This window comes from Monodon monoceros, unplaced genomic scaffold (assembly GCF_005190385.1).
Source record: "Monodon monoceros isolate NGI ecotype Baffin Bay Population unplaced genomic scaffold, NGI_Narwhal_1 Super_Scaffold_16, whole genome shotgun sequence".
Lineage (NCBI taxonomy): Eukaryota > Metazoa > Chordata > Mammalia > Artiodactyla > Monodontidae > Monodon > Monodon monoceros.
The window spans coordinates 103,766,181-103,910,359 of record NW_021703772.1 but is presented as its reverse complement, the minus strand read 5'-3'; the positions used below and the strand labels follow the sequence as shown (position 1 = coordinate 103,910,359).

At 36.5% G+C, this 144,179-nt stretch overlaps 1 pseudogene; it reads right to left on the bottom strand.

Annotated features, from left to right (window-relative positions):
• Positions 1 to 62,741: 62,741 nt before the first annotated feature.
• LOC114896600 lies at positions 62,742 to 137,938 on the bottom strand (annotated as a pseudogene).
• Positions 137,939 to 144,179: the final 6,241 nt, after the last annotated feature.

Genomic DNA, 144,179 nt, shown 5'->3' with positions numbered 1-144,179 from the left:
CAGCCACTCTGTGGCACGTGGGATCCTCCCGGACCGGGGCAAGAACCCGCGTCCCCTGCATCGGCAGGCGGACCCTCAACCACTGCGTCACCAGGGAAGCCCTGTCATCTCTTCTTGCTTATACATTTTTTCTAGCACACTCTAAATGCTAATTGTTGATTAAAGCATCTTCACACACAGTCCCCTCCCTCAATTAGCTATGAATTACCTGAGTATTCGACTGTGTCATATTTGTTCCTACATGTTAAGCCTTGTGCAAAGTGCCTGCCATATTTTAGGCTGTTAATTTGAGTTTAGTTTTGGAATAATAAGTTGAAGAGTGGAAAATATATATTTCAATGCATAACACTTTACCAGTGCTGTCGAAATTCTGAAAAATCAGATATTTGCAGCTAATCCTCTTATCAACTGAGAAAGTGGTTTAATTTTATCTGTCATTTATCCTTCTATTAATTCATATTCATTCATTCATTTATAGATGAAAGAATCCAGACACCTAAGTCACTGGGCCCCTGCAAGGTATTTACAGGGCAGCTCAATCTGACTTATGGGTAAAGTCTATTTTCCCTTCAGGTATGAAACCTCAAAACTTGACTTTATTAGTACACACTCTAGTCAAGTAAGCTAACTCAACTAGAATGGTCCTTACATAATCAAGAGTCAATGCCCTTAAAAAGAAAACTTTTCTAAATTAAAAGGTAATGCAATAAGAAAGGGTGATGAATAAAATATTTGGTTAAAATTGGAGTTCTCTGGTCTGTGAGAATGAATATCATTATCTAGAAATCAAAATCATTAAAATACAGTTAAGGACATTGGAAAAAAAATAAAGGAATACAGTAATTTAAAAGTAGCTTCCTAAATGAAACCATTATCCCTCAAAGCACAGCTATTCAAAAAAAAAAAAAAAAAGAAAACTGTGAAAATGAGCTTGATTCAAAGATCTCCTTATACACTGTACACTACAAACCAAGAATACAAAATAATGTACATAAAAGCCAATGTTTTCATAAAAGAAGTCATAAAGGATTTCATGTTTTTCTTTCTGTAAAATTAAGAAAAGCAGCCCACAATGCAATGTTAATTATACCTCAACTGTCTCATTTTAACCATTATTACTGTTGGAATGTAATTATAGATTAGAAACCTATTCCAGATAAAGGAGACCTATAGTAACCAAAAAAAAAAAAAAAAAAACTTGATAGTTTTTTTCTAATAAAGAGGATGGCAAATGTATATTTTCTTTTAATAAGGCAACTATTGGAGTGAAATGTAAAAAGAACTCATTATTATAAATCTGCATAAAAATTGGATTCAAATTTATTGCTGGTTATCTATTGTAATTTACAGGAAGCTGGATACTGGTTCTACTAGTCACTGCAGAACTAGTTGTGGGAAACATAAACCAGACCAGTCAGAATTACCCATTCACTAGCTTTTTAAAAGCTCTAAAACATCTGTTCAACGCTTTTCTTTTAAATATAGAATTGTGAAATATAGAATCAGGAACTCTGATTGAATTCTTTTTATTAGGTATCCAATTAATACAGTAACATGCACAAATCCTAAATGCCCAGTGTTGTGAATTTTTACAGATATATGCAGTACAGGGATGGATAAAGGGAACATTTCTGGCAGCCCAGACATTCCCTCATAAGCCCTACCATTTAATGTTTCCAAAGCCTCCAAATACTTTCTAACTTCTAACACCAAAGGTAAAATTTATCTATTCTTAAACTTTATGGAAATAAAATCATGCATATGCCCTCATTGGTGTTTAACTTGTTTGTATAGTGTCATATGTGTGAGACCCATTTTTTATTTTTTTTTCATTCTACTGTTAATGGACGTTTGGGTTGTTTTCAGTTCTTATTTATGAATATTATTTCCATACACATTTTATACACATGTTTTTAGGGTATATATACTCATTTTTGTAGATATGTACACCTATCTATTTTGGGAAGACATGCTGGATCATAAAATAACTTATGCTTAGCTTTCCAAGGTAATGTGTATAATGCCCACCAGGGCCCTGATTGATATAATCCCTTAGTCTATTTTTGTCATAAAACACAAAATCTGTGCATTCAAAATGTATCTAGGCATTCAACATGTATCTACTGAAAGGAGACTTTAAAATTTGCAATCACACAGAAACACCAGAGAACCAGATCGTATTTTGGAGGGCGCTTCATCAATAACCCATATAAAATAGAGCTGACATAATTTCACTTGAAGTCATCATTTTCGACCTTTTCAAAGAATGATTTGGCTTTTAATCAGAAATCTGTGTTTCATTTTGAACAAGGAACTCATCATCCCAATTCAACTATTTCCATACAAATGAACTACTTTCCATGTTATAAGCTTAATAATGAACAGACTTGCATTCCTACAAACCTGTGCAAGAGTTCCGGCAGAAGACCACTCTGATCTAGCTGAATATGAAGTGTGTCCAGTGTGTTTAAAAGTTATCCTCTCTCACTGCTCTGAAGGGGTAAGGGGGTAAACACTTGTTGGCTATGATCAACCTCCACTGAGTCAACCACTCTTGAATTTATCAGGGACACTTTGAAGTAAACTCTTTAGGTCCCTCTCCTCCCTATTGTAAATAGAAACAATAGATAGCAGTTTAGGACAAGCTCAATATAAATGGAAAGGTGGTAAAAGATATATCTTTGCTTAGTTTGTATATATATGAAATTGTAGGTTAGATAGAGTTCTCCCATTGATTAGTTGTGTACATTTAGACAAACAAGAATTTCTTTAAGCCTCAGTTTTCTTATCTGAAAATGACATCCATATAATTTCTTTGCAAGAATGTATCAAATGTGATAAACTCGGTATCCTATAAATGGAACGTATTTTGTCATAATATACTTTGTCATATTATTACTATGATGAGAATTTATTTTATTCTTTTCAAAGCATTTCCCCATTATTTTATTTTACCATTAATGATACTTTGAGGATGAATAGAACATGCATTATTATTACCATGTGCAGAGAGGAAGCTCTGTCCTGGCTTATGACTGCATGAGAGAAAGAGGACAAAGGTCAATCACTCCTTCCTCCTAGTTTGGTTCTTTTTCTCCTGCATCTTTCTTTCTTCTAATAAATTGATTCATAAGTGCATCATACTTCTATCTCTTTCTGTGTAATTCTGTGTGTTCTTCAAAGATTTTCATGTCTCCCATGTCACTAAACATAACTCCCTTATAAAAGGAGCTCCCTTCGGTGCTTATTTCTAGGTCATTGCTGCTCAGCCACTGTCTAACTTTTTTTTTTCTTTTTACTACTTCATATATTAGCATCATCTTCCTTTCTAACCCTTTGTTTATAAAACATATTTTGGACTGAATGAGCTGATGCAGAATACTCACATACCTTAATCTACAACTTTCCCATCACTAAAAGGATGAACAGAAAGAAAGCAGGGAAGCAGGAAGGAAGGGAGGGAGGAAAGAAGGAAGGAAGGAAAGGAGAATGGAAAGAAAAAAATTAGCTCATTTTTCTATTGGCTCTATTTACCAAAGCCATGTTTCAGAGACTCAACATTTAATGCAGCTCTTTTCTCAATCTGGAGGTCCAGTGGTTCCCACTGTAGTTAATTCATAAACCAGCAAGTGTGGTCCCATATTTTCACCCTCCCTATTGAAGTTGATGGCATGGCTTTCAGGCATATGTTCCTATGGTTGTATGATGGTTGCTACTCTTCCAGATACCACAGTCTCATGAAACCAAGTCCAGGGACAAGATAAGGAAAAAAAAATGTCACCCTCGACTAGCTTTTAAGATGGATAGAAGTGTTTCTTGGGGACTTTACTTTTTGTCTTATTGGCCCAAACTTCACCCCAAGATCATCCCAAATCCTACTGTGGAAGGTAGAATGACCTAGATTATCTTAGATGAATCCAAATTTACCTCCTGGGCTGGACATGAATACATGAAAATAATTAAGATTCTCTTTCAAAGGAAGACAAAAAATACCTGCTGCCCTGGGAGCTGACAGTGTCTGCCATGGCCCTCTCAGGGCTGGAGTGGGATATGTCACAGAAGTGATAATTTCACCCCAAATTTCCCATTGGCCTAATTTCTCTTGTTGTTCTTTCTCTATTATGGATTGCTGAGTGCAATCATTATGGAGTGCTTTACCTTGGGCTTGCTAGGAAGAGGGTTTTCTCCTGTTATTTCTGTATCTATATAGCAGAGGGATTTGGACAATTTATTTGCCCTCTATGGTCTGTGTCAGCCCCAAAGCATTGCAGTTATGAACTCTTGTTATTTGTAGCGACATTTCCCTTCTCTCTCGCCCTTTTCTCTCCCAATACTTAATCTTGCATATTTCCCATTTCAGTGAGTGCCTTCTGGGGCACTAGTTCCAATTAGCAGCTTTTCACAAGCTATTGCTTCAAGTACTTATTTTTTTCCTGGTCTTATTATTAAATTATAAGTCTATTACTATTGGTGTTTTTGAAATCTATCTGCCAGATAATCTATTATAATACTTTGCAAGTTTATGTTGTGTCCCAGCAGAGATGCCAAAGAGAAATGAGTTTTGATTGTTACAGAAATTCAGTTTCAAGTGCAGGAAAAACTGACTGGGAAGGTTATTAGCCTCTGAATTAGCTGCTGAGAAAGCTTTGAAGTCATCTTCCCTAGAGATCTTTCATAAAAGGCTAAGTGTGCCTGTGATGATTTAGAAATTTTTAACTGTCTGGAGAAGAGAAGAAGGATGATTCTTAAGTTGTATACAATTATATCCTGACTGTTTCAAGCCTCTAAATCTTCTGTAAAGCACACTGATTGGACAGTTTGTGAGAATGGCCATAAATCTGGAGGCGTGTAGGGCCATGAGGATAATGTCAGGATACCCTCCCCAACTGCTGAAAGGTACTTAAGCATGTAAGGCTATATAAAGTGGCCTGGGCTGCCCTGTAGTCCTCTAGGAAAGACACTCATCCAGGAAGCATCTCCTGCATCCCTGATAGAGTGTAAGAACCATGTGCCATAAAACCCCTAATGATATGCAAGTAATTAGAGGAAGTTTTACCTTTTCAATCATGGAAGTATTGTTTGCAATGAAGTATGTCAAGGGTTAGTAAATTTTGGATTCAAATGATGATACTTTGAGAAAATCCCTTTAATTCTGAGGCTCAATGTGGTTTACAAATAATGTGGGTACACAGTCTTGAGACAACACAAACCATTGCTTGATTCCACGGTACATCCTCCAGACAGGCCCTGTGAAGCCACTGGGACTAGAAACAGTCCTTTAAAGAAAAAAAAGGGTTGAGGATGTGTCTGCTGGGTCCTGCACACCTCCTAATGTTTCATCTGACAAGGTTTACTCCCAAGTGATTGATTCCCCTCGGTTTTAGGTTAGGTCACCCAGCCCCTCCATATATCTTCCAGAAAGTAAATTCCAAGGCCAAAGTTTCATTTGAGCCACCTGCCTTATCGGATTTCAGAAGTAGAGAGGAGCCAGACCTTCAGTATTTCTGCAATTGCTGAGGTTCTTGCCTCATTGGGGTCAGTGGAAGTCATGCTAGAGTGGCTTTGGGAAATTTCCTTGCAAAAATTGGTTAGGTATGCTTGTGAGAGCCTGTGGAATTTCTACAGTTTGCTTCTGTTTGGAAATAGGAATGAGGTCATCAGCTCAGGATGACAACGTGTGTGTTTGTGTTAGATGTTTGCATAAGAAGGGAATGGTGTGAAATCATTGTCTAGAAGAAAAGGAGAGTGAATTGCCTCTGATGATGGAATAGGAATACAGTCTCAGGAGAGCAGGCAACAGCAGCAGTGACCAAGACTTTTCACTGAACATGGAGCTGAGACTTACGGAAACAAGGGAATCTGGGGCAGTGCAGGGACTAGGTTCCTGTGCAGAATTTTTTTGTTTTGTTTTGTATCACCTGCATCAACTTTCCAAGTCATGGCAGTAAATACTGATTGATCACTAATGTGTATCCATAGATAGTTGGAGAGGTACAATGCAAGGAAGTTATAATATGAGAAAAACACAAATGACTAATTTTCTACTCAAATACCTAAAAATCTAGATTTGGGGATAAAAATAAAAAGATAAAAAGTTCAAAGCATAATGTTAGTAGAAATTTACAGATCCAGATAACAAGCACTATAAGACCTCAGCAGGAGAGAACACTATGATCTAGAGTGAGCAGGAAAAGTTTGGACTTGATCCAGCCCAGAGAAAATAGGTAAGACTTAATAAGCAGTGATGCAGGACACAGGGACACAGAAGCCAGGACAATGGTAGAGGCTATGAGGAAGGACACTAGGCATTTCTGGTCTCCTATAAATAGATATGGCTGATGAGATCATCACTGAGCAGGACCCTATGGGGCCTTCCTGGAACAGATACCCTCCTACCATGTCCTCTGCCTACCTCTTGTTTGTAGAAAAACTTTAGCCTCCTAGTTCTTCCCCTATATCCAAAGAATAAATTTAATGAGAGAAGCACAAAAGTGCAGAAACAAAGGAAAATAGTCAACAAGACAAAATAATAATAGTTCAGATATTAAGCAAAGTTAAGGATCTTTAGTTCCTCCTCAAGGGCTATAGATAATATTCTGAGCCATATCCTTTGAGCTGTTCTGCAGATACTGAGACTCCCACCAGGTGGAAGAAGTTAACTACTTGATGACCAGACTACAGCCATGACATAAGCTGCTCCATCTTACACAGTTCTGAGAACTGGCCTCAAGGAAATGGGAACAAAGTGACCCGGGAACTGAAGATTAACTGCACTTATAAAACAATCAAGATGATGCTGATCAAACCAAATCCAAACAGGTGAGTGGGTCATGCTTCCTTCAAGCTGAGTAATTGAAGAAATTTTAATGAAGAGACTATTTACAAAGATGAGAGCAGGGGAAACACAAGGCATGGGGCAGTAAGAGTAGAGAGCCATTGCCTCTCCTAAGCAGCAAGGGGAGGGAAAGACTACCAGAAGGCAGAGAGAAAATTCTATAGAGAAGGATTTATGACGGTAACTCTAAACTTTGTTAGAGAACTGTAGCCAAAACCAGGTGATGCAAGAAGGAGTACTCTGACCTCACCTTCCTCATCTCTGTAATCTCCTGCCAATGCCAAAATGAGAGACCAAAGAACAAGGGATCCCACTGGTATAATTCATATGGGTTAGCATCCTGAGAAAAGAGCAGGTAGAAAAATCCAGGAATGGATCAAGAGGGACAAACGTAAGAGGTCCAGCACGGAGACAACGAGCTGATAAATTTCCCTTTTGCATGTACTAGTTCAAATTGGGGTTCTAACATTTGCAAACTAGAACAGTCACTACTAATGTACTTGAAATTCCCCTTTCCAGTTTTCATCAAGTGCCTGCCTTGTCCATTTCAGTGATCTCTAACACAGGACTTATGCAAAAAGGGTGATGATGAAAGAGGTGGGATTAGCAGCTGATATATTAAACAGTCAGTTAACCCAGGAGGCTCCCTCTATTTTTTCCCCCAAAACAGGCAGTAAAGACAGCATGACTGAAAACATTCTCTAAGCCAATGAGACACCTGCTCACTTCTGTTTTCACTCAATCTTGACAATCGTTAAATCTCTCCAGACTAGTTTTCACCCTCAACAGGTCTGCCTACCTAAATCACAAATGTTTTATTTGACTATATCCCAGCAAATCAACCCACTGTTCCACCATATCAATTTCTGGTGGAAATCAATCATGCAGCTTCCCTATTCTGAGCTTGAATATGTACCTGTATATGCTTGTCAAAGAGTTTTGCCCTCAGCTCACCACACTCCCCATCAGTCTTGTAACCAGGCATAGTGAGAAGGTGACGTTTTCCAATATAAAGGTTTTAGGAAGCTAAGTGAACACTTTTTCCCAAGAACTTCTAGATCTTGAACTCTGAAATTCAACCAAGGCAAAAGAGTGAAAACAGGATCTGTTCCTGCTGTTTATGCCCCAGAGCCCCCTCCCTACCCTTTGTCGATGTTGTTATTGGGAAGACTGGAAAGGAGAAGGTAGGTGGAGGAAGTTAGATCTCTTGGAAACAGTTGAGTGCTGGCCGTCCTTCAGAGCAACTCAGCTGGGCCACTGAGCATAGCCATTTTCTGAACTCTGCCTCATTTCTTAAATAAACTAGGTCAATATGAATACCTACTATTAGATATGGCAACCAATGAGTAATAGAAAAATGGACCAACATTCAGAAGCCATGCCAGCCTCATGGAAAAATATGGGAAGAAAAAGAGGAAATTGGTTTTCTATACTTTTCTTTTTTCATGTGTAGTTCTTATGTATAAAGCACTGTTATGTGCTTCAAATAACATGCTTTCATTAGATCTTGAGAACACACAAATAAGGCATATATTCTTTCCTTTTGGTGAAGGTTACTTGCACCTAGTCCAGACTAAGTCACAACGGGGCAAAGCAAAGGCTATGATGATTGTAGATTTCCAAAATGCATCTGTGGGTCATTCTGAAATATTTGTAGAAATACCACAAAATGAGGTGTCCTTAGAAAGTAATGAGCATTCACTAAGTGTCAGACACTCTTCTAAATGCTCTATAGTTAATTCTTATAACACACTGTGATGTAGCTGCTACTTACTGTCATTACCCAGTTAGCAGAGAGGGAAACTGAGACACAGAGATTGTTAATGACTTGCTCAGCATCACAGGGCTAGTAGTAAACAGAATCATAATTCTAACTTGGCCAGTCTGGGTCCAGAATACCTGCAAACTTTTTTTTAGAAAATGTAGTCGCTGACACTGTTCATGAAGGAGAAGTTAACTCAGATACTAAGATATTTTAACAATCATGTTCTATTAAAGGTGGCTTTTTTTTTTTTTTTTTAGCGGTACGTGGGCCTCTCACTGCTGTGACCTCTCCCGTTGCGGAGCACAGGCTCCGGACGCGCAGGCCCAGCGGCCATGGCTCACGGGCCCAGCCGCTCCGCGGCATGCGGGATCCTCCCGGACTGGGGCACGAACCCGTGTCCGCTGCATCGGCAGGTGGACCCTCAACCACTGCGCCACCAGGGAAGCCCTAAAGGTGCTTTTTAATGGTCAGGAAAATAACCAATTATGGCCATTTTGTATTTTAAAGGTGTATCAAAAGCTGATATTACACTATTTCATAAAAGTAAAATTATAGAAAGAGATTTGCTTCCTAGATAGTTATTCCACAGTATAGTCTAAATATAATACTAATATAGTTTTCTAATTGTATGTATTTTAGAGTTTCACGGGACATCACAGTTATGTCTATGAATCAAACACAGTCTGAAGCATAAGTAGCACTTTGTAGTGTATATAGATGTCAAAATATAATGCTGTACATCTGAAACTTATATAACGTTCATACCAATTTCATCTCAGTAAAAAAGAGTAAAGGGGCATGTCAGAGATTAATACACAAGTTTATATTTTCTGTAAAGTCTTGGCTTGACTGCAGCTCAAAGCTGAGAATGCCCTCCAGCCTTGCTCAATTGATAAAGCATTATTTTCATTTTTATAAATAAAAAGCAGGGACTCATTGTGCTGTATGTCCAAGATTACAAAGTCAACATCAGAATCATAATTCACACCCAAGTCTGTCAGACTTTACATTCTACATTCTAAAGACAATATCAGAAAATGGGGCTGGGAAGCTTGAAAGTCCACTAATCCAGAAATTTCAAAATCAATTATTCCTTTCAAAACTAGGGAAGGTTTCTTAAAATCTGTTGAGCAAAATCCAGTGTAGCTAGTTCATTCACAGGACACTATGTATTTATGGACCTCATGAATGTGAAGTTTTCTTTAACACAGTAGCAGTCACTCACACAAGCTGGGACCAAATCTAGCTCTCACCTTGTCCCTGGCATATGGTAAAAAAGAAAAAAATAGCAAAACTCACGATGCTCCCACTGTTTGAAATGTCTGAGGATTGGTTTAGCACAGCAAGATGGAAGGATGGATTTTACCAGATGCAGTAACCTGGTGATGAAGTTCTGCTAAAAACAGTTTAACATGAAATTTTGTAAGAGAAGGGTGTGCACAATGCTGTGAGCACACAGAGGTGAGGCATCTACATCGAACCTGGAAAATTAGAGAAGATTTCATTGTATGCTGAAGCTCCAGCAGTTTCTGAAGTAATTCTGGCTCATCAAGGAGTCCAGGATTCAAACGACATGCATAACAACCAATCTCACATGGTGTCTGTTTTATCATTGATATTCTCAGGTGGTTATAAAATGTGCCTGTCTCAGAATTAGTACTTGATAAACATTTCTGAGTGTAAGGTACAAAGTATATACATTCCTAAATAGATCTTCCTTGGATGTGAAATATATTTATGTATTTACTTATATTTCTGCCATGACTCTTTGTATCACCTTAAAAAATGCTATAGCTAGCTGGGTGTACTTCTAAAAATAAAAGTTATATTTAAGTGTAAGTACCTGGTACCTGCAGAGGACAACGTAGGGACACCTAGCACTATGAAGGGGTCAGGGAAAGTAACCAAATTCGTTCATTCACCTGTTCATTCTACAAGCCTTTTGTGAAAGTCTATTGTATGGCAGGAGCTAGAGAATATCAGGATACATCAGTTGTGATGTTTTAGCCTCAGAGAGGTCTGATAGATGCTGGTCCTTCTGTGTGGACTGGCCTTCCCCAAATCCTCAGGGGTTTTCAAAGGGCACACCATCAACATACTGGATGGGGCAGTTTTCTGTTGTACGGCACACTCCAATGCGTTTAGCAGCCCTGCCTGTGCTCACCAAATGGCAGGAGAATTTCCCACTCATTGGGCCAACCAAAAATATACCCTTGCGTTTTCAGTTGCTTGCTTGAGAAAGCTGAATGACTTCTGATTGAGAATCATATTTGGCAAAAATAAAACCTACATCTTAGCTTAATCTAAAGATTAGAGCATGGGCTTCCCTGGTGGTGTAGTGGTTGAGAGTCCGCCTGACGATGCAGGGGACGCGGGTTCGTGCCCTGGTCCGGGAGCATCCTGCATGCCGCGGAGCGGCTGGGCCCGTGAGCCATGGCCGCTGAGCCTGCACATCCGGAGCCTGTGCTCCGCAATGGGAGAGGCCACAATAGTGAGAGGCCCGCGTACTGCAAAAATAAATAAATAAATAAATAAATAAAGATTAGAGCAGCAGTGATCTAAGAGAAGCAGAGAGAGTGCAGAGATGATTATGAATAAAACTACTGCTTCTGCTCCGCTTCCTGTTCCTACTAAAAGCCAATCTGTGCCCAAACCAGAATGCATAGAAAGCTTCTCACTTTCAAAACCTGTATGCTGTCCAGTTCATCGGAAGCCTAGGTTTGGAGGGCAGCAGGGGCCCGGAGAATGATAACAGGTGAGAAGGTGAAATTGGCATCAGAATTTGACAGTAGCAGATGGGGCTACTCAGGGCCGACGCTCCTGCTGTCTCTCCCTCTCTTTCCACTAATCTAGATCAATATATCTATATGTCTATATCTACATCTACCTATCTATACATACATATATATGAATATATGTTCATATGTTTTACTTTGCATGAATGTGACAAGGACCATTTATACACTTAGATGTTATATGTGTGGTGAAGGACAGAACAATAGAAGACACGTTTCCCTCTAAATTTCACAACTTTTCTGTAAATGCAAAGTTCACAGGGCCATGTGGTAACCTTCCATTATTTCCAGAACCTGCATGGTTTAGGCACATAGCAGGTATTAATAACAGTGAATTGAGTTGAATATTTTATGGAAGCAACCTAAGTGTCCATCGACACTGCACATATATACAGTGGAATATTGCTCAGCCATAAAAAGAAATGAACTTGAGTTATTTGTAGTGAGGTGGATGGACCTAGAGTCTGTCATACAGAGTGGAGTAAGTCAGAAAGAGAAAAAGAAATACCGTATGCTAACACATATATACGGAATCTAAAAAAAGGAAAAAGGGTGGTTCTGAAGAACCTAGGGGCAGGACAGGAATAAAGACGCAGACGTAGAGGATGGACTTGAGGACACGGGGAGGGGGAAGGGTAAGCTGGGATGAAGTGAGAAAGTGGCATGGACTTATATACACTACCAAATGTAAAATAGATAGCTAGTGGGAAGCAGCTGCATAGCACAGGGAGATCAGCTCGGTGCTTGGTGACCACCTAGAGGGGTGGGATAGGAAGGGTGGGAGGGAGACGCAAGAGGGAGGGGATATGGTGATATATATGTATAGTTGATTCACTTTGTTATGCAGCAGAAACTAACACAACACTGTAAAGCAATTGTACTCTAATAAAGATGTTAAAAAAATTTTTATTGCAGTATCCTTGATTAACAATGTTGTTAGTTTCAGGTGTATGGCAGAGTGATTCAGTTATACACACACATATATATTTTTTTCAGATTCTTTTCCCTTATAGGTTATTACAAAATATTGACTATATTTCCCTGTACTATACAGCAGGTTCTTATTAGTTATTTATTTTATATATAGTAGTTCACATATGTCAATCCAAATCTCCCAATTTATCCCCCCTCCCTTAACCCTGTTAACCATAAGTTTGTGTTCTACAACCGTGACTCTACTTCTGCTTTGTAAATAAGTTCATTTGTACCCTTTCTTTTTAGATTCTACATATAAGTGATATTATATGATATTTGTCTTTCTGTGTCTGACTTACTTCATTTAGTATGACAATCTCTAGGTCCATCCATGTCATTGCAAATGACATTAATTCATTTTTTTTAATGGCTGAGTAATATTCTATTGTATATAAGTACCACATCTTCTTTATCCATTCCTCTGTCGATTGACACTTAGGTTGCTTCCATGTCTTGGCTATTGTAAATAGTGCTGCAATGAACACAGGAGTGCATGTATCTTTTTGAATAATGTTTTTTTCCTGGTATATGTCCAGGAGTGGGATTGCTGGGTCATATGGTAGTTCTATTTTTAGTTTTAGTGTGTATTATTAGGGGTAGTTAGAGCTTCTAAATCCAGAATGCTTTATTTGCAATTAAGCCCCACCTGGTGGTGTAACCAAGGCTGTATCAAGAATGGTGTTTGCACACGTTACCACCCACTGCTTCCATGATCCAGGGGCCAGGAGCTCATTTACTAAATCAATACCTCTTATTTATTAGGTAAATACAGGGTAAGCATCAAATTTAGGCACAGTTGAAAAGACAGCATCTATATGCCTTAACTTTTAAAAACTTATTAGCTTTGAAATAGGAAATAAAATTTTCTCTGTTCAGTAATAATTATTTTAAAAATTCGGTCTATAGTTTAACAAGTGTGAAAAATGCAGGTGTTTAGATTAGTATCATGGCTCATGGAGAGGCCGGTTGAGAAGACTGTTAGCCTTTCACTGAAATGGGAAATGCAACAGAAATTCAGTGGCACTAGTTCTATAAAACTCAATTTTCTTTTTTTTCATGAATGGTCAAATTGGCAGATGGAGGAATGTTCCTTTATTTATATTCATTCAGGGTATCTTTTGTAGAAAAATGAGCAGAAAGCTATGGAATGATATTTACTCTTTTACATTTCACAGACATAATCTAATGTGTTTGTGTATATGTAGCAGTGTGTGAATTTCTAGTGAATATGAGAGGATAATATGGAATTAATAAACAATTTTATGGTAACATTTATCTTCTTATACATTTACATTCTTAAGGATTTTTATTGCTATGTTTTAAAATCTTTGCACTTTTTTTTCTGTGGAAAATTTTAAGATTTATCAGCCATTAAAAAGGATATATTTGTCATGTCTGGCATTCATCATGGTTCCTGTATAGTTCAGTTTCCTTTGTTGTATAATTCACCCTGGGGAACAGATTCTATAACTAATCAATCATTCATCTATCTATGTATTCATTGAGTGGATGTCATCTAAGCACCTAAGAAATCAGATAGGGTGGTATGTCTGGAAAACAAAAGAGAAAAATTCTTCATTTCTCTTTGTAGATCTAGCAATTCTTAAAGTGTGAGACCACCCAAAATATTGAAATAGGCCATTTCTAGACTCAAAGAGTATTCTAGGAGGCCTAGAATGTTCATTTTTAAGTCTAAGAGAATTACCTTATTATGGAAAAATAAATATAGAAGAAAAACATGCAATCAACAACTGTCTTCCTGAGAGATTATGACAGTAATATTTTCTGTTATTAGTCAATTATACTTCAATAATAAATGCTCTGCTTGACCAGAAATGCACTATATCCAGTCAACCAATCCCCATACACCAAGACAACTCTGGACTTTATGCAGACATTCCTGACCTATGATGGTTCAACTTATGATTCCCTACTTTATAATGTTGCGAAAGCAATACGCATTCAGTAGAAACCATATTTCGCCTCTTGAGCTATGATCTTTTTCTGGGCCAGTGATATATGGTACAACATTGTCTCAGGACACTGGGCAGTGATAGTGAACCATGCTCTCAGTCAGCCGTATGATTGCAAGGGTACTCAATCCATACACTTAAAACCATTCTGCATCCATACAAGCATTCTGTTTTTCTTTTTCAGTGCAGTATCCAATAAATTATGTGAGATATTTAACACTTTATCATAAAATAATCTTTGTGTTAGATGATTTTACCCCACTGTAGCCTAATCTAAGTGTTCTGAGCATGTTTAAGGTAAGCTGGGCTAAGCTATGATGTTTGATAGGTTAAGTGAATTAAATGCATACTTGACTTAGGATATTTTGAGCTTACAGTGGGTTTATGGGCACATAAGTCCATGGTGAGTCTAGGAAGATCTGTACTTATTTCCTTGTTCCTTTTTCATTTTCTATTTTTCTCTTTTGTATTCCTTGTTCTTTCCTCTATAAAATCTTCCCACTTTCTTCCTTACCTTGCAGTTCTCCATGTGGACAAAGTCCCCTTCAAGGAGTGTTCAATAAAGTTTGTTTGTATCACCCAAATTGTATTTTTTGATCATTTTCACAGAAGCAAAACCCCACAAATTATAGGGAAATATGGGTATTGTTCTGTGGGATTCTGGGGGCCTGGCTATATCTACGACAGTGTCTTCTCCACACTCCAGCCCCCCTTTCCCCACACATACCATCTCCATCTTTGAGATGCATCTTTTTTTCTTGATGTAGACAGCTATTTTCTAAATCTTATGCAAAATTCTAAGTAAAAATGCTTTCAACTCCTAGTCCCAAAGCCCTACTGCACAACTACATTTTCCCCTCCACCCAAACCTATACCCGTGCAGAAATTCTGTGTCCACCACTGTCCACTCCTGTGTCAGCATCATAAATCTTTTGCTAAAATCTGCTACAGTTGCATTTTTCTGAACTTTTTGAGGCCAAGAACAATTATCATAGGAGACTCTTCCTGGCTTTTGAATCACTGCTTCTGATCTACAAGAGCTTGCTCATTTTGAGGGGAGAGGAGCATGAAAATCTTTACTGGGTAGCATTAGCTTTTATGTTTCTTCCCTAGGACTTTTCTTCTGTTTTCTATTCAGTTATCTTCCAATTTCATCTTTTCCCATTTGCTTTCTCAAAAAAATCTCTACCTTTCTGGCTTCTAAACACCAACCTTCTCTACAGAGCAAACCAGGACAAGAGGTAAGCAAGCAGGGAGATAAATGTGTGAACCTAGTGTGTACATTCCTCTGTGTTGAGTGTTTGTGCATGACCCCTTATGCAAGCGATTTGGAGGCAGTCAGTAAAATGAGATAATGAAAAATGATGGCTGTCACCAAACCACTGGAAAACTTGAATACTTCCAAGATACATTCATTAGCAAAATAAATATAATGATGATGACATTCATATGATAATTCATACTTTCAAAGAGTTTTTTTTTTATTACAGTACTAATTGGACTCTCAACCCATGCTGTGAAATGGCTAAAGAAGCTATATAATTCATTCATGACACATAAGGAGACTGAGTAGGAAAAAAAATTAAATAAATTGCCGGGGAACCCTTAGTGAGTGTGGAGCCAGAACTAAACTTGCTCCCAAACGGCTACCTTCTTAATATACCCTTGCTCTTTTCTTTCTTCTTACTTTTTTCCCTCATGGTTTTGTTTCTGATTTTTCCCCAGATCTTTACAAGATAATATACTGTATCTTTCAGAATAGGAAGATAAATCTTGGTAACATGCTTATAGCGGCCAAATTGGCTTTAAATAAATTAGGTTAAAAACAAATCTCTGGCCCATGAGCATATGACAATTTTCAGACAAGAAGTGATTTTGAAGTAAGCCCTAGAAAGTGGAGATTTATAAGGGTACTTGTGACTGCCTCTTCATTAGGGAAGGGCTGAAGGGGATTGCAAAACCATGTTTTGGGGTTAGCCTGAAAGTTGGCTCCGGTTTTTCCATAAGATCTTATGCCCTCCAGGCATTTTCCACCTCCAAGGTGTCTTCATGGCTGCAGAGCAATTAATTTGCTGTGTTAGATAATAATTATTTTCAGTATGTGCTGTTCAACCCACACGCAAGCACATCTGTGAAGAAGCCTTTGTATGGCCACCTTCTGTTTTGTTTATTCTTGACAAGTCTTCTGCTGTGCCAAAGAAAATGACTCATTGTGCTGCCTGTTGGACCCAAGTTGAGTAATTTGTCTGCTATGGCTAATATGCCCAGACAATGGGGGCCATTACTAGTTTGTCACATTTAGCCAGTAGGGACAAAGGTTGTAGGTGTGATATGACACTATAAACGAAGGAACACACATATGTGAGTGATATTCTGCCCTTTAACGTATCTTCCTGTTCTGGATTAAATCAAAAGCAGCTGGAATTTATCACAAGATGGGACCCAGTGCTGGTATTTATAAAATGACTCAAATAAAATCCTCTGGATAATTTCTACTCTGCATGGAAGTTTAATATAACCTTGGTAGTAGCTAATGATATAGGAAATTAACAACTAGTTTGTCGAGTGTGTATATTCACATATCTAAAGTCTATCATACTCTAGACATATGAAATTTGGGGTTGTTATTTTTTAACTAATTAAATCCTGGTTTTGTTACTCTGAAAGGACAAAAAAGAATGGCTTTTGCTATTATGTTGATAAAACAAGCTTGAGACATTACAATTTTTGATTTAGAGTGTTGCTAATACTTTACACATTATGGCTTGCATCCTGCTTCTGCTTTCTGGGTTTAATTTACCCCTGATTGAAATATATCCTTTAATAATTGTTTCAAAAAGGGTCTATGTGTGGTAAACCTGCAGAGTTTTGTCAGAATATACCTTTATTTAGATTTTCTCTACTTTAATAAAATGTAGAATTTTGGAGAGAGCTGACCTAAGTGGCAGAGTAGCAAGACTCTGTGTTACTACAGACACACCCAAGTTATAACTAGCTACAGAACAACTATCTATGTGAAGAACCGGAAGACTAGCAGAAAGTATTTCTCACAACTAAAGACTTAAGGAAGGAACCACAGTGAGCCATGTAAAAGGGGTGGAGACGCTGTATAGTCAGAACCCACACTCCTAGGTAGGCGACCCACAAATAGGAGAAATATTACAATCTCAGAGTCCTCCCCAAGGAATGAGTTGTCCAAGCTCCACATCAGATTCCCCACCCTGGGGGTCCTGCATCAAGAAGATGAGCCCCCAGAACATCTGGCTTAAAGGCCAGCAGGGCTTGTGTATGGAAGAACAGGAGGGCGATAGGAAACAGAGACTTCATTCTTAAATGGCACACACAAAATCTCCCACACTCTGAGTCCCAGGGCACCATCAGTCATTTGAAAAGAGACTGGGTGAGACCCACCTGCTGGTCTTGGAGAGCCTCCTGAAGGGGCAGGAGGAAACTGGACTCCCCCTGAGAATAGAGATTCTGGTCGCAGTCATTTGGAGGAGATTGGTCTACTGAGAATGCTGGTCTGAGTCTTTCTGGAATCCCCCTTCTAGCCTATTAGAACTTGGGCTTACCTGCCCACTAGAGGGCTGTCACCAGGCCTGGGCCACCTCAGGTCACACAGACATCTATGTGGGGACCCATACTTACTCTGCAGTGGGCTGGCACACAACCCACACTGATGATTTTATATAATTCAATATTCTCCCCTTTCCTACCACATAGAGTATTCTGCTTTTAAAAAATGTATTTAGTGGTTGGCTTAGATTTTACAGTGCACATTTACAACTAATCTAAAATCAGTTTCAAATAAGACTACACCACTCTACAGATAGAGCATGTACCATATAATGTGGTATTCCCAATTCCTTCCCTCATCCTTTACAGCACTGCTGTCAGTCACTTCACTTATCCACAAGCTAGAATCACCAAATGCGTCATTGCTATTATTACTTGAACAAACCCTACCTTTAGATTAATAAAGATTAGGAAAAATACCACAACATTGTAAATCGACTATAATATAAAATACAAATTAAACCAAAAAAAAGAAGAGAAAAATTAAAGATTTTATTTTACCTTTATTTCTTCTCTAATGTTCTTCATTTATATATATATATATATATATATATATATATACACACACACACACACACACACACACACACACACATTTCTGATATATATCATTTTACTTCTCTGAGAAGAACTTCTCTTAATATTTCCTGCAAGAGAAGTTTATTGGTAAAAACTTTCCTCATTTTGTATTTGGCTGAGAATGTCTTTATTTTTGTTTCACATTGGAGGATAACTTGCTAGATACAAAAATTCTAGGTTGGTGTTCTGTTTTTCTCTCAACATGTTAAATATTTTCTGCACTTTCCTTTTGCTTGCATGGATTTTAAAGAAGAGTCTGATGTAATTTTCATCTTTGTTCCTCAGTAAGGTGTTCTATGTAAAATGTTTTTTTCTTCTCTGGCTTTTTTCTAGATTTTCTCTTTGTCTTTGGTTTTCTGCAGTTTGAACATGACATGCCTAACATAGATTTTTAAAACGTATTTATCCTCTTGGTATTCTCTGAACTTTTTGGATATTATTTGGTGTCTGTCATTAATTTAGAAAATCCTCAGCCATTTTTCTTTCAAATATTTCCTCTGTTCCCTTTGCTCTATCTTACTTTTTTATTTTATTGTTTTTGCAGTACACGGGCCTCTCACTGTTGTGGCCTCTCCCGTTGCAGAGCACAGGCTCCGGACGCGCAGGCTCAGTGGCCATGGCTCAGGGGCCCAGCCTGCATCGGCAGGCAGACTCTCAACCACTGCGCCACCAGGGAAGCCCTGTTCTATCTTATTCTTGTATTCTCACTATGTGTCTCTTACAACCTCTGTAATTGTCTCACTGTTCCTGGGTATTCTGTTTCTATTTATTTTATTCTTCTTTACATTTGTTTTTCAGTTTGAGAAATTTCTACTGACATATTTGCAAGCTCCCTAATTCTTTCCTTGTTCTCATTCAATATACTGAGAAGCCCATTCAAGACATTCTTTTGGTTACTTTTTTTTTTAATCTCTAGCATTTCCTTTCTATTCTTAGAGTTTTCATTATCCATCTGCTTATGTTACCCACCTATTCTTGTATGTTGCCCACTTTCCCTATTAGAGCCCATAGCTTGTGTTTCAGGAATGCAAGGACAGGTTAGTATTAGGAATCTACTAATATAGTTTATCATTATAATATCTCAAAGGAGAAAAAGCATGCATTTTCATAGTTGCTGAAAGCCATTAGTTAACATAGGATATTTATTTTTGATTTAAAAAACTCATTAGGAACAGATGCATTCTTCCTTAATATAATAAAGGTACATGTAACTTTACTGAAAAAAAGAAACAGAACTATTTTAAATATCCAGTATGATAACCAAAATTCCTGCCATATCTGATTCTGATACTTGTTCTGTTTCTTCAAACTTTTATTATTTTTCGCAAATGGCAGACTATATTTTGCCTTTTTATGCCTTGTAAGTTTTTGTTGCAAGCCAGAAATAAAATATCAAGTAAATAAACTGAGGTAAATTGATCTTACTATGAGATTGTATGTTTATCTGGCTAGAAGTCTGGCAGCATTAACTGTTTACCGTAGCTGTCGTGTCAGAGGCTAAAACTTTCACTTGTGTCTTTTTTTTGTCTCCTCTGTTTTCTTTGGACATGTCTACAGATTCTCTAAAATAAGGTCTGAGCCTTGCAATTCACCCCTAGTTATTATTATACAGGAGTCCTGTTGATGGGGTGGTAAGTTGTGGAAGGATAAGTATTTTCTACTCCTGTAATTTGGTATAAATCTTTTAGTGAGTCTGGGTCCCTGGGCTGTGACTTTCACAAACGCTTCTGAGATTCCCTTCCCTTCATCTTAAGGTGAGACAGGAAAGGTAGAAGGGACTGGGGTTGGGTATATCCATTCTTCCAAGTCAGTTAGGCTTTGGGAAAATAGTTTCCTTTGAAGCCAGGCATTTGGTAAGAATAGAGTGTGTTGTATGTACTTCAATTTTTTTTTTTTCATCCCTCCTTCACCTGGAAGCAGGAAGGAATTTTTCTCTGATCTTCACCCTGAGAACCTGGTAGAGCTGCTAAAGGTAAAATTCATGACAGTGTGGGGTTCCTCTTAAGGCTGGCCCCCCAGGAGATTTTATCCTTCCAACTCCATGCTTAATCTCCAGAAATTAGCCAGTTCCCATTTAAGTGTTCTTACTACGTTCCAGCAGCAGGTTCTGATCCCAGAAAGCTGTGATTCTCTGTTCTGTCTTTCCAGGTTTGGGGGTAGTGGTTTTACACTGTTACCTCAATTCTCTGAAAAATTTAAGAAGAGATGTTGATTTTAAATTTTTCAGATTTTTTTCTTATTTGAGTATGGGATTTATGCCTACAAAGTCTTTACATGTCAGACTAGAATGTGGAATCTGACAGTTTTGTTTCAATATTTTGTCTTTGTCTATGGTGTTCTGCAATTTTAGTGAGATATGTTTAGGTGTTCATTAAATTTATTTTGCCTGGGATATGGTGTACATCTTTAATCTGGATATTTATCTCGTTCTTAGATTCTGAATTATCCCTAGGCTTGAACTCTTTAATATTGCATTTGTTTCATTTCATTGTCCTTAACCACTCCTCTGGAGCTCTGATTCCATCCTTCATGTCTCTTAACACCTTTTCTAATAATTTCCATTTCTTTAGCTACTTACAATAATTTCTTTGAATCAGTCAGTTCTTGAATTCTTTCTTCAGCTGAGTGTAATCCGTGGTTATCCCATTTAATGTGTTTTATATATTCAAATGCTGAATTTTCATTTTGTAATGGTTCTAGTTGATTCATTTCCAATTAAACTTTTCTTTCTCATATCACATCCTACTCCTTCATTATGCATGCTATTTTTTTCTTTTGCCTATTTAATCATTTAAGCCATGATTTTGTAGCTTCTCCGAATGATTTCATTATTTCTCATTCTTTTGGTGCATTAATTCTGTTTATTTAGCCCACTAACCCTTCCAAAGAAAATTTCATTTTCATTTATGATTTTATTTTGTTGTGAACTTACTTCACTGGAATTTGATCATTCTGTGGAGTGTTACAAAGCCTAGAAAATGAACAGTTTATTATGAAGCAGTTTTAAGTTTATTCCAAGTCGAACCTCCAGACATTGTAATAATCCAGGATCATGTAATGTGGAGGCTTGGGATTCATGCATAATAAAATCATTCTCTATTTGGATTACAAACCTTAATGAAGAAATGCTTGGGTTTTCAATTTCTCATTGATAACATTTTATTTTTCTACACAAAGCTGTAGAAAAGTGTCAATATTTCTCAGTATTTCTCTAACTTTGAGTTGAGAATTTTCTATTCTATGAGAAATGAATATCTTTTTGCGGCTTCAGATTCTGAGAGGTACCTAGGTATAGCTTCCTTGTGTTGGGTGGTCCACCAGAGTCTCCTGTTCCAGCCCTCGGACCCCAGTCTTGGGCTAAATATGTAGTATGACAACATCTTGGGCATGGACAGCATTGGGTGACACTTATATAGCTATTAATTATTTTTTTTATTCTCTAGCTCAGGAAGATTTCCCCTGCCTATCTTTCAAGCTCAGCGATGTAATAATTTTTGTCATTTTAATTTATTCAGAATCTCAATGTGGTAGATTTGGAAAGACATGTGTGTGTACTCAGTCAGTCATCTGGGTCAAAGCTATGACTTAATTTTATATATTATTTTGACGTGGCTACTTTTCCAGAGACAGTTTTTAAATTCTACAAGGTCTTTATACTTAGGACAGCATCATGGTAAAGTGAAAAGAGCAAGATCTCTGGAACAAAGCCCTCTGGTTTGAATCCTCACCTATAATTTTCTGACCATAGAGAAACTATTTAAACTTTTAGATTTGTTTTAAAAATGGCAAAGTAGAATGCCATGTTACTTTTTTAAAATCTCTGAATCAAATAAAAGAAACAAGAAAGGGGAAAAACCTATTTCTAGCACTGATAACACAAAAGACAGGAAGACCCATGAGACATAATACACAAGACTGGTTGTATAATTTGTGGGGTCCGGTGCAAAATGAGAATGTGAGATGCCTTTTTGAAAATTATTGTGAATTTTAAGATAGTAGCAGCATAGCATTGAAGCAAAAACCAGGCATTTTAAAGCTTGTAGCCCTGTGCTCTGGATGGGCACAATGCTGATAAAACCAGCCCTGATGGAGTGTGTGGAAGAGCTTTTATTCTTCCTTTTTTTTTTAAACTTTTTATTTTATATTGGAGTATAATTGATTTAGAATGTTGTGTTTGTTTCAGGCATACAGCAAAGTGATTCAGTTATACATATACATGTATCTATTTTTTTTCAAGTTCTTTTCCCACTTAGGTTGTTACATAATATTGAGCAGGGTTCCCTGTGCTATGGACCTAGAGATTGTCATACTGAGTGAAGTAAGTCAGACAGAGAAAGGGAAATATCTTATGATATCACCTATATGCAGAATCTAAAAAGAAATGATACAAATGAACAAATTTACAAAACAGAAAGAGACTCACAGACTTAGAGAATGAACTTACGGTTACCAGGGGGAAGCGTGGTGGGAAGGGATAGTTAGGGAGTTTGGGAGTTCATGTACACACTGCTATATTTTAAATGGGTAACCAATATGGAAGAGTTTCTAAAGGTAGTAGTGTTCAAATGGGGCACAGGAAGGTCATGCAAGACGACGTTGCAGCTACAGATCACAAGTCTATATAACAGATTTCCAAAATAAGTGGCACATCTGAATGGGAGAAATCATGAGTGAGTTCTCAGGGGAATTCCTCCAGTGAGTATCTTGTGGTAAAGACTTTGGACTTAGATTCTGGGCTTGCATTCCAGCACAACCACTTCTGGTTGTATGAACTTGGACACATTACATAACCACCTTGTGCCTTTTTTTCCTCATCTTGAATGTTTGGTAGAATTTACCAGTGAAATTGTCTGGTTCTGTGCTTTTGTTTGTTGGGAGGTTTTTATTACTATTTCAATCTCCTTACTAATAATCAATGTATTCAGATTTTCTATTTGTTCATGATACGGTTTTAGAAGATTTTTTGTTTCTGAGAATTTATCTATGTACCCTAGGTTGTCCAATTTTTTGACATATAATTGTCCATAGTAGTCTCTTATGATTCTTTGTATTTCTGTGTTATCAGTTGTAACTTCTCTTTCATTTATGATTTTATTTATTTGAGTCTTCTGACTTTTCTTGGTGAATCTAGCTAAAGTTTTGTTAATTTTCTTAAATCTTTTCAAAGAACCAACTCTTAGTTTACTTAGTCTTGTCTATTGTCATTTTAGTCTTCATTTCATTTATTTTTGCTCTGATCTTTACTATTTCCTTCCTTCTTCTAATTTTGGGTGCTTTTGTCCTTTTCTAGTTCCTTTAATATTTGAGATGTTTCTTGTTTCTTGATGTAGGCCTTGAATATACCTCTTAGAACCACTTTTTCTGCAACCCATAGATTTTAGTATGTAGTATTTCTGTTTGCATTTGTCTCTAGGTATATTTTATTTTTTCTTTGATTTTTTTATGACCCCATATTTGTTCAGTAACATGTTGTTTAATCTCTACATATTTCTAGTTTTCTTCTTGTAATGGATTTTTAGTGTCATACTATTTAGTTTAAAGGGATGCTTGATATGATTTCAATCAGCTTGAGTTCATTGAGACTTATTTTGTGGTATAACATGTGATCTATCCCGAAGAATGTTCATATGAACTTAAAAAGAATATGTATTCTGTTACTTTTAGATGGAATGTCCTTAAGTTCATTTGATCTAATGTGTCATTTAAGGTCAATGTTTTCTTATTGATTTTCTGTATGGCTGATCTATCTACTGATGTAAGTGTGGTTACTGTATTGCTGTCAAATTTTTCCTTAATCTGTTAATATTTATATATTTTGGTGTCCTTTTTTTGGGTGCATATACATTTATAAATGTTTTATTTCTTGCTGAATTGACCCCTTTATCATTATGTAGTGCCCCTCTTTCTCTTTTATTACAGTCTTTGTTTTTAAAGACTATTTCATCTTATATGAGTATAGCTACACCAGCTTTCTTTCCATTTCCATTTATATGGAATATCTTTTTCCATTTTTCACTTTCACCCTGTGTGTGTCCTTACTTCTGAAATGAGTCACTGGTAGGCTATACATAGATGTATCTTTGTGTTTTATCCTTTCAGTAAATTTAGTCCATTTACATTTAAAATAATTAAGAATAGGTTTGTACTTATTGCCATTTTGTTAATTTTTTTCTGGCTGTTTTTGTAGTTTCTCTTTTCCTTTCTTTTTATCTCTTTCTCTTCCCTTCTTGTTTGATGAATTTCTTTAGTTGTGTTTAGACTTTTTTTTTTCTCACTTTTTATATGTTTACTATAAGTTTTTGCTTTTTAGTTACGGTGAGATTCCCATATATCATTTCATGTATATAACAGGCTATTTTAAGTTGAAAGTAACTTAAATTTTAACACATCCCCAAATTCTACACTTTTACTCTTCCCCGTGTTTTACGTTTTCAATGTCATATTTTACAACTTTTTCTTTTATGCATCCCTATGACATTACTGTAATTTTAGTTAATTTTACTGCTTTTGTCTTTTAATCTTCATAGTAACTTTATGTGATCAATCCACTACTTTACTGTATATTTACATTTTCACTTCCATATATTTTACTGTAATTAATTAGTGCCATTTCTTTTCAGTTTAAAGAAGTCCCTTTATCAATTTTGTAAGGCTGGTTTATATTATCGAACACCTTTAGTGTTTGCTTGTCTGGAAAATTATTGTTCCTTTAATTCTGAATGATAACCTTGCCAGGCAGTGTATTTTGGTTGGAAATTTGTTTGTTTTTGTCATTTCAGCACTTTGAACAGGTCATGCCACTCCCTCTGGCCTGCAAAATTTCTGCTGAGAAATGTGCTGATAGACTTATTGGGGTTTGTCTTGTATGTAAAACTTTGTTTTTCTCTTTCTACTTTTCAGATTCTCTCTTTAACTTTTGACATTTTAATTATAATGTGCCTTGGTGTTGATCTCTTTGGGGTCATTTTATTTGGTCTGTACAACTTTTTTTTTTTTTTTGCCACACTGCACAGCATGCGGAATCTTAGTTCCCCAACCAGGGATTGAAACTGTGGCCTCTGCAGTGGAAGCTCAGATTCTTGACCACTGGGCCGCCAGGGAAGTCCCTACTTGGAACCCTCTGTGCTTTCTGAACCTGGATGTCTATTTCTTTCCCTTGATTAGGAAAGCTTTCAGCCATTATTTCTTCAAATAAGTTGTTTTCCCCTGTATTTCTCTCTTCTCCTTTTGGGACACTTATGCTAATGTTACTCCACTTGAAGCTGTCCCATAAGTTATCCTCATTTTTAAAGATTCTTTTTTCTTTTTGCTGCTCTGTCTAGGTGAGTTCTATTGTTTTGTCTTCCAACTTGCTGATCTGTTCTGCTTCATCCAGTCCAATTTTGAACCCCTCTATTTTTCAGTTCAGTTATTGTATTCATCAGCTCTGTGACTTCTGTTTCGTACTTTCTTATATTTTGTATTTCTTTGTTAAAATCGTCTCTGTGTTTATCTAGCCTTCTTCCAAGTTCAGTGAGTATCCCTGTGAACATTGTTTTGAATTTTATCAAGTGTATTACCTATCTCTGTATCAAGGTTTTTTTTTTTTTTTTTTTTGCGGTACGCAGGCCTCTCACTGCTGTGGCCTCTCCCGTTGCGGAGCACAGGCTCCGGACGCGCAGGCTCAGCGGCCATAGGCTCACGGGCCCAGCCGCTCCGCGGCACGTGGGATCCTCCCAGACCGGGGCACGAACCCGCATCCCCTGCATCAGCAGGCGGACTCTCAACCACTGCACCACCAGGGAACCCCTCAAGGTCTTTTTGTGAGATTTTTAAAATTCATTCTTTTGGAACATTATTATGTTTCCTTATTTTGCTTGGCTCTCTCTTTTTTTCTTCTTCTATGTATTAGGCAAAACAGCTACCTCTCTTAGTCTTGAAGGAGTAGTCTTACGTAGGAGATGAACCTTCTTGTTCAAACTTGCCATAGCTCTTGATTGTTTCTGAAACCTTTGTGATTGTTTAAACTTCTTGATTATTTTTGATATGTCCCTCTTGTTGATGGTGGGCTAAGACGTGTCAGTTCTCCAAGAGGAGGAATCTCATCTAGCATTTAGTTTCAGGCTGATTAGAAGCCATATCCTCAGGCATCAGCTTTTAAAGTATGAAGTACATACAGTCTTGTGGAGTTTCAGTTGCAATCCCTACTGGCCTTCAGCCCAGGAGATCTGGAAGTGTCCCCTGGAGGGTAGTTGCAAAAGTTTTGACTCCAAACAAATAGATGAGTGCCTTTCTGAGAGGTCTTGTTGAGCTCTAGTGAGGGCATAGTGGTGCACAAGGATGGTATCTTGCTGCTTACATTCTCTGGAGTGCCTCCTTAGCCTCTATATGGATGGGAAAACTGAAGCTTGCTCCTCAGGCTGAAGCTCTAGGCTAAGCAAACAGGCCTTTTTCATAGGAAGACTGACATTGTGTTTCAGTCTGCTGTCTGTGCAGTACCCTGGGGGTGGTAGCCTGCCAAGAATTGGCTTTCTAATTGTTACATTCTGAGGAGTTCAGGAATGTCAGCTTTCTTGGCCACCAGACCCAGGCAGTCTAATGTCCTCTGTATGGATTGCATGTGTCCACTGGTTTTAGCAAGGCAGCTGGAGGGTGTAGGGGGTGGGGCATGCTCCCCAGCTTCAGAAAGACAGCAGGAAAATGTCTTGACTGTTGTGCACCTGTGGGTTTCAGTAATGCAGCAGTGGGTGAGTGCTTTGCCTGTGCACATGCAGATTTTAGGCTGGATGTGGATTTTAGGAGAATGCCATGACCGTGCATGCTGGACAGCTCCAGCCAGGGAGTGGGGAAGTGATGCAACTGTGGGTGCTCTCCAGCTTCAGTAAGGCAGCAGGATTGTGTCCCAATCACTCACCCCTCCCTGTCTTAGCAAGGCTGTGAAAGGGTGTTGCCTCTGAGCTCATCCACCTATGCTAGTAAGACAGGTGGAGAGTGAAATAATGACACCTGCCAGCAGCTCTGTCTCCAAGGAGAGTTTCAACTGTCCCCTGCCCTTCCAGAGATGCTTTTAATTCAGCAAATGAGTCTCCTTCACATATAGTCTAGGCACTTTTCAAACTACTTTTTTCACTGAGTCTCATGGAGAGTGAGACTGCATATGAGCCCTTTAGAAGCACTCTTGGTCTCTTGAACATCAACTCTGTTGGTTTTCTAAGTCAGATGTCTTGAGAGCTCATCTTCCCAGTACAGATCCCAGGAGATGGGTTGCCTGATATGGGGCATCAACCCCTCATTCCTCTAGGGGAAGCACCAGACTGGTGATGTCCCTCCCTATGGTGTGGGGATTTTAGTGAGACTGTGTCTACATTTCCTACTCGTCTGGATGTTGTTCTTTATCCCTTTCTTGTGGAGAAGCAGTTCATCTATTTTTCAGAGAGGAATAATTCACATGTACCTGTAGATTTGGTGTGTCCATGGGAAGAGGTGAGTTCAGGGTCTTCCTATGCTGACCCCCTTCACCTAATTTTATAAGTTTTTGTTCTTTTAATATTTTCTTTTTCTGTATTGAGCTTTTTCTTCTATTCCTAGTTTCTTAGTTGGGAGCTTAGATCATTGATTTAATACCCTTTTTCTTTTCTAAGTTAAGTATTTAATGTTATAAATTTCCCTTTAATCACTGCTTCTGTTATATTCCACACTTTTGATATATAGAGTTTTCATTTTCATTTGGTTTAAATTATTTTATAATTTCCCTTGTGACTTCCTTTCTAACCCTTCAGTGATTTAGAAATGAATTTTTTTTTTTTTTTGTGGTACGCGGGCCTCTCACTGTTGTGGCCTCTCCTGTTGCGGAGCACAGGCTCCGGACACGCAGGCTCAGCGGCCATGGCCCATGGGCCCAGCTGCTCCACGACATGTGGGATCTTCCTGGACTGGGGCACGAACCCGTGTCCCCTGCATTGGAAGGCGGACTCTCAACCACTGTGCCACCAGGGAAGCCCTAGAAATGAATTATTTAATCCCCAAATATTTTAGGCTTTAGCAGATGTTAGATTTGTATTAGTATTATTACAGATTATAGTCTAAGAAAACACTTCGTATAGTTTCTAGTCTTTTAAATTCATTAGTATTTTTCATGTCCCAGAATATTATTGATCTTGGTGAATGTCCCAAGTATACATGAAAAGAATTTTTATTTTGATGTCATTGTCACGTTGTATAAATGTCAATTTAGTTCAGTTGGTTGATAGTGTTATTCAAACTTCCATACCTTTACTAAGTTTCTCTCTACTCACTCTATTGATTGTGAAAAGAGATGTTGAAGTTTCCAACTATAATTGTGAAATTGTTTATTTCTTATTTTAGTTCTATCAGATTTCTGTCATTTATTTTGAAACTCTGTTATTAGATGTTATTTGGGAATCATGACATTTATTGGAGAATTGATTTTTCATCATTGTTTATGTCTCTTATCCTTGGTAATATTCATTGTTTTGAAGGCTACTATTTCTCATATTAATATAGTCATTCCAGCTTTCTTTTGATTATTATTTGCATGGTATGGATTTTTACATTTTCTTTGACTTCTGGCATATATATGTCTTTATATTATAACTGAGTTTATTTTATACAACATATAGTTTAGCCTTTTTTATTCTTTACACAATCAGATAAGATTTGTCTTTAGACTGCTATTTAGATCATTTACTTTTTTTAAACATCTTTATTGACGTATAATTGCTTTACAATGGTGTGTTATTTTCTGCTTTATAACAAAGTTAATCTTCTATACATATACATATATCCCCAACTCTCCTCCCTCTTGCGTCTCCCTCCCTCCTTCCCTATCCCACCCCTCTAGGTGGTCACAAAGCACCTAGCTGATCTCCCTGTGCTATGCAGCTGCTTCCCTCTAGCTATCTATTTTACAGTTGGTAGTATATATAAGTCTATGCCACTTTCTCACTTCATCCCAGCTTACACTTCCCCCACCCTGTGTCCTCAAGTCCATTCTCTATGTCTGCGTCTTTATTCCTGTGCTGCCCCTAGGTTCCTCAGAAGCATTTTTTAAATAAATTTTTAGAATCCATATATATGTGTTAGCATATGTTATTTGTTTATCTCTTTCTGACTTACGTCATTCTGTATGACAGACTCTAGGTCCATCCACCTCACTACAACTAACTTAATTTCGTTTCTTTTTATGGCTGAGTAATATTCCATTATATATAGGTGCCATATCTTCTTTATCTTTTCATCTGTCGATGGACACTTAGGTTGCTTCCATGTCCTGGCTATTGTAAATAGAGCTGCAGTGAACATTGTGGTGCATGAGTCTTTTTGAATTATGGTTTTCTCAGGGTATATGCCCAGTAGTGGGATTGCTGGGTTGTATGGTAGTTCTATATTTAGTTTTTTAAGGAACCTCCATACTGTTCTCCATAGTGGCTGTGTCAATTTACATTCCCACCAACGGTGGAAGAGTGTTCCCTTTTCTCCACACCCTCTCCAGCATTTATTGTTTGTAGATTTTTTTGATGATGGCCATTCTGACTGGTGTGAAGTCATACCTCATTGTAGTTTTGATTTTCATTTCTCTAATGATTAGTGATGTTGAGCATTCTTTCATGTGTTTGTTAGCAATCTGTATATCTTCTTTGGAGAAATGTCTATTTAAGACTTCTACCCATTTTTGGATTGTGTTGCTTGTTTATTTGATATTGAGTAGCATGAGCTGCTTGGAAATTTTGGAGGTTAATCCTTTGTCGGTTGCTTCACTTGCAAATATTTTCTCCCATTCTGATGGTTGTCTTTTCATCTTGTTTATGGTTTCCTTTGCTCTGCAAAAGGTTTTAAGTTTCATTAGGTCCCATTTGTTTATTTTTGTTTTTATTTCCATTTCTCTAGGAGGTGGGTCAAAAAGGATCTTGCTGTGATTTATGTCATAGAGTGTTCTCTCTATGTTTTCCTCTAAGAGTTTTATAGTGTCTTGCCTTACATTTAGGTCTTTAGCCAAAGCAATGAGAGAAGAAAAAGAAATAAAAGGAATTCAAATCAGAAAAGAAGTAAAGCTGTCACTGCTTGCAGATAACATGATACTATACATAAAGAATCCTAAAGATGCTACCAGAAAACTTCTAGAGCTAATCAATGAATGTGCTAAAGTAGTAGGATACAAAATTAATGGACCGACATCTCTTGCATTCCTATACACTAATGATGAAAAATCTGAAAGAGAAATCAAGGAAACACTCCCATTTACCATTGCAAAAAAAAGAATAAAATACCCAGGAATAAATCTACCTAAAGAGACAAAAGACTTTTATGCAGAAAACTATAAGACATTGATGAAAGAAATTAAAGATGATATAGATGGATAGATATACCATGTTCTTGGATTGGAAGAATCAACATTGTGAAAATGACTGTACTACCCAAAGCAATCTACAGATTCAATGCAATCCCTATCAAACTACCAATGGCATTTTTCACAGAATTAGAATAAAAATGTTTACAATTTGTATGGAACCACAAAAGACCCCAAATAGCCAAAGCAATATCAAGAAAGAAAAGCAGAGCTGGAGGAATCAGGCTCCGTGTCTTCAGACTATACTACAAAGCTACAATAATCAAGACAGTATGATACTGACACAAAAACAGAAATATAAATCAATGGAAAAGGATAGAAAGCCCAGAGATAAACCCACACACCTATGGTCACCTAATATATGACAAAGGAGGCAAGAATATACAATGGAGAAAAGACAGTCTCTTCAATAAGTGGTGCTGGGAAAACTGGACAGTTACATGTAAACGAATGAAATTAGAACACTCCCTAACACCATACACAAAAATAAACTAAAAATGGATTAAAGACCTAAATGTAAGACCAGACACTATGAACCTCTTAGAGGAAAACATAGGAAGGACACTCTTTGACATAAATCACAGCAAGATATTAAAGATCATTTAAAGATCCTTTACTTTTAATGCAGTGATTTATATCAAAATCTTTAGATCATTTTATTACTCATTTCCTTTTTTGCTTTCTGTTTTTTGTCCCTCTGTTCCCTCTTTATTATTTTTGATTATATAAATAAATTTTAGCATTTCATTTTAATTTATATGCTGGTTTTTTGGTGATATACTTTTTTTTATTGTTTCAGTGGTTTCTTTAGGGATTACAACATACATGTGCCTAGGCTTTTACAGCCTATTTAGTTTAATATTTTAGTACTTCACATTAAACTTACGTCTTAAAAACATCTAAGACTGTTTACGATTACCATTCTCCTTTATTTTACAGTTGTCAAATATATTACATCTATATACAATAAAAATCTACTGAAAATGTGGTAATTTTTATTTTTAATATTTATTTGTATATTTAAGGAACTTAAGAAAACATAGTCATATATTTAGCCAAATATTTACCACCCAAGTCATGGAGCTCCCTAATTGAGTTTCACCAGTGGAAATGGCACAAAAGGAAAGCTAAAAATCAAATATGGATACCCACTGCCCTCTTTGGGACAGGCAGTCTCATTTTCTTTATTCCTATGGCTAGAAAGATGGGATTTCAATTGGAGATTTAGCTGACAGCATGCCCACTGCTCCATAGCCTCATGACTGGAGAGTTCCCTCATAGCAAAGCTGTAAAAGAAACAAAAATAATGAGAACCTCACCCACATACCAGGTGGTTCTCTGTTTTTTGACTTTTATCTACAATTTACTTGTAAGTGTCCTCAGATAGTTGATTTTTTGCATCAATTGTCCAGTTGCTTAGCAGGAAGGACAGGCTAAAGAGGGCATACTTGGCTGAAAGGAACATAATTCCATGTATTTTTTCCTGTGATGATAAGAAGAGTTACGACAAAATGAAAAACTGTAAATTAGAGTTCTACGTGACGTATTTGATTTCATAAAATCTTTGGATTTATGCAATAAACTAAATATACAAACTTTATGGAAATTTAATTAAAAATATAAGATTTAATTTGAAATGTACTGTGTGAGGAAAATGAGCCTCTTTTTTGAATTACTAGGAACCAGATAAACTGGAATTATGTAAATCTATAGAAAAAGATTCTTCTTGAACTTAACTTTCTTTCTTTTTAAAATATTTATTTGTTTATTTATTTATGTATTATTTTTGGCTGTGTCAGGTCTTAGTTGCAGCACACGGGATCTTCATTGTGGCAGGTGGGATCTTTCATTGTGGTGTGGGCTCTTCATTGTGGCATGGCTTCTTTCTTGTTGTGGCATGTGGGTTTTCTCTCTCTAGTTGTGACACGTGACTCCAGAGCACATGGGGTCTGTAATTTGCAGCACACAGGCTCTCTAGTTGAGGTGTGTGGGCCCAGTAGTTGAGGTATGTGGGCTCAGCAGTTGTGGCGCATGGGCTTATTTGTCCTGCAGCATGTGGGATCTTAGTTCCCTGACCAGGGATTGAACCCACATCCCCTACATTGGAAGGCAGGTTTTTTTTTTTTTACCACTGGACTGCCAGGGAAGTCCTGAACTTAACTTTCAGATAAACTGGATATTATGTGAATCTATAGAAAAAGTTTCCCTAGAACTTTCTGAGTAAATTTTACTGTTATGATATTTATCAAATAGTTATTTTAAAAATTATCTTTACTAAAAAATACAGATGAGAAATAAAATGACACATGTAAATGGAGTTTTCATGATTTGACAGAAGCTGATTCTGGCCCTTCAATATATTATTTATTTGTTTTTTAAATGATGTAGGAAATACAGTGAAATTCCAGAAGGATCAGGGTTTAGGATTAAACTTTTGAAGGGAAGAGGTACAACAAACATAAATGCTCATCATTTATAAAAGAGTGATTGACCTCCGTAAACCTTGTTTTCATCATCTCTAAAAATAGGATAATAACTTTCCTCTTTGTTAGATTTGTTTAGCAGGTTATATGAGATAGCATTTACAAAGCACCTCACCATGTTCCTAGTGCATGATGCTCAGTAAATGGCAATTGATGTCATTATTATATTCCAGTATTATATCACATGCTAGGGAAATGAACCATAATGAAAACACAATATCAAGTCTCAAGAAACCGAGTAGGGAAACATGCTAGTGAAAAAACATTATGTAACCACATTTTAACCAGATTATTGAATTATAACACAATAATTGTAGAAACTTTAATATAACACGTCACTGAATGTGAAGGTAGAAAAGAAAGGCCATTTCCTTGTGTATGTTACCTCATACTATCCACATAAAGTTTTTCTTAAATATGAAAAAAAAATGGAAAATGTTAGAAAAATGAGATCTCCTCGATGCTGGGGTAAGAAAAATGGCCAAGATACATTGTTATGAAGCTATAGAGATATAAATGATTGTATATTGATTTTGCTGCCATTTGAGTAAAATGAAATATACTCATACAAACATGTATGATTATTATTGGAAAGATAATGTAAAAAAAAACATAAACAGTTTTTATCCTTGAGGAAAGATACTGCGTTACTGGGTTATAGGAACAAAAGGGAGATTTGCTTTTCAATGTAAATCTTTAAAAATATTTTCCATTTTTTAGATTATGTCTATTTAGAATTTTAATAACATAGTGAAAACATAATATTGGAAAATTTTGTTGACAAAGTATTTTGATGTAAAATGTATATAGAGTAGTCATTCAATAAAGGTTAACTAATTTTTTAAAGCAACCTAATTAATGGTTAGTATCATTTAATTAAAGAGTTCCTTCTAAAGATCCATCAGTCAATCAAACTTCTTATTTATTACTATCACCATTCCAAAATTCTTGGTGAATTTCTGGAACTCCCTTAGGGTGTCAGAAATATTCATTGATCTACATACAAACCAAACATATTTATCAAGTGTCTTCCAATTTTCCAATATTTCTACAATTCCTTCCATTTTTCCTATAGTTTGCTAAGCTCAGAATGACATTCTCTGCTTCCTTTATGACTATCCTACACTTGAGTGAAGTGGGGGTTTCTGAGGCTCATAAACCCAAGGGCTCTACATCAGTTAACCTTGAACAGTTAACCATGCATCTCTCAATCTAGGTCACCTGGACTCTGAGACTGAGATTATCCCTTTCATTCTTGCTGCTCAAACACATACACTGGATCTCTTAGACTTTTCCAACATTTTAGTTTGGTTTATTTCACATTACAACATGGCATAAACCTGTTTTATATATGTGTATTTTCTCAAAAAAATGTATATATATATATATATTTTTTAATTTCAAACTGAAGTTCTTTGGGGCCTCCTATAGCACTTGCTATTTTTAAGTAAGTTGTTAAACAATAGGAGTTTGTAGCAGACACAGCAAGTTGCCTATTAAATACCCATTTTCTCTTTGTGCTTACTAAGAGAACCCCAGTTCTAATTAGGGTGGCATTATACTTTGCTAAAAATATGCATTCTTCCAGCCTATCTGGCTGCTAGGTATGGCAATATTGCACAGTTCTGGACTGGGCCACACCTCAGTCATTCAGGGATCCAGGCAAATATTTTTGTGGGCCTCTCTCTATAAATCGTTTGATGAAAAATATATTACAGACTTCCAGTGTGATGCATTAGACATATTTTTCCTATTTCTCCTGGTGAATGCAACTGAAAATCCTGGTTATTATATAAAACAAACATAGAAAGATGCTAAATGGTGAAGAAAAGTAGACAGCCTGGCTAGGAATATTGGTATTGGAGGGATGGCAAGGTAGTAGTTTCCTGGGTTTTCTTTTTTTCTCATATATCCCAGACTGTGAAGCCAGCAACCTGGAAATATCAGTGGGCACAGATTTAAGAAAAATAAATTAAAAATAAACAACAAGAAAAGCCTGCTTTCTTTGCTAAAAGACCAAGAAAAAGGCAGCCTAGCAGGACAGAAACTTTTGGAAATAACCACTGTACTCCAGCCAAACACCACAGGAAAACGAAAACAAAAAAGCAAAACAAAACAAAGCAAAAAACAGGAATTCCACTCTCAACTCCACCAGCAAAACTGAGTGGAAATCCAAAATTGTACAAGGAGTCCCACACTCATAGGGTGATGTCAGAGAGGACATAGTAGAGAGCCAGCACTCTCATCACCAAGGAGTCTTAATAAGCTTACCCCTCTGTTCAGACTAAGTGGATACCATGATACCATATGGGAACTGTACACATTACCCATAGGTAACAAGAAGCCTCTTCCCTGCCTGCTTGGAGGGATGTTGGAGTATGTCTTATGGAGAGTCAAATGTTTACTAACACTTAGAACAGTGCTACCTTCTCCATGGTATCAGTGGAGGCCACATGCAGAACAGTAAAAAGGCTTCTCTGCCCTTTCCTAGCCAGATTGATATAAGTGGCTGCTTAGATGGGAATTTGGTCTACATAAGAATCCCTCAGGAATCCATTAAAAAAAAAAGAAATCTCAGGTATTAATAATGAGTCCAGCAAGACCTCAAGACATAAGATCAACACATAAAAGTTAATTGCATTTTTATATACTAGCAATAAACTTGTGGAATCCGAAAACAAAAAGGCAATACCAATTACAACGATTCAAAAAAAAAAATCACAGAGGTTTAAATCTAACAAAACTTGTAGACTAAAAACTATAAAATGCTAATGAAGGAAACAAAACAGGATCTAAATGATGAGATACATTTTGTCTCAAAATCGACCTAAATAAATGGTGAGACATACCATGGATTGAAGGACTCAACATAGTAAAGATGTCAACTCTTTGCAAATTATTATACAGGTTTAATATAATTCCTATCAAAATCTGAGCAAGTTTCTTTTGTTTGTTTATTTTTTGGATATAGGACAGTTTATTCTAAAATTTCTATGGAAAGTCAAAGGAACTAGAATAGCCATTATTCTGAAAAAGTGGAATAACAAGGTTATTTAAGATTTATTACATAGCTTCAGGAGTCAAGACTGTGTAGTATCACAATGGGATAGACAGACAGATATATTGAGCAGAGTAGAGAATTCAGAAACAGATCCATACACATGCAACCAACTGATTTTTGACAAAGGTGAAAAGACTTTTCAACTATTTGTGCTGGAGCAGTGGATATTCATAGTAAAAAATTATATCTCAAGCTTGAACCTCAAAACTTACACAAAAAAATTAACTCAAAATGGATGATAGATTTAAATGTACAATTGTAAAAACATAAAACTTTTAAGACATAACATAGGAAAAAATATTCTAGACTTAGGGCATTAACCACAATCCATTAATGAAACAATAGATATCTGACTTTATCAAAATTAAAAACCTAATCCAATTAGGAAATGGGAAAAGACATGAAGAGACATTTCATTGAAGAGGATTCATAGATGGTAAATAAGAACAGGAAAAGATGTTCAACATCATTAGCCATTAGAGAATGGCAAATTTATACCACAAGGAGATATCACCACAGACCTTGTGGAACAACTAAAATTATCAAGAATGACTATATACCAAATGCTGGCAAGGATACAGAGGAACTGGCTTTCTCATACATTGCTGGTGAGAATGTGAAATAGCAGTACCATTCTGGAAAATACTTTGGCACTTTCTTAAAAACAATATTAAACTTACACTTAACATGTGACCAACAATTATACTACTGGGCAGTTATCCCAACGAAATGAAATCTATGTCCACATAAAAACTTACACATGGTTGTTCATAGCAGTTCTATTTGGAGTAGCCAAAGCTAGAAACAACCCATAAGTGAATGGTTAAACATCTGTAATACCCTGGACTTCTTTTGTTTTTTAATGCCTTTTTATATTTATTTATTTTTTGGCTGCATTGGGTCTTAGTTGTGGCACGCGGACTCTTCGTTGTAGCGCACGGGCTTCTCTCTAGTCATGGCACACAGGCTTTGTTGCCTCCTGACATGTTGGATCTTAGTTCCCTGACCAGGGATTAAACAGTGTCCCTTGTATTGCAAGATGGATTCTTAAGCACTGGACCACCAGGGAAGTCCCTGTGATACCCTGGAATTCTACTTAGAAATAAAGTGGACTGAACTGTTGATGCATCCACCAACTTGAAAGTATCTCAAGGGCATTGTGTTGAATGAAAAAAGCCAGTCTCAAAATGGTCAAAATGTGTGATTCTATTTATATAACATTCTCGAAACAACAAAATTATAGAGATGGCAACAGATTAGTGTTTGCCAAGTTATGAGATGTTGGGGGAAGAGTGTGTGTATGACAATAAAGAGATAATATGAGGGAAACTTTTATGGTGATGGAATAGTTCTGTGTCTTGACATAGTGTGGTGGTGGTTACATGAACATACACATGTAATGAAAAGAAAATTGGACCTACAATCCATTGAAGTCAAATTCCTGGATTTGATATTGAACTATAATTATGCAAAATGTAACACTTGGGGGAAATTGGATGAAGGGTAGAGGAGACCCCTCTGTACAGTTTTACAACTTTCTACAAAACTGCTATTATTTCAAAATAAAAAAGTATATGGGTATACATTATATACATAAATATTATATGTATGTGCATTATATACATATATATGTTATAAATAATATGTATATAATATAAATACATTTTATATATATAATAGATTTAATGGGCCCATGTAAAGTATATTGACTTACCAATTAACATATATGACAATGTGAAAAGAGAGGCTCTTATATATTTTTTATTGTCCAACCAGTGCATGCGAAGATTCTTCATGAATCCACACCCACCTGGAGGTATGGTAATACGTGGAATCTACTTTCCTTACACATGCTCTTACTACAGGACCCCTGTTCATTCCTGAGCTTTCTCCTCTGCTCCTTTGTTTTAAAAATAGGAGTTTTGCATGGGAACCTAATACATAGTTTGTATCTCTAAAACGCTCTGCTTTCAGTGTTGACTTCACCTGATTTCATTTTTGACATGTGCTGCTTCCCTTTATGAGGTTAAGTTGCTGTTGTTTTTCCTTTTGTTCACTGCCATATCCCCTGGTTGTAGAACATATTGAGAAAACACAATAAAATTTTCAATGACTGGATGCATAAATATGTATCAACTAATTAAGGAATTAGACAAAATTTTTGATAGATTCTAACAAAATGTAAGATGCTTTTTATTGGGTCTCTGGAGGATACACATGTGTCAAAGAAAAACAGAGGTGAATGGCTTCACCACCACTTGTTTTCTTTTTCTTTTAACTTGTTTATGTTTTTAAAAAATTTTTCTATTGAAGTATCTTTGACTTACAATGTTGTACACTTTTTTTTTTTTTTGGCAGTATGCGGGCCTCTCACTGCTGTGACCTCTCCCGTTGCAGAGCACAGGCTCTGGACGCGCAGGCTCAGCGGCCATGGCTCACGGCCCTAGCCACTCTGCGGCATGTGGGATCTTCCCAGACCAGGGCAGGAACCCGTGTCCCCTGCATAGGCAGGCGGACTCTCAACCGCTGTGCCACCAGGGGAAGCCCTGTTGTACACTTTTTAAATTAAGTAATCCATTGATTTATTGAGTCATTGTACATTTGCTTGATTTCTATAATAAACATTTACAGGACAGCTAATATTGTTTAATTAAACAGGAATGTATTTTGAGCATTACAAGCTACAAAGAACTACAGTGAGATAAACTTCTAATTCTGGAGTTTGGGAAGAAAAAGTGAGGCTGAAACAAAAGGAATATATATTTTTTAAAAATAAGAATGTAGAGAAATGGGGGGAAGAAGGAAAAAGAAAAACTGAAATACACGAGGTGTAATGGTAGACACCTGGTCCAATGCCCACCCTCATCTTGGTCATCCATAATAACCCTTACATAATGAACAGCTTGTATGTAACAACATAAGAGATGCATTCTGCAGGACATGATTCAGTACAACGAAAATAAAGGCACTTAGTTCAATGATGTTCAAGGAGAAACTGATGGTTCTGCATTGTGCCATGTTGTGATATGCTTATAGCAGGGACAATAAAAAACAGGGAAAAAAGATGAGTAAGAAATGAAGTTAATTAAAAATACATGTCATATCCAGATGAATTGATTTAAATCATCCAAATTGTACAATAACAATTTTAAACAGGCAACTATTTATAGAATATTGTATTTATTAACCCGTCCTAAGAAATCTAACAAAGATGACTTTTCCAATCAAAGGCCAAGGGAAACTTTAACTGTTTTATATTGGTAAAAGGTTGTCATAGAAAATTAAACATGAAACTATAAAATTAATTTTTTCTAAATACCAGAATACCAGAAAACTAAACAAAACAGTAAAGAAAAAACGTAATACTTGAAGGATCAACCAGAAATTAATAAAAATCACTACATTGAGGGGATAGGTGGGAGCAGGGTAAAAGAGAGAACTAGACATACAATTTACATATTACTTTTTATAGTTTTGGGTTTTGAAGCATATAAATTATTTATAATTTCAAAAATAAAAATTAAATTATGAAGATGAAATTGGAAAATAAGAGACCTACATGTGTAAAACAGATAATAAAACTACAGAAAAGAAAAATTAACCTAACAAAATTTTTGCTGATTTTTTAAGTATTTAATTTTGAAATCATTTTAGATTTAGAGAAGTTACAAAATAGTATTTCTTTCCCCCTACTTCCCCTAGTGTTTTCTCATATAATAATCATATATTTACAAAAACTGTGAAAATAATATTGTCAGAATACTATCAACAGTTTTATTCAAATTTCACAGGTTTTTCTATTTATGCCCTTTTTCATAGAATCCAATCCATGATACCCATTGCAGTTTGCCTTCATGACTCTGTATTCAAGGTTAATGTGTGACGGTTTTTTGGTCTTCCCCTGTTTTTCATGACCTTGTCAGTTTTGAAAGGTACTGGTCAGCTATTTTTTACAATATCCTTCAGTTTGTTTAAGGTTTTGTCATGATTCAACTGAGACTATGGATTTTGGGGAAGAACTCACAAACGTCAAGTGCCCTCCTTGCTGTATCAAACAGGGGGTATATGATCTCAGTATGAGTTAATTATGGTGATATTGATATGGAACACTTGGTTAATGTGGTACCTGCCAAGTTTCTCTACTGAAAAAAAAAATTTTTGTCTCTTGCCAGAAGCTATTTGTTACAAGTGAGATACAGTCCACACCCAAGAGGAGTGAATTAAACTTCATTTTTAGAGGGATGGTTGCCAAACAATTAGTGGACATACATTAAAATCAACACATCAATTAATAGATAATTTTAGGGGATATTTGGATTCTATTCAAATAGCATTTTACTTCGTCATAAAGTTTCCCACACTTTTTATAACATTCATCAGTGCATTTTGCCTGCAGCAGTAATTACAGTGATTTTCTGTATCCCTCACTCATTCTCCATTTATAATTGGAACTTTTTCTCCAGGCAATGCATCCCTTCTCCCCATTCATTTATTTACTTATGCTACCATTTATTTATATCAGCATCAACTCCCTGATACTTGTTTTGTTATTTTGATTATAATTCATTATAATTCTATTATTATTTATATTGCTACTCAGACTGTTCCAATTTCAGCCACTAGGAGCTGTCTCACATGTCTCTCTTCTTTTTTTCTTTCCTACATTCTAGAACTAGATGTGCCAGACTCATATTTTCCTTGCTCATTTGCTAATTAGCCATTTCTTTAAATAGTTCAGTTCCTTTTATTGGTGAATAGTGTTTAGAAACCAAATCTGTGCCCCAAGTTTTGCTCACTACTATTTTGTTATATCTGTTTCTAGACCACCTCTGCAGAGAGATCATGGGTCATTTTACATACATATAACATGCATGTAATTTTAACATGTATGTAAAGCCATGTAGACAGATCTTTATTTATATCTCTATATGTATGTAGAACAAAATAAACTGGAGTGCATGCTGATTTCTGATTCTAATCCAGTACCACATTATTTGTTCTAGCCTCCTCCCCCCTTGCTTATTTATAACTTTTATGTAATAGGATACCTGGCTCCCTTTTCCCATAATTTATTTGTTGATTTGATCATTTCTGGTATACATGCAAAGCATTTTCAAAACTTCTAACCCATATCCCTGTGAGAAACAAAGTTATCTATTAAGCAGAGAGTTTATGTACAGTTGTTTTTATTGTCGGTCTTATAGAATACAGTCAAAAGACTCTTTTCCAAAGTTACCAAGCCAGCTCCTTTTTACTTACCTCCCCATGGCACATGTGGATGTGCCATGCATGTACAAAGAGCAGATTCACTTGTCACAGTTCACATTTCATCCTGGGATTCCACAACACCCTGGTTGATTTCTTAAAATTTGCGTAAAGTTCACCCTTTTATTGGTTTTAAAAATGTATAGAATCATTTGCCTACCACCTTGGTAACATAAAAATGATTCATTCAATCACACAAAAATCTCCTTCTGTGATCTCTGTTGAAATCTCTTTCCATTCCCCTGACCCTTGGTGACAACTGATCTTTGTTTCTGTTGGTTATGGTTGTACCTTTCCAGAATACCAGATAAAGGGTATCACAGCACTCAGCTCAATTTATATTTCTCTAAATGACTCACATACTCTACAGCACGAACAGCAAGGCTTTGGAGCTTGCTCTTTCACTTATCAAATGCATTTACCAATATAACTGTGTAGATCAATAAAAATGTATTTGTCTATTCTTTTTTATTGCTGACTGGTGTTTTGTTGTATGGATGTACCACAGTTTGTATATATGTTCACTCGCTGAAAATCATCTAGGTTGTTTCCAGTTTTGGGTCATTACGAATAAAGTTGTTATAAATGCTTTCAGATAGGTCTTGGTATGCATACGTTTTAGTTCCCTTGGAAAAAATTCAGGGGTGGGTGACTTCCCTGGTGGCACACTGGTTAAGGGTCCACCTGCCAATGCAGGGGACACGGGTTAGAGCCCTGGTCCGGGAAGATCCCACATGCTGCAGAGCAACTAATCCCATGTGCCACAACTACTGAGCCTGCACTCTAGAGCCCGTGAGCCACAACGAATGAGCCCATGTGCCACAACTACTGAAGCCCGAGCACCTAGAACCCATGCTCCACAACAAGAGAAGCCACCTCAATGAGAAGCCCACACACCGCAACAAAGAGTAGCCCCCACTCGCCACAGCTAGAGAAAGCCCGGGGCGCAGCACTGAAGACCCAACTTAGCCAAAAATAAATAAGTAAATTAATTAAAAGGTAAAAATAAAAAACAATTTAGAAGTGGTATTGCTGGGTCCTATGGTAAGTGTAAGTGTAACTTTATAAGTAATTGTCAAATTATTTTCTAAAATGACAGTGACATTTTCCACTGGAACCAGAAATGAGTAAGAGTTTATGTTGCTCTGCATCCTCACCAGCATTTGATGTTGTGAATGTTTTATGTTGTTGTTTCTTTTGTTTTCTTTTGCTTTTGCTGCTTTTGGTGTCTATGACATTTACTTGGAATTTAAATTTACATTTCCCTAATGATAAATGGTGCTGAGAATCAATTAACATAGCTATTTTCCACACAAATTTAATTGTTGGTGAAGTGTTTGTCCAATTTTTAGCGAGTTGTTTACTTTTTTATTGCTGGGATTTAGGTTTTTAAGACAATATTCTAGATATGTCTTTTTTAAGATATAACTTGCAAATGTTTTCTCCCAGTCTTGGCTTTTCTTTTCAACTGTAACAATTTCTTTGAAAGAGTAAAATCTCCTAAATTTGATAAATCCAGCTTGTCATTTTTTTCTCTTATGGATAATGCTTTTGTTGTAATAGCTTATTGTCAAATTCAAGGTCATCAGATTTGCTCGCATAATTTCTTTAGGGTTTCTATAGCTGAATGCTTTGCATTTATGTCTATGATCAATTATGAGTGAAGTTTTGTATAAGATGTGAAATATAAGCCAAAGATGTTTGCTTTATTTATATTTACTCACTTATTGCATATAGATGTCCAATTATTCTAGTAACAGTTGCTGAAAATAGTACATTTTCTCTGTTAAATTGTCTTGGCACCTTTATCATAAATCTGTTCACTATTTTTGTGGGTCAAATTCTGGGCTCCTTATTCTGTTCTACTTAATCTATGGATCTATCCTTTCACCAAAGCCATAATCTTTATTATGGTAGCTTCATATCAATACCTATGGAAGGATAGTGTGGGTCCCGAATACTTGTTTTCCTTTTAGAATTATCTGACTATTTTAGTTTCTTTGCCTTCCCATGTATATTTTAAAATTGGTTGTTAAAGTACACACAAAAAATTGTAGGAATTTGAATAGTAGTCTACTACTCCTCTAGATCAAATTGGAGATAATTGACATTTTAACAATATTGTATCTTCTATCTCATAATTATGGTACATTTCTCAATTTTAAAAAATCTTTGCATTCTTTTCAAATATTTTATGGATTGTTAATATTTTTTCTTACAAGTATAGTGAAATCGATAGGTGGAAGCATGTATTTGAGCATGCTTTAAACTACAAATTCAAACTTTAAAAATAATTATAGATAATTCAGGTTACCTATTTCTTCTTGAGTTTCTAACTTGTGTATTTTAAGGATTTCTTCCATTTCATTGAATTTATTGAACTTATGGACGTAGAATTGTGTGTAGTATTTAATTCTTACCCTTTGAATATCTGTATGGTTAGTAGTGATATCTTTTCTTTTCTTCTTGATATTTGAAATTTGTGTCTATCTTTTTTCCTGGTCAACCTTGGTAGAAGTTCATACATTGTATTGATTCTTTCAAACATTTTATCTATTGTTTTGTTTTGAATTTCATGTATTTTTGCTCTTGTTTTTATTGTCTACTTGCTCTGAATTTAATTTGCTTTTCTTTTTCCTATTTCTTAAGGTAAATGCCTAGGTTATTTACTATAAATTGTGTTTTTTTCTACTATAATAATTTAGTGCATGCAGTTTTCCTCTAAGCACTGCTTTACCTGAAGTTCAAATAATTTGACATGATATATTTTCATTTCATTAAGTTCAAACTAAATTTTATTTCCCTTGAGAGATTCTCTTTGACTTATGAGTTATTTTAAAGTGTGTCACTTAATTTCCAACTATTTGTGGATTTTCCAGATATGTTTCTGTTATGATTTCTATTTTAATTCTGTTATGAACTAAAAATTAATTCATATCATTTAATTCCTTTCAGATTTGCTAAGATTTGTTTCATGGCTCACAATATCAACTATATGGATCCATGTTTCTTGTACATTTAAGAAGATTGTATATTTTTCTAGTATTTTTTCAGTGTTCTATACCTGGCAATTTTGTCCAGTTCCCTAATGGCTTTGTTTAGGTCTCTATAACCTACTGCATTTCTCCCTAATGGTTCTATCCATTACAGAGAGAAGAGTATAGCAACCTCCAACTATGCTGTGCATATGTCTATATCACTTTTCAGATCTATTATAGGAATCATATATGAAGCTTTATTGTTATGTATGTACAACAATTTAGTATTGTCATATATTCTTGAAGAATTGACCTACTTATCAATATGTTCATTTCATGTCATTTACTGTATGAATCCAAGTTTCTGATCTATATTATATTCCTTCTCCCTGTACAACTTCCTTAAGCCTTCTTTGTAGAGTAGTCTACTGTCAGTGGATTTCCTAAGATTTTTTTTTCTTTATTTGTCTTAGAAAATCTTTATTTTTCCTTAATTTTTTAAGACTACCTTCTTTGGATATATGATTCTGGATTGACAGTGTTTTTGCCTTCAGTACTTAATGTTTTAAAAAATTTCTTCTTACATAAGTTATGACTGTAAGTTACTTGTAATTCTTATTCCATCCCATTGTAAATAATGAATCCAACTCCATTATATTTCAAGAATTTTTCTTCACTTTCTAGTAGTTTGAATATGTCTATGCAAAAAATATTATGTTTATTTTGCTTAGTGTTCTATTAACTTTTTGAATTTGTGGTTTAGAATCTACATTAATTTTGCAAAAATTGGGGGATAGTTTCTCTAACATTTCTTCTGTTCCATTTTCTTTTCTTCTTTGGGGATTCCAACTACATGGATTTTAGGATGGTTTATATAGCTCTTGTGTACTGCTTTTCACCTATGTTATCTTTACTTTTTGCATTGAGTAATTTCTATTGACCTATCCCTTAATTTCAATGACTCTTTTCTTAGCTGTATTGAATCTATTGATGATTCTGTCAAAACACTATCACATTACAGATTTAAAAAAATATCTTTCTTATAATATCTATCCCTCTTACAAATTTATGTCTTAATTTTGTTCCAATGATGGTGTTATTTCTTCATACTCTGTTTTATCCTGCAGTTTTTTCCTCTAGGTTTATTTTTTTTTAATTATTAAAAGCTGGACATGTGGTAGAGAACATTAGATACCACTATGATTGAAGTTAAGCTAGCCTTCCTTACTCCCAGGGCTTTAATATGGAAATTTATATTAATATTCAGTATAATCAGTAGTTCAGCTGAGTGTAAAATTTGAGATTGATCACATTATCCTAAGTGCATTCCAGGCTTCATATGCTGCTTGTGATTTATTTGTGTTATCTGTGCTCATGATACCTTGTGTTAGTTTGTGGACTAATTTGTCAGAGAATTTGTATCAAAGTTTTCTTCTTGTCTTTGAGCATCTCTGCTTTGCTTTGGATTTTTCTTTTATATTGCTTCTCAAATAGAATTGACCTGTTGCTTTTCCCAAAGCTGCATTCACAGTAACTTTTTCTTGTTATTTCCTTTATTTCTTGCAAATGTGGTGGTGTGGCACAGAGAAGCATTCTGTAGTATTTTTACCAAGTCTTAAATTAAGGCAAGCACTGTGAAACTTTGGGCTTGTGGCATTTGAGCACGCTCTTACCCCTCCCTCAGTTGGGATGCTGGTCATAGCATATATTCCTGCATTGCCTTGTGGGTAGAGTTTTCTTATTTTTCTTTCCCTATTCACCATACCTTAATGGCGATGTGTTTCCTCTGGATCCCCAAGCTACTATTTTTATTTTAGCTTTCCTCTGCAGAGTAAGGTTTTTTGTTCACAGATAGAAGCAAGATTGATCTGGGCTGAAATCCACTCCCAGCCATCATGGTGAGAGAATTTTCTCAAAATTCTTACCAATTTTCCCTTTAAGGGAAAGCCTATGAGAGGATCAAATTCCTCTTTATCCAAGGTCTCCATGTGAGCTAACAATTGGGCTTTAGCAATTTATTAAAAATTTCTAGGGGGATAGCTTCAAGATGGCAGAGGAGTAAGACATGGAGATCACCTTCCTCCCCACAAATATATAAAAAATACATCTACATGTGGAACAGCTTCTAGAGAACACCTACTGAACACTGGCAGAAGATCTAAGAGTTCCAAAAAGGTGAGAAATTACCCACGTACCTTGGTAGGGCAAAAGAAAAAAGAGAGACAAAGAATAGGGATGGGATCTGCACCTCTGGGAGGGAGCTGTGAAGGAAGGAAAGTTCCATACACTAGGAAGCCTCTTCACTGGCAGAGATGGGGGGTGAGTGAGAGGGAAGTTTTGGAGCCACAGAGGAGAACGCAGCAACAGGGGAGCAGAGAGCAAAGTGGAGAGATTCCCACACAGAGGATTGGTGCCAACCAGTTCTCACCAGCCTGACAGTCTTGTCTGCTCGGCCGCCGGGACAGATGGGGGTTGGGACCTGAGGCTCTGGCTTCGGAGGTCAGATCCCAGGGAGAAGACTGGGGGTGGCTGCGTGAACACAGCCTGAAGGGGTTAGTGCACCACAGCTAGCCAGGAGGGAGTCCAGGAAAATGTCTGGAACTGCCTAAGAGGCAAGAGACCATTGTTTCAGGGTGCATGAGGAGAGGGGATTCAGAGCACCACCTAAATGAGCTCCAGAGATGGACGCGAGCTGCGGCTATCAGTGCAGACACCAGAGATGGGCATGAGACATTAAGGCTGCTGCTGCAGCCACTAGGAAGCCTGTGTGCAAGGACAGGTCACTATCCACACGACCACTTCCCCCCGGAAGTCTGCAGCCCACCACTGTCAGGGTCCCGGGATCCAGGGACAACTTCCCTGGGAGAACACATGGTGTGCCTCAGGCTATTACAATATCACGCTGGCCTCTGCTGCTGCAGGCTCACCCTGCATTCTCTACCCTTCCCTCCCCACGGCCTGAGTGAGCCAGAGCCCCATAATCAGCTGCTACTTTAATTCAGTCCTGACTGGGAGGGGAAAAGACGCCCTCAGGTGACCTACACGCAGAGGTGGGGCCAAATACAAAGCTGGACCCCCGGAGCTGTGCGAACAAAGAAGGGAAAGGGAAATCTCTCCCAGCAGCCTCAGGAGCAGCAGATTAAATCTCCACAATCAACTTGATGTACCTGCATCTGTGGAATACCTGAGTAGACAACGAAACATCCCAAAATTGAGGTGGTGGACTTTGGGATCAACTGTAGACTTGGGGTTTGCTTTCTGAGTCTAATTTGTTTCTGTTTTATGTTTATCTTAGTTTAGTATTTAGAGCTTATTATCATTGGTAGGTGTGTTTATTGATTTGGTTGCTCTCCTCCTTTTTTTAAATATATATATATTATTTCATTTTTCTCCTTCTGTGAGTGTGTATGTGTATGCTTCTTTGTGTGATTTTGTCTGTATAGATTTGCTTTTACCATTTGTCCTAGGGTTCAATCTATCTGCTTTTTTTTGTTTGTATAGTTTTCAGTGCTTGTTATTATTGTTGGATTTATCTTTTGGTTTGGTTGCTCTATTTCTTTGTTTTTTTTTACTACTTTTGTATTTTTAATAATATTTAAAATTTTTTATTTTAATAATTTATTATATTTATTTATTTATCTTTCTTTCTTTCTTTTTATTTTTTTTCTCCCTTTTCTTCTGAGCTGGGTGGCTGACAGAGTCTCAGAGTCTTGGTGCTCCAGGAGGGAGAGCTGAGTTCAGGACATTGATCCACCAGTGACCTCCTGGCTGCATGTAATATGAACTGGCAAAAGCTCTCTCAGAGATCTCCATCTCAATGCTAAGACCCAACTCCACTTGACAACCAGCAAGCTACAGTGCTGGATATCTTATGCCAAAAAGCTAGCAAGAGAGAAACACAACCCTGTCCATTAGCAGAAAGGCTGCCTAAAATCATAATAAATTCACAGACACCACAAAACACACCACTGGACCTGGTTCTGCCCACCAGAAAGCCAAGATCCAGCCTCATCCACCAGAACACAGGCATCAGTCCCCTCCACAAGGAAGCCTACACAACCCACTGAACACACCTTACCCAATGGGGGTATACACCAAAAACAACAGGAATGGCGAACACAAAGCCTGTGAAAGGAGACTCAAACACATTAAGTTAACCAAAATGAGAAGACAGAGAAATACAAAGCAGATGAAGGAGCAAGGTAAAAATCCACCAGACCAAACAAGTGAAGAAGAAATAAGCAGTCTACCTGATAAAGAATTCAGAGCAATGATATTAAAGATGACTCAAAATCTTAGAAATAGAATGGTGAAAATACAAGAAATGTTTAACAAGGAACTAGAAGAACTAAAGAGCTAACAAACAATGATGAACAACACAATAAATGAAATTAAAAATTCTCTAGAAGCAATCAATAGCTGAATAACAGAGGCAGAAGAATGGATAAGTGACCTGGAAGATAAGAGAATGGAAATAACTACTGCAGAGCAGAATAAAGAAAAAAGAATGAAAAGAATTGAAGACAGTCTCAGAAACTTCTCAGACAACATTAAACACACCAACATTGGAATTATAGAGGACCCAGAAGAGGAAGAGAAAAAGAAAGGGACTGAGAAAATATTTGAAGAGATTATAGTTGAAAACTTCCCTAATATGGGAAAAGAAATAGTTAATCAAGTCCAGGAAGTGCAGAGAGTCCTATACAGGATAAATTCAAGGAGAAACATGCCAAGACACATATTAATCAAACTATCAAAAATTAAATAAAAGAAAACATATTAAAAGCAACAAGGAAAAAACAACAAAAAACATAAAAGGGAATCCCCATGATGCTAACAGCTGATCTTTCAGCAGAAACTCTGCAAGCCAAAAGGGAGTGGCAGGACATATTTAAAGTGATGAAAGAGGAAAACATACAAGCAATGTTACTCTACCCAGCAAGGATCTCATTCAGATTCGACAGAAAAATTAAAAACTTTACAGACAAGCAAAAGCTAAGAGAGTACAGGACTACCAAACCAGCTTTATAACAAATGCTAAAGGAACTTTTCTAGGCAGGAGACACAAGAGAAGGAAAAGGCCTACAATAACAAACTCAAAACAGTTAAGAAAATGAGAATAGGACTATATATATGGATAACTACATTAAATGTAAATGGATTAAATGCTCCAACCAAAAGACATAGACTGGCTGAATGGTTACAAAAACAAGACCTGTATATATGCTCTCTACAAGAGACCCACTTCAGACTTAGGGACACATACAGACTGAAAATGAGGGGATGGAAAAAGATATACCATAAACATGGAAATCAAAAGAAAGCTGGAGTAGCAATTCTCATATCAGACAAAATAGACTTTAAAATAAAGACTATTACAAGAGACAAAGAAGGACACTACATAATGATCAAGGGATCAATCCAAGAAGAAGATATAACAATTGTAAATATTTATGCACCTACCATAGGAGTACCACAATACATAAGGCAAAAGCTAACAGCCATATGTGGGGAAATCGACAGTAACACAATCATAGTAGGGGACTTTAACATCCTACTTTCACCAATGGACAGATCATCCAAAATGAAAATAAACAAGGAAACACAAGCTTTAAGTGACACATGAAACAAGATGGACTTAATTGATATTTTTAGGACATTCTGTCCAAAAACAACAGAATACATTTTCTTTTCAAGTGCTGATGGAACATTCTCCAGGATAAATCATATCTCGGGTTACAAATCAAGCCTTGATTAATGTAAGAAAACTGAAATCATATCAAGTGTCTTTTCTGAATACAATGCTATGAGACTAGATATCAATTACAAGAAAAAATCTGTAAAAAATGCAAGCACATGGAGGCTAAATAATACACTACTAAATAACCAAGAGGTTACTGAAGAAATCAAAGAGGAAATCAAAAAACACCTAGAAACAAATGACAATGAAAACATGATGATCCAAAATCTACGGGATGCAGCAAAAGAAGTTCTAAGAGAGAACTTTATTGCAATACAATCCTAGCTCAAGAAACAGGAAACATCTCAAATAAACAACCTAACCTTACATCTAAAGCAATTAGAGAAAAAAGAACAAAAACAACACCCCCAAAGTTAGCAGAAGGAAAGACATCATAAAGATCACATGAGAAATAAATGAAAAAGAAATGAAGGAAACAACAGCAACGATCAAAAAAAACTAAGAGGTGCTTCTTTGAGAAGATAAACAAAATTGATAAACCATTAGCCAGATTTATCAAGAAAAAAGGGAGAAGACTCAAATCCACAGAATTAGAAATGGAAAAGCAGAAGTAACAACTGACATGGCAGAAATACAAAGGATCATGAGAGATTACTACAAGCAACTATATGCCAATAAAAACGACAACCTGGAAGAAATGGACAAATTCTTAGAAAAGAACAAACTGCCGAGACTGAACCAGGAAGAAATAGAAAATATAAACAGAACAAGCGCAAGCACTGAAATTGAGACTGTGATTAAAAATCTTGCAACAAAAAAAAGCCCAGGACAAGATGGCTTCACAGGTGAATTTTATCAAACATTTAGAGAAGAACTAACACCTATCCTTCTCAAACTATTCCAAAATATAGCAGAGGGAGGAACACTCCCAAACTCATTCTATGAAGCCACCATCACCCTGATACCAAAACCAGACAATGATATCACAAAAAAAGAAAACTACAGGTCAATATCCCTGATGAACATAGAGGCAAAAATCCTCAGAAAAATACTAGCAAACAGAATCCAACAGCACATTAAAAAGATCATACACCATGATCAAGTGGGGTTTATCCCAGGAATGCAAGTATTCTTCAACATACGCAAATCAATCAATGTGAGAAACTATGTTATAAAATTGAAGGAGAAAAACGATATGATCATCTCAGTAGCTGCAGAAAATGCTTTTGACAAAATTCAACACCAATTTATGATAAAAACCCTCCAGAAAGTAGGCATAGAGGGAACTTACCTCAATATAATAAATTCCATATATGAGAAACCCACAGCCAGCATCGTTCTCAATGGTGAAAAACTGAAACCGTTTCCTCTAAGATCAGGAAAAGGCTAGGTTGCCCACTCTCACTGCTATTATTGAAGATAGACTTGGAAGTTTTAGCCACAGCAATCAGAGTAGAGAAAGAAATAAATGGAATCCAAACTGGAAAGGAAGAAGTAACACTGTCATTGTTTGCAGATGACAAGATATTATACATAGAGAATCCCATAAATGCTACCAGAAAACTACAAGAGCTAATCAATGAATTTGGTAAAGTAGCAGGATGCAAAATTAATGCACAGAAATCTCTTGCATTCTTACACACTAATGATGAAAAATCTGAAAGTGAAATCAAGAAAACACTCCCATTTACCATTGCAACAAAAAGAATATAATACCTAGGAATAAACCTACCTAAGGAGATCAAAGACCTGTATGCAGAAAATTATAAGACACTGATGAAAGAAATTAAAGATGATACAAACAAATGGAAAGGTATACCATGTTCTGGCATTGGAAGAGTCATCATTGTGAAAATGACTATACCACCCAAAGCAATCTACAGATTCAATGCAATGTCTATCAAACTACCAATGGCATTTTTCACAGAACTTGAATAAAAAATTTCACAATTTGTATGGAAACACAAAAGATCCCAAATAGCCAAAGCAATCTTGAGAAAGAAAAACGGAGCTGGAGATATTAGGCTTCCTGACTTCAGACTATATTACAAAGCTACAGTAATCAAGACAGTATGGTACTGGCACAAAAACAGAAATATAGATCAATGGAACAGCATAGAAAGCCCAGAGATAAATCCACACACATATGGTCACCTTATCTTTGATAAAGGAGGCAACAATATACAATGGAGAAACGACAGCCTCTTTAATAAGTGGTGCTGGGAAAACTGGAAGCTACATGTAAAATAATGAAATTTGGACATTCCCTAACACCATACACAAAAATAAACTCAAAATGGATTAAAGACCTCAATGTAAGATCAGACACTATAAATCTCTTAGAGGAAAACATAGGCAGAACATTCTGTGACATAAATCACTGCAAGATCCTTTTTGATCCACCTCCTAGAGAAATGGAAATAAAAGCAAAAATAAACAAATGGGACCTAACGAAACTTAAAAGATTTGCACAGCAAACCACAAACAAGATGAAAAGACAACAATCAGAATGGGAGAAAATATGTACAAAATAAATAACTGAGAAAAAAATAATCTCCAATATATAGAGGCAGCTCATGCAGCTCTGTAGCAAAAAAACAAACAACCCAATCCCAAATGGTCAGAAGATCTAAACAGACAATTCTCCAGAGAAGATATACAGATTGCCAACAAACAAATGAAAGAATGCTCAACATCACTAATCATTAGAGAAATGCTAAAGCTACACTGAGGTATCACCTCACACCAGTCAGAATGGCCATCATCAAAAAATCTACAAACGATAAATGCTGGAGAGGGTGTGGAGAAAAGGGAACCCTCTTGCACTGTTGGTGGGAATTTAAATTGATACAGCCACTATGGAGAACAGCATGGAGGTTCCTTAAAAAACTATAAATAGAACTTCCATATGACCCAGCAATCCCTCTACTGGGCATACAGCATTAGAAAACCATAATTCAAAGAGTCATGTACACAATGTTCATTGCAGCTCTATTTACAATAGCCAGGACATGGGAGCAACCTAAGTGTCCATCGACAGATGAATGGATAAAGAAGATGTGGCACATATATACAATGGAATATTACTCAGCCATAAAAAGAAATGAAATTGAGTTATTTGTAGTGAAGTGGATGGACCTAGAGACTGTCATATGGAGTGAAATAAGTCAGAAAGAGAAAAACAAATACCGTATGCTAACATATATATGGAATCTAAAAAAAAATGGTTTTGAAGAACCTAGGGGCAGGACAGGAATAAAGATGCAGACGTAGAGAATGGACTTGAGGACACGGGGAGGGGGAAGTGTAAGCTGGGACGAAGTGAGTGAGTGACATACACATATATACACATATATACATAAATGTAAAATAGATAGCTAGTGGGAAGCAGCCTCATAGCACAGTGAGATCAGCTCAGTGTTTTATGTCCACCTAGAGGGGTGGGATACAGAGGGTGTGAGGGAGACACAAGTGGGAGGATATATGGGGATACATGTATTTTTATAGGTGATTCACTTTGTTATAAATCAGGGACTAACACACCATTGTAAAGCACTTATAGTCCAATAAAGGTGTCTAAAAAACAAATTCTAGCTTAATCTCCTTATTAGCTTGCATAGTCTGGCAGCATCTGCCCAAGCAAGCAAATTCTCAGGTCCTGTATCTACCTGCAGGTTCCTATCTCTTCCCAGATTTCATGTTAGTTGTTTATCCTTCAACCTTACTTTTCTGATGGATTCCAGAAGTGGAATTATTTGCACTTTGTCCAGCGTTTTTCTTATTTTAAAGGTGACAGCAATGCTTTTGCTTGCCTTCTCTACATCTCTGAGGTGAAAACTTCCTCTCAACTAATTTTTTAAAATGGCATAATGATTTCATATCCTTAGTGGGATGTACTCTAAGGACAAACATAACTATGAAGAAATCTTAAACTTCAATTAGTTGGTTTATTTGTAAAAGTGATACTGGTATTGTAATTCTGTAATTATTTTATGAACATTGTAATATGAAATAGGTTGGTAAATATATTAATATTCATAGGAACCAAGGTTTCCTCTGTAAGAGAAAATTAAAAAGTGAAGAAATGTAAATCTGAATTAGAAATGCCAAAATGAACTCAAATATTTATAAGTATAAAAATACATATTTTTTTCTAATTCTGTCCAATGAAACGTTAGAATTTTCACATAACACAGATGTTTGTTCTAAGTATCATTTCCTTCTAAAAGTTACTGAGCCATTACAAAAGTAGGTCATTTTGAGTATGGGACAGGAAAAATATAGTACCAGCTTCAAGCTCCTTGTTTGGCCATAAAGCAAGCAGGTACACAAACACTAATGAGGTTATACCTAAAAGGAAAATATGCTGTAATAAGAAAACCATCATTTTGTAACCATTAAAGTAATACTTAGGCAAGAATCTTCATGCATGCAAAATCACTTGTTTAAAATAGGTAGAGAACAAGACAATTATGTTATCTAAAAAATATCATCCCATAAACTGCTTACAAATTGTGCTTATGAAGGGACAGTATACCTTTAAAATGGAGATATCTGGTGTTTACCATCTTAACCAATTTATCAAATTTAGCATCACCAGTTTTGGGACGATCTGAAATCATGTCTCCTGACACAATGCAAAAAGTGTACTCTACATCAAACAGAAAACTCTACATAATTTTCTTGCCAGAAAAATGTTTAATATAAAACTAACCTTGAGTAAATAATCTGACAAATTCAGAATATGACTGATTACACAGAATAATGGGCTTTGAAACTTCAAAAGAGTCACATAATGAGAAGCATAGGGAATGTTCTAGAATTAAAGAGATTAGAGACAATCATCAAATACAACATATAATCCTTTATTGAATACTGAATTTTTAAAAAAGACAATGAAATTCACTTTCAGAGTAAATGAGGAAATGCGAATGTGTAATTTATATTTGGTGAGAACAGAATTTAATTGAAATGTTAGTGGTGTGATGATGTTACTGTGGTTATGTAGGAAGTTATTCTTAAAAGGAACACATGGAAGTATAAAAGGTAAAATGTAATATCTGCAACTTAAAATATAACACTAAATACATGCATGCACATGTGTGCATGCAAATTATATGTGAATAGAGGTGGAAGAAAATTAAATGTGTTGAAAGTTTGCAATTCATGAATCTAGGTTAAAGGTAAATGGGTTTTCATTGTCCTATTGTTCAGAATTTTTAAAAATAATTTTATTTTATAGTGGAGTATAGTTGACTAACAGTGATTATGCTAGTTACAGGTGTACAGCAAAGTGATTCAGTTGTACCCATACAAGTATCCATTCTTTTTGCATTAATAAATATTTCCAAAAATGTTTGCAAGATTAAAATCTTAAAAATTTACATCAATGAAAATAAAATGACAAGTAATATGATTAAATGGTAAATAAGTGGTAAAGAAAATACCAATTTTTCCACAAAGGAAGTGATCATGGAACCTCCAAAGTAGATGAAAACTGGCATAAATATTTATATATATTCAAAGTGTTGGGTGTATCTACTTTTGTATTTGTATAATCAAAACAATGCATGCACATGTTTACAAAACGAACATTTAAAATGTCTTCTGATGTTTTTCCATCTCTCTCCACCTTAGCCTCACTCTCCAGAAGCAATTTCTTTTACCGATTTCTGTTTTATTTTTTCACCTGCTGTTTCTACAGTGACCACTCCCCCCAGCATATGAATTCTTTTCTTCTGTTTAATGCTCTAGGTAAATGCACAAATCAGAGGCTGTTAAAAAAAAATCCTAAATTTCTTATGAATTACAGCCACTGTATTAATCAGCAAGATTTTAAAAGTATGATCATTCTTATTTGCAGTAGTGTATAACCAGAGGACTCAATGTTAGAAGATGCAAGCAAGTTAACATGCAAGAAAAACAATACAAAAGCTGTCTGACTAGGAGAAAATTAGCCATACCCTGAAGTGGGTATAATACTAGTTGTTTCTCAGAACAGGTGCTCCAAAAATTATTTACTGATTCACTAGTAAAAAGGTGCAGCACAAATTCAAGGTGTTAATAAAATTAATAGATAATATGAAAATATTATTAGCAATGACTGCTTCACTCCATAACCAATTTCCCTTCTCTGTTCTATTCAAGCTCCTTCAAATACTGTTCAAAGGTTCTCTACTCAATAACACACACTGACCTTGGTTTCTGAGCCTAGATCCAAAGAACAAGTTTTACCAGGATTATCATTTCTCTATGCATTTATCAGGAGTATAATTTTGACCTTACTAATTGTCAGGTATTGACAGACAGTCATTCTCTGTGTGTGGTCACTGAGATGACCTGGGAAATTTTCAGAAATGTAAATTCTACAGTCCCTTTGTCCCATACCTACTGAATGAGAAACTCTGGAGGTGGGGCCCGGCAACCTAAGCTTTATTAAGCCATTCATGTAACTGTTGGATAAAATAAAATTTTAGAAGCACGTTAATAGGGTAAAGAAGGTGACATATGTATATATATATGATAATATTTGTTCTTTGTGACTTACAGTAAAATATAGGAAAGTGTAGGGAAAACAAATGCAAAATAAAAATAAAATGTTTCCAGAGTGAGAGTCATGAGATATGTAATAGAATAAATACATGCCGTTACAACATAGACTGTTATATATTATAAAATCCACACATATGGATTCTAAGGTACATATCTTGTGTGTGTGTGTGTGTGTGTGTGTGTGTGTGTGCTTCACAAACATAATTTTTTATTTGCTATGTGGAATAAAGACTGGGGAAGGGAGACACAAAAGTTAGAGACACCACTTAAGAGGGTATTTTATTACAAAGGTACAAAATAATAGGAGAAGGCAGTTACAGAGGTAATTAGGAGAGAAAGCCAATTCAGGAAATTGTGTTTCTTTCTAACTGATAGAATTCCAAGAATTGTGTTTTCTTTTTTAAACATCTTTATTGGAGTATAATTGCTTTACAATGTTGTGTTAGTTTCTGCTGTAAAACAAAGTGAATCAGCTATATGTATACATGTAATCCCATATCCCCTCCCTCTTGCGTCTCCCACTTACCCTCCCTATCCCATCCCTCTAGGTGGTCACAATGCAGCAGTTGATCTCCCTGTGCTATGCAGCTCCTTCCCACTAGCTAGCTATTTTACATTTGGTAGTGTATATATGTCAATGTTACTCTCTCACTTGTCCAGGTTACCCTTCCCCCTCCCCGTGTCTTCAAGCCCAGTCTCTACATCTGCATCTTTATTCCTGTCCTGCCCTTAGGTTCATCAGAACCATTTTTTTCCTTTAGATTCCATATATATGTATTACCATACAGCACTTTTTTTTCTCTATCTGACTTACTTCCCTCTGTATGACAGACACTAGGTCCATCCACTTCGCTACAAGTAACTCAATTTCATTTCTTTTTATGGCTGAGTAATATTCCATTGTATATATGTGCTACACCTTCTTTCTCCATTCATCTGTCGATGGACACTTAGGTTGCTTCCCTGTCCTGGCTATTGTAAGTAGTGCTGCAGTGAACATTGTGGTACATGTCTCTTTATGAATTATGGTTCTCTCAGGGTATATGGCCAGTAGTGGGATTGCTGGGTCATATGGAATTTCTATTTTTAGTTATTTAAGGAACCTCCATACTGTTCTCCATAGTTGCTGTACCAATTTATATTCCCACCAAGAGTGAAAGAGGGTTCCCTTTTCTCCACACCCTCTCCAGAATTTATTGTTTGTAGATTTTTTTGATGATGGCCATTCTGACCAGGGTGAGGTGATACCTCACTGTAGTTTTGATTTGCATTTCTCTAATGATTAGTGATGTTGAGCATCCTTTCATGTGTTTGTTGGCAATCTGTATATCTTCTTTGGAGTAATGTCTGTTTAGGTCTTCTGCCCATTTTTGCATTGGGTTTTTGGTTTTTTGATATTGAGCTGCATGAGCTGCTTGTAAATTTTGGAGATTAATCTTTTGTTAGTCGCTTCATTTGCAAATATTTTCTCCCATTCTGAGGGTTGTCTTTTTGTCTTGTTTATGGTTTCCTTTGCTGTGCAAAACTTTTAAGTTTCATAAGGTCCCATTTGTTTATTTTTGTTTTTATTTCCATTTCTCTAGAAGGTGGGTCGAAAAGGATCTTGCTGTGATTTATGTCATAGAGTGTTCTGTCTATGTTTTCCTCTAAGAGTTTTATAATGTCTGGCCTTACATTGAGATCTTTAATCCATTTTGAGTTTATTTTTGTGCATGGTGTTAGGGAGCATTGTAATTTCATTATTTTACATGTAGCTGTCCAGTTTTCCCAGCACCACTTATTGAAAAGGCTGTCTTTTCTCCATTGTATATCCTTGCCTCTTTATCAAATATAAGGTGACCATATGTGTATGGGTTTATCTCTGTCCTTTCTATCCTGTTCGATTGATCAGTAATTCTGTTTTTGTGCCAGTACCATACTGTCTTGATTACTGTAGCTTTGTACTATAGTCTGAAGTACAGGAGCCTGATTCCTCCAGCTACGTTTTTCTTTCTCGAGATTGCTTTGGCCATTTGGGTTCTTTTGTGTTTCCATAGAAACTGTGAAATTTTTTGTTCTAGTTCTATGAAAGATGCCACTGGTAGTTTGATAGGGATTGCACTGAATCTGTAGATTGCTTTGGGTAGTATAGTCATCTTTACAATGTTGATTCTTCCAATCCAAGAGCATGGTATATCTCTCCATCTGTTTGTATCGTCTTTAATTTCTTTCATCAGTGTCTTATTTTTCTGCATACCGGTTTTTGTTTCCTTAGGTAGGTTTATTCCTAGGTTTTTTATTCTTTTTGCTGCAGTGGTAAAGAGGAATGTTTCCTTAATTTTTCTTTCATTTTATTCATCATTATTGTATAGGAATGCATTACATTACAGTACAGGCATAGGAATGTCTGTACATTAATTTTGCATCCTGCTACTTTACCAAATTCGTTGATTAGCTCTAGTAGTTTTCTGTAGCATCTTTATGGTCCTCCATGTAGAGTAACATGTCATCTGCAAACAATGACAGTTTTACTCCTTTCTGATTTGGATTCCTTTTGTTTCTTTTTCTTCTCTGATTGCTGTGGCTAAAACTTCCAAAACTATGTTGAATAATAGCAGTGAGAGTGGGCAAACTTGTCTTGTTCCTGATCTTAGAGGTAATGGTTTAAGTTTTTCACCATTGAGAACAATGTTAGCTGTGGGTTGTCATATATGGCTTTTATTATGTTTAGGTAGGTTCCCTCTATGCCTACTTTCTTGAGGGTTTTTATCATAAATGGGTGTTGAATTTTGTCGAAAGCTTTTTCTACATCTATCGAGATGATCATATACTTTTTATCCTTCAATTTGTTAATATGGTGTATCACATTGATTGATTTGCTTACATTGAAGAATCCTTGCATTCCTGGAATAAACCCCACTTGATCATGGTGTATGACCCTTTTAATGTGCTGTTGGATTCTCTTTGCTAGTATTTTGTTGAGCATTTTTGCATCTATGTTCATCAGTGATATTGGCCTGTAGTTTTCTTTTTTTGTGACCTCTTTGTCTGGTTTTGGTATCAAGATGATGGTGGTCATGTGGAATCAGTTTGGGAGTGTTCCTCCCTCTGCTATACTTTGGAAGAGTTTGAGAAGGATAAGTGTTAGCTCTTCTCTAAATGTTTGATAGAATTCGCCTGTGAAACCATCTTGTCCTGGGTGTTTGTTTGTTGGAAAATTTTTAATCACAGTCTCCATTTCAGTGCTAGTGATTGTTCTGTTTATATTTTCTCTTTCTTCCTGGTTCAGTCTCAGCAGTTTGTGCTTTTCTAAGAATTTGTGCATTTCTTCCAGGTTGTCATTTTTATTGGCATGTAGTTGCTTGTAGTAATCTCTCATGATCCTTTGTATTTCTGCAATGTCAGTTGTTACTTCTGCTTTTTCATTTCTAATTCTGTGGATTTGAGTCTTCTCCTTTTTTTCTTGATAAATCTGGCTAATGGTTTATCAATTTTGTGTATCTTCTCAAAGAACCACCTCTTAGTTTTTTTCATCTTTGCTGTTGTTTCCTTCATTTCTTTTTCATCTATTTCTCATCTGATCTGTATGATTTCTTTCTTTCTGCTATATGTGGGTTTTTTTTGTTGTTGTTGTTCTTTTTTCTCTAATTGCTTTAGGTGTAAGGTTAGGTTGTTTATTTGAGATGTTTCTTTTTCCTTGAGCTAGTATTGTATTGCTATAAATTTCCCTCTTAGTACTGCTTTTGCTGCATCCCATAGGTTTTGGATCATTGTGTTTTCAATGTCATTTGTTTCTAGGTATTTTTTGATTTCCTCTTTGATTTCTTCAGTTACCTCTTGGCTGTTTAGTAGTGTACTGTTTAGCCTCCATGTGTTTGCATTTTTTACAGATTTTTTCTTGTAATTGACATCTAGTCTCATAGCATTGTGATCGGAAAAGGTACTTGATATGATTTCAATTTCCTTAAATTTATCAAAGCTTGTTTTGTGACCCAAGATATGGTCTATCCTGGAGAATGTTCCATGAGCCCTTGAGAAGAAATTGTATTCTGTTGTTTTGGATGGAATGTTCTATAAATATCACTTAAGTCCATCTTGTTTAATGTGTCACTTAATGATTGTGTTTCCTTATTTATTTTCATTTTGGATGATCTGTCCATTAGTGAAAGTGAGATGTTAAAATTCCCCTACTCTGATTGTGTTGCTGTCAATTTCCCCTTTTATGGCTGTTAGCATTTGCCTTATGTACTGTGGTTCTCCTATGGCGGGTGCATAAATTTTTTACAATTGTTATATCTTCTTCTTGGATTGATCCCTTGATCATTACATAGTGTCCTTCTTTATATCCTGTAATAGTCTTTATTTTAATGTCTATTTTGTCTGATATGAGAATTGCTACTCCAGCTTTCTTTTGATTTCCATTTGCATGGAATATCTTTTTCCATGCCCTTAGTTTCAGTCCGTATGTGTCCCTACATCTGAAGTGGGTTTGTTGTAGACAGCATATATATGGATCTTGTTTTTGTATCCATTCAGCCAGTCTATATCTTTTGGTTGGAGCATTTAATCCATTTACATTTAAGGTAATTATTTATTTATTCATTTATTTATTTGTGGTACGTGGGCCTCTCTCTGTTGTGGCCTCTCCCATTGTGGAGCACAGGCTCCGGATATGCAGGCTCAGTGGCCATGGCTCATGGTCCTAGCCACTCCATGGCATGTGGGATCTTCCCGGACTGGGGCACAAACCTGTGTCCACTGCATCAGCAGGTGGACTCTCAACCACTGTGCCACCAGGGAAGCCCTTAAGGTAATTATTGATATGTATGTTCCTTTTACCATTTTCTTAATTGCTTTAGGTTTGTTTTTGTAGGTCTTTTTCTTCTCTTCTCTTTCCTGCCTAGAGAAGTTCCCTTAGCATTTGTTGTGAAGCTGCATCTTAAATAGAAATAAATGGTCAATTCTAGCCAGAAATAAAGAGGAGTTCTTCATGAAAAATAATAATTATGAGTCAAAATCATGACCTGGAATTTGCCACATCTGGAATCTAGTAAACTATGCAATTTTTTTTTTTATTCTGCCAATTAGCTAAACATTGAATCCAGGCCTCAGGACTCACTTTTTTCCATGCAGCATAATTAAGTTGTGAAACCTTTCTGCTTTTCTTAGTTTCCTCTGGAATCAAAGCCTTATTCTGACCTCAGTTGGTGTTGGGGAGTCCCTGCCCTCTTGTTTCTCCTGTGTCTACCTTATTTCTTCTGTGGATTCCCACCTGGATCCTACTATATGTGGAAAATGGTGACCAGTGTTCACTGCCCAAGATGTTCTCACTATTCAGTTTCCCAATGCTGGGACCCTCCAACGACTTGAATTCCTTTAAATGTCCCACTTTGACATAGAATTGAAAGAGCTGCCTCTATACATCCTGCCCAGCCTCCCCACAACATACCTGAGTTTTGATTACTAGTAAATGTTAAACTAAGAATGGAATCCAGAAATGTGACTTCCAGACTAATGTTCCTTCTCTACTTTTCTTGTAACTTCTGATGACTTTTTAGTTATCACCTTTTAATTCCTCTTCCTTTCTCTATTGTTCTGTCCTCTGTATATAATATATGATGTAGTTAAAATATTTATTACAGTATGCATAATATATTTTATATATGAATGTGGGTAAATAATTATCTGTATACAATTAAACGCACCCATTTTATTTTTAAGTGAATCCACACATGTATTAGTCAGGGCTCTCCGGAGAAACAGAATCACTTATATTTAATTATTTACATTTTTTTAAAATTGGACCCTTTATTTTTGGATTGTCACCAAAATCATTTTGGCTTGGAGACACACTGTGAAGTTTCAGAGGAAAAGTGGGTTAGTAGGAGACAGGAGAATGTCTATCAGCTGCACCAACCATTTCCTTATAGGGAGGAAAATCAGCCACACAAAGAATAAAATTGGTTTTGTTGTGCTGGATAAACAAAAGGAAGGGGTGGTCTTCACAGAACCTGGGGATCATTCTTACAGGTGGCATCATCATGATGGCAGCAGTGGTGGCCATTATCTCCATGCCTTCTTCATTGACATCCATGAAGGAACTGTGCAGGACCTTGGGCAGAAAGAGGTCTCTCTTGGATGACACTCCAGAAGAGTTGCCCTGGCCTGCTCCAAGGCATCCATCATTCCCATACTGCAAAGAGCATCCTGCCTGTCCTATTTCTCCACCAGTTTAAATCTCAGGAGGAAACCTTCCACCTCTTCTTCATTCATCATGTCTAGTTTTGTCCATTCTATGATTTTCTCATAAGTAAGTTATATTTCCACCCTTTTCTAACTGGTCTTTTCATCTGGAAGCATGATGAACATATTCAGCTACTTGCCAATATGGGGAAGCACCAAAATTTTGGTGAATAGTTCTCCTATATAGGTCTTTTTAAAGGTATATTCCTTAAGCATCATTTGCACAGGTTGTCTTCATTCTTGCTGAGTTTCCATTGTCTTTCTTTAGTCTGCACTTTGTTAAGTTGATGAGCCCAGTTTCCTTTGAATTAGATGGCATTCACAGGAATCAGATTAGTCACTGAATTAACTGAATTTGGAGACAGCAACTCTATAATTTTACCTTTTAACTTTTGGCTACCCAGGTGTTGATGTGGTTTCTGGACTCCTCTGAAATGTTGCTCAAGTCGACTCTTCCATCTCTGCTTGGTAGAATTTGCAACAGGAAACTCTGAAAGATGAGAGGAAATCACAGGCCTTTTCTCCAAGGAGACTGTTGGCTGTTCTAAGCAAGTAGCGTGTGCCAGTTCTGTTAACCTTGGTGAGGAGTAACTTGAAACCCTGGTGAGCATCTTCACCTCTGCCTCTGCTTTTACTTAAAGAAATGCCTGGGACACCTGGGCTGTGGTTTTTCCACTTGCTCCCATGAAAACTATGACCAGGGCAGAGAAGATGCTCATGGGGTAGAAAAACATGTTTCTCAATATCCGTACAAGTCAGAAGTATATTATAATATACTTGTGTATAACATAATTACATACATATATATTTACATATATATATATGTGTGTGTGTGTGTATATATATATATATATCCTTTGGAATAAGGAATTGACTCATATGATTATGGAAACTGAGAAGTCTCAAGATCTGCAGTCACCAACTTAGAGAACTAGGAGAGCTGATGGTGTAGCTCCAGTCTGAAAGCCAACAGGCTGGAGACCCCACAAGAGAGGATCCAATGTTTCAGTTCCAGGGCAAAGCCAGGAAATGACTGATTTCCCAGTGAAGGCATTCAGGCAGGAGGAGTTTTTCTTACTCAGACTTTTTGTCCTATTCAGGTCTTGTTACTTAGTAAGAGGCTCACTCAAAACGGAAAAGCCAATCTCCTTTACTTAGAGCACTGATTGAAATGCTAATCTCATCCGGAAACACCTTCAGAGACACATCCAGAGTAATGTTTGACCAATTGTCTGGGCACCCTGTGGCTCAGTCAAGTTGACATATAAATTTAGCCATCACAACACATACTTAAATACAATTAATCTTTGTATTCAAATATTTGCCAAGAATATCATTACCTTTATTTAAAAAAATCTTTATAAGCAGATATTATCATTTGAACTAGAAACTTGCATACATTGCAGAGAAGAAAATCCTCCACCGCCTGCTCATGTTCCAGGATAAGATGCTTATTTTACATGATTGAAAATTGAAAAAAAGATTCTGGAAATGGGTCAGTAGAAAATCAGAAAGCCTCCTAAAGGTAAACTCATTTAAAAGTGGGCTAATCATGGTCTTATGGGTCCTCCACCTGCCATTCCCCCTCCCCCCAAAACAAGGTTTACTACTGTAATGAGTTTGAGCTTTTTTCCAAATACATTTTTTTTATCAAGAAGAAAAATATTCTATCTTCAGGTGTTTCTCTGAGTGTCATTGTTTCATGTTCTATTTTAATTATCCACTAGATAACACTAAAGTATATTAAAATAAAAGTGAAATGAAATCCCTTTTAAATCAACATGTGGAACAACTCCAGAAATGATTTATAATACATTCATTCATTCTGGGAAGACTTTGCCACATATGGATCTGCCACATGGGATTTTTTATCCCTCAAGCTGTCAACTTTGTTACTAAACCACTGAGACTATGGTTTTTGTCTGAGGCCAAATCTCTCATTCTTTTTCTTTTCTGCAGACCTCTCACTGGCTTCAAAGAGGAGATACAAGGAAGAAGGGCTTTCTTTAGCTCTTGGGAACTGGGGCAGAGGTGCTTTTTCAGCATTTAACAATACAAAGAAGGAGAAGAAAAGATGATCATAGCTAACTTTACTGTAGCAACTTATTGCAGGGGGGAAATTGCTACATCAAACAGGAGCTAGATGCTTTCAGGCACTGCTTCCGTACTAATCCTCTCTCTTGAGCACAGATAAGGGAAAAGAGATGTATGGCTGTCATTTTATTCTCTGCTATTATTTAATAGAGACCTTCATCCAAGACAAATGGGATTTTATTAGGTAAAAACTAAGTACAAATGTGAATCATCTATTCTGGTCTTGTGGAAAGGCTCCTTTTATACTTATTCTAAGCCTTGCTTTCATACTTACTCATTAATTCTGTTGAACTAATGCAACAATCACTTTCTCTGAGTACTGTTAAAATATTATTAGAGTCACAAATTTACTCATGGTCTTATCTTCTGAGAGTTTCAAAGTAATGAAACCTAGGACTAGTGCAGAGGTTACAAAGAGGGGGCGATTTTCTCTCTTCTTGCACATAGGAAATGTTCAATAAATGTTAGCTGTCATCATTGCTATTATGAATATTAATTGTTATTTGCCCTCTCATTCCCCCATTGACCTGTCGGCTATCCCAGTGCCACCACCAAAACACACACACCTGCATACTGGCAGAACAACAACCCACCATTCACATTTACACTCAGAGAAATCCAACTGAAAGATTCCACAATGACCCATTCACAAGGGGGTTAATGTACATCCTTGTACCTGAAGACAAGAAGAATGACATCCTTGCTCACTCCCCAACCATAAGAATACAAGACTAAGAGGAAAAAAAGGAAAACTTTCAATTTTGTTCCATACTGCCAAGAGGTCCCTGTATGATGCAAAGGAATAAGCCCAGATTTTTAGAGTCAAAGGGACCTGAGTTTGAATCTCAGCCTCCTGCTTTACTAAATCTGTGATCTGAGTTTAATATACTTGTCTATAAAATGGAGCTAGGGAGAACCTACATCATAAAATATTTCCTGTCCCAACTCATGTCTCAGGGACTTAAAATCAGTAATTATGAAAGGGTCCAGTTTCTGCTAAAAATTTCCATCGATTTTCTTATAATTAAAAGTCAGGAGATTGGGCTAGAAAATCCTCTTCCAAGGTACCTTATGGCATTATGAAATTATGTTATACATAGATTCCTGAAGCTCCTAGTTACATGATAGTCCTTAGTTAGCCTTTGGGAATTACCACAATCTTGACATCAATCTTTTTTTTCCCTAATTTCCCCAGTGATGAAAATTTTTTGCTTTAATTTAATATCTTTGTAGGTTGCCAAAGCTCTGTAGGCTTAAGCTTTGGTATTTTAAGCTTGGGTCTTATGAATTTAAGTACCCTCACCTCATGAGTTACAGCCAAGATAAGCATTCTGCTAGATGCTGGCTATACTTATTCCAACTATCAATATATGCTTAAGAACTGGGGGATAAACATAGAATGGGTTTAGAGACCTGTTCTGAGACTATCTCAGTTCAAACCTCCATCAATCCTGCCATTTGCAGTAATATGGATGGACCTAGAGAAGATTATACTGAGTGAAGTAAGTCAGACAGAGAAAGACAAATACCACATGATATCACTAATATGTGGAATATAATAGATGACACAAATGAGCTTATATACAAAACAGAAACAGACTCACAGACATAGAAAACAAAGTTATGGTTACCAGGGGAAGGGGGATGGGAGGAGGGATAAATTAGGAGTTTGGTACTAACATATGCACACTACCATATATAAAATAGATAACCAACAAGGACCTACTATATAGCAGAGGGAACTATACTCAATATTTTGTAATAACCTGTAAGGGAAAAGAATCTGAAAAATAATATATATATATATGTATAACTGAATCACTTTGCTGTACACCTGAAACTAACACAACATTGTAAATCAACTATACTTGAAAACAAACAAACAAATGAAAAAACTCCATAATCTTGAGTGGTGAGCCATGCTGCCCTTATGGATTCTGGGGGTTAATATTAGCTCTGAAAATAGAGGTGGGCAAATTTTGAAAAGTAAAACAAGTATCAGTCTTTCTCTTTATAGTACTGAGCAAGTAGGTTTTATTATTTTAAACTAAACACCCTGGCAACACTTTCCTAAGGTTCTGAAATTAGGTATTTTTATTTTCATTAAATTGTGTATGACTTTAAACAAACAAACAAACAAAAAAGCAGCTGAAGATAAGAAGAAACAAACTGTGCATTTCAGCTCCCAGGAAGACAATAAACTGAAATCCATCTCAGTATTTAGTTAGTCAAAGACTTCACAATTTTCCAAAAGAGGGAGAAGGAAGACAATTCCTTCAAAAACACAACTAAGTGCTGTGCTCAGACCACTTGACTTCCTGTTTCATTATTGCTGCTTTTGCAACAATATCAGGCAGCACGGAACACAAGGTATGTCTCATCTCCAGCCCCCACTTCCCACCCCCGCAGGCCTTTCAAAAACCCTACCCAAGGTCTCTGTCACTGGATACTCAGAATAGCCCAATCTAGAACTTACCTTATTTTCAAAAATGTAGCCATTGGTTTGTGTATACTTCAAGTTGAATAATAGATATGATCTGTCTTCATGTTTGCTGATCTATCATCACATTAGATCCTTTAATATTGATCATATGTATTTTAAAGCTCCTATGATGGTTCAAAAATTTAGGTGACATCTGGGTCTGCCTTGTTTTCTCTTCATTTTTTTCTTGTTATTTTGATGGAATTCTGGATATTATGTTCAGATGAATAGTAAAGACCGAGGTAAATAATTTTCTCATCTATCTTCTCTCTATGTGGGGAGTTGAATCTCTTTATTCAGTATTTTAGCTGGATTTGGGACTTGTTTTTCTACCTTCAGGGCACCACAGATTTCAAACATCTACAGGGTTGGGATGAAAGTATGTAATGCTTAGAGTGGGACCTGGGGCTCCATAATATAGTTTTTTGAGAATTGTATTACCATCCTCAGCTGTTGACTGCCCTTGCGTACCTGCTCCATGGGTGTTCCCTTTACTCTACTACCCCTGTACTAGCACTAGCCTACTTCTGCTTATAACTTTGCATCAAGTTATACAGAGGGAGTGTTCTTGCTTGGTTCTACAGTTCCAATCTCAGTCTTAGAGAGGTCTTGTGATCCTGGACTACAGGAGTAAGAATTTTTCAGTGTTTCTTCCCCTTTATTGTAGCCAGAGTCTGCCTAGTGTTTGGGAAGGGGGTGGTTTTGAAGGGAAGGAGTTTCCTGACCTTCACCCTGTAGTATTTATAATTGATAGTTGACTTATCTTTGTGTCATGCAGAATCATGTACTCCATAGATTTTCTCATTTCCACGTCCAGTGGCAGAGAGATTTTTTTTTCCTCTGTCAGTCGTCTATGTTTGCTTGGGCCTTGGGAGCTGGAAGATTTCCTGCCCCTTCCCCACCAGCTTAAGTCTTTTGATTAATATAAGAGAAGGACATGGGGAAGAGTGGGATTTGGGTTCTGAAAGTCACTAGAGGGCTCTCAGCAGGTCTTCCATTCTGCCCTCAAACATTCTCTTGAATAGCCAGTGGAGGCCAATGTAAAATAGTTCATGTGTGAATATAGGCACCCCTTGGGTTCAGTGTTCTCAGTTATTCTAACCTGTCGTGCCAGCCCATAATAAACTTACAAGAAATCATTAAAATTGTGGCTGTTTTATTTTTACCTATTTTTACAGCAGCCACCTCTTTCTTTTGTGCTCTGTCAACAGGGAAACAATTTGGTGTCCCATGTCTCCTTGTATAGATCTAGCACTCTTTAGAACTTAATGCAGTTTGTTGCCCTGTAGACTCAACTCTCTAATGGATTTAAGGAAAACTGTAATTTTTTTAATGGATAGGGTAAGAGCAATGTTCTCTTGTGGGTTCCTACATTGTAAGCAGAAGTGGAACTCTATATTGAAGTACTCTAATGTCAATTTCAGAAAATAAAATAGGTAAACTTTTAATTTCTAAAATATCTATGCTGTTTATTTACCTTTGGATTTATGTTTCAGATTAGTTGATGCCTTTTGCAATCAGAGACATTAGAGGCACAGCCATGACTGACATTTTTCTAAGTTAAAGAAATTGAGAGCTTGAATTCCGCTCATCTCCTTGAACTTGTTTTCAAATACTCATCATGTCCATAACTTGTCATAGAAGTTCTTAAAGGGAATACTTTTCTGATGTGGATTCGTATTTTTAACTTTTTCTTATTGTGGTAAAAATACGTAAGATGAGGTTCACCCACTTAATAAAATATTAAATGTACAGCACATTATTGTTAACTATACATACAATATTGTACCATGGACCTCTAGAATTTTTCATCTTGCATCACTGAAATGCATCTCCCCATTTCCTTCACCCCCCAGCCCTGGGAAGCCACCATTCTACTTTCGGCTTTTAACGATTTTGACTATCTTAGAGACCTCATATAACTGAATCATGCAGTATTTGTCCTTCTCCTACTTGCTAATTTCATTTAGCATAATGTCCTCAACATGGATGAGACTTGAAGACATTATTTCAAACTTTTGATCACAATCCATATTCCTAACAGTACCACAATATTCATCTATCTTACACGAGAGAAAATTGGCTGTTAAAACCAAGTATTACTTATGGTATTAAAAGTTGAATAAAACCACAAAATAAAATAAGAAAAATGCATTCTTGTTTCTTCAGTCAAGACTTTGCTTTGCTGCTGTTAAGTAAATCTTCCTATTTCATCTTGTATCAAGTAATCCCTACAATATAGTGAACAATGACACAATAGGGAAATTAACACAACTGAAAATAGTTCTTAAGCATCTTAGCAAGGATAAAGCCACATAGAAATTGCAGGCAGTTGCAACAATAGTTAAATTGGTGGTCAAAAAGAAAACTGAGTCAGAGAACAGAATACCGAGAGAGGAAAATCCAAACTTCTAAACTCCTGAAATTGGTAGCATCAAAATGCACCCCAACTGGAAGTAATTATAGTTAAAATTCATTGGTCTGACATAATCACCTGTTTCACATCATTATTTCTTCCAAATAAGCAAGTAGAGCAGATATTAGTTTGATGCAATGTAATATGAACAAGATTTGGAGTCATCAACCACGATTTAAATCTTGTACTCAGTTGTTCCACGACTTTGGATCACTTAGTTACTCACTTGGTTAATCTTGGTTTTTTCATCTGTAAACTAGGTGCTAGTATCTAATTCCCAGGGTGTAAAGATTAAAGAAATGTATATAGATGTATAATGTGTATAGCACAGTTCCAATCACATAGAAAGTATCAGTTTTCTTTGTCTAATCTTGTAAAAGCTTTCACAGGACTTTGCAGTGCTTTATCCTTCTGCCTTCTTTTAAAACCAAGAGGCACTTGACATTGGTTCACCTTGGAATGACTCAGCATCATCAGATAAATTCTCCCTGCTTTTAAGTCCTCTATCAATTACTGTCAGTGTAATTCAAGGGACAATTAATCACTTACTACTTATGAAATCTCTTCTCTTGCTGTCTTATGGCTAACCAGCAGCCTGATTTTCAAATTAACTGTTGGTGACTTTCTCTACCTCTTAATTTGTAAGCACCTTGAAACCTGAGAGTGCCTTTAAGTTTTTCTCTTTCCAATAAAGTTTTAGCAAATACAGTAAATTGGAAAGTTGTCATGTTTTTGAAAATAAAGCATACTTGTGCAAATCTATATTTAGTAAGACATTCAAGGGTCCCATTTATTTATATGGTTTGCCCCTGCACTGAATATTCTCATTCAACTATGAGTTTATAGCATTTAACATTTTTTGTCATTGTGTGTACGTTAATGTGTCTGTTTCAAGTAGTCTCTCTCCACTCAGCTTCAGGATTTATAAATTGCTCCCTACTGTAACAAATCGACCTACCTATCAGCGAATTTCCTTTATTACAACTTGAAGCTAACAAATTCTGTCTGGTGACCCAAAGAGTCTGCCAACCAAACAGGTAGATATGCTCTGTGGAAATAGTTTTTCTTAGTACCACATAGGACTTACATTATAGATTCATTTTCTGTATGAGATTTACATCATTGTTTGTCAAAACGTAGTACTTCATTGAATGATTCAGAAGGATCGTTAAAAGTACAGATTCCTCAGACATACTTAAATATTCTGATTAATGGAATAATATATAATAATAATAGTAATTGTATAGTTGCAACTGCCAACTAAGAAACCACAGACAACTCAAAGTTTGATAATTTTTATGGACTTAGTGTTTATGGTGACAACCTACATTCCCTTCCCCACCCCTCATATATTTCCTGCTTCTTCCTCTTGATTGCAAATTTCAGTGAGATCTTCCTTGCATGAATGATAGCATGTCAATTGTGAAGTTTTGATTAGAGAGATTAAAGGAAAGGTTAAAAAAAGAAGATGACACATAAATAACAACAGATAAGGTTCTTGCTACTTCCCTCTATGGGGCACTAATTCATTTATTTGTTTATTTTTTTAAAAAATTACTTATTGTATTTGTAGATTTACATTTATTTTTCACTCATAATACATATTTATATATTTGTTGATTTCTTTGTCAGGCCCTATGTCATGCTCTTCTCTATAGGTTTTCCTAACATTTTTCTGTCCTTAATATATTCTGGGTAAGCATATATATACATGTACCTGCAAACACACACACACACACAGCCCACAGCATTTGAAGTCCATGCTCTATACACATTTTAAGCCAAAGATTTTATTTTATACATCTCTATAACTCCATTCAAATCTCACAAAAATTCTCATTTCAGATGGGAATTCAGTGTGGAAACTGAGATAAGTAAAATAAAGTTACCCAATGTCACTCAGCTAGAATTTATCAGAACAAATCAGAACAAAAATTTAACACAGGATTATCTTTGCCCAAATCTATGCTATTAACTTTTAACTCCTCAGAAAAACCTAAGACTTCTAGAATTTCTCCTCTACATATTATGAGCAACTCCTAAATAATAACTTATATTACCCATGGCATCAATAAACAAAAAATAAATTGATGCATGTTGGTAAGAGACTGTAATGCTATCTGGTTTCTGACAGCTACATTCCTGTGTATTGGAAGGAGAAGGAATTAAATTGTTAAAAAATAAGCCTATTGCTAGGGTATTTTTTATATATAAAAATAAAATGTAATAGTAAATAAATATTTATATTTAACATATACTCAATCACTGATCTTGTACGTTCTTGCTACTTCTCACAAAAAGTATTTTATGAGTACTAATAATGGTGGTGATCTTTTTTGTAGAGAAACAATTCCCTTCGAAGCTGGTTTATAGGCAACAGAGATCAAGTAGATGGAGAAAGAAACTTAGAGGAAATCTTAGAGTCATATGCTTTGACAGTCAAGTGGAATATAGGACATTAACACAAGTTATGTCCTAACATGATTGAAGTATGACAAATTCAAAAAATTCAAATCCGTATAGGCACACACACATTGAGAGAGAGAGACACAGAGACAGAAACAGAGAGAGTGGGATGCCTAGCTACATAAAAGAAAATTCAAGGATGATGTAACATTACAATTTTATATGTATGTCAGTGTCTTCATGCTCCCAAATCTGTTCTCTTTGTCTTTGCATGAAATAAACTCCCTTTAACATTTGCCTGATTAACTCCTGCCCATCCTTCAACAAACAGTTCAACAGCTCAGTGTTCACCTTTTTCAAGAGGATTTTCAAAATCCCTAAGTTTCTTTTCCTATGAGTTTGGAGCAGTGGATATGTTTGCAGCCATCATGTAATTACTAATTAGGACAGTTGCCTGATACAGACCATTTATACATCAGATATTGTCTACCATACCCTGACTAATATTAGAGTCAGAATTATCTTAGAATTATCTCTGTGCTTCTCATCTTCATGACTGTAAGTTCCCAGAGGATGGGGACTTTCTGATTTTACTAAGAATAGTGCACAAAATGGGTAATCCTAAAGATTTGTTTGAAATAGACTAACATAAGGAAACTAACATGTTTGTAGACTTGAATTTTAAAGTATTTCCTATATATATCCCATGTGCTCTGGTGGTTGATTACACACACACAACTACAAAACAAAACAAAACAAAAAACAACACATGTCCATTTCCCTGTACAGATTTAAACTATTTCCAAACTAGTTCCAATAAAAATAGAAATTGCCCTAATAAGCCTGGAGAGAAATTAGTCCTTCTACTTATTAGTGCTACTCCTTACTAAGTTTTGTTCTATTTTTTTAAGATGGCAAAAATTTTCAAATTTTTGTCCAATAAAATCCCCCAAAGGTGGAGAGGTATTTTTGTGTGTATTTTGTGAAATTAAATAACTTATCCAAAAGAGCAGTTAACCAATGGAAGGAACAGAAATATGGTCAGTTTTGCAGCATCTCATCACTTGGTAAAATACCTGACAATTCTATACATCGTTAGCCATACATGTTGTTTGCTTTCCTTTGGTTAAATGAAACACAGCCCAAAACAAAACTTCAAATATCTTTTCCCTTTTTCTTTGCTTTGTTTAGTTTGTGGTAAAAGTGTGCCTCTTTTGAAACATTATGATGCTAGGTGATAGTTTGTGGAAAATCAACCCTCCCTGGACGTGGAGAATCTAAACTTTGGATTATTGTCCTGTGGTGGAAGGTACCATCTCTATTTTTCTGTATGGGCTGTTTTTGTGCATTTATGTTATTATTTTTATTGTTAATTCTTGGACCTAAACTGTGAGGACCTTCATTAGATGTGGATGCTGTGTACTCACAAATTAGAGTTAAACTCTCCTGTAGTATGGCACTTATTCCTTACCCTTATGGAAAATTCTCAAATCTTCCTTCTAGTTAAATACAGTACTTACACATTTAATACATGTCTATTGAAAATAAAGGACAGAAACATATTCTTACAAACAGGGTGCCTGTCATCTGGTATCTAACATTCCAGAAGAAAGCAGAGAATGCCATATCTGAAGACTTAATTTTTTTCCACATTATCTTATTTGCAGCTGAGAAGTTCAGAGAATCCATGAATCATGACATTTTCTGGCCTAAATGGGTATATGAGATCATCTAAATCCAGTTTTTCCCTAATAATTTTGGCTCCAATATCCTTCTTACTGTACTTTATTCTATTTATAAATATCTTATGGATTTAACAATAAAATTATTATTGTGTGATACAGAAATAATTGGATAAGTTTTCTGAACTCTATTTTTTCATCTTTAAAATGGAAATGAAATAGTACCTATCTCATGATATTGTTAAGTGGATTCATTTTATTAAATTTTAAAGCATTTTAAATAGTGCCTGTCACAAAAAGTTATAGAAATAAATAAATAACATTTAAGCTAAGTATATTAATAACAATTTTTCTATAGAATTCACTTAAATAAAATTCTTAATATTCTTATTGCAAAGGAAAACTGTATAATTTTAAATTATAAGTACTACTTTGAGTTATTTATTTTTCCATGAGTGTATATTGTCAGGAAATACATTTAAGCATTAATTGCTGTTTTGCTATGCAGATCCAAACTTATGTTAGGGCTTCCCTGGTGGCGCAGTGGTTAAGAGTCCGCCTGCTGATGCAGGGGACACGGGTTCGTGCCCCGGTCCGGGAAGATCCCACATGCCGCAGAGCAGCTGGGCCCGTGAGCCATGGCCGCTGAGCCTGCACGTCCGGAGCCTGTGCTCCACAACGGGAGAGGCCACAACAGTGAGAGGCCCGCATACTGCAAACAAAACAAAAACAAAAACAAACTTACGTTAAACTATAGGCTGAACGTTAAGCAAACAAGCAAAAAGTGCTCTTGACTTTTTGAGTTCTTTTTGAGTTCTTTTTATAAATAATAAAAATAAATTTATTCATAAATAATAAACATTTTCTTTATTTTATATTTAAATTTAAAATTTTATATTTAATATTTCTTTTATTTAATAAACATTATTTGCTTAGAAATAACATAGGTTTGGGCTTCCCTGGTGGCGCAGTCATTGAGAGTCCGCCTGCTGATGCAGAGGACGCGGGTTCGTGTCCTGGTCCGGGAAGATCCCACATGCCGCGGAGCAGCTGGGCCCATGAGCCATGGCCACTGAGCCTGCGCGTCCGGAGCCTGTGCTCCGCAACGGGAGAGGCCACAGCAGTGAGAGGCCCGCATACCGCAGAAAAAAACAAAAACAAAACAACAACAACAAAAAAGAACACATAGGTTTGATAAATGTATTCTCACTAAAAAATAAATAGCCATAATTATCTTTACATCTTCACCACCTAGCACAGTTTTTTGTAGTACTAGAGATATCCTGAGTTAGCTAGTAAATTAGTTTGATCAAATAAATGAGTCTAAGGTACCTTTAGAATATCTTGAGGCAAGTTTGTACAATTATCAACTTTATTCTCATTTTTAATTTTGTGCATTTGTATTACTGATATTTTCCATCTCTAACCACTGAACTCTAGTGGATTTTAAAGCAAAATGCAAAAGTGAGGATAAAAACAATTTATAGAATTAAAAAACAAACAAAAAATGACCCCAAGTGATAAACTGTATTACCAGCTCTATGATAATAAATAGACATATTTAGTAAATGGAATGAAATGAAATCCCAAGGTGTTGAATAAACATGTGAATGAATAAATGTTCGATGCCCAAAGTTTAACTGCCTCCATCTGTGTATATGAAGTTCATGTTCTCTCATCAGAGGTATATTAATGCCAGGCTCCATTCTCATCGATACCCATCTTTGGAGCACCTACCACTGTGCATGGTAGTGATCTCTGGGAGGCGCTCCAAAGCAAAAACAGCCCTGTGTAGTGTTTCAGTCTTCCTGTGGTCACCATCACATTCCATAGTGTTGTTGAAGAGATGGACTCTGCTTGTAATATAATTTGAAATGTTGGCACACAGTGATTTAAAATATAACTGCATGGCTGAGTTTAGCTATAGATTTTAAACAGGTTACCATGCTGTTTATAATTGGTGAACCCCCTCCTCCCAGCTCTTTTCTACCTGCTTACTCAGCACTAGCAATGAAACTAAGATAAAAGTTGGGAAAGGGAATTAAGGCAGGCTTGAGAGATCCTTTAATTATTTGATTAATCGAAGGAAATGGATTTAAGTGATTTTCTGTCTGACCAGGAACTAGAGAAGGGAGGAAGTGAGCTATCCTCCTTGTGAAGCCAAGGGCCCTGTTACAGATTGAACTGTGTGCCCTCCAAATCCATATATTGAAGTCCTAACTCCAACGTGACTATATTTAAAGATAGGGCCTTGAGAGAGCTAATTAAGTTTAAATGGGGACATATGGGTGGAGTCAGAATCTGATGGGATTTGTGTCCTTATAAGAAGAGGAAGAGACACCAAAGAAAGATGTCTCTCCACTCATGCACAGAGGAAAGGCCATGTTAAGACATCCCAAAAGGTGGTCATCTGCAATTCAGGAAGGTATTTGCAGAAACAACCCTGACGGCACCTTGATGTTGAACTTCCAGCTTCCACAATTGTAAGAAATACATTTCTGTTGTTTAAGCCACCAACTCCGTGGTATTCTCAGCCTGAATTGATGAAATATAGTTCCCAAGAAGAGAGGTTAGAGGTGATCCCAGGCACAACTCTTTAGAATGGCCAAACGCTAACCCAGGAGAGGTTAGATGTGAGGCTTCTCTCCTCTTGCATGGATGGTTGGGGGGGGGGGGGTTGTGAATCTTACCCCTGACAGAAGTTGTATCTTCTATATTATGTTGTGGATGGTTCCAGCAGGAGATTGTAAAACCTCTCCAGGATATTAACCATTCTAAAATAGACTTCCTAGTCGGCTAATCCCATGGGTTCAGTTAGAGTATAATCTAGTGGTTTGTTTGCTGACTAAGTCTCAAAGATTGCCAAAGGCCATGTCAGATTAGGATATATGGGAGGTTAGATCTTTACTAGGGCATCTATAAATTTATATTCTTCTCCTCCTTCCCCTTCTTCGTCTTTTTTTTCTTCTTCTTCTTTTTCTAGTGAACCCATTTATATAACTGGAAAATAAATTCACTTGCTTGAAGAAAGAGAGCTATCTTGGTTCAGTTCTGTGTCCATCCATCTTTATATTTTAGAGGCCTCTGGATTTGCTTTAAACTGAAGTTTAGACTGAATATGCCAAGTTTTCAAGAAATAATGAGGCCTTCATCAGTAAATGCAGATAAAATAAAATTGGAAAAAACTGGGCCAAGGTTTTTCTGGGGAAGTTTTGAACAGGACAGTTACACTGCATATTTCTAATATAAAGAAAGCATGGTATCATGGGGAAATCCAGGCAAGGAAAAGGGCAAGAAGTGTAGAAAGAAAATTAGTTATTGAAGAGGGTTATCTGAAGTACTAGAGTTAACCTGAAAGTTATTATTTTAATTTAGAGTAATATGGTTTATATAGAGAGATAACCAATCTAGTCATTACCTTGACCTCACTGTCTGATGTGTGACGAAAGCTCCTCGAGATACAAAAATGAATTTTAATATGGCATATCAGAATGTATGTTTCAGACCCACTTGGTTTTAAATCTTTCTTCTGATCAATTAGGGACTTATGGGGACCTAAAGCACTATCTGTCATTTGTATCTTGCAGTATGGAAAGAAGCATTTTCTCCAATTGTCATGAATCTGCAGACAATTGTTGTTTGAGAGGTTATGGTTGTTCCATCCCACAGTTTCAATAAATTGACACAAGTTATAACTAGAATATGATAGAGAATTCTACTGAGAGCAGGCAAAGAAACTACAAAAAGAATGCATTGGGCTTCCCCGGTGGCGCACTGGTTGAGAGTCCCCCTGCCGATGCAGGGGACACGGGTTCGTGCCCCAGTACAGGAGGATCCCACAGGCCGTGGAGCGGCTGGGCCAGTGAGCCATGGCCGCTGAGCCTGCACGTCCGGAGCCCGTGCTCCGCAACGGAAGAGGCCACAACAGTGAGAGGCCCGCGTACCGCAAAAAAAAAAAAAAAAAAAGCATTTACTTATCCTACTTTCAATGTGTTCAAAAGTAGCTGGAAGAGGGCAAGGTTTCTGTTGTTGTTCAGACAGTGGCAAGTGAAGGCAGCAAAGTAGTCACAAGAATTAGTCGAGAGGCAGAGTTTGTGATGAGGAATCAAGTATTGATTTCAATCCATAGGAGTAGGTATTTTGGAATCAGTAACTGTGGCTGCCTCAGGGAATGAAGTTGGAAGAAGCACAGTGGGTGTTCTGAAAACGCCATGACTTAGCCACAAGGAAACCAAATCCAAATAACTGGATGCTTGTCACCTGAGAATGTTTTCAGTTTCAGACGTCATGTAGACAGTAGTATCAATGGCTGGGCTACCAGAAAAAAGAATTAGAAACAATGACAGTAAGAAAAATCAGCTTTTCTTGCATCAAATTAGTAGTAATAACTAAAGAAGAGAAATCTTAGGAAGATAGTCTATCAAACTGATAAAGATGATAATGCCATGGGTGGACCTAGAGTATCATACTAAGCAAAGTAAGTCAGAAAGAGAAAGACACATACCTTATATGTGGAATCTAAAATATGACACAAATGAACTTATCTATGAAACAGAAACAGACTCACAGACATAGAGAACAGACCGGTGGTTGACAAGGTGTGGGGGAGGGTTGGGGAACGGTTGGAGTGGGAGGTTGAGGTCAGCAGATGCAAACTATTATATAGAGAATGGATAAACAACAAGGTCCTACTGTAGAGCACAGGGAACTATATTCAATATCCTGTGATAAACCATAATGGAAAAGAGTATGAAAAAAGAACATATATATATGTATAACTGAGTCACTTTTCTGTACAGCAGAAATTAACACAACATTGTAAATCAACTATACTTCAACAAAATTTAAAGAAAGTTGATAATGCCAAGCTGAAAAATCACAAACTCAAACTACAAAACTATTGTGAAAGCACCTGTGTAACTGAAATAATGGGTGATTATATCCTAAGAACTGCAATCAAAATGAAAGCAAATACTGAGTTCCTTTCACATCTTTAATCTTGAAATATTAATGAACTAATCTGCACTCATTTTTATCCAAGAGACCCACTGTCTTTTGTGCCCTCTACACAGTTCACAAACTCAGTTGTGGTCAGACATGGACATCTATTTTTGTTTAAATGAACCACCCTCAACCTCCAAGTGTGGATAAAATGTGTACTGTACCCATTCCTTGTTGTTTAAGTACGACATGTACTTTTTTCTCACAATCTAGATAAATAATTATAACTGATTTCTTCCTGAAGTTTCTAAGGGTATTAAACTTATTACTTATAGATGTATTATAGGTATTTTGTATATGCTAAATAAATAGTTTCCAATAAGACAACTATTTAGGAGCTCAGCTAACCAGGATTTTAATGACCCTTCACATGTGTTGACTTCACAGGAATCTGTATATACCAATCTCATCTTCAAAGCTGTGCTCTAGTCCTGAACACTTCATAAAGAATTTTGTTGCTATTAAGGCCTGCAAACAGCTGTTTATTTTTTTTCCAAAATCTCACTGCCCTTAGGATAAATTCTACAGTCAAAAATTTGCTTTCTCACTCTAGAATGGCCATGTGAGAAGTTCAGCAAACCCTCCTCCCAGTGAAAAAAGCCTTTGATTGGTAAAAATTACTGTACAATTTAAAAGTATCTGAAAGCTTTCCTTGGAACACATAGAAAATGAAGAAATGTTTAATCAAGAAAATCTACCAAATATTTGTAAGAACAGTAAGAATATGTGTGTGGGGTGTGTGTGTATGACTTAAGCCATGATCTGCTCTGGTACCGACTGCCATACCCAACTCAGTGTGAAGGAAGCTCTACTCTAGGTGACTATGGCCAAAGCCATGGGGACCCTCTTCTCCCAGCACCTAGTCTAAAGCCATGGTTTTACTCCAGGAGGTGTATGCAGCCAGAATCTCTCATCCTCCTCAGCAATATACTGCAATACAGCAAGTCCCCTACATGCAAAAAAGTTCCATTCTGAGAGCACGCTCGTAAGTCCAGCAAAGTTAGCCTGGGTACCCAACTAACACAATCAGCTAAATAGTACTGTATTGTAATAGGTTTAGAATACTTTTCACACAAATAATATGTGAACGACAAACAAACACAAAAAATAAAGAAAACGTTTTTTAATCTTACAGTACAGTACCTTGAAAAGTACAGTAGTACCAGCTACATCACCACTGCTTTTACGCTTGCTTCAGGACATCTTGGGCTTGAAATAAAGATACTGTGTTACTGTACACTATACAGTCCTGTACAGTAAAATACACAAAAGCACAATCACGTGTAGAGGATGCACGTACGTGACAATGTATGCCAAACACATGAACTAACTTACGTGATTGGACATGCGAATGCACATTTGAATCTTTGAAAGTTCACAACTTGAAGGTTCGTATGTGAGGAACTTAACTGTAGTTCTAGTCCAGGTAGGTGAGACCAAAAGGATCTGAGTTTCCTCGCCCACCAAACCCCCATTCATGAGGCAAAAGCTATAACCCAGGTACAGCAGGTTGAGAATACTGGGAATTCATTCACTTTGTCCCAGCTTGCTTGTACTTTGTAGTTCCATGATGACAGGACCAAACCAAGAAGACCAGGAGCTACCATCACCATGCAACACTCCACCCATAGAGTAGCATGCACATCTGGGAAAAACAAACTGTTGTCCCCAGCTCCAGGCCCAGTGCAATGGCATAGATATTCTGCCCTGGGATGGGACATACTGGAAGGACAGAAATTTCTGCAGCCTTCCCTAAAGGGGTTGACTTTATTTGGAATAGAGCTTGCAAAGTTTATGCCTAAGGAACATCTTGGTGGTAAGCAAAGAAGAGAAGGTTAGTAGCTCCATGATAGTATTAGCAACAAGCAAGATATAAAAAACTGGCTCAAAGTTATGCAAAGAGATCTAGGAAAAGAGACAGTTAAGAAATCCCTTCCTGAGACTGAGAAAGTCTTAGAGATAGGCAACACCTTGCTCATGCAAAATGGCCACTTTAATTAGAATTAGATTGTGGAGCAATTTGCTCCCAGGGTGTTGTCAAAAACAGTAGAACAATCAGCTGGCAAGGAGTGGAGAGGAATAGCTGGGTGTGATACCAAAAGAGGCAGACCAGCTAAAAGTTTAACTGGGAGTTCAGAGAGAGACCATGAGAGAGCTTGACTAAGACCACACTCATCCCTGATGGTCAGAGGACTGTGCACAAGCCCAGCAGAAGTCACACACTGTGGGGGAAATAGACTTCACGGATCTGCTGCAGCCAAGTTCCTAAACAAAACAATAACAACAGGCCCTTGGGGATGGGGGTGAGGGCTGGGATGTGGTATCCAGAGTAGCTACAATCCATTATCTAAAATGTCCAGTTTTCAACAAAAATAAAGAGACATGCAAATAATAAGAAAGTGTGATACATATACAGGAAAAAAAATACATGCACTAGGAACTTCCTTTGAGGGTGTCAAATGTAGGACTTTGCAAAGACATGAAAGCAACTTTTAGAACTATATTCAAAGAATTAAAGGAAGCTGTGTTTGAGGAATTAAATGAAGGTGATGACAATGTCTCATAAAAAGGATAATAGCAACAGAGATAGAAATCACAAAGGGAACCAAGTGGAAATTCTTCAGTTGAAAAGTATAATAACCAAAATTGAAAATTCACTAGGGGGGCTCAATAGCAGATTTGAGATGGAAGAAGACAGAGCCTGAAAATTTGAAGACAGATCAAGAATAGGCAATCTGAGAGAAAAGCAAATGAAAAATGAACAGAGCCTCAGAGAATGTGAAAACCACCAGTGCACCCACATATGCATAATGTGGGTACAGAAAGAGAGGAGAGAGGCAAAGAAGTCAAAAATATATTTGAAGATGTAATGGCTGAAAAGTTCTGATATTTTACAAAAATAACCAATCTGCACATCAAAGGAGCTCTATGAATGCCAAAGAGATCTACACCTAGACACATTATAGTTAACACACTGAAGGACAAAGAGAAAGTCTTGAAAGTAGCAAGATTAAAATCACTCATCATATATATAGAAACCCTGATAAGACTAACAGCTGACATCTCATCATAATTATATTCTTTTTCCCATATAAAATAGGGGTAATTCTAATAATAAATTATTTATTTGAAATTATAAGGCAATGGCACATAAAGGTATACTTCTAGATGACAAAGTACAAAGTTGCTTGATAACAACTCCCTCAGTGCTTTTTTTACCTTCACTAAATGACACACACATATAATTTTAATACATAAACTACAGGTCTTAATTTATAAGTGCTTTTAGTCTTGAATTCATGTAGAAAACAGAATATGGTAGCAAAAATATTTATAATACAGGTTTGCATATGGTGAGTGCTGAGTATTGTATGAATTGGTATAGACTATATTATTTTACTTACCTCACGGAAGACCCTGCACACAAAACTGAGCTTCATGGCTACCAAGTTGCTATTGAAATAATGGAATAATAATTTAAAATTTATAAATTTATGTATGTGAAATTTAATGAGAAATTAGTCCCTTATTTGATGAGAGATTTCAACAAAGTTGTTTTTTTCTGTCCTTTCTTTTTTTATTGGAGTATAATTGCTTTACAATGTTGTGTTAGTTTCTGCTGTACAATGAAGTGAATCAGCTACATATACACGTATCCTCTCCCTCTTAGACCTCTCCCACCCGCCCCATCCCACTCATCTATGTCATCCCAGAGCACTGAGCTGAGCTTCCTGTGCTATACAGCAGGTTCCCACTTGCTATCTATTTTACACAGGGTAGTGTATATATGTCAGACCTAATCTCCCAATTCGTCTCACCCTCCCCTTCCCCCACTGTGTCCACATGTCCATTCTCTACATCTACATCTCTATTCATGTCTTGGAACTAGGTTCATCTGTACCATTTTCCAGATTCCACATACATATATTAATACACAATATTTGTTTTTCTCTTTCTGGATAACTTCACTCTGTATGACAGACTCTAGGTCCATCCACGTCTCTACAAATGACCCAATTTTGTTCCTTTTTATGGCTGAGTAATATTCCATTGTATATAAGTACCACATCTTCTTTATCCATTCATCTGTTGATGGACACTTAGGTTGTTTCCATGTCCTGACTATTGTAAATAGTGCTGCAATGAACATTGGGCTACATGTGTTTTTTTGAATTATGGGTTTCTCAGGGTATATGCCCAGGAGTGGGATTGCTGGGTCATATGGTAGTTCTATTTTTAGTTTTGTAAGGAAACTACATCTTGTTCTCCATAGTGGCTGTACCAATTTACATTCCCACCAACAGGGCAAGAGGGTTCCCTTTTCTGCACACCTTCTCCAGCATTTATTGTTTGTAGATTTTTTGATGATGGCCATTCTGACTGGTGTGAGGTGATATCTAATTGTACTTTTAAAAAAATTAATTAATTAATTTATTTATTTATTTTTGGCTGTGTTGGGTCTTTGTTGCTGTGTGCAGGCTTTCTCTAAATGTGGTGATCAGGGGCTACTCTTTGTTGCGGTGCACGGGCTTTTCATTACAGTGGCTGCACTTGTTGTGGAGCACAGGCCCTAGGCATGCAGGCTTCAGTAGTTGTGGAACATAGGCTCAGTAGTTGTGGCTTGTGAGTTCTAGAGCACAGTCTCAGTAGTTGTGGTGCACAGGTTTATTTGCTCTGGGATAGGTGGGATCTTCCCGGACCAGGGTTCCAACCTGTGTGTCCTGCATTGGAAGGTGCATTCTTAACCACTGTACCACCAAGGAAGTCCAAACTCATTGTACTTTTGATTTGCATTTCTCTAATAATTAGTGATATTGAGCATCTTTTCATGTGAGTCTTGGCCATCTATCTGCATGTCTTCTTTGGAGAAATGTTTATTTATGTCTTTGGCCCATTTTTTGATTGGGTTGTTTGTTTATTTTGATATTGAGCTGCATGAGTTTTTTGTATATTTTGTATATTTTTTGTATCCTTTGTCCATTGCTACATTTGTGAATATTTTCTCCCATTCTGAGGGTTGTCTATTCATCTTTTTTATAGTTTCCTTTGCTGTGCAAAAGCTTTTAAGTTTCATTAGGTCCCATTTGTTTATTTTTGCTTTTATTTCCATTACTCTAGGAGGTGGATCAAAAAAGATCTTGCTGTGATTTATGTCAAAGAATGTTCTTCCTATGTTTTCCTCTAAGAGTTTTTTAGTGTCTGGTCTTACATTTAGGTCTTTAATCTATTTTGAGTTTATTTTTTTGTATGGTGTTAGGGAGTGTTCTAATTTCATTCTCTTACATGTAGCCGTCTAGTTTTCCCAGCACCAGTTATTGAAGGAACTGTCTTTTCTCCCTTGTATATTCTTGCCACCTTTATGAAAAATAAGGTGACCATATGTGTGTGGGTTTATCTCTGGGCTTTCCATCCTGTTCCATTGATCTATATTTCTGTTTTTGTGCCAATACCATACTCTCTTGATTACTGTAGCTTTGTACTATAGTCTGAAGTCAGAGACCCTGATTCCTCCAGCTCTGTTTTTCTTTCTCAAGATTGCTTTGGCTATTCAGGCTCTTTTGTTTTTCCATACAAATTGTAAAATCTTTTGTTTTAATTCTGTGAAAAATGCCCTTGGTAATTTGAAAAGGATTGCATTCAATCTGTAGATTACTTTGGGTAGTATAGTCAGTTTCACAATATTGATTTTTCCCATCCAAGAACATGGTATATCTCTCCACCTCTTTGTGTTATATTTGATTTCTTTCATCAGTGTTTTTTGTTTTTTTAACATCTTTATTGGAGTATAATTGCTTTATAGTGGTGTGAGAGTTTCTGCTTTATAACAATGTGAATCAGCTATATATATACATATATCCCCACATCTCCTCCCTCTTGTGTCTCCCTCCCACCCTCCCTATCCCACCCCATAGGTGGTCACAAAGCACCGAGTTGATCTCCCTGTGCTATTCATCAGTGTTTTATAGTTTTCTGAGTACAGGTCTTTTTCTTCTGTAGGTAGGTTTATTCCTAGGTATTTTATTCTTTTTGTTGCAATGGTAAATGGGATTGTTTCCTTAGTTTCTCTTTCCAGTCTTTGGTTGTTAGTGTATAGGAATGCAAGAGATTTCTGAGCATTAATTTTGTATCCTGCAACTTTGCCAGGCTTATTGATTAGCTCTAGTAGTATTCTGGTGACATCTTTAGGATTTTCTATGTATAGTGCCAAGTCATCTGCAAAGAATGACAGTTTTACTTCTTTTCCAATTTGGATTCCTTTTATTTCTTTTTCTTCCCTGACTGCCATGACTAGGACTTCCAAACTATGTTGAATAATACTGGTGAGAGTGGACATCCTTTTCTTGTTCCTGATCTTAGAGGAAATGCTTTGTTTTTTGTCATTGAGAATGATACATGCTGTGGGTTTGTCATATATGGCCTTTATTATGTTGAGGTAGGTTCCCTCTGTGCCCATTTTCTGTAGAGTTTTTTTTTTTTATCATAAATGGGTGTTGAAATTTGTCAAAAGCTTTTTCTGCATCTATTGAGATGATCATATGGTTTTTTTCTTTAATTTGTTAATAGGTCTATCACATTTATTGATTTGCATATATTGTAGAACACTTGCATCCCTGGGATAAATCCCACTTGACAATGGTGTATGATCCTTTCAGTGTGTTGTTGGATTCTGTTTGCTAGTATTTTGTGGAGATTTCTGTGTCTGTGTTATCAGTGATATCAGTCTGTAATTTTCTTTTTTGTGTGTGTGATATCTTTGTCTGGTTTTGGTACCAGGGTGATGGTGGCCTCATAGAACAAGTTTGGGAGTGTTCCTGCCTCTGCAATTATTTGGAAGATTTTGCGAAGGATAGCTGTTAGGTATTCTCTAAATGTTTGATAGAATTTGCCTGTGAAGCCATCTGGTCGTGGACTTTTATTTTATGGAAAATTTTTAATCACAGTTTCAATTTCGTTACTTGTGATTGGACTGTTCATATTTTCTATTTCTTCCTGGTTCAGTCTTGGAAATTTGTACCTTTCCAAGGATTTGTTCATTTCTTCCAGGTTGTCCATTTTATTGGCATATTTGTTTGTAGTAATCGCTCATGATCCTTTGCATTTCTGCAGTGTCAGTTGTTACTTCTCCTTTTTCATTTCTAATTTTATTGAGTCCTCTGTCTTTTTTTTCTTGACGAGTCTGGCTAAAGGTTTATCTATTTTGTTTATCCTTTCAAAGAACAAGCTTTTAGTTTTATTGATCTTTGCTATTGTTTTCTTTGTTTCTGTTTCATTTATTTATGTTCTGATCTTTATGATTTCTTTCTACTAACTTTGTTTTGTTTGTTTGTTTTTATTCTTCTTTCTCTAGCTGCTTTATGTGTAAGGTTAAATTATTTATTTGAGATTTTTCTTGTTTCTTGAGGTGAGATTGAATTGCTATAAAGTTCCCTCTTAGAAATGTTTTTGCTGTGTGCCATAGGTTTTGGGTTGTAGTGTTTTCATTGTCATTTGTTTTTGTGTAATTTTTTATTTCCTCTTTGATTTCTTCAGTGATCTCTTAGTTATTCAGCAGTGCACTGTTTAGCCTCCATGTGTTTGTGTTTTCTACAGTTTTTTTCCTGTGATTGAATTCTAATCTTATAGTGTTGTGCTCAGAAAAGATGCTTGATATGATTTCAATTTTCTTAAATTTTCCAAGACTTGATTTGTGGCCCATGATGTGACCTATCTTGGAGAATGTTCCCTGTTCAATTGAGAAGAAAGTGTATCCTTCCACTTTCAGGTGGAATGTCCTTTAGATATCATTTAAGTCTATCTAGTCTAAAGTGTCATTTAAGGCTGTGTTTCCTTATTAATTTTCTGTGTGGGTGATCTGTCCATTGGTGTAAGTGGGGTGTTAAGGTCCCCCACTATTACTGTGTTACTGTCAATTTCCCCTTTACAGCTGTTAGAATTTGCCTTATGTATTGAGGTGCTCCTATGTTGGGTGCATAAATATTTATAATTGTTATATCTTCTTCTTGGATTGATCCCTTGATCATTATATAGTGTCCATCCTGATCCCTTGTAACTGTCTTTATTTTAAAGTCTATTTTTTCTGATATGAGTACTGCAACTCCAACTTTATTTTGATTTTAATTTGCATGGAATATCTTTTTCCATCCCCTCACTTTCAGTCTGTATGTGTCCCTAGGTCTGAAGTGGGTCTCTTGTAGACAGCATATATCCAGACCTTGTTTTTGAATCCATTGAGCCAGTTTGTGTCTTTTGGTTGGAGCATTTAATCCATTTATATTCAAGGAATGTTCCTATTACCATTTTGTTAATTGTTTTGGGTTTGTTTTTGTGGGTCTTTTTTCCTTCAATTTAATTTTTGTTAGTTTGATTAATATGTGCCTGGGTGTGTTTCTCCTTGGGTTTACCCTGTATGGGACTCTCTGGGCTTCCTGGACTTGGGTGGCTATTTCCTTTCCCATTATAGTCAAAGTTTTCAACTATAATCTTTTCAAATATTTTCTCAGACCCTTTCTCTTTCTCTTCTTCTTCTGGGACCCCTATAATTTGAATGTTGGTATGTTTAATGTTGTCCCAGAGGTCTCCCAGACTGTCCTCAATTCTTTTCATTCTTTATTCTGCTCCTTGGCAGTTATTTCCACCATTCCATCCTCCAGCTCACTTATTTGTCCTTCTGCTTCAGTTATTCTGCTATTGATTCCTTTTACTGTATTTTTAATTTCAGTTATTGTGTTGTTCATCACTGATTTTTTGTTCATTAGTTCTTCTAGGTCCTTGCTAAACATTTCTTGTATTTTCTCTATCTGTGCTTCCATTCTATTTCCGAGATCTTGGATCATCTTTACTATCATTACTCTGAATTATTTTTCAGGTAGGTGACTATTTCCTCTTCATTTATCTGGTCTTTTAGGTTTTTACCTCGCTCTTTGATCTGTCACATATTTTTGGTCATCTCATTGTTTTTTGATGGGGGGCTGTATTCCTGTCTTACTGGTTGATTGCTTGAGGCATCAAGCACTGGAGTTTACAGGCAGTAGTGTAGATCTGGGTCTTGGTGCCAAGATGAGGACCTCCAGGAGACCTCACTCTAATTAATATTCCCTGGGGTCTGAGGTTCTCTGTCAGTCCAGCAGTTTGGACTTGGTGCTCCCACCACAGGAGCTCAGACCTGACCCCTGGCCTGGGGATCAAGATTCCACAAGCCACACAGCATGGCAAAAAAAAAAAAAAAAAAAAGGGCCAGAAAAGGCTTTGGCTGTTGGGGGCAGGGCTAGGTGTGAGCGGGACTAAGGTGGGCAGGGCTTAGGCAGGGGATGAGGCCTATACTCAGTACCAGTGCAGCTGGAAGAGGTTCTGGGGCGGGTAGCAGGTGTGGGGCTTAGGCTCAGCATAGACAGAGGTGGCCTCAGAGGGTGGAGGTTTAGGCCTTGGACCCCAGCAGATGGGGGAAGTGTTTTCCCCATTCTCCTCTGAACTCCCAATACCCTGAAGGTTTCTCCCTATCCCTGCTGATTCCCTTGCTGTGAGTGTGCCCCTCTGGGCTTGGGAAACCCTCCCCTCTCCCAACTTCCCTTCAGGGGTACCAGTCCTGTCCCACCTCCACTCCTCCTCCTCCCCTCCCTTCCCCTCACATCCTACCCGGTCATGAGGGGTTCCTCCTATCCCCTTAGGTGTCCATGGTCCCCCACCAGTGCCTGGAGGTTACTGTAGTTGTGAGGAGATGCAAACTCCTCATCTTCCTACTCTGTCATCTTGACACCACCACACCCCTCTGAGATTTCAACAAAGTTTTGAAGTAAAAGTCCCAACTCGATAATGGATTATATCTGAGGAGGTAACTGATCCATCCCACCTAAACTGAAATAGGTGCTGTGCGTTTTGGAATCCCAAATTAGATACAGCCTTTTTCTGGCAATTCCAGGATCCCTGCACACATAGCCACAAATACAAAGCTATAAGCTCCATACGTTCTGTCATATCCACAATTCCTATATGTAGGACTTCTATTCCCTCATTCCAAAATCTAAGTAGACATATATAAAGGATACAAACTATTAGGTATAAAATAAGTTACATATTATACAACATGGGGAATATAGCATATTTTATAATAACTATAAATGGAGTATAAACTTTAAAAATTGTGAATCACTATATCGTACACTTGTAACTTATATAATACTATACATCAACTCTAGTTCAATAACATAAATTAAATATAATGTAAGTGGACATACAATGTTCGAAGTACATTTGAAGGAAATCATTAATGTGAAAAGGCTAAGATAAAAAGACACAAAACTTGTATCAGAGGGTAGAGATCAAATTGAGGGAGTATAAGAGTTTAAAATATATAACTCTGCAAGGGATTTTTAGGGAGGTGAAACTATTCTCTGTGGTACCATTGTGAATATCCGACATTATGCACTTGTCAGTACCCATTGCACCGAATGGCACAGAATGAAATCTCTGTCAAAACTTTAGCTGAACGTGGGACTAAAAAGCAAAAACTTTTGTGAACACACACAACAAGGAATAGTCTTTGTAAAAATAGTTAGAAAAAAAAAGAAAGAAAATGGGCAGACTATGAGAGAAAACGAGAGACTGAAGAGTTGGGAATGATTCCAACATATGAATTTAAAGGGGAAGGAAATAGGAAATACACAGGGGAAATAATTAATATGTAGTTATAATAATTCCTAGTGGTTAAAATAACTCATATGTAGATATAATAATATATATGTCACTATACATAATTCTTTCTCAACTGGGAAGTGATATGATCCTTTAGATTAAAAGGGCTGAATACCACTGAGGATAAGTTATTTCTTAATGATCCACAATTAGACATATTGCTATGAAATTTAACACAGTAAAATAATGTCCTAAAAATCTTCTAGAATGGTAGAGAAATATGAACTACTTTTTATAAGATGTCTTATCAGTAACATCGGAAGCTGAATTTTATAAGAAAATTTTATAAGAAGGGATTGCTAAAGTTTCTGAGTAAAAAATAAAGGAATAAAGATAATATTTAGAGTCAGTGAAAAGTTTCTGTCCCCACTGCCCGTGAACCACCAGCAGATCGGGTCTACAAAATTCTGAGGAAAAATAATTTTGATCATGAACTTCAGCTTAAGCATTCCTAAAATATGTATTCAAAATGTTGCCACTGCAAAGAATGAATACATTTCTGTTTCACACACAGTTTCTTAGGAGGATACTTGAAGATGTAGCTAACCAAGATAACTGTCACAAAAGTGAAACACCTGGGTTATAATCACAGATTTTAGTGAGGAAATCTCAGGATAGCTACTGTCAATAATCCTGGCAAGTATTTTATTTGGTCCGAATTAGGATACAAATTCAGAGGCCTGAGTGAAGCATGTTTTTCAGGATAAAAATGGAATGGTTTCAGTAAAGTAGATAACCTCAGTAATGTAAGATATTCATGATATGATGAATAAAGAAAAACTAACAAAGAGAAAGAAAGTTAAAAAAAAAAACTCAGGGGCAAACTAACTAATAAGCAAAAGAAAGAAACAAGAAAGTTGTTTACTCAATAAAGTAAACCAAACTATATCATATTTTGAATATTTGGTGGGGTGAAAGGACAGTCTAAAATACTTGCAATTGTCTCCTCTGATTGTCACAGGGGTTGTGCATTGGATTTATAAAAGAGGTAGTGCATTCCTAGGATTCTGACTTTATCATGAACATTCTTGCTATAAAACTAACAATAAATCATCACCTAGTGATTTTCATGTTACAAACAAAATATAGAAAAAAGGGCAGAAAATGTAATTATGATTCCAGAGCTTAATATAAATAATTTCATTAAAAATGCAGATGATAAATTAAACAAGTAGAAGCAGAAAATGAAAAGGCTTTAAACAGGTCAGGATGTTAATATATCAATTCATAAAGGAAGAAGCTGAGACATTATAAAACTGATAGAATAGGAAACATAAACTTTAGTATATATATGTGCAATCTGCGTGAGTGTGTTTGTGTGTGTTATATAATGAGGCCAAAAGAAGAAGAGAAGGTAGAGATATAGTGAAAAATTTGGAAACTGAGGAAAAGGAGATGAGGACATCTTAGCAAGTTATATTTTCAACTTTCATAAGAAAATACACAGGTAATTGCTAAAATTCATGAATAAACCAATAAAGACATAAAAATATTATTTCTGGTTAATTGAAAGTATCTGCCTCCATTGTCCATGAGCTCCCAGAAGCTGAATGCCAGGCTCTTGTAGGAGACTTTAATGAGCCTCATTTGAATACATCCTTTCTTCTCATGGCCAAGGACAACGACAAGCAAACTTATCTTCTAAAGCGACCCCTGGGGGACGGTGGAAGAAATATCCTTGACACTAACAGGTAAGAGGAAATAGAAGAAATTCGTCCCTGCTGTGTTTGTGTTCTGTGACTAATACAAATGCTTCTCAAACATAGTCCTCTTCCTCTGCTAGTGCAGAAATGTCATGTTGCCCATCTTGAAGAGAAAATGGAGAATAAGAATTTAGAATCTTGCCCAGCAATTTGACAGAATGCTTGGATGTTTGTTGAATGTAATAATTGTAATTTTTATGTTTTTAATTTCATTTTTCTAGTTCTACATTGTATAACAGTATCGGTCTGAAGTGAATTGAGGGGAAAAGATCTCATCATTCACCCTAGGCATCTAGAAAAGCACTGCTTTACAGCATTTAGCCACCATGTATCTTTGGTTTATTTCAGGTTCAATTCACTAGTGTCTAGCATGATGGCTGCCATCCGTGTAATTGTGACTCAAGTAATATTTCTGAGTGAATGAATGAAGGAAGAAATGCCTCAAACACAAAAAAATTGAGAAGTATTTATTGAGTGTTCAAAAATAAAAACTGGCTGCCTTTGGGGAACAGGTCTGGGAGGGCAGACAGATGAGCAAGGGGATGCCTTTCATTGTAGTCTTTTATGTGGCTTAATTTTTACCACTAAAATGTGAGCAGAAATAAGACTTTTAAATGGAGAAGAGAACTCATGTGAAGGATTGGTAATTTCCATAGAGTTTAGACATCGTCATAAAAAATTAATTGAAAAAACCAGAAAATCCTAATTTGTATTTTAGACATGTTTTGTTCTCTTTCCATATAGAAAATAGTAGCACTCAGTAAAATACCAGGGTTGATGTGTGTGTGTGTGTGTGTGTGTGTGTGTGTAACTTTTTTCCTCAGTCCACTAACATAATAATATAATCCTGGGATAAGCAAGATACATCTGTCATATCTATGAGAATCTCAAGGGCAGGTGCCATGCTTTTTTTCTTTCGTTATACTCTGTGATGACTAACATTTCAAAAACCACTGGGATGAAGTGACAGAGTAGCATGGACATATATACACTACCAAATGTAAAATAGATAGCTAGTGGGAAGCTGCTGCATAGCACAGGGAAATCAGTTTGATGCTTTGTGACCACCTAGAGGGGTGGGATAGGGAGCGTGGGAGGGAGACGCAAGATGGAGGGGATATGAGGATATATGTATACATAGAGCTGACTCACTTTGTTATACATCAGAAACTAACACAACATTGTAAAGCAATTATACTCCAATAAAAGTATATATATAAAAAAAGAAAAAATTTCTTCAAAGCTCAGTTATGAACAAATCCAGAAGAGAAAATAGCCACCTTCTTTCCTCTCTCTGTTAACATGAAGCCCTCCAACATCGGCTACAATGATTTTGTATTTTTAAAGACAGAAGGATTTCCCTTTCTCTAAAGAACATGAAAGCAGGCTATTTAAGAGTCACCTTGTTGGATCAGAATCCTTCACAAGAAGGATTGAATGAAGTAGTGAAGAGCATTCATTTGCTGTCTGCTGTTGTTTCCAGCCTTGTGGTTTGGGTAGAAATGTAGCAAATGTCTAGTATGTGTAGGACTCCATGGAACTCACTCAAATGAAGAAAAAAAAAGCAATGAAAGCACCTGTTTTTGAACGTAGTTTCAACTATGACTAACAAGATGAGAATCATTAGAAGCAACATCAACCACCTTAGGAGTAAAGGAAAAAGCCAATTATCTTGCAGTGAGAGATGAACACCATTATAAATAGACCTTAGAAAATGTAAATGACAAGATGTTGAACATGAGACTCTTCAGGCTCATTCCAATTGGTAAAATGGTAATTTTACCCTCGTCCCCTTCTTATGACAGTCAAGAAAAATTGCTTCCACGTGAAGAATTATTGTATTATACATATATGCAACATGAAGAAATGTTAATTCTTCAGGGAAATTTTCCCTTAGGCTTTCAATCTGATTTTGAAATGGATGGAGTGAATGCCGGTATTTCATTATTGAAACCCCCCTAGGAAGGTATTTTGACTTGCCTAGTAAATTGCGAATGTCATGTTGATTTTCTTCTTATTACTCCACTAGAGGATGGTATTGACTCCTTGTGAAAATCAGGCATGTGGAGAAATAAGCTACAAAATGTCTGTCCTTAATCTTCTTTCTTCTCAGTGTTAAGAAGCAAGGAAGAAGTAATATATTCACACTATGTTTGCAGCTATGGCTACTTACCCTAACTCATGACATTTCAAAATACTTATGTACCACACAGCCAGATAATAAGATAAAATTTTAGTAATGCCTGCTGAACTTTAAAAACTATCTACATGTCCTTTACTATGGTTGATCATTCCTATAATCTATAAGTTATACTGTACAAAGAGTTTTCATTTATCATTGGAAGACTGGAGAAATCAAGCAAATTGCCCCAAACCACTCAGTCAATAAGGAGTAGAAACATGGACTTTGGAACTTGCCTTCTGTCCCCAAACCATAGCTTCCTCACAAGAGAAATCAGGATACACCCCTAAAAGGTAAGTTTTCCTTGCAAATGTCATTCATAGGAAAGTTATTCATTCATATCACAGAGTTGGTTGTCTGTGGTTTTTTTCTCTTGCTGCAGTGAGTTTTCAAGTTTATGTGCTGGCAGTGCTTCTGTCCTTTGTATTTTTAAAGGATCATGTGTTACTCTTGCCCCAAGTCTTAAGGAGTATAATATTTCAAGCCTCAGGGCTTGCTTCAAACACCTCTTCTTTCCCCAAGATCTCCAGCTGAACTTCAAGTCAATGCTTTTCTCCTCACTACTTACATATTCAGTCCAATTCCAGTTCCTTATGTTGTACTTGGCAGGAGTTACCAACAATCTCAGCTCTACCTTCCAGATGGGAAAGACTTCACACTTACTTTACATTTTGGATACCATGTCAAAGTGAGAGACACCAGCACCTTGATATCTTAGCATCTGAAACATAATCAGCAATAGACATCTTTTTCTCTGTCATTGTCAGTAGTTCTCAGACGGTCATACCCAGACTAGCAGCATTAGCTGGAAAATTGTTAGAAATATAAATTCCTGGGTCTGTCCGTTCTGAAAAGTCAGATTCAAAATATATACATATATGGACTAATGCACAAACATACACAAATAATGAGATTTAGATTTATAGTCATTTTATTGATGATGGCCAGTTGATAGTTTTACTCTGAAAATAATCATTTAAAAACTTAAAAAAAATTGTATCATGGAAAACAATCTGAGCATTTTGGCACTAAGAATGTTCAACAAAGGTGAATTAAATTCTATAATTTTCTCTGCTGCTATTCATGGACTTCTATTACCTTGACAGAACAGTGACTTGTAAAAATAACCTTGATCCTACTTAGCAAATACCTAAAATATTTACTATTTAAGATGTGCCTGCTGCCTGTTTATTGGAATGAAACTACATAGGCAAAAATGGAGACAGGTGAACTAGAAAGGAATCTTAATATCTAGCCATATGATTGATTAGATATAATACATAGGATGGGATCCATTCATTCTGCAAATTAGAAAAAATAAAGACTGCAGTTGAAATGGTAGTAAGCATTATTTGGGTCACATTTTTTTTTTGGCCATGCGGCATGTGGGATCTTATTTCCCCAGCCAGGGATTGAACACGGGACCTTGGCAGTGACAGCGTGGAGTCCTAACCACTGTACCGCCAGGGAATTCCCTATTTGATGAATAACTGACATCATTTCTTCACCATTATGTTGGGAAATGAGAGAACATGCCAGAGCAAATTAGATGTTATCCAGTTTGCCCCTCATTTTACAAATAAGGAAACTGAGACTGAGAAAGGGGAATAAATTGTACTCTTGATTACATAGCAGGAGAGTGGTAGAGTCTTCAGCTCCTTAAGGAGGACACTTTTGGATTGTAGGAGATACATATGCATTGCAAAGGGAAAAAATAAAGGATTTGTCATTGCTCTTTTAGTAAATGCTCTAAGAAAGAGAGGTCTGGGGGCTAGAACAAACAGTAAACTCTCTGGTAGCTTTGAGCTTTCTAGGGCAGGTGTTTTGTAAGGGACTGGGGTCATCCGAGGGACAGTGCCTTATGCTCTTAGAAGCCTTGCTGGAGTTTGGTCACCTCTTAGTGCAGATGTTTGGACAAAGTCATTATGTGTCAAGAGCTGGGCAGTTCTCAGCCCCAAATTAGAAACAACCTAAATATCCAGCAACAGGGGAATGGATACATAAACCCCTCAGCAATAAAGATGAATCAAGTTGTAATACACATGACAACATGATTAAACCTCAAAACCACAAGACTCTGCAAAATAGTAGTGAGGTGGATGGACCTAGAGTCTGTCATACAGAGTGAAGTAAGCCAGAAAGAGAAAACCAAATACCGTATGCTAACACATATATATGGAATCTAAAAAAAAGGTTCTGAAGAACCTAGGGGTAGGATAGGAATAAAGACACAGACATAGAGAATGGACTTGAGGACATGGGGAGGGAGAAGGGTACGCTGGGATGAAGTGAGAGAGTGGCATGGACATATATACACTACCAAATGTAAAATCAATAGCTAGTGGGAAGCAGCTGCATAGCACAGGGAGATCAGCTCGGTGCTTTGTGACCACCTAGAGGGTGGGAGGGAGACACAAGAATGAGGAGATATGGAGATATATGTATATGTATAGCTGATTCACTTTGTTATAAAGCAGAAAATAACACACCATTGTAAAGCAATTATACTCCAATAAAGATTTAAAAAAAAATAAAGCTGTACACTGGAGTGCATCCTCTGTGCATCTATTCACATGAACACGTGAAAAAAAAATTGGTGATGAAAGAAAATCAGAAAAATAATTTCTCTCTAGATGGAAAGGGGATTTTTTTGTGGTGTCTCTCCTGGTCTTCCATTTGTAACACTTCTCACATCGATCTATGATTGTCATTAACTAACTTTCCCTGTGAGCTCCTTGTGTCTTACTTACCTTCCAAACACCAGGAATTTTCTCAAGCTCTGGTTCAATGGTTGTTGACAACTTAGTGTTTATGGGACTAAACTAAAACCTGGTCTCATTGAGTTTGATGGTAGCATTTCCAGGGAAGAAGTCCCAGTTTATCCTTCTCTCTCCCCTGAGCAAATAGCAAAGAGGGCTTGAGAAATCATTGTACTTGCAATATATTTTATTATCCACTCAAGTCTGTTATCCATTTGGAATTATGTCAGAGGGCATATCTATGTCACAATATAAACTTTCTAGCTAGAAGAAAAAGAAAATAACACAAAATACCCCGCATTTAATTACTGCAATAAACGGAAAAAGCATAAAATTCAAGACTGGAAAACGCTGAAACAATGAATGACCCCCTAGCAATTCTGCTGCCTAACCACATAGCCTTGGAAAGAAGATTTAAATTTTTTAAATAAAAGATATGTTTGTATAAAAGATTAGAAAAGATAAGAAGTGATGCCAGTCTATTTCAGTAATGCACTAATATAATAAAGTCTTTGATAGCCATAGAAAAATACCTCTTAAAAAATGACTCAGAAGTTTTCACAGGATGCTATCTGTTAGGTGCTATCACAATGAGGAAATGAAAGAGAAAAAAAAGATACTGCTTTACATTCTCAGTTACAATTTATTTAGAAAGAAATGCTGATTTGTCACCTTTTTTCAAGTGATGCAAAAAGGTGGATGTTCATTAGGTAAGGAGACACATAGAAAGGCCAGAAATAGCTATTTAAAGAACCTAAGAGGAGAAAATATGACAGGACACTGTACATATGAATGGGAATATAAAATACACCATTTGTTTCATAGTTTTAACAATCTGGCCAAGGCAAAGCTTTCCAGGCCATTGGTTAGGCAAATGTTATCACTTTACTCCTTTCCTTTTTTACACCTGTCTGAAGATTCAGATCAAGAACACACAATTATTAAATATCAGGACACAGCAAAAATGATATGAAAAATAGTGTGACTAATGAAAAATCATAAATGTACACTTGTTTGTGAAGAGTGCAGCAAAACCTATTCACTTTACTGTTACCATTTGGTGTTATTTATTTTTAAGTTTTCTCTTTCCTTTCTCTTTAGATGCTATTCCTAAACAATGTAAGTGAACAAATACCAAAATGCACAGTATATATATATATATATATATATAATTTGTGCCTTTCTTCTGAATTAACACTTTGAGCTCATCCTCTTTCCCAGTTGATCTCATATGAGTAAGTGTTGTCATATGAGCAAATGGTTTTAAATTCTAAGTTCAAAATCATTAAGAATACCAGCTCTGGATTTTTCTTTTACCCAGTTCTCACTTGCTGGGTTGAATCCTGGCCTCTGATGATTGACAGGCAGATACAGAACATGGTCACAGGCACCGTCCTCTCACTTGCTTTTGTGTAGCATTGGGCTGGATCTTTTGAAATGGATGGGTAAGCTCTTGATCGTATATATCTTTCAATGCTTTGCCTTGGTTGGAATTCAAAAAGCCTGCAGAACTTCTTAGAAAAGAATATAAGTATTCCTGGAGTGTTTCAAAAACATCAATTCCAAAGGTCTAAATCAGCAACAACAATGACAACAACAAAAATGTGTCACTTTCTATTGGAGAGGGAAACCCAGCTAAAAATGCATATTCCCTCAGATGGTCCACTGACTTCTTACATAGGTAGGAGCCCCTTAAAAGCAAGAAATCAGAAGGAGACCCTAACAACCAGTAGACTGGAAGAAACAGACATAAGTAAGGATATCAGAGTCCAGTTGTGATCTAGGTAGTTCCATATCTGTGCTTCCTCTCTGACAGATAAATATAACAGATATTTAAAGTAATGTAATCTACCATAAAATATAATGTAATTTTGCAGTCAACAGTATTTTACTATTGTAGCTATTCTGTTATAAATTTTTATCGGTTAAAACCATTGACAACTGTCCTTAATAAAAAGACCTATTTGTACGGACCTGCATTTAATAGCAGACAAAAAGTCATGGCATAATATAGATTATATCTATCAAACATTGTGTATAGCTGATATCTCTTGGTCTGTGACTGGATGTGTATCCATGTGTAAGAACAAGAGCTTCTTAGAATAACTGAAAATGGTTTTAACAATGGCCTGAAATCTAAGCAGAGGGCTGGCAGTTCCTTAACTGCACCTTCCCTCACTTCCAGCATTCCGTGCTATACTCCTATCTAGTTCCTTTGCTCTTACCGACTGTCCATGCTTTACCTAGCACAGATGTGTGTGAATTCCAGTTGCCATAGTTTAGTTAAATAACATTAGTCCCCAGCTACACAATTCAAATTCCAGTTACCCTAGCACTTTAACAGTGAGTAATTACATGAAGTGTAAACTTTGCAGCTAACTCTTCAGTTCACAGATTACAGACGCACATGGCAATCAATGACAAATTACGTCACAATTTTTAGAAAGATTGAGAATCAATGTGCTTTATTTCTTTATAAATAGTACTTGCCTTCTTCTAGTCATATAGCTTAGGATATGGAATGAGTCTTTTCTATGCAAATAGTTACATATTTTCTAAGTTTGTTGAAGCTTCCAGCATTTTATCGTTTGTTCTTTAACTTTGTGAAATAAGTCTGCGAGTGCTTTCAGTGTGCAGGTTTTTGGCACCAACACTTTTTTTTGAGACTTCTTCATTCTTTTCATCACATTTATGTTGATAAATACACCTTCACTGAAGTCCTGTAGTTGAATCTGTCGAGTCTCACAAATTGCAGCAGTGTCAACATTTCTGTGGTCAGCTACTTCATCTATAATAAATTATATGTTTGATTTGAATTTCACTTCTAGTACTATCACATTTTGTTTCTTCTTTGGCTGCAATTTCATCTTCCTGGTCAACTTTCTCTTTCAATTATGTATTTTTGTATAATGTCACATGAGGTCATCACTGAGAGACAAGGAGGTTACACATGACACCCTTTCTGGTTCATGCATGAACTGAATAGTAGGTGTGCAGTGACCAATCACCACAGACTTTTAAAGACATGACGTGGGGACTTCCCTGGCCGTCCAGTGGTTAAGACCCCTTGCTTCCACTGTAGGGGGCACGGGTTCAATTTGTGTGTTCATAATTAACACCAACTGCCCACAGGTGTTCCTGCGTTATTTTCTTTCTTAAGGCCCAAATTTGCATTAAATACATAACAAACTTGGAATTTAGAAATTAGTTTAGCACATTACTGTTTCTGAAGGACATTATATTAACTCTTGGTTTTGGCAGGGTGAAAGTCTTTGATAACTTTGGGGAAAACAACTTTGATAGAGTTGTGGGGATGAAAGCATGCTTGTACTGTATGAGAGAAAAGTAAAAAGGAAATTTCTTGCTTACATATTGTAGATAGAGCACATTTATCTACAATCATGATCTCTCAAAATATCACTAATGGCAGTAAAGAGTTTAAAAAAGAATAACCACATGAAGACAAAAAGAAATGAAGAAGAAACAGCAGTTTTGAAACAACAATTTACTAAAAAACAAATGAATATATGGTAAACGATGTAACAGATACACAAGAAGAGGTACAAATAGACAATAAGCACATGAAAAGATGTTTAAAGTCACTAATTATTAGGAAAATCCGTATCAAAAATCAATGAGATGCCATGTTGCACCCATTAGGGTGACTATTACAAAACAAAAAATAAAGAAATAAAAAAACAGAAATAAACGTTAGCAAGGATGAAGAGAAATCAGAATCCCTGTGCATTACTAGTAGGAATATCAAAATGGATGTCATTTTTCAAAAAATCAAATACTAAATTACTCTATAATCCAGCAACTCCACTTCTGGATATATACCCCCCCAAAACTGAAAGAACAGACTCAACAGATATTTGCATAGCCATATTTATAGCAGCATTATTTCTAAGCACTAAGCACTCATGAATAGATGAACGGATAAACAAAAATTTGACACATGCTACAGTACTGGTGAACCTTGAAGACAGCCTGCTAAGTGAAATAAACCAGTCAGAATAAAACAAATATTTCGTGATTTCACTTATAAGAGGTACCTAGAGTAGAGAAATTCATAGAGACTGAGAGTAGAATGGTTGTTTCCAGCCTCTGGGGAAAGAGGAAATGGGAAATTGTTTGTATTTAACAGGTCCAGAGGTAATCAAGTGTGAGGTTCCAATACACATACGTTTAATATGTAAAAACTAAAACAACAATAAAATTACCTCCAATGCATCTTTTCATGAAAGTTATTAGAGAATTACCATACAAAAAATTTTTTTAAGAGTAAACCAATAAAATGGGAGACATGAGATGATGGAAGTAGGAAACCCATCACCAGAAGCAAGGAGAAAAATGTGTAGGAGGGCAGTGAAGGCAAATTTCAGCAAGACTGCTGTGGACAAGAAGCAAAGGGCACCCTGCATAGCTGAAAAAGACCAGAAGTTATGGGATGTACTTCTTCAGAAAGGTAATGTGAAGAGACTATTGAAAGTCTTTTGAGGAGATTCTGATAATTTGGCAAGGAAATAACATTGAGTTTGTGAATGCAGAAAACTAAAGAACAAAACATTAAAATATACATGTGAAATAAAGCAACTGTAATTATAGTTTACTATCATGCTCAGTGATAAATAGAATATAATAGACATGAAATGCTAAACTTGGAGTATTTACTTTGCTACCAAAATAGCAATATAACACTTAGCGGGTATGGAGATACAAACTTTATGCACAACAAGGTGGAAGAAAAAATATAGCTTTTCCTATTGGGAAGGAAACATCAATACAACTTAACAAATTAACAACAGCAACATCAGCCTGATGTCTTTAGAAACACAAAGATAAATACGATAATAATTGGCGAAAAGATAGGGAATGTTGGCCCAGTGCATTCCGGTGGATGGAAAGGATATTGGAAGCTTGTGGGTTTTCTCATGTGAGGCTTTGTTTTCTCAGAGAGAGATTCTTCAGCTGAAAGGAGGGACTGAGGAAAAAGATGGTGATAAATTAAGCACAAAGGAGAGAGTTTGAAATAACCATCTGGGAAACAGAGAGGGATGGATGACCTTGTATAACAATAATAAAACATTTGTATACCCACTTTTGTTTTTCACAACCATCTTTTTACAGTATATCTCTGATAGGGAAGAACAAATCTGACTCCATATTAGGTCTGTTCCTTTCCTTGTGCTTAGTCATGTTGGCTCTGTACCTTTTGTAAAAGAATGTTACCTATAGCCTGAAATATACAGAGTAGCCCATTCTCAGGGCTCTGACCTTTAAGGGTATAACACTTTTCCATACATATAGAGATTAAAAAGTTGCAGAACAGAGAATAACAGTTGTCTTGTTGGAGGTTTACAGCAACATGGTGACCTGACCTGCATGGACAGCTGCAAGAACAAAGGATTCCGACACTAAGAAGTTTGCAACAACCAGCCACGCCCCTCCCTCACCTTCCCTTTAAAAGTGCTTTGTTGAAACCCTTCGAAGTGTACAGGGACTTTGGGGGCATGAGCCACCTGTCACCTTGCGTGGTCCTGCAATATACCTTTCTCTACTCCAAACTCCAATGTTTCCATTTTCTTGACCTCACTGTGAGTTGGCCACATGAACTTGCATTTGGTAACATATCTAGGTGTGTCACTTACCTTGAATAAAGTAGAATGATTTGCATTTCATCTTCTTTTTGCCATAATGTCAAGTTACCAAACATGTCCCTATTCCCTCCTGCTCATATTGTTTGCCTGGCATTCAATTTCACATATAAAATGTTTGACCAAAAGAAACTGCACACAAATGGTTATCTAACTGCCTTTCACATTCAAAGACTCTTGAAATGAATGGTTCTCTGAAGTCCAAGTTGCCTTACCAGTTCTCAAACACAGACAATCCGGGGTTATCCTGCACATCTGCCATGGTCGGCATGACTTTCTCTTTGGCTGACAGTATTTCCAAATGGGATTCTGGCTTCTTGATGACCTCCTGTCTTGATGACTGTCTGCCTCTAATTTACACAAGTCCAGATGCTTCCACAAAATTTAGCCTGTAAATGTGTCATCAGTTTTAAAAAAATAATTAATTTATGACATTTATAAAGGCAAAGATAAGGCCTCATAAGACGTTTCTTTTTTAGTCTCCAAGTTACTGAGCACAGATTTCTCAATAAATCTAGGACTGACTGATAAACACGGTCATATTGACCTCTCCTCTCCTTATAAAAGTGTTTGTTTATAAATTGTTGTTGCTAAGGGCAGAAGAAAAGCCCAAACTCAGTTACAAGAGAAAAAAAAATTCTCCTTTTAAAATCATGTACCACAAAACTTCTATTTAGCTATTCACAACAAGGAACTCAGTAAAAATTATTTAGAGCACATTAATTCAAATCAGCATAGCCTACCTCTGTGAGAAAGTTGTTGCATAAAGGGAACAGTTCCTCTAATTAAATCTAAAAACTACAGTTGTGAAACTATAAATTTTTATCTATGCTAGCACTAGCTGTAAAAGTGATTCTAAATTAAAATATTAACTTTTCCCCCTTACACACAATAAAAGACTTAAAACTTCCATAAAATGAATCAGATTATTTTGGCCTAAGTGGATGTGCTGACTTTGGCAGACTTTTCCTACCTCAGAATAAAATATTTACTATTTGTCATAATGACCTGTGCTTACTTTTTTTTTTTTTTGCCACAGTTTTGGTATCATGACCTAACTATAGAGGAACTCACCATTTTGTTTTTTTCTTTCTTTCTTTCTTACTTTTTTTTTTTTCTCCTTAATCAGTTGGTCCTGATCGGCCAGTTGCAATAAACAACAACATCTGGTCTATTGCTGGGTGAGTAGTTAAATCTCCTCTTTCCAGGATAGGAAAATCTGTTTTGAGATCCTAAAGGATGGACTTCACACATGTTCAAATATGCATGTCCAAAACCTTGGCTGCTAAATCTCTACTAAAAAGAGAGAAGAATGTTCCCCTCAAAGGATTGGTTTCCAGAAAGTCATCAAACATAATGGTAAATTTCTAGTTTTGAACCTTTGAAAATGAACAGATAATTAGGAATTACCACTTGCTGAGCTGGTTCTGTTCCGATAAATTTCAGTTTGCTTGACCCATTTTGTCATTTGTGCGAACAGCTTCTCCCTATACTCACAAATCAGGGTGTATGTGGAGAGTATTTAAAGATCTTCACAGACTTTAGTGTGACTTGTCAAAATGATCCCACCTGCGTTAACATCTAACGTTTTGACCTTAGCTGATTCTAGAGCTTCTACAGTCGGTACAGCAAATTGGAAATTCTGCTGGTGTTGTCCTAAGATACTGTTTGTGTCGGGGTGGGGTGAGGGCATACATATGTGCACCCATGTTCCATTGACTTCTAGAAATGTTTCCCAATAGCACACATCCTCACCTTGAATTGATCAGTAGTTGAGGATCAGGGAGATATTCCGTAGATTACTTTGAATTCACAATTGTTTGAAAACAGAGGCATGGCAATCTAAAAATATTTTCTAGAGCTTCTCTGACCCTGCCTTTTACTTTGACACAGGGTTAGGAGGCAAACCATGTATGTGAAAGTTTGTTTTTTGATTAATAATAACAGTATTAGATATTTCATCTTGACAAACATTTATTATGTAGCTTTATCAAGTTCTGGTCCTGAAGTAACTTAACTGCAGTACAGCATCCCTAATTAACCTCATCTCTGAGCAGTCATCACTCCTTTATTCCTCTTTTCTAGAATCATAGAAAAAATATATTTTACTCTAAATATTGCATACTTTTTTTACAAATGCTCATATGACTACAATGTTTTCATAATGTGAAATTTCTCATTCTAAGATATAACTTTCACATATATATATTTGTATAAATGGCTTGATTTACATTTTTTGTCCTGGAGTTACCAGGAATGAAGTTTTATTTTTTTAGTTTTTAATTTATTTTAATTGAAGTATAGTTAATTTACAATGTTGTGTTATTTTTAAGTGTACAACAAAGTGATTCAGTCATACACATACACATTTATATTTTTTTAAATCTGCAGTCCCTCTTACTAACAATGGATATGTTTATTGAATCATTCATCTTCCACTAAAATGTTGCTAAATTATTGATGAGCTTTATAACTGATAACACTTTGGAATCAAGACTATTCAGTACTTTTGTTTCTGCTTTATATGTCCTAATTCATCATACTGGTGGAAGAATAATAGTGAATTAATGAGGACACAGGTTTTGAAATCAGAGACAGCTTTGGTGGAATCCAGGTGCTGTGTCCTTGGGCACTTTCTTAAATCCATATGTAACCTGTGAATACTAGTTAACTAATTCAGAACATTGTTTGGAACATTGAAAGATGTTGTGTGCAGGCATGATAATTCCCCTTCCATTTCCTCAGAGGATAAATTAGTCAATCCCTTTAAGGCTCAGAACACCTTTAATATTTGTCTTATGTTCAGTATTGTGGGTGTCTTAACAGTGACTTTATTAACTACAGTATAATCAAAATCATGCCATGATTGCTTAAGCCTCAGACACATCTGAAAATACTGCAGGAAAACAATGGAGGAAATGTGAATGGCCTCTAAGAAATTAAATAAGATCTAATCAATTCTTATACTAGCACTAACCCAGTTTACCAGCAGATGTACTAATACTCTTATTTAAGGCACAGGACTAGCAACATTGTTGCCTTTGTATTATGTATCTCTAGTTCATTTTGTCTAATGACTGGCAACCCTCAACCTTACCTATCTCAGCTGTAGCCTCTCCTATAACAATGAATAATCATGTGTAGAAGAGGCCATAGCTGAGATAGGGAAGGGTGATGGCTGCCAGTCAAAAAGAGAGGAAAACAAACATTTTGTTCTGTATTTTTATTGAGCTATAGAATGCATGAGAAACTGTTATCTGGAGCCCCTAAATACTGGGATAAGCCATCTTAAACAGCTTAGTTATCCCTAAGGTATCCCAGCATGACAATCTGCAGCAAGAATAGAAATGGCAGTGATCTCTGTCTTATCAAGAAGAGGTTATGTGGGGTTTCAAATACTCATTCAAGAAGCAAAATGGTGTGAAGTATGCCTGAGAAAGACTTCTATTCAAAATGTTTAAAATAAATTTTGTGCTCTTCAAGTTTCAGCCATCTGGAAAATTCCTTTATGTGGACTGTCTTAGTCCTGGGTAAGGCCATATGAACAAGGTACTGTTTTGCTTACCTGATGGAGAAAAATGAGTTAATTTCTTCAGAAAATTACTCTGACCATATGGGCATGGACAATGTTTGAGAGAAACATTTGGATATTATAGAGTGGTTCTGGCTTTTGGAATCCCAGGCTTTGCTGTTCAAGGATCTAGCTTTGGATAAATTCCTTAAGATTTCAAAGCTTCCTCTCTATAATGAAAGTCATAATACTTAATTCATAAGATATATTTTATATGAGGGTAAATGATTGAAACATACAATGTACTTAGCACAGAGAGGTGCACTTTTTAAACTCTCATTAAATGGTGGTTGTGGTGTTAGTATTCATCACCCTCTTCATAATGCAATTCCCAATAAGCATAAATATAGTTTTATATGAACCAGTAAAAATATAAAGAGATCTAATTTATTTGCCCCCAGTCTATTACCTGGTTTCACTCCTACCATATTGTCCTGTTACCATAAGGAAATTACAGAAAGCAGAACAGGAATAAGAGGTCTGATGATGTTGGAATAGAGCATTGCTTCCTGAATTCTGAGTTTTCCTATAGGTCTGTATGTGCCAAATGCCTGAAGAAGTAAGGACATTAACCTATCAGACCCAGCAAGGGAACTTGGTTTTTATCCAATTCTGGATCAAATCTTGGAGGTGCTAAAGAAATTCAAAATTGTTTTATAATTGTTTTATAACATGTTATTGTCAGGAATGATACATATTGAACTAATGTGACTACCTAGCCCCTGAAATTTAGCTCCATCCACTCCAGGCTTCCTGGGATCTAGGATGCTATAAAGTACGGAAATGTGCTTAAATGCCTAAACGTTTTGAGACAACATGGTATGAAGGAACATGCACTGGCATTTGAATGAGGTTTCAGTTGTTGTTTATTTGTTTTTAATTAAGTTTCTTCAATCTAGTTTTTCGTGGTAACCAGAGTGTGGTGATCCTTGGCTCCTGTATTCATGCCCATGTTGAATGGGTGATGTGAAGGTGTGTGATTTTCAAGGCTGGGTAATAACAGATACTGTGGCTTCCACTGTGCATTCTTGGGTTTCTCATTCCGAGGGACTCTGGCTGCATGCTGTGGACACACTCAACCCTGTGGAGCAACCCATATGGTGAGCGGCTGAGGCCTCCTGTCAACAACCAGTGTCACTTGCCAGGCATGTGAGTGAACCACCTGAGAATTGGATCTGCCAGCCCCAGTCAGACCTCAGATGACTGAAGCCACAGGGGACATCTGTCTGCAACTTCACAAGAAAGCCCCGCTCCAGAACAGTCTAACCACTCCTAAGTTTTTGAACTAAAGATAGTGTGAGAGATAGTACATTAATTACTGTTGTTTAAAGCCACTACTTTTTCTGAGTGATTTGCTACACATTACATAATTATATAAATGAATACAAGCTCTGGGACCTTTGACAAGTAGTTTTCTTCCTTCCTTCCTCCTTCCCTCCCTCCCTCCCTCCCTCCCTCTCTCTCTCTCCCTCTCTCTCTCTCTCTCCCTCCCTCTCTCTCTCTCCCTCCCACTCTCTCTCTCCTTCTCTCTCTCTCTTTCTTTCTTTCTTTCCTTTCTTTCTTCTCAGTATCATTATCTGCAAAATTAGCAAGGTAACACCTGCATCACAAGTATTGTTTTATTTTGTTTTGTTTCTGGTTCAGATTAAATATCCCAGTCTATCTGTAGGATCTGATACATGACAGTAAGTACTTAACAGATGCAAGTAGTTCTCACTTCCCTCATTTATGGGAAATGCATTGTCTTTTCTAAAATACCTTGTACTTGTAAGAAGAGATATTGAACTTTAGTTCAAGTTCCCAGAGAGTAAGATAAATATATGTGTAGTGTAAGCCTTTGAGGTGCTATAGCCGAAGAGGATTCTAAAACACCTGAAATGTCAGATGTCTCCCCAGGGCAATGAAAAACCATTTGTACAAATATCAAGGGCTAGTTGCAATCTAGGAAGGGAGCAGTGTCAACCTTCATATCATATCTTTGAATGTTTGAAGACAAAAATGTCAGAAAAACCAAGAGTGTTCAGGAATTAGAGTGAAAAGTGATTATCTGCACTAATACTGCATCCAGTATAAAGTATAAAACTATGTGTCTTACACAAAGAGACACTTTAAGGTAAGCGATCAAGGTAAAGACATGACTAAGCTTCAGAGATCTGGATGCTCTGCTCTAACATTTGCTGTAAGCCTTTGTCATTCTGCTTATTGCTTCTTATTTGTAAGGTGGCTGCCACCCCATCAGTTGCTCTGTTTTATGCTAACCGGAAATAGGGAGTGGAGAGGATCAAGGAATAAAGAGAAGACACTTCAGGTATTACCACTGATACCAATTTTCTGGCTACATCACATTGACCAGAACTGTATTACGTGGTTCCCATAGGTGCATTGGCCGCTGAGGAAATAGGCTCTTGAGCTCAATACAAATGTGTACGTATTAGAGCTTTGCTAGCATGCAAGAAGTGGAAGTAGGTGTCAGATTAGGCAGCCAGCTATGTCTACCACACTTGTCAAGTGGAAAAAGTACGGATACTGAGTTCTCATTATCTGTCGTAGTTATATTCCACAGTCACCCCACTGAATTAATGAAACTGAAGCATTGTTCCTAGAGGAAAAATAGGGTTATGTTCCCCAGGCCTCTGCCCACAACATTCTCATCAACCAATCAACACAACTTTATTTATGTCTATTTCTTTTAAAAGGAAACTTATTTAACGTATATTGTGATCAATTAACATTGAACTCGCTCTCAGTAGCACTAAAATGCTTACCTGAATGCAGCTTATCTAACACATACATTTTCTCCAAAAGGCACATCACAGCTTTCTTGTGCTTAGGGATAGTAGACAACAGTTCAGTGCTGGGTTTGCAGGCCATTTTAAATGGTGAAATCACCAAGAAGAAGTGGGAAAATGTGAAAAATGTGGCGCTACATATACTTTGAAAAGGACCTTGTTTATAGTAGGGGAGATAAAATACGAAGTTAAAGCTTTCACCTTGTTTGACCTCAGCTGGGAACGTGTCCATAGGGCAATTCGAATTTTTGCTGCTCTGCACGTGTATGGGAATGCCCACAAGAGCACCATGAGTACTGATTTTAGGGTTTTTTTTTTCTCGTATACATACTTTTAATTGGGATATAGTTGCTTTACAATGTTGTGCTAGCTACTGCTGAACAGCAGAGTGAACCAGCCATATGTATACACATAACCCCTCCCTTTTGGATTTCCCTCCCACCCAGGTCACCACAGAGCACTGAGTAGAGTTCCCCATGCTCTACAGCAGGTCCTCATTAGATATCTATTTCATACCCAGTGGCATATACATGTCAATCCCAATCTACCAATTCATCCCACCCTGCCCTCCCCCACTCACGTTTGTTCTCTACATCTATGTCTCCATTCCTGCTTTGCAGATAGGTTCATCTGTACGATTTTTCTAGATTCCACATATATGATATTTGTTTTTCTTTTTCCGGCTTACTTCACTCCATATGACAATCTCTAAGTCTATCCATGTTCCTACAAAAGACCCAAGTTCATTCCCTTTTACAACTGAGTAATATTCAGTTGTTGAAACCATAATCCCCAATTTGACTCTATTTGGAGATAGGACGTGTGAAGAAGTAATTAAGGTTAAATGAGGTCATGAGAGTGGGACCTTAATCTGATAGGAATGGTGTCCTTACAAATAAGAGGAAGTGATACCAAGGGTGCATAAACACAGATGAAAGGCCATGTGAGGACATAGTAAGGTGTCCATCCTCAAGCCAAGGAGAAAGACCTCATAAGAAACCAGACTTGCTGACACCTTGATCTTGGACTTCCAGCCTCCAAAACTGTGAGAAAACAAACATGTTACTTAAGCTACCCAATCCATTGTATTTTGTTATTGCACCCCTAGCAGTGAATACGGTTACACATGGCTTCTGTTTTCTGATGGCACAGATAAGTAGAGATACAACTTCTGGTATTGATAGAAAATATTTAAATTTATTGGATAATACGTGACTAAAGCATTTCTGAAGAATGTTTGAGATGGGGCAAACCATTGGAAAAATTGGAGACAAGGAAGTACAGGACAAAGCACTATTTTGCCTGTCTCAGCCTTGGTTCTTTATGGAGAATTAAAAAATAAAACCCTTCTCTGAGAATGTTTTTATTATGAGCTGACATTTACAGATATGTAAATGTATAGGGCCATAATTACAATATATGTTACCCAAAATATCTTTTGGACCTGATGTGGTTAAGCTCTGGCACCTGAGAGAGACAAACTTAAACCTTGTCTAAAGGAATTCTCTTTAAACACAGACATGATTCCAAGGAACAAGAGAGAAAAAATAAAAATCACTGAACACTAGAAGATAAAAAAATATATATAATTGTGGATTAACAAAAATAATCAATTACAAAATCAGATCCACAAAAAATTACAAGTTGGAATTATATAGTACAAAACGTTGAATAAGGTGATTAAATATATTGGGTTGGTCAAAAAGTTTGTTCAGGTTTTTCCATAAAATGTTATGGAAAAACTGGAATGAACTTTTTGTCCAGCCCAATATAATAATGATAGTTTAATTATGACAAAGGAATAAGAAATAGAAAATTTTCTATTCTGACCTGAAAAAAGAGAACTTCTAGAATTAAAAGAAGAAAACTATCTAAGGAATATCTAAGACTGACAAAATACACTGATCTCCAAGGCTTAGAAGTCCAGTAAATGCCAATTTCTGCAGAGCACATTAAAGCCAAAAAATATATATTTAGAACAACCAGGAAAACAAAGAGAAATTGAAACTTAATATTAACATGATAGAACACACCAGTTGTCACTATGGAACTCAGAAGAGAATAGCAAAATCTCTTAATTCAACACAGAAATATGTTAACTTAAAATTCTATAGGCAGTGAGAATATATTTCAAGATTGAATGTGAAAAGAAGAAAAATTTTCAGAAAAATCAAAATCTGAGTTTGACACTACCTCAGCTACAGTAAGCATAGTTTAAAAGATTGATCTCATGTAAAAAGAATATGTTATCAATGGAATATCTTCAGTGCAAGAAGGAATGAAAGCTTCTTTGGGTGTTCCAAATATGTGTTTAAACATAATAAACAAAAGAATAAATAAAATTATTAAATGACATATCAGAAAAAATGATAGAATCAATATACATATTAATGTCATATGCTACAGGAAGGGAATAACTGAATTTAACATATTTAAAAAACCTACTGTTTGGGGAAAAAATAAAGGTGGTGATTAGTATTTTATGAACCATATATAATTGCTAAAATGAAATTGAGTTTGTACTTTACAAATTTGCAGAATAAAAAAATGGAATTATGAGAATATGCAATAAAAAAAGAAAGAAAAACTATATAGTAGAAGTAGGACAAAATGTTGTGAATTTATATTGCAACATATTAGTAAGTATTTTAAAGTGTTATAAGTAAAACAGAAATTTGTGTGACTGAATTAAAAAGGCATATCAAGTGAAATGCTGATTATGGCAACATATGTAAAAGAACCACAAAAATTAACAGTAAAAATATGGGAAATTGTTTACTATAAAAGTATTAACCACATAAACATAATATAGCTATAGAAGTTTATTAATAAAAAACAAAAAATAAGACAAACAAATATCACTCAGAGATAGAGGGTCATCACTTTAGAGTGAAAAAGGAAGTTATTACAATGCTAAAGTTTTCCTCACTTAGTAATATAACTTCAAATATGAAACAAAAGAAGACAGAAGTAAACATATTTATAATCAGAGATGAAGACTTTAATAAACCTCTGTTAGTAAATAACAATATTTAAACAAGACAGTTCAGTAAACAATTAAAATGTGTGATCTGACAAACAAATATTGTATATTACAGTCACCACAAATGAAGAATATACATTCTTTTTAAGGAGATATATAAAATTGATGAAAATTGACATCTTTCCAAGATATATGACAATTCTGTACAAATTTAAAGCATTTTAATTAAATAGATTATATTCTCAGACACTAATGCATTTAATGAAGCAATCAATAAATGATAACAAAATGCAAATTCCATTTTCTTCAGCTGTTTAGAAAGTTCAAAACACACTTAAATATAACTTATGGATATCTGAAAATTCTTAGAACTGAGTAATATTGAAAAGATACTTTTTAACTTTAAGGGGTTTTGCCATATCAGAACTTATATTGAGATAAAACAAAGACTGAAAATCAATGCAGGGAAAATTGATTTTAAATAAATGGGGGGAAAAACACATCAAGAAAAATAAAGTAAAAAAGAAGAGATAAATGACATTAGAAATTTTAAAATAGCAATGTTGAGAGGGAGAGGGAAAATAGAGATATTATAACAACTTGGTGAAAAAAAATTAGAAGTTAAAACTTAGGAGAAATGGACACATTTATAGAAAAATACCAAGGGACAAAATGGTTCAAGAATATATTGAAAGTTTTAATTGTTCTATTGAAAAATAAAATATTTTCAGAAAAATACAAGAAGAATAAATATTTTTATAGGAAAGTTCTACAAAACAGTCAAGGAGGAAATATTAGGTTAACCAAACTATTTAAAATTTTTTTTAATTATGGTAAAATATGCATAACATAATATTTACTGTCTTAACCAGTTCAGTAGCACCAAGAACATTCACACTGCTCTGCAAACCATTTCTAGAACACTTTCCCTCTTATAAAAATGAAACTTCCTACCAATTGAACAACAATTCCTCCTTCTCCCCTTTCCTTGGGCTCTGGCAACCACCATTCTATTGATACTTTCTGTCTGTAAATTTAACTATTCTAGGTGCCTCATATAAGTGGAATCATACAGTATTTGTCTTTTTGCATTTCACTTCTTTCACTTAGCTCAGTGTCCTCGAGCTTCTATCATGTTGTAGCATGTGTCAGAATTTCCTACCTTTATAAGGGCTTTAAAATTTTATATTCCCACCAGCAGTTATGAGAATACCAGTTGCTTCACATCCTTGCCAACATGAGGTGTGGTCGTTTTACTCTTGAATTTTAGACATTCTAATGTCTATGTAGTGATATTTCCTTATAATTTTAATTTTCTAATTATTAATATTGTGAATCTTTTCATGTGCTTATTAGTCATTTGAGCATTTGTTGTGAATCATCTATTCAAATATTTTGTCATTTGAAAAATATTAGGTTGTTCATAGCTTACTATTTCTAAGAATTATTTATATCTCCTGGATACAAGTTCTTTTTCTGATATATGTGTTGTCAATATTTTCTCCCAATATGTTGCTTGCATTTTTTTTTTTTTTTTGTGGTACACGGGCCTCTCACTGCTGTGGCCTCTGCCGTTGTGGAGCACAGGCTCCGGGTGCGCAGGCTCAGCGCCACGGCTCACGGGGCCCAACCACTCTGCGGCATGTGGGATCTTCCCAGACCGGGGCACGAACCCGTGTCCCCTGCATCGGCAGGCAGACTCTCAACCACTGCGCCACCAGGGAAGCCCCATTTTTGTTTTTTTAATGGTCCTTCAAAGAGCAAAATTTCTAATTTTGATGAAATACAATTTATCAAGTCAAAAAAAGGTAAAAGTGTAAAAATGTCAACATGTCAGTCAATTCCAAAATCTTATAGACTTAACATAGCACAAGTTTATTTCTTAATCACATTACATAATTAGTTTGGGTTGGCTGGGGAATTTACTCAGTGTAATTAATCAGAGATTTAGACTGAAGGGTTTCACCTTGACGTATTCTACCATTATCCTTTCAGCAGGGGTAAGGGAGGATGACAGATCATTTGCTGGCTCTTTGAACTTTCTCTATGGAGTAATACAAGTTGTTTCCACATGTGATTCTTTGCTCAATGCAAGTTACATGACCATACTTAATTTCAAAGCATGTGGGAAATTTTGGTATGTGTATGTTGCATAGTATGGAGGTCACAATACTCTTTCACATATGAAATAACATAGATGAAAAAGGTATCATTGATCTCTATTTACAAGGCTATATATTGTACTTTAAACTTTCCAACATTATGGAGTTGATCTATGGGTTATAACTATTTGGAACATTGTCCTTCGCTCCGGAATAAGAGCCCACACCCCCCATACATAAACACACACACACACACACACACACACACATATATAATATATGTTATACAAATCAATAAGAAAAAGACAAATAGCACAACAAGAAAAATGGGTAAAAGATGACATTTAACAAAAGGGGAAATGTAAATGGCCTATCAACAAGTGAGAAACACTCATTCTTTTCAGTAATGCATAGCAAAGCTGCAATGTGATACAATTCACATTTAACAGATGGACACAAATTTAAAGTAGAATTATCAGAGGTTTTCAAGGGCAGGGAGCAATGGGAATGGCGGCAGTGTAAACTGGTACTACCATTTTGAGTAAATGCATAACTTATGTCACAGCAAATTTATTCCCTAGTATATATGCTAGAAAAACTCTTGCACGCATGAATAAGGAGACATACAAAGGAATATTTCCAGCAACAATGTTTAATACAGCACAATTTGGAAACTACTTAAATGTATACCTACAGAATAATAGCTAAATAAATTATGGTAGTTTTATACAATTGAATAAAATATTGCAGTGAAAAAGAACGGCTTTAGTGACTAGTATCAATGTGAATAAATTTCTAAAATATAATTGTGACTAGAAAATGTAATCTGAAATAAGACATATACAGTGTTATTCCATTTACACATAAATTTCAAAAAAACAAATAAAACTAAATAATATGTCATTTAGGGATATGTAACAAAAACTCCATTTCTTAAAAGCAAGAAAATGCATAAATTTCAGGATAGTGGTTACATATGCAGTGGATGTCAGAGGCTGGAGTCTTAAATAGACTGGTAACATGCTATTCCTTAACCTGGATAGTGTTAACTTGGATTTGTTTTATTATATTTTAAATTTTATATTCAGGTTGTATACACTTCTTTGTACCTATGAAATATTTGACAATGGTTTTAAAGAAAAAAATGTAAAATAAACATCTTCATGCCTTAAATCTTCCAACAATATAAACTTGATTTATGGGTTGTAAATATGTGGAACATTGTCCTTCACTCTGAAAGAAGGGCTGGCCTGATGCAGAGGAGGGAACACTACATTGGAAATCAACAGAGGTGAGCTCAGAAGTAAACTTGGTATACTACTGTCAGCAAATGGTTTTATTCCTATGACCTTCCTCACTTGCAAAATAAGGAAGTCAAACGAGGTGATTTTTAAGGATGTTTTTTACTATAATGTCACATGACCAAACATGTTTTTAGGTGGGAAATGGAGACAGAGTGTTTTAAGAATCAGGAAAAGCATAGACTTCCCCTTCTTCATTTGCTAAAGCTCGCATAGTCTGGAGGTCACCATATTATTTCACATACGATCCCCATGTATGGCTGTATATTGACTTCAGTATGATTATAAACTCAGTGTCATAGCTGGGCCTCCAATTCAGATTATTCACCTACTACTCTCCTTAGTTTTCAGCTACAGAAAACTGTTGTAGTTCTTTATCTATGTGCCTCTACAAAGAAATACTAGAACTTCAGAAGGAAAATTCTCAGAAGATAGAAGGAGTGTTTCATAAGTAGGATGAAAACAAACTATGACTTAACTAGGTGACTGGGGAGAAAGGATGGGCAGAAAAATAGATTAATCAAAAGCCTACTATATTCTAGGCATTATGCTAGGCATTGACTAATGTTATCTCATTTAATCTACATAACAAATGTTAAAGGTAGTTATTTTTATCATTTACATTCTATAGATGGAAGAATTGAGGATTTGAGAGGCAATTGACCTTGAATTTGAGACTGACAGTTTGCATAATGAAAATCCACTAGCTTAATTCAGACATCAAACTCCGTTAGCTCATGGAACAAATTTTACACCCCACCCCTTGAAACTGAATTATTCAAAAATTCCAAAATGATTTAGATGAATAAATGGCAATCCATAGAGTATAGTTAAGTGCAACAAGACCATTTGAGTTTTTAATCATGGAGAACAAATCTGTCCTCAATAATTATAGTAAGTCCCCTACATATGAACGAATGAGTTCTGTTCTGAGAGCGTTCTGTCAATCCGATTTGTTTGTTAGTCCAACAAAGTTAGCCTAGGTACCCAACTAACACAATCAGCTATATAGTACTGTACTGTAATGGGTTTATAATACTTTTCACACAAATAAGACATGAAAAACAAACACAAAAATAAAGAACACATCTTTAATCTTACAGTACAGTACCTTGAAAAGTACAGCAGTACAGTACAATAGCTGACACACAGGGGCACATTCACATCTTTGAAAGTTCACAACTTGAAGGTTCATATATAGGGGACTTACTGTACTCTTCAATAAACCTAGGAGAAGAATTTGCAATGATTGTTCCACTTTGCCCAACAGCAGCGATCTTGGACTCAGAAGGCCAACAACTCATGGAACACCACAGACTTCATCCAGCACTATTAATGCATGGGACAGCACAGCACAGTGAGTGGTCCTCATCTGGCAGTCAGAAGTCATGATAGATAAAGCTGAGTGTTTGTATACAAATCACCTCATGCTAGAGAAGTCATCATCTATGGGGTCCCCGCAGTCCTCATGTGCTGGTCATACTACATGCATTCTCTGATGAAGCTACATCAGATAATTTATGGCAAAACAGCCTTAGATTCAGTCAAGGCAAAGAGATGTGGGAACTGAGGCTTTAAGAAGTTCAGTAAGTAACCAAGCACACAGCACCAGAATGACTAACCTGGATTTCAAGCACATTTGGTCTGACTTCAGGGAAGCCTGGGGAAAGAGCCTGGAAATTTTGACTAGATGGACATGACTTTTAATATCAGTGCCCCCATTTATTTTTCCACTTTAAGCAAGGTACTTAACAACTCTTCATAGTTGTTGTTTCTGTAAAGTTAATATTATAATACTGACCTTCTAAGATTACTTTGAAGACTGGTACTAGTGTTAGCATATTGCCTGGCACTAGGTGCTTAATAAATAATTTTATTGCTTATCTTAGTTAAATTGAATGGCCTTCTGGTCCTTTTTGAATACATAATCAATATCATTAATTTTGCAGCTTATAATAAACTTTCAAACACTTTTATAAACCTGCTCATGAAGCAGGCAAGATATGTATACCCATTTTACTAGTAAGTAATTCAAGGCTAGTAGATGATAAGGGTAACCTATAACCTAATACATGGATATTAACAATATTTTGTCCCCAACTGCACAGAGTTTCTCAATGGCAGAATAGTCTTTTTTTTAATTTTCAAAATATATGTCAATGATAGATTAAGCTATATGATGCAGGGCTTAAAAGCATGAAATTTCAGTCCTATGTAGCCTCCTTTATGATCATGGACACATTAAATTAACTTCTTTAGACTTCAGTTTTCTTTTCAGTAAAAAGGGGATGATAACACCAATTTCCCTGATTTGATGTAAAAATAAATAATGTATAACATTAAGAATAGTTAGCAGATAGTAAATATAAAGCAAATAGGAGCTGTGGTACAAATGAGAAAGAAATAGCTGAGTAATGTCAAACCATTCTCAAGTTTATTAAACTTAGACTCAAATGTTCTACTGTGGAAATTAAAACAGGTTTTGGTATTCCTTTGGAAATTTCAACATGAACCACCAAGACATGAAAATGTTTGGAATTAATTTTCTATCAGAACTATAGCATAGGAGAAAAACTATCTGACTTGATTATCTAAGTATTCTTAGAGATACTTACACTGATATAGAAATTTTACAGGTATATTGTACCATTGTATGGGGGTTAGTTACAGATGGAAACAAGAAAAAATTTGGTACTAAATGAAATCTTGTATCAGTCCCACAATTTCCTCAGTTATATTCCTCGACCCTTAGTTGGGCTTTGAGAAGCAAAGAGTGAATTAGAATCATTTTTTTCTAAATTTCATATGATTATTACTATCTCTTTGCCTGTAGTCCTTCTGTTTAATGATATGAAAATGACTTGGATGATAAAGAATTTGTGTGGAGCTGAACTAGAATTTATCTTAATATTAGCTATCCTTAAAAGGTTTACTTTTAAAATGTATATTTTATATAAAATTGCAGGGGAAATTCTTAACCTAATTCAGAAATCAGGCTATCTTCAAATAAAATACGTTTCACAGCAATCATTTGTAAATGACTTGTAAATAAACCCCATTTTGATGATTTTCAATGACTTTACTCATGAATATAAGCAGAGTAGGGACATGCTTTCAATATTTCCTTTAAATACTCTGAATTTAACAATATAATATCCAAGAGGATGTCATTAGATGCATAACATATTCACAAAACCACCTCTAAAGTTCCCTGATTTGACAAGCTATAATTTGATCAATAACAGGCAAATCTCACTTTCCACTTGATTTTTTTTGTTTTGCCTAACTCATCTACAGTGAGTTATTTCTTAACATAAAATCTACATAATTAAGCATTTTATGGTGTACAATTCAGTGGCATCAAGTACATTCACAATGTTGTACAATCACCACCTGCTTCTAGTTCTAAAACATTGTCATCACCCAAAAAGAAAACTCTATAAGCATGAAGCAGTTGCTCCTAATGGCACCCTCTCCCCAGCCCCAGGCACCAACAGTTGGCTTTCTGTCTCTATGAATGTACCCATTCTAGATATTCCATGGAACTGTAATGATACATTATGTGACATTTTGTATCTGGCTTCTTTCACTTAGCATGATGTTTCTGAAGTTCATTCATGTTGTAACCTGTATCAGTACTTCATTTTTACAACTGAATCATATTTTATTGTATGTGCATACCATGATTTATTTATCCTTTCATCTTTTGATCTAAATTTAGGAAGTTTCAACATTTTGGCGCTTGATAATCATGCTACTATGAGTATTTGTGTATAGATATTTGTTTGAGTACCTATTTTTATTTCTTTTGGATATATATCTGGGAGTGGAATTACTGGGTGAGGTACAATTCTATGCATAATCTTTTTAAAACTAGACTTTGCTTTTCATGGCAGTTTTAGGTTTATGGCAAAATTGAGCAAAGAACACAGAGAAATCCTGTATATGCACCACACCCACACATGCATGGCCTCCTTCTATCAACATCCTCCACCAGAGTGGTACATTTGTACAACTGATAAACCTATTCTGACACGTCATTATCACCTCAAGTACATAGTTTACATTAGGGTTCACTCTTGGTGTTGCACCTCTATGATTTTAACAAATGCATGTGTCATGTATCCACAATCATAATGTCATACAAAATAGTTTCAAAGCCCTAAATATCCTCTGGGTTCTGCTTATCCATCTCTCCTTCCACCCCATGTTTAACTTTTCCAGGAACAATGAAACCATTTTCCAGTGTTTGAACCATTTTGAAATTTATGGATGATTCAAACAGTTTTATAATTTTGGATCTTTTATTTAGGTTCTTGATTGATTTTGAGTTAGGTTTTTATGATTTGAGGTGATGTCCAACTTCATCATTTTTCATATGCATATCCAGTTGTCCTAGAACAATTAGTAGAAGAGACTATTCTTTCCCCATTTAATATGTTTGGCATCCTTGTCAAAAATCAATTAATCATAAATATAAACGTTTATTTCTTTTTCAATATAGTTTTGACTATTCACCATTGAGTATGTTGTTAGCTGTGGGTATTTTTGTAAATTCCCTTTATCATGTCTTGTTTTATGAGAGTTTTCATTGTAAAAGAATATTGAATTTTGCCTATTTTTTAAAAAAATAGTTTCAAAAAATCAGCTTTGTTTTATTCATCTTTTCTACTGTCATTTTAGTCTCTAGTTTATTTTATTTTTTACCCTGATTTCTGTTATTTCCTTCATTTTACTAACTTTGGGCTTAATTTATTCTTCTTTTGAATTCCTTGAGGTATAAAGTTAGGTTGTTTGAGATCTGTTTTGTTTCTTCAATGTAAGCATTTATTACTATAAACTTTCCTCTTGGAACTGCTTTTTGCTGCATCCCATAAGTTTTGGTATGTTGTATTTTCATTTTTATTTACCTTAAGATATTGTTTGATTTCTCTTTTTCACTTAGTTATGCAGTGGCATGTTGTTTAATTTCCAAATATTTGTGAATTTTTCAACTTTTCTTCTTATAATTGATATTTAGTTTCATATCATTGTGTTTCAGAAAAGGCGATAGATGTGATTTCAACCTTCTTAAACTTACTGACTTGCTTTGTGGCTTAACATAATACCTATCCTGGAAAATGTTCCATGTGAACTTGAAAAAAACGTGCACCCTGTTGCTTTTGGGTAGAATGTTCTATATATGTCTGTTAATTTCATCTGCTCTAATGTGTTGTTTAAGGCCAATGTTTCCTTATAGATTTTCTGTCTGGATGATCTATCCATTGACAAAAGTGAGGTGTACTAAAGTTCTCTATTATTATTGTATTGTTTTCTTTTTCTATTTTTAGGTCTGTTAATATTAGTTTTATACATTTAAGAACTTCTATGTTGGGGAATAAATATTTACAAGTGTCATGTCCTACTGTTGTATTGACTCTGTTGTCATTATATAATAACCTTCTTTGTCTCTTATTACAGTCTTTGCTTAAAATCTATTTCATCTGATGTAAGTATAGCTACCCCAGTTTTCCTTTGGTTTCCATTTGCATGTAATACCTATTTCCATTCCTTCACTTTCAGTCTGTGTGTGTCCTTACATCTGAGGTGAGACTCTTGTAGGCAACATGTACATGGGTCATGTATTTTTATCCATTCAGCCACCCATGTCTATGGAGAATTTAGTCCACTTACTTTTAAATTAATTATTGATATGTACTTACTGCCATTTTGTTAATTGTTTCTGGCTATTTTATAATTTCTTTGCTCATTTCTTATTCTCTTGCTCTCCTCCTTTGTGATTTAATGATTTTCTGTAGTGATATGCTTAGATTCCTTCTTTTTTATCTTCTGTGTAACTATCATAGGTTTTTACTTTGTGGTTACCATAAGGCTTACATAAAATAACATGTATTTATGACAATCCATTTTAAGTTGATAGCAACTTAAGTTTGAATGCATTCACAGCTCTACAGTTTTATTTTTCCCCCACATTTTATGTTTTTGGTTTGACGGTTTACATATTTTTATCTTTTGTATCCATCAAAATTATTTTAGTTACAGTTATTTTTATTACTTTTGTCTTGTAACCTTCATACTAGTTTTAAAAGTGATGACCTTTACAACTATGATATGTTGAATTTTACTATATAATTACCTTTACCAGTAGGATTTTTACTTTCATATGCTTTCCTGTTACTACTTAGAGTTCTTTCACTTCAACTTAAGAAGTCCCATTTAACAATGATGATGAATTTCTTTAGCTTTTCCATGTCTGGTAAATTTCTTATATTTTCTTAATTCTGAAGGGCAACTTTGCTGGGTGGAGTATTTTGGGGTGGCAGATTTTTCTTTCAGCACTTTGCATATATAATGCTATCCCCTTCTCGTCTGCAATATTTCTGCTAAAAAAAATTGATAGTTTTATGGGGAGTCCCTCATATGTAACAAATTACTTTACTCTTGCTGCTTTTAAGATTCTCTCCTTGTCTTTAACTTTTGACATTTTAATTATAATATGTATTAGTGTGGGAGTCTTTGAGTTTGTCTTATTTGAAACTCTCTGGGCATCCTGGTTATGAACGCAAGTTTTCTTCCTCAGGATAGGAACATTTTTAGCCATTATTCCTTCAATTAAGTTTTCTACCCTTCTTTTCTCTCTCTTCACTTTCTGGGAACCCTATAGTGTGTTAGTCTGCTTGATGTTGTTCCATAAGTCCTTCAAGCTACCTTCACTACTTTTTAAATATATATTTTTTTCTTTTTGCTGCTCTGAAAGGATGCATTACACTGCTCTGTTTTTGAGTTCACTGATTCTTGCTTTTTCTTCATCTAGTTTGTTTTGAACCCCTCTATTGTATTTTTCAGTTTGGTTATCATATGCTTCAGCACTGTGATTTCTGTTTGGAACTTCCTTATGTTTCCTTTCTCTTTGTTAAAATTCTCACTCTGTTTATCCATTGTTCTCCTGAGCTCAGGGAACATTATTTGAACTCTATCAGGTAAATCACTTATCTCCATTTTATTAACTTTTTTTCCCAGAGGTTTTATCTTATTCTTTGGTTTGGAAATAGTCCTCTCTTTCTTCACTTTTCTTGACTCTATGTGTTGGTTTCTATGCATTAGATAAAATAGCCACCTCTCTCAGCCTTAAAGGAGTAAACTCATGTAGGAGATGAACCTTATCATTTAACCATGTCCTAGATCTTGGTTGTCTTTCAAAACTTTGTGATTTTCTTATCAGCCTATTTTATTTGAAGTGGCTCCCTATAGTTGAGGGTGTACCCAGACTTGTCAGTGTCCCAAAGAGGAGGGCCTCAGTCAGCACCTAGATTCAGAATGATTAGAAGCCAGACCAAATATACCTCTTTCAGGGGAAAACTTAAAGATATGCATTTCTGTCTGCACCCTGTACAATGTCATGAAGTGATAGCCAGTGAAACCAAGCAGCACCCTGTGGGACTCCTGGGCACAGAAGCCTTTCTGTGTCCCCTGTTCCTTGTTTGTAGTGAACAGACTTCAGCTTCCATGACATTCCCTGAGTTCCAAAGGGCAGATTCAAACAGTTGCTAATCAGGGAAGGAAGGCATGTGGAGACAAGGGAGGAGCAGTCAAGAAACAGTAGTGCAGCCTTGGGGCATGGTCCTGGCTCTGCCTCATGGGATACACACAACAATATCTTTGAGCTCTTTACAGAACTAAAATCCCCAACAGATGGAAGATGTTAGCATTCTTCATTCCAGAGAAGATCACCTGAGCCCAGATTAAAGGAACCAGAGAAGCTCATCAAGAGACCACCTGAGACTAGATTAAAGGAGTGCAGGCCCTGCACACACCCTAATCTTTTCCAGCAACCCTGCCCTTGAACCATTGCTATAAACTCCTGACTAAATCCTCCCTGGGTTGGGACACACAGTGTTTGAGGGGCACGAGCCCATGGTGTCCCCCTTTGTCTGGCAAAGCAATAAAGCTCTTTTCTTCGTCACCCAAAACTTTATCTCTGAGATTCGATTTGGCACCAGTGCACACAGGCCAAGTTTTTGGCAACAGCAGTTAAGAACACTTTCTTTGCTGGCTCCTGTATCACTGAACATGTGAACACAAGCCCCACTGGCCACCAGAGCCAGGCTCTCAAGGGATGTACCTTCTGAACAGCAGGCACAAAAGCACTGCTAATTTAGGTTACTCCAAATGAAATGCTTAGCTTGGAAATTCTGAGCCATTCAAGTTGTAAACATAACCTGCAGGTTGACATTTCAAGTTCTCAGGCATATTCTAGCCCTTATTCCTTGTCAAAATATTACATTTTCCATGTTGCCTGCTTTCATCTGGGAATATATTTGGCTTATTATTTCATTGAGACATAACCCTTGGGTATCCCCATTTTATGTGAGATGATTTCCCATTAGACACTTCACCTGGCGTAGGATCTAGACTTTGTCATCTGTTCCCTTTCTCCCATGAATCTATGAAGACCAAAGCTCAAGTCTTCCTGGCAATGATATGCCTTGAAATGAAAGCCAACTGCTGGGTTCAGCTTACTCTTCTGTATTTCTGCCTTCACTTGTTCTTTGTTCTGAAAGCTTCTTACTTAATCCCCAAATCACCTGTTTTTTAAGGTTTTTTTTAAAATTAGTGTTTCCAGAGTACTTTAAAGTTATTTTTAGAAGGAGAATCTTTAATTCTCTAGAAAAAAAAAGTGTTAGATCTAAAAGTAATTTTTTTCCTTAATTCTCAGAAAAGTGTTGGACAGTGGTATTAGTTATTAACATTTCCATTTTCAAAGCAAGGAAACAAACTCACAGCACTTAAATAATACCTTTGCAACTTGCCTAGTAAGTTGTGGAACTTGGAATTGGAACTCATGTCTGTCTTATACAAAAGCCTATGTTCTTTCCAACACCAACCTAGGTTTAGATATTGTCTTACTAAGTGACTTCTCTGTGTAATTTGTAAAGTTTCTTACCTATAAAATTGGGACAATATTGTGCAAGGTTGTTTAATACTTAAATGAAATAATATATACCAACATATGTGATAATATAAGGAATAATTCACCAGACAACCTGTCACTGAATAATTTCTGTAAATAGTAGCTGTAAATGTATGTTATATATGGATAACATTTGCATGTATATATATTTGCAATTTAGCTGATAATTGTGCCATTGGCTGCTAAGTGTTTGTTGAATTCATCCATGGAAATAGAAATTATAATGACTTAACCTACAACATTATTTACAATAGTAGCCGTCTCTACTAAATATAGCAGCCATCTTTCTGCTTTCACTATTTCCATGTTCATCAGGCATTTAGAAAGTCTATTCTGACCCAGAGCACAGTTTTGAATGTTTATATTCCAAAGAGCAGGTAAAACCATTTTCCAAACATTTTTGTTATACTTAGAATGAGTCGTGGTCCAGTGGTCTGAACAATCAAACATTGATGTTGGAATTCTGATCTTAACATTGGCTCCCAGTTCTGCTACAAGCAAATCACTTAACGTTGGGTTTCAAGTTTTTCATCTGTAAAATTGAGATAAAAACACTTACCTGCCCCTCAGGAAAATGTGAAAATTTCTGAAAGTAAATGTACTAGAAAGTGCTTTGAATGTGAATATGATACCTGAAATAGCAAAAATGAATCCCTTTCTTTTCCTCTCTATTCCCGCTGGTACTTCCTTTATCAGTTGGGGAATGATGTTTTGTAGAATGTGAAGGGCTCAAAGGCCAGAAAGCAGGCCTCTCAAGAAAATTTCACTGTTAATCACATGTCAAGTCCACTGTCAATTAAACAAAGTTTGAGTTGATGTTTTGGATGAAGAACACCTATACTCTTTATCCCAGGGTATTCCTGGGATCAGCCTTCTAGAGCTATTCTAATAATAATTTTACCAGAATGTTCAGAATTTTCCCCTAGGAACATGTTTGACCTGGAAAGATATCAAGGCATTTTGGAAGTTTGAAAAACTACCATAACAATAAATCTGCTGAAACAGAAGCTTATCTCCAGAGTCTTCTGTGAGGAAAAAAATAAAATTAAAAAACCTGGGTTTCTGTAACCTAATCTGCTTAGGGCTATTTGTCAGACCTTAAAACAAGCCCTGGGGATACCACCTCTCTCTTACATGTTTACATGCTTGCATCATGACTGTTCTATCAACCAAGTGGAAACCCAGGGAACTTCTGAGCGAGAAAGCAATGAGAATGCCTTAGACAGAGGTGCATACAAGCACACGATAACTGGACCAAGACTTGGAAATTATGACTGGGGGAAACTCTGAGAATATGGAAGGAGTTGCAGCCCCAGGAGTTTCCTAAACTGAAGAGGTAGCTACATAAATCATAATGGACAAGGAGAGAGATGATGCAACTTGTATACACTCTAGAATGTGGAGCCACTCTGCCACCCTATATGCAGAAATTGGACACTGTGTCAGTTATTCTGAGATATCTCCATGCCTTAGAGTCAGTAAATACTCAGAATCTCTCTCTTTTCAATATTTTTTTCTTAGACACTGTGATAAACAACCCACTGAGCAACAAACAGAAGAAAACATGGGGAAGAAGCCACGGACCTTCACAAATATTTCATCTTCACTGTTCTGATTCCTTGCTGAGAATACGATTTGAAGGAAACAGCAGATCAAGACACCCAGGCCACTATCCTCCTCCTGACACAGCCTTTAAATGCAATCAGTGAGCACAGTACAATGAAAATGGAACCATCCTTAATCCCTGGCTACAATTTCCATCTCTAAGGACTTTGAAGGCTGGGTGACGACCATTCTTCTGAGTGTCTGACTCTAACCTAGATAGTGAACCAATCTGAATAGCTCTCCCATGAAACCCTTAACACTAAGTAGAATGCCAAGAGGAGCCCAATAAGTGTAAGTTTTTATTTAGTTCATTGCAAATTGGTTTCTTCTCCCATTTGATATCTGTCCTTTTACTATTCAGGGAAATAAAATATTTGACATGAAAATATCAGCAAGTGCTCTAAAGACATCCAAGAGTGAAGGCGAGTGATGGATGTGATTACATAATGCTTGAAATGATGTGTTAGCTAGAGTTAGAAAATGCTGCAATGTAAGCTATATGCTTCATAATTTTTATTTTTTCAATTATATTGCAAATGCATATATATTAGTAGCTATCCTTTATTGAATAGTGCTGCACATATGTATGTGTTTGTGTGTGTGTACTTTTAGATGCTGATGTGAAGGGACACATAAAAACACAATTAAGAGCAGGACCACAGCCTCATGGTACTCAGGTCTATAGTTGTTGGGGGTTCTTTCCCACTGTACTCTCACAGTCACTACCAAGGTCCCCGAAACCAACAAAATTCCTTTAACCTGAGCAAAGAAAATAGCTTCAAGCAGCAACAATGTTTACAAGTGATTATTCAAAAGTGCACAATAGCTGCAATCAGAAAGTTCAACTACAAAAATGATTTTTTAAAAAATGGGGAGTGGTCTTGCTTATTCAAGCAATGATTCAACAAAAAAGTGAACAACAAAACACTCTGAGTGGGAGCTCTGCTTCCCTGTCCTGTGTGATTCAGAAGGATGTGGGATAATTGGAAAAGAGAACATTAATTATGGAAATCTCTATTCTTAGTTTGCACCTGATAATAATTCCTCATAGTGAAAAATAAGAGGAGAGAAATATACTGATGGAGAGGATGTCAGATACTGGGTTTTCATGATAATATGTCTTATTGTTAAGTGAATTAATTAGCATTCTGCTTTTTTATATCTGGGTAAAATTTGTTAAAACTTATTTACTCTTGAAAACTGGATCTGTTTACCACATTTTGATATAATATGACCCAACACGCAGGGGAGGAAGGGTTTAGATATCGAGAAAATCTCCCAAATGGTGAATACTTCCCAGTAGATTCCTAGTTTGAAGGGCTGACTCCTTGGTTTCATGAAGGTGTCATTTAGGTCTTATTTTGTGGTTGAGAAATAAAAGTTTCATTTTTTTACAGCATATATTTGATATCTTTGGGGACAAATTCTGTTACATTTTATCACCTTGCTGCCTATTATGAGAGTGGGTTAGTGTGGCTTAAGGGTTCAGGTGAATGTGCACAATTTAGAGATACAGTGCAGATGTATACAAGGCCTTTCTCTCAAGAATCTAATATATGCCTGCAAAAAAATATATAAACAATGTACTAATCTTATAAGGTAGAAAGAAATAAACAGCATCATATTAATGGTGAAATAGGAACAGGAAAGAAAGAATCACTTCTTGCCTAAGAGGAGAGAACAGAAATTGTGTATTGCCAAGGTGTTTGGTGCTTGGAGACCACACCATTTTCCATAGGAGATGGGAATTTAAGGCTGAGAAACTTCATGAATTACAAAAAAAAAAAATCCCCTTGATGTTGTGAAAAGAGCCATATGCTCAGGTTTGTAGTATTCAGTCCCACCATGCTTATATTCCCTTGTTGTCAGCGCTTCATGGCCTTCTCTTCATTTGCTTAGGAAAGTTCAGTTTGAGCCCTAAATTTTGGGTTTGGCTCTGCATTGGCTCGTTTTATAGAAGTTTTCTCCCTTTACATCTTGTAATAATCCTAAGGTCACTGTTGTAGTTGTTTTAGAGATGAAGACCCTGAGGTCAGAGGGCCAAAGGAATTATTCCAGGGTTACACAGTTAATAAGAGTTAAAAATGGAATTGGAACCAAGGTCAGCTTTTTCCAAGGTACATGCTCTTTGGATCATGCACTCTTTCTTTGAATTGCAAGTCACCGTCTGGCTTATCAGCAAGAGTAGAGGCTGGCACAATTAGAATTGGAGTTTAAACATTATTTACTCATATGCCATTGAAGGCTCTGTTGATGACTTAGGCCTGATGAGAAAAAGCATTGTGATGGCTACAATTAAGGGAATTGACATAAAAAATGAAGAAACACTTTTAGTATGTTTCTACACATTTATTCCTCATTCTAGTATTACTTGCAAAATTATTTTATCAATGTTTGTTTATAAGGAAATGTACAACTCGAGTGTTCCATGCTGCACTTTATTATAAAGGAGCCAGCTGAGTAATTTCATTCGAATTTCCATGTAAATTCCAAGTATGCAGTACAACTTGTTATGATTTAAAAAAATTTATATAGTTGATTTTCCATTGATTGCTACTTTGTATTACTCAATGTTTCTACTGCAGTAAAATAATGTAATTGTGTTGTAAAACTACCTTCCTTGGTTAACACAATTTTTATTTTATATTTTACTATATAAAGTGTATCATTCCAGATATTGCATTTTATATGTGTTTAATGGGAGAAAAATCATCTATTTGTTGGCTTATAAATGTAGTTTTGAAAACGGACATTTTCATAAAAACTTACAAATAAGATCTTTTTTTTCGGGGTGTAGATTAACCCAGTCAATCTGAAGTGCTGAAGCATTCTGTGTATTTTAGAACAAAACTCCTTGATTGATGGAATTATTGTAGTATCCCATATCAGCACAGGAGCTCAGAGAAATCAACGTTGCATTGAAGTTATATTGAGTCAGGAACAAAAGCAAATGTAATGAAAATGGTGGCTGGGACATTGTGTCTAAGTTACTCTCACTCCAGCATTTTGTTTGCATCTTCAAAAATGACAAATACTATGTGTCAAAAACTAACAATAACAATCATACAAAAAAAGAAACATTAAAAACACATTAAATTCAGAAATGAGATGCTTAGTAAACCCTGAGTCAATTAATCAACTACGGATGGTGCTAAATGCACTATGATTGCTATCTGGGGATTTTCTATTTCACAATGTTCTGCACGTGAATAGGACCAGTTTCAAAATTCATCTTCCCTGAACCTGGTGTGATCACCAATAGTTATTCTCAGGGTTGGTAGTCCTATCAGCCACCACAGGTCTCAGCTGATTTTTTCTGATGACCTTCACGCAAGTAGTGAATGGATTCAATTTGTGTCGGCAGCTACTTTATCACGGACACAAAAATGTGAACAATGAAAACTCAAAGCCAGATTTCCAGTTACTATCAACCCATATTCTGTCATTTGAGAAAGGTCGTAAGGATACTGCTTTCAGTTTTGATCACTGATTTAGAGAGGCATCCTCCTCTTATCTCTAGGAATTCTATGTTTCTGCATTAGCAGTTTTGGAAAGTCTACTATATGTTTAATTTTAGGTTCCACAAAGGAAGGAAGACAGTGGTTGCATCCATATAATCAAACTGATTAGGTGGCTATATAAGATTGAATTATGTAAATAAACCCTTTTGTTTGTGGTGTTTCTATTTTAATAAAAATTATTTAAATTACATTCAACAAATATGTAAACAGAATTGACCAGTTCTTTAACCATACCGGAACTTGGGGCAAGGAGAAGGTGGAGGTACTAGAAAGTATTTCGAAAAGAAATGGTAAATAATAGCTGAATACTGAAATATATCAAGAGCTTTGCATAAGATATCATATATCATCTTCAGCATCACTCCCTCAAATTATTATTTTCATCTTACTGTAAACTGAGACTCAGAGGGATGAAATCATTTTCTCAGCTCACAGAAATATTGATAGATCCAGTATTTATAGCCCAGCTGTTGATGCCAAGGACCATATTCGTTACATTGCATGGTGTGGCCTCTCCAAGTAAGAGTAAAATCATGCAGAATTACCATTTATCTTTAAGTGATCTTTTTTATTAAACTGACCAGTTCCTGAGCATTTATCAAGAGGGGAACTATGAAGCATCTGTACCTTGGCCTACATGACAAGGGGCTGGATGCCTTTTGCTTATAATTCTGAAATTGTTAGGAGACCAACACAAGTACTGTGTTGGGTTCCAGAAGGAACAGTGACCCACACTTGTATTTGGTAGAACTGGGCATACAACCTGAGGGATGGGGAGAAAATAATCTATTTCATGTTGTACTATTTCTGGACTATTTAATAAGAAAAGTTAGTGAATTTATTATAAGATGTTCACTATTGAAATAATGCTAAACAAATTAGTAACCAGTAAAATATCACAGAAGTCATATGCTTTAATACATTTTGTAGAAAGCAGTTGTACACATCCTGGTAAGAATTTTGGACCAATTGTACACATCCTGGCAAGGAAGCAATTGTACACATACTGCTAGTTTTTATTGAATGGTATAAAATTATAATTATTTCAAAACTTGTAAATACTTTTTCTTAACAACTGCAAAGATGCAGTCTTCATTCAGACTGACAGCGTGGGGATGAGGCTTTGGGAGTAGATGGGAGGGAGAGTCAAATTCCAGATCTACTACCTACTAGCTTTGTGGCGTTGGGTTACTTGAAAATCTACTTGGTAATATGTGTAAGTTTCTGAAAAACTGAGATTAATAGCATTTGTAACCCAAGAGTACTGTAAATAAAAAAATATATTTAAAATCATCCAGTAGAGTACATGGTCCATTGTAAGCTCTCAATAAATGTTAATTTTTCTTCTTTATGTCATTAAGCCAAGTGTATGTCATTGGTAAATATTCTGGATATATGTATTTTTTTTAACATCTTTATTGGGGTATAATTGCTTTACAATGGTGTGTTAGTTTCTGCTTTATAACAAAGTGAATCAGTTATACATATACATATGTTCCCATATGTCTTCCCTCTTGCGTCTCCCTCCCTCCCACTCTCCCTATCCCACCCCTCCAGGCTATCACAAAGCACCAAGCTAATATCCCTGTGCCATGCGGCTGCTTCCCACTAGCTATCTACCTTACTACGTTTGTTAGTGTGTATATGTCCATCACTCTCTCTCGCCCTGTCAAAGCTCACCCTTCCCCCTCCCCATATCCTCAAGTCTATTCTCTAGTAGGTCTGTGTCTTTATTCCTGTCTTACCCCTAGGTTCTTCATGACATTTTTTTTTTCTTAAATTCCATATATATGTGTTAGCATACGGTATTTGTCTTTTTCTTTCTGACTTACTTCACTCTGTATGACAGACTCTAGGTCTATCCACCTCATTATAAATAGCTCAATTTCGTTTCTTTTTAAGGATGAGTAATATTCCATTGTATATATGTGCCACATCTTCTTTATCCATTCATCCGATGATGGGCACTTAGATTGTTTCCATCTCCGGGCTATTGTAAATAGAGCTTTAATGAACATTTTGGTACATGACTCTTTTTGAATTATGGTTTTCTCAGGGTATATGCCCAGTAGTGGGATTGCTGGGTCATATAGTAATTCTATTTGTAGTTTTTTAAGGAACCTCCATACTGTTCTCCATAGTGGCTGTACCAATTCACATTCCCACCAGCAGTGCAAGAGTGTTCCCTTTTCTCCACACCCTCTCCAGCATTTATTGTTTCTAGATTTTTTGATGATGGCCATTCTGACTGGTGTGAGATGATATCTCATTGTAGTTTTGATTTGCATTTCTCTAATGATTAATGATGTTGAGCATTCATTCATGTGTTTGTTGGCATTCTGTATATCTTCTTTGGAGAAATGTCTATTTAGGTCTTCTGCCCATTTTTGGATTGGGTTGTTTGTTTTTTTGTTATTGAGCTGCATGAGCTGCTTGTAAATTTTGGAGATTAATCCTTTGTCAGTTGCTTCATTTGCAAATATTTTCTCCCATTCTGAGGGTTGTCTTTTGGTCTTGTTTATGGTTTCCTTTGCTGTGCAAAAGCTTTGAAGTTTCATTAGGTCCCAGTTGTTTATTTTTGTTTTTATTTCCATTACTCTAGGAGGTGGGTCAGAAAGGATCTTGCTGTGATTTATGTCATAGAGTGTTCTGCCTATGTTTTCCTCTAAGAGTTTGATATTTTCTGGCCTTACATTTAGGTCTTTAATCCATTTTGAGCTTATTTTTGTGTATGGTGTTAGGGAGTGATCTAATCTCATACTTTTACATGTACCTGTCCAGTTTTCCCAGCACCATTTATTGAAGAGGCTATATTTTCTCTACTGTATATTCTTGCCTCCTTTATCAAAAATAGGGTGCCCATATGTGTGTGGGTTTATCTGTGGGCTTTCTATCCTCTTCCATTGATCTATATTTCTGTTTTTGTGCCAGTACCACACTCTCTTCATTACTGTAGCTTTGTAGTATAGTCTGAAGTCAGGGCACCTGATTACTGCAACTCTGTTTTTCTTTCTCAAGATAGCTTGGGCTATCCGGGCTCTTGTGTATTTCCATAAAAATTGTGAAATTTTTTGTTCTAGTTCTGTGAAAAATGCCAGTGGTAGTTTGATAGGGATTGCATTGAATCTGTAGATTGCTTTGGGTAGTAGAGTTATTTTCACAATGTTGATTCTTCCCATCCAAGAACATGGTATATCTCTCCATCTATTTGTATCATCTTTAATTTCTTTCATCAGTGTCTTATAATTTTCTGCATACAGGTCTTTCGTCTCCTTAGGTAGGTTTATTCCTAGATATTTTATTCTTTTTGTTGCAATGGTAAATGGGAGTGTTTTCTTGATTTCACTTTCAGATTTTTCATCATTAGTGTATAGGAATGCCAGAGATTTCTGTGCATTAATTTTGTATCCTGCTACTTTACCAAATTCATTGATTAGCTCTAGTAGCTTTCTGGTAACATCTTTAGGATTCTCTATGTATAGTATCATGTCATCTGCAAACAGTGACAGCTTTACTTCTTCTTTTCTGATTTGGATTCCTTTTATTTCCTTTTCTTCTCTTATTGCTGTGGCTAAAACTTCCAAAACTATGTTGAATAAGAGTGGTGAGAGTGGGCAACCTTGTCTTGTTCCTGATCTTAGTGGAAATGCTTTCAGTTTTTCACCATTGAGGATGATGTTTGCTGTGGGCTTGTCATATATGGCCTTTATTATGTTGAGGAAAGTTCCCTCTATGCCTACTTTCTGCAGTGTTTTTATCATAAATGGGTGTTGAATTTTGTCGAAAGCTTTCTCTGCATCTATTGAGATGATCATATGGTTTTTCTCCTTCAATTTGTTAATATGGTTTATCACATTGATAGATTTGCGTATATTGAAGAATCCTTGCATTCCTGGAATAAACCCCACTTGATCATGGTGTATGATCCTTTTAATGTGCTGTTGGATTCTGTTTGCTAGTATTTTGTTGAGGATTTTTGCACCTATGTTCATCAGTGATATTGGCCTGTAGTTTCCTTTCTTTGTGACATCCTTGTCTGGTTTTGGTATCAAGGTGATGGTGGCCTCGTAGAAGGAATTTGGGAGTGTTCCTCCCTCTGCTATATTTTGGAAGAGTTTGAGAAGGACAGGTGTTAGCTCTTCTCTAAACGTTTGATAGAATTCACCTGTGAAGCCATCTGGTCCTGGGCTTTTGTTTGTTGGAAGATTTTTAATCACAGTTTCAATTTCAGTGCTTGTGATTCGTCTGTTCATATTTTCTATTTCTTCCTGATTCAGTCTTGGCAGGTTGTGCATTTCTAAGAATTTGTCCATTTCCTCCAGATTGTCCATTTTATTGGCATATAGTTGCTTGTAGTAATCTCTCATGATGTTTTTTATTTCTGCAGTGTCAGTTGTTACTTCTCCTTTTTCATTTCTAATTCTATTGATTTGAGTCTTCTCCCTTTTTTTCTTGATGAGTCTGGCTAGTGGTTTATCTATTTTGTTTATCTTCTCAAAGAACCACCTTTTAGTTTTATTGATCTTTACTATCATTTCCTTCATTTCTTTTTCATTTATTTCTGATCTGATTTTTATGATTTCTTTCCTTCTGCTAGGTTTGGGTTTTTTTTGTTCTTCTTTCTCTAATTGCTTGAGGTGCAAGGTTAGGTTGTTTATTCGAGATGTTTCCTGCTTCTTAAGGTGGGCCTGTATTGCTATAAACTTCCCCCTTAGAACTGCTTTTGCTGCATCCCATAGGTTTTGGGTCGTTGTGTCTCCACTGTCATTTGTTTCTAGGTATTATTTTATTTCCTCTTTGATTTCTTCAGTGATCACTTCATTATTAAGTAGTGTATTGTTTAGCCTCCATGTGTTTGTATTTTTTACAGATCTTTTCCTGTAATTGATATCTAGTCTCATGGCGTTGTGGTCAGAAAAGATACTTGATACAATTTCAATTTTCTTAAATTTACCAAGGCTTGATTTGTGACCCAAGATATGATCTATCCTGGAGAATGTTCCATGAGCACTTGAGAAAAATGTGTATTCTGTTGTTTTTGGATGGAGTGTCCTATAAATATCAATTAAGTCCATCTTGTTTAATGTATCATTTAAAGCTTGTGTTTCCTTATTTATTTTCATTTTGGATGATCTGTCCATGGGTGAAAGTGGGGTGTTAAAGTCCCCTACTATGAATGTGTTACTGTTGATCTCCCCTTTTATGGCTGTTAGTATTTGCCTTATGTATTGAGATGCTCCTATGTTGGGTGCATAAATATTTACAATTGTTATATCTTCTTCTTGGATCGATCCCTTGATCATTATGTAGTGTCCTTCTTTGTCTCTTTTAATAGTCCTTATTTTAAAGTCTATTTTGTCTGATATGAGAATTGCTACTCCAGCTTTCTTTTGGTTTCCATTTGCATGGAATATCTTTTTCCATCCCCTTACTTTCAGTCTGTATGTGTCTCTAGGTCTGATGTGGGTCTCTTGTAGACAGCATATATAAGGGTCTTGTTTTTGTATCCATTCAGCTAATCTGTGTCTTTTGGTGGGAGCATTTAGTCCATTTACATTTAAGGTAATTATCGATATGTATGTTCCTATTCCCATTTTCTAAATTGTTTTGGGTTCGTTATTATAGGTCTTTTCCTTCTCTTGTGTTTCTTGTCTAGAGAAGTTCCTTTAGCATTTGTTGTAAAGCTGGTTTGGTGGTGCTGAACTCTCTCAGCTTTTGCTTGTCTGTAAAGGTTTTAATTTCTCCATCAAATCTGAATGAGATCCTTGCTGGGTAGAGTAGTCTTGGTTGCAGGTTTTTCTCCTTCATCACTTTCAGTATGTCCTGCCACTCCCTTCTGGCTTGTAGTGTTTCTGCTGAGAGATCAGCTGTTAACCTTATGGGGATTCCCTTGTGTGTTATTTGTTGTTTTTCCCTTGCTGCTTTTAATATGCTTTCTTTGTATTTAATTTTTGACAGTTTGATTAATATGTGTCTTGGCATATTTCTCCTTGTATTTATCCTGTATGGGACTCTCTGTGCTTCCTGGACTTGATTAACTATTTCCTTTCCCATATTAGGGAAGTTTTCAACTATAATCTCTTCAAATATTTCCTCAGTCCCTTTCTTTTTCTCTTCTTCTTCTGGAACCCCTATAATTCGAATGTTGGTGCGTTTAATGTTGTCCCAGAGGTCTCTGAGACTGTCCTCAGTTCTTTTCATTCTTTTTTCTTTATTCAGCTCTGCAGTAGTTATTTCCACTACTTTATCTTCCAGGTCACTTATCCGTTCTTCTGCCTCAGTTATTCTGCTATTGATCCCTTCTAGAGTATTTTTAATTTCATTTATTGCGTTGTTCATCGTTGCTTGTTTCATCTTTATTTCTTCTAGGCCCTTGTTAACTGTTTCTTGCATTTTGTCATTCTATTTCCAAGATTTCAGATCATCCTTACTATCATTATTCTGAATTCTTTTTCAGGTAGACTGCCTATTTCCTCTTCATTTGTTAGGCCTGGTGCATTTTTATCTTGCTCCTTTATCTGCTGTGTGTTCTTCTGTCTTCTCATTTTGCTTATCTTACTGTGTTTGGGGTCTCCTTTTTGCAGGCTGCAGGTTCGTAGTTCCCATTGTTTTTGATGTCTGTCTCCAGTGGCTAAGGTTGTTTCAGTGGGTTGTGTAGGCTTCCTGGTGGAGGGGACTAGTGCCTGTGTTGTGGTGGATAAGGCTGGATCTTGTCTCTCTAGTGGGCAGGTTCACGTCTGGTGGTGTGTTTTGGGGTGTCTGTGGCCTTATTATGATTTTAGGCCGCCTCTCTGCTAATGGGTGGGGTTGTGTTCCTGTTTTGCTAGTTGTTTGGCATAGGTTGTCCAGCACTGTGGCTTGCTGGTCGTTGAGTGAAGCTGGGTGCTGGTGTTAAGATGGAGGTCTCTGGGAGATTTCCGCCGTTTAATATTATGTGGAGCTGGGAGGTCTCTTGTTGACCAGTGTCCTGAAGTTGGCTCTCCTACCTCAGAGGCAGAGCCCTGACTCCTGGCTGGAGCACCAAGAGCCTTTCATCCACACGGCTCAGAATAAAAGGGAGAAAAAGTAGAGAGAATTAGTAGAAGTATGAGGAAAGAAAGAAGGAAAGGAGGAAAGGAAGGAAGGAAGAAGCAAAGAAGGAAAGAAAGGAGGGAGGGAGGGAGGGAGGAAGGAAGGAAGGAGGGAAAGAAGGAAAAAAGACAAAGAAAGAAGATACAGTAAAAATAAAATAAAGTATAATATAGTTATTGAATTAAAAAATATTTAGAAAAAAAAAAAGGGACGGATAGAACCTTAGGACAAATGTTGGAAGCAAAGCTATACAGAGAAAATCTTACACAGAAGCATACACATACACCCTCACAAAAAGAGGTAAAGGGGGAAAAATCATAAATCTTGCTCTCAGAGACCACCTCCTCAATTTGGGGTGATTCGTTGTCTAAAGGAGGGAAGGAAGGAAGGAAAGAAAGAAAGAACGAAGGTAAAGTATAATAAAGTTATTACAATTAAAATTAATTATTAAGAAAAAAATTTTTTTAAAAAAACCATGGACGGATAGAGCCCTAGGACAAATGGTGGAAGCAAGACTATACAGACAAGATCTCACACAGAAGCATACACGTACACATTCACAAAAGGAGGAAAAGGGAATAAAATCATAGATCTCGCTCCTAAAGTCCACGTCTTCAATTTGGGACCATTCCTTGTCTATTCAGGTATTCCACAGATGCAGGGTATATCAAGTTGATTGTGGAGCTTTAATCCGCTGCTTCTGAGGCTGCTGGGAGAGGTTTCCCTTTCTCTTCTTTGTTCTCACAGCTCACAGGAGCTCAGCTTTGGATTTGGCCCTGCCTCTGCGTGTAGGTTGCTGGAGGGCGTCTGTGTTTTGCTCAGACAGGACGGGGTTAAAGGAGCCGCTGATTCGGGGGTTCCGGCTCACTCAGGCCGGGGGTGGGGGGGGAGGGAGGGGCACTGCGTGCGGGGCGGGCCTGCGGCGGCAGAGGCCGGCATGACGTTACTCCAGCCTGAGGCCCACCGTGCGTTCTCCCGGGGAAGTTGTCCCTGGATCCCGGGAACCTGGCAGTGGCGGGCTGCACAGGCTCCGCGGAAGAGGGGTGTGGAGAGTGACCTGTGCTCGCACACAGGCCCCTTGGTGGGGCAGCAGCAGCCTTAGCATCTCCCGCCCGTCTCTGGGGTCCGCGCTTTTAGCCGCGGCTCGCGCCCGTCTCTGGGGTTCGCGCTTTTAGCCGCGGCTCGCGCCCGTCTCCGGAGTTCCTTTAAGCAGCGCTCTTAAACCCCTCTCCTCGCGCACCAGGAAACAAAGAGGGAAGAAAAAGTCTCTTGCCTCTTCGGCAGGTGCAGACTTTTCCCCGGACTCCCTCCCGGCTAGTCGTGGTGCACTAACCCCTTCAGGCTATGTTCAAACCGCCAACCCCAGTCCTCTCCCTGCGCTCCGTCCGAAACCGAAAGCGAGCCTCAGCTCGCAGCCCCGCCCGCCCCGGCAGGTGAGCAGACAAGCCTCTCGGGCTGGTGAGTGCCGGTCGGCACCGATCCTCTGTGCGGGAATCTCCCCGCTTTGCCCTCCGCACCCGTCGCTGTGCACTCCTCCGCGGTGCCGAAGCTCCCCCCTCCGCCTCCTTCAGTCTCCGCCCGCGAAGGGGCTTCCTAGTGTGTGGAAACTTTTCCTCCTTCACAGCTCCCTCCCACTGGTGCAGGTGCCGTCCTTATTCTTTTGTCTCTGTTTTTTCTTTTTTTCTTTTGCCCTACCCAGGTACGTGGGGAGTTTCTTGCCTTTTGGGAGGTCTGAGATCTTCTGCCAGCCTTCAGTAGGTGTTCTGTAGGAGTTGCTCCACGTGTAGATGTATTTCTGGTGTATCCGTGGGGAGGAAGGCGATCTCCGCGTCTTACTCTTCCGCCATCTTCCGCTTTCTCCCTCTGGATATATGTATTTAACCAATCTGCTTACTGTAAGTTTGGTACAGAATTAAAGGGATAAAGGAATTTTGTTTCCTTTACAAATGTTACTCTTTATAATAAAAATGTCTAATTGATGGACTTTGCCTTTGTCCTTTACAAATAAATCTCTTTATCATGTCTGTTTTCTAGCATAAGTTTCTTTAACTCTTGTCATCTCTCCCCATAATAAATGTTCTAACAACCTTAAGAAAATCTCCTGAAATCCTAAACCACCACCGAAAAGACCAGACCTTTCACCAGGGACCCAAGAACTTTCTGAAACAATGTTGCACATTTAAGTAACATTCGCCTTCTTGCTTCTCCTTTCTGGCTCAAAACATCTGCAAAGTTTACATATGTGTTATTTAACCATTTTCTTATTCATGTAAAAGACCTTTAAAACTAATGGCAGACTTTATACTTTTGATTATAATGATTTTATTCTTGTAAAATTTATTATCTTTTATTTTTGCCATTGGAAAAATTTTAAGAGTCTACCTAAGCACTGATCTTTATCTGGAAAAAACTGTCTATTCAATCAGATTTTATTATTCTGAGCTTAAGAGCCAAATCCCCATGTCCACAAGCATACCACAGAAACAATTACTTGTAAGAAAACATAATTTAAAACAAGTATTAATTCATTGAAGCACAGGGAAGGAGACAACCAGATAAATGTTATACTTTTAATCAAAATTTCTTCAAGCAATAGGAATTTCTTGACAATAAAGAAGAGTTCAAGGAAAGAAAATGTTGATTACCTTATCCATTCTTTTCTCTTTGGGTGAAAAATAATGATTGAAATAGAGATGAGTTGCCTATAGCTGATAGGCTGTGGATAAACCAAGCGTTTCAGAATGCAATATACGCTGGAGAGTATTGCTTCTACTTATGCATTAGAATGAATGTTTCTCACAAATTATACCATTTCAACAGAGAATATCTATCTTATCAGCTAGATTGATTCTGAGAAAGTATGACAGGGAGAAGTTTTCATTCAGTCTTTGTAGGGTCCCCATCCCACTTTCCCAATCTTTCCCTCTTCTGGTTGCTTCCTTGATCTACTCAGTAAAAACAAAACAAAACATAACAAAAAAAACTGCTCTCAAATGAATGGATCTGATACTATTATACTTTCACATCAATGAGGTCTTCATACATCTGACTCAAACCTTAATTCCCTCAATCTCTATCTCTACACATCTGCCAGAGATATTTTATTGAAGTACAAACCCTCGATCTCAGCATTGTGGACCGAAGAGTCTCCACATGGGCCCTGGAATAAAACCCATATTCCTTGTCCTGGTGTGAAGCATCCTCAGGACCTTTGTGTGGCCGACTGCCCTAGCCTTTTGGCAAACTCACTACTTTACACAGAGCTTCTTGAATGAATCAATTCATTCGTTCTTTTAAATTTTTATTATTTATTTATTTATTTATGCATTTATTTTAGCTCTGAGCCCTTGCTTGGGCTGCTCCATCCCTCTAGATTAGCTTTTTACCTCTTCACCAGACTGACAATTCAGGTGTTGTCTCCTTCAGGAAAACCTTGGGATGGCTCACTATTTTAGGTATACTTGTTCTTTGTACCCTGTACTGTCACCTCTCATAATAGGTAATATACTGTATGACAATGTATGTCCTCCTGGTTTTTTTCAATAATTTGAAAGGACCTTTCTAATCCAGGGTATGGCCTGGAGTAGAGAATGCACAGCTTAAAAATTTATTCAGCTGAGTCCCACACCATCTCTTTGCTTGTGTCTCTTGCGTTTCCTCCTCTCTCTCTCTCTCTCTCTCTCTCTCTCTCCACACACACCTCTTGCTCATGCTATCACTGTCAACACAGACACAAAATCATGTAAACAAGATCATTGTTGCTTTCCAACTGAACCTGAAAGCACTGACATGGAATATTTTTCTCTACATCCCATATTTTTTTATTAGCAATCTTTACACTTTATGCCCCAAGAGCACTATAGAGTCACAACCAGCTCTCTCTATACCCCTAAGACATCAATCTTGTCAAATCTAATTGAATCAAAGCATGAGCAGTTATAAATAGAGTGCAGCTAGACAAATAAAAAGAAAAACGAAAAGAGAAAGGAAAAGAGATACACATCCAATTGATACTTTCCCTTTAAGGTATTCCCTTGGGAGAATACATTGTGGTTTTCTAAAAATTTCTCTCTGTTTCTTCCAGATTCTTTACTAGTCATAATTTTACTCTTTGTTCCGAAACCTTTATCTATCTCCATATCTCTGACATCAATTCTGATTCTGCTCAAGTTAAATACTTCCCAGGGTAGAAATTGAACATGTTGCTCTGTGATACAACATTGTCTTCCATGGGAGGCTAGCCTTGGGTGGCAACTTGGGATTTATGATAGCACTGATGCAAGTCAGGGAACACATCACAGCATGCAATTCAACTTGTGGTCCCACAGCTAGGCTCTATTTGACTTGGATTTTTTGCAACTTGTAAAATCACCAAATATTATGGCTGCAAATTACCTGTGTCTCTACACAGGTATGCAATGGACCCTATGTCACCTGTTTAGCCAGGACTGCCCTGTGGAATGATTAGCACCAGATTCTACCTGCATTACACAGTCCATGGAAAATCTTTCTGATCAAAGTTCCTCTCAACACTAGCTTGCCTCAATCTCCAGAATTAATTTCACTGTAACACTCCTGCTCAGGGTAGTGGTTACTCCTGGAGTGGGGTACTAAAGGGAAGTGTGATAGGGGCCTCCAAAATAGTACTATTATCCTTTTTCTTGATCTGAGTGCTGGTTTTAGTGGTGGTAGTGGTAATGGTATTCATTTTGTAGAAGCTCATGAAAATCTGCACTTATTTGTCTATAATTAGAGTATGCTTGAAAAAACAAGGCTTTTTAAAAGATACATTCTTAAAGAACCAGGTAGACTTTAACAAAGTTAAGGCATTTTAACTAGGAGTGGTAATATTTCATCATATTGTCTAGTACAAAGAGTGGGCTTTACATATGATCTTGCAATCCCACTTCTGGGCATATATCTAGGGAAAACTCTAATTGGGAAAGATATTTGCACACCAATGTTCATTTCAGCACTATTTACAATAGCTAAGACATGGAAGCAACCCAAATGTCCATTGACAGATGAATGGATAATAAAGATGTGGTATATATATATATATATATATATATATATATATACACAATGGAATACTACTCAGCCATAAAAAAGAATGAAATAATGCCATTTGCAGCAACATGGATGGACCTAGAGATTATCATACTAAATGAAGTAAGTCAGGAAGAGAAAGACAAATATCATATATCACTTATATGTGGAATCTCAAATATAACACAAATGAACTTATCTACAAAACAGCAACAGACTCACTACATAGAGAACAGACTTGTGATTGCCAAGGGGGAGGGGTTTGGGAAGGGATGGATTGAGAGCTTGGGGTTAGCAGATGCAGACTATAATATACAGAATGGATAAATGACAAGGTCCTACTGCATAGCACAGGGAACTATTTTCAATATCCTGTGGTAAATCATAATGGAAAAGAAAATGAAAAACAATATATATATATATTTGAATCACTTTGCTGTACAGCAGAAATTAACACAACACTGTAAATCAACTATATTTCAATAAAATAAATTGTTAAAAAGTGGGCTTTGGGTCTGATAGAATCCAATGAGAGTTCCAAGTCTGTTCCTTTCCCTCTGTGCGTTCTTTCCTCCTTTTCCGTTTCCCCACCTGCTAGGTGGAAATTATGCTGTCACCTTAATAGGGTAATTGAGAGAACTGAATTGAATAACTAAAAGAAAAGCACTTAGTACAAAAAGAAACCAGTGTATGGTGGCCACTATTATTAATAGCTGCAATACAGCAGCTGAATTAGAATTGCATAAAGAAAGATGAGAGGCTTTTCTGGGGTGGCTGAGGTGTGGTTGCAGCAGCAATATTAAGCTTTTTTGGGAGGAAGGAAGGCAGGAAACACAAGTGAAATGTATGTGCTGTGTGCAGGAAGGAGCAGTGCAAGGCATACAAATACGAACACAGAGTCCCCACCCAGACTGGTCTTGTGTGGAGGAGGTCTCGATGCTTGGCCCCTTGTGGCATTCATGTCCATGACAGTAGCCTGTCAACCATCCTGGGGGCTTGCCTTCATTTTCCCTTTAGTGTGTTCCTTTTCTACTAGGACATAGGCTCTGAGATGGAGAGTATTGTGTCTAACAGGTCTGAATCTCTAGAGCCATGCCTAGAACACAGCAATGAGGATTAGAGATGCCAACAGCTCGTGGTGATTTTATCAGATTCCATTCTGCTGTATCAGGATGGCCTGGGATAGAATGACAGTGATGCATTCTTGGGTGTCAGCCGTTTATTCTTGGGTATTTTGGATTCTGATTTATGTATGTTTTAAAAAAAATTTATTTATTTATTTTTGGCTGCGTTGGGTCTTCATTGCTGAGCGGGGCCCTTCTTTAGTTGCGGTGAGCAGGGGATACTCTTTGTTGTGGTACACGGGCTTCTTACTGCAGTGGCTTCTCTTGTTGCCGCTGGCTCTAGGTGTGCAGGCTTCATTAGTTGTGGCTTGCAGGCTCTAGTGTTCAGGCTCAGTAGTTGTGGCACACGGGCTTAGTTACTCCGTGACATGTGGGATCTTCCTGAACCAGGTCTCGAAGCCATGTCCCCTGCATTGGCAGGCGGGTTCTCAACCACTGTGCCACCAGGGAAGCCCTGGATTCTGATTTATATATAATTTGAAATAGATGAGCTCATGTCTCTAGATTTAGGATGCCTCCTAGTATGATGGCCTTCTCTTTTAGGATAACTGTACTTGAGTCCTTATACTTCCACCTGTCAATTTGGGCTAATTACTAAGTTTCTAGTAACTTTTTTCATCTATAAACTGGGCAGAAGAAAACTGGCATCTGTGAGCTGGTGGGAATTAATGGCATATTATTTATAAAACATTATCTGATAGGTAGTAAGATAAAGGACATTTAAAGATCTCTTTAGCTTAATAGTTGACTGGGTGAAATTTTCCATCAATATGCAGGGGAGAGACATTTCCTCAGAAGATATTATAACAGTTTATTCATAAGAAATGATTTCTAAATAAAGGTCAAGCAGAACAAATTAGTAGACTTCTTTTCCTAGGAGATAAGGAGTGTCTGTGGATGTGAAGAAGATAAAGCGTTTGTCCCTGAAAGGAGGGGAAAGGAGGAAAACAAATATATTCCAGTTACATCAGAACAAGTTTTGATTAACAGGATCGAAGGACTGAACATTTTAAAATACTCTTTATGGGTATTCAAAATAAAAGCAAGAGTAAACTATAAAATAAATGTAAAAAAGTCCAATAATTTTCATTTTTCCCAATGAATACATCAATGTTTAAAAATATAAACCCATAGCCAAATATCATATTATTACAAAACATTTGTGTGTGTGTGTGTGTGTGTGTGTATCCATGAGAAAAAAGTAGAAAAGTTAAAGCATACATATTTTGCTTAATAATAAATTAAGGAATAAATTTGTCTCGTGACATCACACTAAGAGTTTACAGAACAAAATATGATGGAAATAAAATGGATAGTTATCAAATCTTAGAATAAAGAAGGTCTTCAAAGAAAATAGTTAAATCAAGAGGGAAAACAACGGTTCCAAAAGTCTAGATGATAAATGAATAAATAAATATAGCAAAATATTTTACTCTATAAAAAGTTATATGAGAGCTGGCTGGCTGAGGGACCGATGCTGTTTGGTGCTTAGCTCAGGATCTCTGTCTCCTTTTGCAGGAGGGACTGGGGTGGGAAGGGGACATGGATTGCCTAACAGGATCAGGCTTGTTGTGTTCCAGTTCCTGACCGAGCTGACCAGGCTCTTCCAGAAGTGCTGGTTGTCGGGCAGCCTGTTCATCACTCTTAAGAAGTATGATGGTCGAAATAAACCCATTCTAAGGAAAAGTTCTGTGGAGGGCTCTGAGCCCTCAGACAATGAGTGTCTGTTAAGAGCTACTGATGGGATAAAGATCAGCACTGTGGTGAGCTCCAAAGAAGTGACTAAGTTTCAGATGGCTTATTCAAACCTATTGAGAACTACCATGGATGGGCTGGAGAAGGGGGACAAAAGGAACAAAAGTAAGAAGAGCAAAGCAGCATGGTGAAGGCACCAGAGTTTCCACTTTCACCAGCT